The sequence below is a fragment of the Gorilla gorilla genome, chromosome 12 (assembly GCF_029281585.2).
Source record: "Gorilla gorilla gorilla isolate KB3781 chromosome 12, NHGRI_mGorGor1-v2.1_pri, whole genome shotgun sequence".
Taxonomy (NCBI): Eukaryota; Metazoa; Chordata; class Mammalia; order Primates; family Hominidae; genus Gorilla; species Gorilla gorilla.
The window spans coordinates 8,525,806-8,669,984 of NC_073236.2; positions in this window are offsets into that span (position 1 = coordinate 8,525,806).

A 144,179-nucleotide genomic window follows, 5' to 3' on the forward strand; every position below is an offset into this window, starting at 1 on the left:
AATGGAATGGAATGGAATGGAATGGAATGGAATGGAATGGAATGGACACCAGTAGAATGGAATGGAATGGAATGGAATGGAATGGAATGGAATGGAATGGAATGGAATGGAATCTACCCGAGTAGAACGGAATGGAACGGAATGGAATGGAATGGAATGGACAGGAGCAGAACGGAATGGAATGCAATGGAATGGAATGGAATGTACCCGAGCAGAACGGAATGGAATGAAATGGAAATGGAAAGGGAATGGAAATGGAACGGGAATGGAAATGGAACGGGAACGGAAATGGAACGGGAAGGGAAATGGAACGGGAACGGAAACGGAACGAGAACGGAAATGGAACGGGAACGGAAACGGAACGGGAACGGAAATGGAACGGGAATGGTAATGGAACGGGAATGGAAATGGAACGGGAATGGAAATGGATCGGGAATGGAAATGGATCGGGAATGGAAATGGAACGGGAATGGTAATGGAACTGGAATGGAAATGGAACGGGAATGGAAAAGAAACGGGAATGGAAATGGAACGGGAATGGAAATGGAATGGGAATGAAAATGGAATGGAATGGAATGGAATGGAATGTACCAGAGTGGAGTGGAGTGGAGTGGAGTGGAGTAGAGTGCACTGGAACGGAATGGAATGGAATGGAATGGAATGGAACGGAACGGAATGTACCCGAGAAGCACGGAATGGAATGGAATGGAATGGAATGGAATGGAATGGAATGGAATGTACCGGAGTGGAGTGGAGTGGAATGGAGTGGAGTGGAGTGGAGTGGATTGGAATGGAATGGAATGGAATGGAATGGAATGCAATGGAATGCAATGGAATGGAAAGGAATGGAATGGAATGGAATGGAATGGAATGGAATGGAATGGAATGGACAACAGTAGAATGGAATGGAATGGAATGGAATGGAATGGAATGGAATGGATTTCCATGGAATGGAATGGAATGGAATGGAATTCCATGGAATGGAATGGAATGGAATGGAATTCAATGGAGTGGAATGGAATGGAATGGAATGGAATGGAATTCAGTGGAATGGAATGGGATGGAATGGAATGGAATGGAATTCTATGGAATGGAATGGAGTGGAATCGAATGGAATCGAATGGGATCGAATGGACTGGAATGGAATAGAATGGAATCAACCCGAGTAGAACGGAGCGGAACGCAACGGAACGGAACGGAACGGAACGGAACGGAACGGAATGGAATGGAGTGGAATGGAACGGAATTCAATGGAATGGAATGGAACGGAATGGAATTCAATGGAATGGAATGGAATGGAATGGAATGGAATGGAATGGAACGGAATTCTATGGAATGGAATGGAATGGAATTCAATGGAATGGAATGGAATGGAATGGAATGGAATGGAATGGAATTCAATGGAATGGAAAGGAATGGAATGGAATGGAATGGAATTCAATGGAATGGAATTGAATGGAATGGAACGGAATGGAATTCAATGGAATGGAATGGAATGGCAACGAAAGAAATCGAATGCAATCGAATGGAATCGATTGGAATCGAATGGAATCGAATGGAATGGAATGGAATAGAATGTAATCAACCTGAGTAGAACGGAACGGCACGCAACGGAACGGAACGGAACGGAACGGGACGGAACGGAAGGGTATGGAATGGAATGGAACGGAATTCAATGGAATGGAATGGAATGGAATGGAATTCAATGGAATGGAATGGAATGGCATGGAATGGAATGGAATGGAATGGAATGAATGGAATAGAATGGAATCAACCCGAGTAGAACGGAACGCAACGGAACGGAACGGAACGCAACGGAACGGAACGGAACGGAACGGAATGGAATGGAAAGGAACGGAATTCAATGGAATGGAATGGAATGGAATGGAATTCAATGGAATGGAATGGAATGGAATGGAATTCAATGGAATGGAATGGAATGGAATTCAAATGGAATGGAATGGAATGGAATTCTATGGAATGGAATGGAGTGGAATCGAATGGAATCGAATGGAATCGAATGGAATCGAATGGGATCGAATGGAATGGAATGGAATAGAATGGAATCAACCCGAGTAGAACGGAGCGGAACGCAACGGAACGGAACGGAACGGAACGGAAAGGAAAGGAATGGAATGGAATGGAATGGAACGGAATTCAAAGGAATGGAATGGAACAGAATGGAATTCAATGGAAAGGAATGGAATGAAATGGAATTGAATTCAATGGAATGGAATGGAATGGAATGGAATGGAATGGAATGGAATGGAATGGAACGGAATTCTATGGAATGGAATGGAATGGAATTCAATGGAATGGAATGGAATGGAATGGAATGGAACGGAATTCAATGGAATGGAATGGAATGGAATGGAATTCAATGGAATGGAATGGAATTCAATGGAATGGAATGGAATGGAATGGAATGGAATGGAATGGAATTCAATGGAATGGAATGGTATTCAATGGAATGGAATGGAATGGAATGGAATGGAATGGAATGGAATGGAAATCAATGGAATGGAATGGAATGGAATGGAATGGAATGGAATGGAATTCAATGGAATGGAATGGAGTGGAATCGAATGGAATCGAATGGAATCGAATGAGATCGAATGGAATGGAATGGAATAGAATGGAATCAACCCGAGTAGAACGGAATGGAATGGAATGGAATGGAATGGAATGGAATGGAATGGAATGGAATTCAATGGAATGGAATGGAATGGAATGGAATGGAATGGAATGGAATGGAATGGAATGGAATGGAATCAACCCGAGTAGAACGGAACGGCACGCAACGGAACGGAACGGAACGGAACGGGACGGAACGGAACGGAATGGAATATAATGCAACGGAATTCAATGGAATGGAATGGAATGGAATGGAATTCAATGGAATCGATTGGAATCGAATGGAATCGATTGGAATTGAATGGAATCGAATAGAATGGAATGGAATAGAATTTAATCAACCCGAGTAGAACGGAACGGAACGCAACGGAACGGAACGGAACGGAACGGAACGGGACGGAACGGAACGGAATGGAATGGAATGGAACGGAATTCAATTGAATGGAATGGAATGGAATGGAATTCAATGGAATGGAATGGAATGGAATGGAATGGAATGGAATGGACACCAGTAGAATGGAATGGAATGGAATGGAATGGAATGGAATGGAATGGAATGGAATGGAATGGAATCTACCCGAGTAGAACGGAATGGAACGGAATGGAATGGAATGGAATGGACAGGAGCAGAACGGAATGGAATGCAATGGAATGGAATGGAATGTACCCGAGCAGAACGGAATGGAATGAAATGGAAATGGAAAGGGAATGGAAATGGAACGGGAATGGAAATGGAACGGGAACGGAAATGGAACGGGAATGGAAATGGAACGGGAACGGAAACGGAACGAGAACGGAAATGGAACGGGAACGGAAACGGAACGGGAACGGAAATGGAACGGGAATGGTAATGGAACGGGAATGGAAATGGAACGGGAATGGAAATGGATCGGGAATGGAAATGGATCGGGAATGGAAATGGAACGGGAATGGTAATGGAACTGGAATGGAAATGGAACGGGAATGGAAAAGAAACGGGAATGGAAATGGAACGGGAATGGAAATGGAATGGGAATGAAAATGGAATGGAATGGAATGGAATGGAATGTACCAGAGTGGAGTGGAGTGGAGTGGAGTGGAGTAGAGTGCACTGGAACGGAATGGAATGGAATGGAATGGAATGGAACGGAACGGAATGTACCCGAGAAGCACGGAATGGAATGGAATGGAATGGAATGGAATGGAATGGAATGGAATGGAATGTACCGGAGTGGAGTGGAGTGGAATGGAGTGGAGTGGAGTGGAGTGGATTGGAATGGAATGGAATGGAATGGAATGGAATGCAATGGAATGCAATGGAATGGAAAGGAATGGAATGGAATGGAATGGAATGGAATGGAATGGAATGGAATGGAATGGACAACAGTAGAATGGAATGGAATGGAATGGAATGGAATGGAATGGAATGGAATGGAATTCAATGGAATGGAATGGAATGGAATGGAATTCAATGGAATGGAATGGAATGGAATGGAATTCAATGGAATGGAATGGAATGGAATGGAATTCTATGGAATGGAATGGAGTGGAATCGAATGGAATCGAATGGAATCGAATGGAATGGAATGGAATAGAATGGAATCAACCCGAGGAGAACGGAACGGAACGCAACGGAACGGAACGGAACGGAACGGGACGGAACGGAACGGAATGGAATGGAATGGAACGGAATTCCAAGGAATGGAATGGAATGGAATGGAATTCAATGGAATGGAATGGAATGGAATGGAATGGAATTCAATGGAATGGAATGGAATGGAATGGAATGGAATGGAATGGAATGGAATTCAATGGAATCGAATGGAATGGAATGGAATGGAATGGAATTCAATGGAATGGAATGGAATCGAATGGAATGGAATGGAATAGAATGGAATCAACCCGAGTAGAACGGAACGGAACACAACGGAACGGAACGGAACGCAACGGAACGGAACGGAACGGAACGGAACGGAATGGAATGGAATGGAACGGAATTCAATGGAATGGAATGGAATGGAATGGAATTCTATGGAATGGAATGGAATGGAATGGAATGGAATTCCATGGAATGGAATGGAATTCAATGGAATTCAATGGAATGGAATGCAATGGAATGGAATGGAATGGAATGGAATGGAATGGAATTCAATGGAATAGAATGGAATGGAATGGAATGGAAACGAATGGAATCGAATGGAATCGAATGGAATCTAATGGAATCGAATGGAATGGAATGGAATAGAATGGAATCAACCCGAGTAGAACGGAATGGAATGGAATGGAATGGAATGGAATGGAATGGAATGGAATGGAATGAAATGTTATGGAATGGAATGGAATGGAATTCAATGCAATTCAATTGAATGGAATGGAAGGGAATGGAATGGAGTGGAGTGGAGTGGAGTGGAGTGGAGTGGAATGGAATGGAGTGGAATGGAATGGAATGGAATGGAATGGAATGGAATGGAACGGAATTCAATTTAATGGAATGGAAGGGAGTGGAATGGAGTGGAGTGGAGTGGAGTGGAGTGCAGTGGAGTGTAATGGAATGGAGTGGAATGGAATGGAATGGAATGGAATGGAATGGAATGGAATGGAATGGAATTCAATGGAGTGGAATGGAATGGAATGGAATGGAATGGAATGGAATGGAATGGAATTCATTGCAATGGAATGGAATGGAATCGAATGGAGTCAAATGGAATGGAATGGAATAGAATGGAATCAACCCGAGTAGAACGGAACGGAACGCAACGGAACGGAACGGAACGGAACGGAACGGAATGGAATGTAATGGAATGGAATGGAATGGAATGGAATGGAGTGGAATGGAATGCAATGGAATGGAATGGAATGGAATGGAATGGAATGGAATGGAGTCGAATGGAATCGAATGGAATGGAATGGAATAGAATGGAATCAACCCGAGTAGAACGGTACGGAACGGAACGGAACGGAACGGAATGGAATGATCAACCCGTGTAGAATGGAATGGAATGGAATTGAATAGAATGGAATCAACCCTAGTTGAACGGAACGGAACGCAACGGATCGGAACGGAACGGGACGGAACGGAACGGAATGGAATGGAATGGAACGGAATTCAATTGAATGGAATGGAATGGAATGGAATTCAATGGAATGGAATGGAATGGAATGGAATGGAATGGAATGGAATGGAATGGACACCAGTAGAATGGAATGGAATGGAATGGAATGGAATGGAATGGAATGGAATGGAATGGAATGGAATGGAATGGAATTCAATGGAATGGAATGGAATGGAATGGAATTCTATGTAATGGAATGGAATGGAATGGAATTCAATGGAATGGAATGGAATGGAATGGAATTCTATGGAATGGAATGGAGTGGAATCGAATGGAATCGAATGGAATCGAATGGAATGGAATGGAATAGAATGGAATCAACCCGAGTAGAACGGAACGGAACGCAACGGAACGGAACGGAACGGAACGGGACGGAACGGAACGGAATGGAATGGAATGGAACGGAATTCCATGGAATGGAATGGAATGGAATGGAATTCAATGGAATGGAATGGAATGGAATGGAATGGAATGGAATTCAATGGAATGGAATGGAATGGAATGGAATGGAATGGAATGGAATGGAATTCAATGGAATGGAATGGAATGGATTGGAATGGAATGGAATAGAATGGAATCAACCCGAGTAGAACGGAACGGAACACAACGGAACGGAACGGAACGCAACGGAACGGAACGGAACGGAACGGAACGGAATGGAATGGAATGGAACGGAATTCCATGGAATGGAATGGAATGGAATGGAATTCTATGGAATGGAATGGAATGGAATGGAATGGAATTCCATGGAATGGAATGGAATTCAATGGAATTCAATGGAATGGAATGCAATGGAATGGAATGGAATGGAATGGAATGGAATGGAATTCAATGGAATAGAATGGAATGGAATGGAATGGAAACGAATGGAATCGAATGGAATCGAATGGAATCTAATGGAATCGAATGGAATGGAATGGAATAGAATGGAATCAACCCGAGTAGAACGGAATGGAATGGAATGGAATGGAATGGAATGGAATGGAATGGAATGAAATGTTATGGAATGGAATGGAATGGAATTCAATGCAATTCAATTGAATGGAATGGAAGGGAATGGAATGGAGTGGAGTGGAGTGGAGTGGAGTGGAGTGGAATGGAATGGAGTGGAATGGAATGGAATGGAATGGAATGGAATGGAATGGAATGGAATGGAATTCAATTTAATGGAATGGAAGGGAGTGGAATGGAGTGGAGTGGAGTGGAGTGGAGTGCAGTGGAGTGTAATGCAATGGAATGGAATGGAATGGAATGGAATGGAATGGAATGGAATGGAATGGAATGGAATTCAATGGAGTGGAATGGAATGGAATGGAATGGAATGGAATGGAATGGAATGGAATTCAATGCAATGGAATGGAATGGAATCGAATGGAGTCAAATGGAATGGAATGGAATAGAATGGAATCAACCCGAGTAGAACGGAACGGAACGCAACGGAACGGAACGGAACGGAACGGAACGGAATGGAATGTAATGGAATGGAATGGAATGGAATGGAATGGAGTGGAATGGAATGCAATGGAATGGAATGGAATGGAATGGAATGGAATGGAATGGAATGGAGTCGAATGGAATCGAATGGAATGGAATGGAATAGAATGGAATCAACCCGAGTAGAACGGTACGGAACGGAACGGAACGGAACGGAACGGAACGGAATGGAATGATCAACCCGTGTAGAATGGAATGGAATGGAATTGAATAGAATGGAATCAACCCTAGTTGAACGGAACGGAACGCAACGGAACGGAACGGAACGGGACGGAACGGAACGGAATGGAATGGAATGGAACGGAATTCAATTGAATGGAATGGAATGGAATGGAATTCAATGGAATGGAATGGAATGGAATGGAATGGAATGGAATGGAATGGAATGGAATGGAATGGACACCAGTAGAATGGAATGGAATGGAATGGAATGGAATGGAATGGAATGGAATGGAATGGAATGGAATAGAATGGAATCTACCCGAGTAGAACGGAATGGAACAGAATGGAATGGAATGGAATGGACAGGAGCAGAACGGAATGGAATGCAATGGAATGGAATGGAATGTACCCGAGCAGAACGGAATGGAATGAAATGGAAATGGAAAGGGAATGGAAATGGAACGGGAATGGAAATGGAACGGGAACGGAAATGGAACGGGAATGGAAATGGAACGGGAACGGAAACGGAACGAGAACGGAAATGGAACGGGAACGGAAACGGAACGGGAACGGAAATGGAACGGGAATGGTAATGGAACGGGAATGGAAATGGAACGGGAATGGAAATGGAACGGGAATGGAAATGGATCGGGAATGGAAATGGAACGGGAATGGTAATGGAACTGGAATGGAAATGGAACGGGAATGGAAAAGAAACGGGAATGGAAATGGAACGGGAATGGAAATGGAATGGGAATGAAAATGGAATGGAATGGAATGGAATGGAATGTACCAGAGTGGAGTGGAGTGGAGTGGAGTGGAGTAGAGTGCACTGGAACGGAATGGAATGGAATGGAATGGAATGGAACGGAACGGAATGTACCCGAGAAGCACGGAATGGAATGGAATGGAATGGAATGTACCGGAGTGGAGTGGAGTGGAGTGGAGTGGAGTAGAGTGCACTGGAACGGAATGGAATGGAATGGAATGGAATGGAACGGAACGGAATGTACCCGAGAAGCACGGAATGGAATGGAATGGAATGGAATGGAATTGAATATACCGGAGTGGAGTGGAGTGGAATGGAGTGGAGTGGAGTGGAGTGGAGTGGAATGGAATGGAATGGAACGGAATGGAATGGAATGGAATGCAATGGAATGCAATGGAATGGAAAAGAATGGAATGGAATGGAATGGAATGGAATGGAATGGAATGGAATGGAATGGACACCAGTAGAATGGAATGGAATGGAATGGAATGGAATGGAATGGAATGGAATGGAATGGAATGGAATGGAATGGAATTCAATGGAATGGAATGGAATGGAATGGAATTCTATGGAATGGAATGGAATGGAATGGAATTCAATGGAATGGAATGGAATGGAATGGAATTCTATGGAATGGAATGGAGTGGAATCGAATGGAATCGAATGGAATCGAATGGAATGGAATGGAATAGAATGGAATCAACCCGAGTAGAACGGAACGGAATGCAACGGAACGGAACGGAACGGAACGGGACGGAACGGAACGGAATGGAATGGAATGGAACGGAATTCCATGGAATGGAATGGAATGGAATGGAATTCAATGGAATGGAATGGAATGGAATGGAATGGAATGCAATGGAATGGAATGGAATGGAATGGATTGGAATGGAATGGAATAGAATGGAATGGAATGGAATGGAATGGAATTCAATGGAATGGAATGGAATGGAATGGAATTCAATGGAATGGAATGGAATGGCATGGAATGGAATGGAATGGAATGGAATGGAATGGAATAGAATGGAATCAACCCGAGTAGAACGGAACGCAACGGAACGGAACGGAACGCAACGGAACGGAACGGAACGGAACGGAACGGAATGGAATGGAAAGGAACGGAATTCAATGGAATGGAATGGAATGGAATGGAATTCAATGGAATGGAATGGAATGGAATGGAATTCAATGGAATGGAATGGAATGGAATTCAAATGGAATGGAATGGAATGGAATTCTATGGAATGGAATGGAGTGGAATCGAATGGAATCGAATGGAATCGAATGGAATCGAATGGGATCGAATGGAATGGAATGGAATAGAATGGAATCAACCCGAGTAGAACGGAGTGGAACGCAACGGAACGGAACGGAACGGAACGGAAAGGAAAGGAATGGAATGGAATGGAATGGAACGGAATTCAAAGGAATGGAATGGAACAGAATGGAATTCAATGGAAAGGAATGGAATGAAATGGAATTGAATTCAATGGAATGGAATGGAATGGAATGGAATGGAATGGAATGGAATGGAACGGAATTCTATGGAATGGAATGGAATGGAATTCAATGGAATGGAATGGAATGGAATGGAATGGAACGGAATTCAATGGAATGGAATGGAATGGAATGGAATTCAATGGAATGGAATGGAATTCAATGGAATGGAATGGAATGGAATGGAATGGAATGGAATGGAATTCAATGGAATGGAATGGTATTCAATGGAATGGAATGGAATGGAATGGAATGGAATGGAATGGAATGGAAATCAATGGAATGGAATGGAATGGAATGGAATGGAATGGAATGGAATTCAATGGAATGGAATGGAGTGGAATCGAATGGAATCGAATGGAATCGAATGAGATCGAATGGAATGGAATGGAATAGAATGGAATCAACCCGAGTAGAACGGAATGGAATGGAATGGAATGGAATGGAATGGAATGGAATGGAATGGAATTCAATGGAATGGAATGGAATGGAATGGAATGGAATGGAATGGAATGGAATGGAATCAACCCGAGTAGAACGGAACGGCACGCAACGGAACGGAACGGAACGGAACGGGACGGAACGGAACGGAATGGAATATAATGCAACGGAATTCAATGGAATGGAATGGAATGGAATGGAATTCAATGGAATCGATTGGATTCGAATGGAATCGATTGGAATTGAATGGAATCGAATAGAATGGAATGGAATAGAATTTAATCAACCCGAGTAGAACGGAACGGAACGCAACGGAACGGAACGGAACGGAACGGAACGGGACGGAACGGAACGGAATGGAATGGAATGGAACGGAATTCAATTGAATGGAATGGAATGGATTGGAATTCAATGGAATGGAATGGAATGGAATGGAATGGAATGGAATGGAATGGAATGGACACCAGTAGAATGGAATGGAATGGAATGGAATGGAATGGAATGGAATGGAATGGAATGGAATGGAATCTACCCGAGTAGAACGGAATGGAACGGAATGGAATGGAATGGAATGGACAGGAGCAGAACGGAATGGAATGCAATGGAATGGAATGGAATGTACCCGAGCAGAACGGAATGGAATGAAATGGAAATGGAAAGGGAATGGAAATGGAACGGGAATGGAAATGGAACGGGAACGGAAATGGAACGGGAATGGAAATGGAACGGGAACGGAAACGGAACGAGAACGGAAATGGAACGGGAACGGAAACGGAACGGGAACGGAAATGGAACGGGAATGGTAATGGAACGGGAATGGAAATGGAACGGGAATGGAAATGGAACGGGAATGGAAATGGATCGGGAATGGAAATGGAACGGGAATGGTAATGGAACTGGAATGGAAATGGAACGGGAATGGAAAAGAAACGGGAATGGAAATGGAACGGGAATGGAAATGGAATGGGAATGGAAATGGAATGGAATGGAATGGAATGGAATGTACCAGAGTGGAGTGGAGTGGAGTGGAGTGGAGTAGAGTGCACTGGAACGGAATGGAATGGAATGGAATGGAATGGAACGGAACGGAATGTACCCGAGAAGCACGGAATGGAATGGAATGGAATGGAATGGAATGGAATGTACCGGAGTGGAGTGGAGTGGAGTGGAGTGGAGTAGAGTGCACTGGAACGGAATGGAATGGAATGGAATGGAATGGAACGGAACGGAATGTACCCGAGAAGCACGGAATGGAATGGAATGGAATGGAATGGAATGGAATGGAATGGAATGGAATGTACCGGAGTGGAGTGGAGTGGAATGGAGTGGAGTGGAGTGGAGTGGAGTGGAATGGAATGGAATGGAACGGAATGGAATGGAATGGAATGCAATGGAATGCAATGGAATGGAAAGGAATGGAATGGAATGGAATGGAATGGAATGGAATGGAATGGAATGGAATGGACACCAGTAGAATGGAATGGAATGGAATGGAATGGAATGGAATGGAATGGAATGGAATGGAATGGAATGGAATTCAATGGAATGGAATGGAATGGAATGGAATTCAATGGAATCGAATGGAATCGAATGGAATCGATTGGAATCGAATGGAATCGAATAGAATGGAATGGAATAGAATTTAATCAACCCGAGTAGAACGGAACGGAACGCAACGGAACGGAACGGAACGGAACGGAACGGGACGGAACGGAACGGAATGGAATGGAATGGAACGGAATTCAATTGAATGGAATGGAATGGAATGGAATTCAATGGAATGGAATGGAATGGAATGGAATTGAATGGAATGGAATGGAATGGAATGGAATGGACACCAGTAGAATGGAATGGAATGGAATGGAATGGAATGGAATGGAATGGAATGGAATGGAATCTACCCGAGTAGAACGGAATGGAACGGAATGGAATGGAATGGAATGGACAGGAGCAGAACGGAATGGAATGCAATGGAATGGAATGGAATGTACCCGAGCAGAACGGAATGGAGTGAAATGGAAATGGAAAGGGAATGGAAATGGAACGGGAATGGAAATGGAACGGGAACGGAAATGGAACGGGAATGGAAATGGAACGGGAACGGAAACGGAACGAGAACGGAAATGGAACGGGAACGGAAACGGAACGGGAACGGAAATGGAACGGGAATGGTAATGGAACGGGAATGGAAATGGAACGGGAATGGAAATGGAACGGGAATGGAAATGGATCGGGAATGGAAATGGAACGGGAATGGTAATGGAACTGGAATGGAAATGGAACGGGAATGGAAAAGAAACGGGAATGGAAATGGAACGGGAATGGAAATGGAATGGGAATGGAAATGGAATGGAATGGAATGGAATGGAATGTACCAGAGTGGAGTGGAGTGGAGTGGAGTGGAGTAGAGTGCACTGGAACGGAATGGAATGGAATGGAATGGAATGGAACGGAACGGAATGTACCCGAGAAGCACGGAATGGAATGGAATGGAATGGAATGGAATGGAATGTACCGGAGTGGAGTGGAGTGGAGTGTAGTGGAGTAGAGTGCACTGGAACGGAATGGAATGGAATGGAATGGAATGGAACGGAACGGAATGTACCCGAGAAGCACGGAATGGAATGGAATGGAATGGAATGGAATGGAATGGAATGGAATGTACCGGAGTGGAGTGGAGTGGAATGGAGTGGAGTGGAGTGGAGTGGAGTGGAATGGAATGGAATGGAACGGAATGGAATGGAATGGAATGCAATGGAATGAAATGGAATGGAAAGGAATGGAATGGAATGGAATGGAATGGAATGGAATGGAATGGAATGGAATGGACACCAGTAGAATGGAATGGAATGGAATGGAATGGAATGGAATGGAATGGAATGGAATGGAATGGAATTCAATGGAATGGAATGGAATGGAATGGAATTCTATGGAATGGAATGGAATGGAATGGAATTCAATGGAATGGAATGGAATGGAATGGAATTCTATGGAATGGAATGGAGTGGAATCGAATGGAATCGAATGGAATCGAATGGAATGGAATGGAATAGAATGGAATCAACCCGAGTAGAACGGAACGGAACGGAACGGAACGGAACGGAACGGAACGGGACGGAACGGAACGGAATGGAATGGAATGGAACGGAATTCCATGGAATGGAATGGAATGGAATGGAATTCAATGGAATGGAATGGAATGGAATGGAATGGAATGGAATTCAATGGAATGGAATGGAATGGAATGGAATGGAATGGAATGGAATGGAATTCAATGGAATGGAATGGAATGGATTGGAATGGAATGGAATAGAATGGAATCAACCCGAGTAGAACGGAACGGAACACAACGGAACGGAACGGAACGCAACGGAACGGAACGGAACGGAACGGAATGGAACGGAATGGAACGGAATTCAATGGAATGGAATGGAATGGAATGGAATTCTATGGAATGGAATGGAATGGAATGGAATGGAATGGATTTCCATGGAATGGAATGGAATGGAATGGAATTCCATGGAATGGAATGGAATGGAATGGAATTCAATGGAGTGGAATGGAATGGAATGGAATGGAATGGAATTCAGTGGAATGGAATGGGATGGAATGGAATGGAATGGAATTCTATGGAATGGAATGGAGTGGAATCGAATGGAATCGAATGGGATCGAATGGACTGGAATGGAATAGAATGGAATCAACCCGAGTAGAACGGAGCGGAACGCAACGGAACGGAACGGAACGGAACGGAACGGAACGGAATGGAATGGAGTGGAATGGAACGGAATTCAATGGAATGGAATGGAGCGGAATGGAATTCAATGGAATGGAATGGAATGGAATGGAATGGAATGGAATGGAACGGAATTCTATGGAATGGAATGGAATGGAATTCAATGGAATGGAATGGAATGGAATGGAATGGAATGGAATGGAACGGAATTCTATGGAATGGAATGGAATGGAATTCAATGGAATGGAATGGAATGGAATGGAATGGAATGGAATGGAATTCAATGGAATGGAAAGGAATGGAATGGAATGGAATGGAATTCAATGGAATGGAATGGAATGGAATGGAACGGAATGGAATTCAATGGAATGGAATGGAATGGCAACGAATGGAATCGAATGCAATCGAATGGAATCGATTGGAATCGAATGGAATCGAATGGAATGGAATGGAATAGAATGTAATCAACCTGAGTAGAACGGAACGGCACGCAACGGAACGGAACGGAACGGAACGGGACGGAACGGAAGGGTATGGAATGGAATGGAACGGAATTCAATGGAATGGAATGGAATGGAATGGAATTCAATGGAATGGAATGGAATGGCATGGAATGGAATGGAATGGAATGGAATGGAATGGAATAGAATGGAATCAACCCGAGTAGAACGGAACGCAAAGGAACGGAACGGAACGCAACGGAACGGAACGGAACGGAACGGAACGGAATGGAATGGAAAGGAACGGAATTCAATGGAATGGAATGGAATGGAATGGAATTCAATGGAATGGAATGGAATGGAATGGAATTCAATGGAATGGAATGGAATGGAATTCAAATGGAATGGAATGGAATGGAATTCTATGGAATGGAATGGAGTGGAATCGAATGGAATCGAATGGAATCGAATGGAATCGAATGGGATCGAATGGAATGGAATGGAATAGAATGGAATCAACCCGAGTAGAACGGAGCGGAACGCAACGGAACGGAACGGAACGGAACGGAAAGGAAAGGAATGGAATGGAATGGAATGGAACGGAATTCAAAGGAATGGAATGGAACAGAATGGAATTCAATGGAAAGGAATGGAATGAAATGGAATTGAATTCAATGGAATGGAATGGAATGGAATGGAATGGAATGGAATGGAATGGAATGGAATGGAACGGAATTCTATGGAATGGAATGGAATGGAATTCAATGGAATGGAATGGAATGGAATGGAATGGAACGGAATTCAATGGAATGGAATGGAATGGAATGGAATTCAATGGAATGGAATGGAATTCAATGGAATGGAATGGAATGGAATGGAATGGAATGGAATGGAATTCAATGGAATGGAATGGTATTCAATGGAATGGAATGGAATGGAATGGAATGGAATGGAATGGAATGGAAATCAATGGAATGGAATGGAATGGAATGGAATGGAATGGAATGGAATTCAATGGAATGGAATGGAGTGGAATCGAATGGAATCGAATGGAATCGAATGAGATCGAATGGAATGGAATGGAATAGAATGGAATCAACCCGAGTAGAACGGAATGGAATGGAATGGAATGGAATGGAATGGAATGGAATGGAATGGAATTCAATGGAATGGAATGGAATGGAATGGAATGGAATGGAATGGAATGGAATGGAATGGAATCAACCCGAGTAGAACGGAACGGCACGCAACGGAACGGAACGGAACGGAACGGGACGGAACGGAACGGAATGGAATATAATGCAACGGAATTCAATGGAATGGAATGGAATGGAATGGAATTCAATGGAATCGATTGGAATCGAATGGAATCGATTGGAATTGAATGGAATCGAATAGAATGGAATGGAATAGAATTTAATCAACCCGAGTAGAACGGAACGGAACGCAACGGAACGGAACGGAACGGAACGGAACGGGACGGAACGGAACGGAATGGAATGGAATGGAACGGAATTCAATTGAATGGAATGGAATGGAATGGAATTCAATGGAATGGAATGGAATGGAATGGAATGGAATGGAATGGAATGGAATGGACACCAGTAGAATGGAATGGAATGGAATGGAATGGAATGGAATGGAATGGAATGGAATGGAATGGAATCTACCCGAGTAGAACGGAATGGAACGGAATGGAATGGAATGGAATGGACAGGAGCAGAACGGAATGGAATGCAATGGAATGGAATGGAATGTACCCGAGCAGAACGGAATGGAATGAAATGGAAATGGAAAGGGAATGGAAATGGAACGGGAATGGAAATGGAACGGGAACGGAAATGGAACGGGAATGGAAATGGAACGGGAACGGAAACGGAACGAGAACGGAAATGGAACGGGAACGGAAACGGAACGGGAACGGAAATGGAACGGGAATGGTAATGGAACGGGAATGGAAATGGAACGGGAATGGAAATGGATCGGGAATGGAAATGGATCGGGAATGGAAATGGAACGGGAATGGTAATGGAACTGGAATGGAAATGGAACGGGAATGGAAAAGAAACGGGAATGGAAATGGAACGGGAATGGAAATGGAATGGGAATGAAAATGGAATGGAATGGAATGGAATGGAATGTACCAGAGTGGAGTGGAGTGGAGTGGAGTGGAGTAGAGTGCACTGGAACGGAATGGAATGGAATGGAATGGAATGGAACGGAACGGAATGTACCCGAGAAGCACGGAATGGAATGGAATGGAATGGAATGGAATGGAATGGAATGGAATGTACCGGAGTGGAGTGGAGTGGAATGGAGTGGAGTGGAGTGGAGTGGATTGGAATGGAATGGAATGGAATGGAATGGAATGCAATGGAATGCAATGGAATGGAAAGGAATGGAATGGAATGGAATGGAATGGAATGGAATGGAATGGAATGGACAACAGTAGAATGGAATGGAATGGAATGGAATGGAATGGAATGGAATGGAATGGATTTCCATGGAATGGAATGGAATGGAATGGAATTCCATGGAATGGAATGGAATGGAATGGAATTCAATGGAGTGGAATGGAATGGAATGGAATGGAATGGAATTCAGTGGAATGGAATGGGATGGAATGGAATGGAATGGAATTCTATGGAATGGAATGGAGTGGAATCGAATGGAATCGAATGGGATCGAATGGACTGGAATGGAATAGAATGGAATCAACCCGAGTAGAACGGAGCGGAACGCAACGGAACGGAACGGAACGGAACGGAACGGAACGGAATGGAATGGAGTGGAATGGAACGGAATTCAATGGAATGGAATGGAACGGAATGGAATTCAATGGAATGGAATGGAATGGAATGGAATGGAATGGAATGGAACGGAATTCTATGGAATGGAATGGAATGGAATTCAATGGAATGGAATGGAATGGAATGGAATGGAATGGAATGGAATTCAATGGAATGGAAAGGAATGGAATGGAATGGAATGGAATTCAATGGAATGGAATGGAATGGAATGGAACGGAATGGAATTCAATGGAATGGAATGGAATGGCAACGAATGGAATCGAATGCAATCGAATGGAATCGATTGGAATCGAATGGAATCGAATGGAATGGAATGGAATAGAATGTAATCAACCTGAGTAGAACGGAACGGCACGCAACGGAACGGAACGGAACGGAACGGGACGGAACGGAAGGGTATGGAATGGAATGGAACGGAATTCAATGGAATGGAATGGAATGGAATGGAATTCAATGGAATGGAATGGAATGGCATGGAATGGAATGGAATGGAATGGAATGAATGGAATAGAATGGAATCAACCCGAGTAGAACGGAACGCAACGGAACGGAACGGAACGCAACGGAACGGAACGGAACGGAACGGAACGGAATGGAATGGAAAGGAACGGAATTCAATGGAATGGAATGGAATGGAATGGAATTCAATGGAATGGAATGGAATGGAATGGAATTCAATGGAATGGAATGGAATGGAATTCAAATGGAATGGAATGGAATGGAATTCTATGGAATGGAATGGAGTGGAATCGAATGGAATCGAATGGAATCGAATGGAATCGAATGGGATCGAATGGAATGGAATGGAATAGAATGGAATCAACCCGAGTAGAACGGAGCGGAACGCAACGGAACGGAACGGAACGGAACGGAAAGGAAAGGAATGGAATGGAATGGAATGGAACGGAATTCAAAGGAATGGAATGGAACAGAATGGAATTCAATGGAAAGGAATGGAATGAAATGGAATTGAATTCAATGGAATGGAATGGAATGGAATGGAATGGAATGGAATGGAATGGAATGGAACGGAATTCTATGGAATGGAATGGAATGGAATTCAATGGAATGGAATGGAATGGAATGGAATGGAACGGAATTCAATGGAATGGAATGGAATGGAATGGAATTCAATGGAATGGAATGGAATTCAATGGAATGGAATGGAATGGAATGGAATGGAATGGAATGGAATTCAATGGAATGGAATGGTATTCAATGGAATGGAATGGAATGGAATGGAATGGAATGGAATGGAATGGAAATCAATGGAATGGAATGGAATGGAATGGAATGGAATGGAATGGAATTCAATGGAATGGAATGGAGTGGAATCGAATGGAATCGAATGGAATCGAATGAGATCGAATGGAATGGAATGGAATAGAATGGAATCAACCCGAGTAGAACGGAATGGAATGGAATGGAATGGAATGGAATGGAATGGAATGGAATGGAATTCAATGGAATGGAATGGAATGGAATGGAATGGAATGGAATGGAATGGAATGGAATGGAATGGAATCAACCCGAGTAGAACGGAACGGCACGCAACGGAACGGAACGGAACGGAACGGGACGGAACGGAACGGAATGGAATATAATGCAACGGAATTCAATGGAATGGAATGGAATGGAATGGAATTCAATGGAATCGATTGGAATCGAATGGAATCGATTGGAATTGAATGGAATCGAATAGAATGGAATGGAATAGAATTTAATCAACCCGAGTAGAACGGAACGGAACGCAACGGAACGGAACGGAACGGAACGGAACGGGACGGAACGGAACGGAATGGAATGGAATGGAACGGAATTCAATTGAATGGAATGGAATGGAATGGAATTCAATGGAATGGAATGGAATGGAATGGAATGGAATGGAATGGAATGGAATGGACACCAGTAGAATGGAATGGAATGGAATGGAATGGAATGGAATGGAATGGAATGGAATGGAATGGAATCTACCCGAGTAGAACGGAATGGAACGGAATGGAATGGAATGGAATGGACAGGAGCAGAACGGAATGGAATGCAATGGAATGGAATGGAATGTACCCGAGCAGAACGGAATGGAATGAAATGGAAATGGAAAGGGAATGGAAATGGAACGGGAATGGAAATGGAACGGGAACGGAAATGGAACGGGAATGGAAATGGAACGGGAACGGAAACGGAACGAGAACGGAAATGGAACGGGAACGGAAACGGAACGGGAACGGAAATGGAACGGGAATGGTAATGGAACGGGAATGGAAATGGAACGGGAATGGAAATGGATCGGGAATGGAAATGGATCGGGAATGGAAATGGAACGGGAATGGTAATGGAACTGGAATGGAAATGGAACGGGAATGGAAAAGAAACGGGAATGGAAATGGAACGGGAATGGAAATGGAATGGGAATGAAAATGGAATGGAATGGAATGGAATGGAATGTACCAGAGTGGAGTGGAGTGGAGTGGAGTGGAGTAGAGTGCACTGGAACGGAATGGAATGGAATGGAATGGAATGGAACGGAACGGAATGTACCCGAGAAGCACGGAATGGAATGGAATGGAATGGAATGGAATGGAATGGAATGGAATGGAATGTACCGGAGTGGAGTGGAGTGGAATGGAGTGGAGTGGAGTGGAGTGGATTGGAATGGAATGGAATGGAATGGAATGGAATGCAATGGAATGCAATGGAATGGAAAGGAATGGAATGGAATGGAATGGAATGGAATGGAATGGAATGGAATGGAATGGACAACAGTAGAATGGAATGGAATGGAATGGAATGGAATGGAATGGAATGGAATGGAATTCAATGGAATGGAATGGAATGGAATGGAATTCAATGGAATGGAATGGAATGGAATGGAATTCAATGGAATGGAATGGAATGGAATGGAATTCTATGGAATGGAATGGAGTGGAATCGAATGGAATCGAATGGAATCGAATGGAATGGAATGGAATAGAATGGAATCAACCCGAGGAGAACGGAACGGAACGCAACGGAACGGAACGGAACGGAACGGGACGGAACGGAACGGAATGGAATGGAATGGAACGGAATTCCAAGGAATGGAATGGAATGGAATGGAATTCAATGGAATGGAATGGAATGGAATGGAATGGAATGGAATTCAATGGAATGGAATGGAATGGAATGGAATGGAATGGAATGGAATGGAATTCAATGGAATCGAATGGAATGGAATGGAATGGAATGGAATTCAATGGAATGGAATGGAATCGAATGGAATGGAATGGAATAGAATGGAATCAACCCGAGTAGAACGGAACGGAACACAACGGAACGGAACGGAACGCAACGGAACGGAACGGAACGGAACGGAACGGAACGGAATGGAATGGAATGGAACGGAATTCAATGGAATGGAATGGAATGGAATGGAATTCTATGGAATGGAATGGAATGGAATGGAATGGAATTCCATGGAATGGAATGGAATTCAATGGAATTCAATGGAATGGAATGCAATGGAATGGAATGGAATGGAATGGAATGGAATGGAATTCAATGGAATAGAATGGAATGGAATGGAATGGAAACGAATGGAATCGAATGGAATCGAATGGAATCTAATGGAATCGAATGGAATGGAATGGAATAGAATGGAATCAACCCGAGTAGAACGGAATGGAATGGAATGGAATGGAATGGAATGGAATGGAATGGAATGAAATGTTATGGAATGGAATGGAATGGAATTCAATGCAATTCAATTGAATGGAATGGAAGGGAATGGAATGGAGTGGAGTGGAGTGGAGTGGAGTGGAGTGGAATGGAATGGAGTGGAATGGAATGGAATGGAATGGAATGGAATGGAATGGAACGGAATTCAATTTAATGGAATGGAAGGGAGTGGAATGGAGTGGAGTGGAGTGGAGTGGAGTGCAGTGGAGTGTAATGGAATGGAGTGGAATGGAATGGAATGGAATGGAATGGAATGGAATGGAATGGAATGGAATGGAATTCAATGGAGTGGAATGGAATGGAATGGAATGGAATGGAATGGAATGGAATGGAATTCATTGCAATGGAATGGAATGGAATCGAATGGAGTCAAATGGAATGGAATGGAATAGAATGGAATCAACCCGAGTAGAACGGAACGGAACGCAACGGAACGGAACGGAACGGAACGGAACGGAATGGAATGTAATGGAATGGAATGGAATGGAATGGAATGGAGTGGAATGGAATGCAATGGAATGGAATGGAATGGAATGGAATGGAATGGAATGGAGTCGAATGGAATCGAATGGAATGGAATGGAATAGAATGGAATCAACCCGAGTAGAACGGTACGGAACGGAACGGAACGGAACGGAATGGAATGATCAACCCGTGTAGAATGGAATGGAATGGAATTGAATAGAATGGAATCAACCCTAGTTGAACGGAACGGAACGCAACGGATCGGAACGGAACGGGACGGAACGGAACGGAATGGAATGGAATGGAACGGAATTCAATTGAATGGAATGGAATGGAATGGAATTCAATGGAATGGAATGGAATGGAATGGAATGGAATGGAATGGAATGGACACCAGTAGAATGGAATGGAATGGAATGGAATGGAATGGAATGGAATGGAATGGAATGGAATGGAATGGAATGGAATCTACCCGAGTAGAACGGAATGGAACGGAATGGAATGGAATGGAATGGACAGGAGCAGAACGGAATGGAATGCAATGGAATGGAATGGAATGTACCCGAGCAGAACGGAATGGAATGAAATGGAAATGGAAAGGGAATGGAAATGGAACGGGAATGGAAATGGAACGGGAACGGAAACGGAACGGGAATGGAAATGGAACGGGAACGGAAACGGAACGAGAACGGAAATGGAACGGGAACGGAAACGGAACGGGAACGGAAATGGAACGGGAATGGTAATGGAACGGGAATGGAAATGGAACGGGAATGGAAATGGAACGGGAATGGAAATGGATCGGGAATGGAAATGGAACGGGAATGGTAATGGAACTGGAATGGAAATGGAACGGGAATGGAAAAGAAACGGGAATGGAAATGGAACGGGAATGGAAATGGAATGGGAATGGAAATGGAATGGAATGGAATGGAATGGAATGTACCAGAAAGGACTGGAGTGGAGTGGAGTGGAGTAGAGTGCACTGGAACGGAATGGAATGGAATGGAATGGAATGGAACGGAACGGAATGTACCCGAGAAGCACGGAATGGAATGGAATGGAATGGAATGGAATGGAATGGAATGGAATGTACCGGAGTGGAGTGGCGTGGAATGGAGTGGAGTGGAGTGGAGTGGAGTGGAATGGAATGGAATGGAATGGAATGGAATGGAATGGAATGCAATGGAATGGAAAGGAATGGAATGGAATGGAATGGAATGGAATGGAATGGAATGGAATGGAATGGACAACAGTAGAATGGAATGGAATGGAATGGAATGGAATGGAATGGAATGGAATGGAATGGAATTCAATGGAATGGAATGGAATGGAATGGAATTCAATGGAATGGAATGGAATGGAATGGAATTCAATGGAATGGAATGGAATGGAATGGAATTCTATGGAATGGAATGGAGTGGAATCGAATGGAATCGAATGGAATCGAATGGAATGGAATGGAATAGAATGGAATCAACCCGAGGAGAACGGAACGGAACGCAACGGAACGGAACGGAACGGAACGGGACGGAACGGAACGGAATGGAATGGAATGGAACGGAATTCCATGGAATGGAATGGAATGGAATGGAATTCAATGGAATGGAATGGAATGGAATGGAATTCAATGGAATTCAATGGAATGGAATGGAATGGAATGGAATGGAATGGAATGGAATGGAATTCAATGGAATGGAATGGAATGGAATGGAATGGAATGGAATTCAATGGAGTGGAATGGAATCGAATGGAATGGAATGGAATAGAATGGAATCAACCCGAGTAGAACGGAACGGAACACAACGGAACGGAACGGAACGCAACGGAACGGAACGGAACGGAACGGAATGGAATGGAATGGAACGGAATTCAATGGAATGGAATGGAATGGTATGGAATTCTATGGAATGGAATGGAATGGAATGGAATGGAATTCCATGGAATGGAATGGAATTCAATGGAATTCAATGGAATGGAATGCAATGGAATGGAATGGAATGGAATGGAATGGAATGGAATTCCATGGAATAGAATGGAATGGAATGGAATGGAAACGAATGGAATCGAATGGAATCGAATGGAATCTAATGGAATCGAATGGAATGGAATGGAATAGAATGGAATCAACCCGAGTAGAACGGAATGGAATGGAATGGAATGGAATGGAATGGAATGGAATGGAATGAAATGTTATGGAATGGAATGGAATGGAATTCAATGCAATTCAATTGAATGGAATGGAAGGGAATGGAATGGAGTGGAGTGGAGTGGAGTGGAGTGGAGTGGAATGGAATGGAGTGGAATGGAATGGAATGGAATGGAATGGAATGGAATGGAACGGAATTCAATTTAATGGAATGGAAGGGAGTGGAATGGAGTGGAGTGGAGTGGAGTGGAGTGCAGTGGAGTGTAATGGAATGGAGTGTAATGGAATGGAATGGAATGGAATGGAATGGAATGGAATGGAATGGAATTCAATGGAGTGGAATGGAATGGAATGGAATGGAATGGAATGGAATGGAATGGAATTCATTGCAATGGAATGGAATGGAATCGAATGGAGTCAAATGGAATGGAATGGAATAGAATGGAATCAACCCGAGTAGAACGGAACGGAACGCAACGGAACGGAACGGAACGGAACGGAACGGAATGGAATGTAATGGAATGGAATGGAATGGAATGGAATGGAGTGGAATGGAATGCAATGGAATGGAATGGAATGGAATGGAATGGAATGGAATGGAGTCGAATGGAATCGAATGGAATGGAATGGAATAGAATGGAATCAACCCGAGTAGAACGGTACGGAACGGAACGGAACGGAACGGAATGGAATGATCAACCCGTGTAGAATGGAATGGAATGGAATTGAATAGAATGGAATCAACCCTAGTTGAACGGAACGGAACGCAACGGATCGGAACGGAACGGGACGGAACGGAACGGAATGGAATGGAATGGAACGGAATTCAATTGAATGGAATGGAATGGAATGGAATTCAATGGAATGGAATGGAATGGAATGGAATGGAATGGAATGGAATGGAATGGAATGGACACCAGTAGAATGGAATGGAATGGAATGGAATGGAATGGAATGGAATGGAATGGAATGGAATGGAATGGAATGGAATGGAATCTACCCGAGTAGAACGGAATGGAACGGAATGGAATGGAATGGAATGGACAGGAGCAGAACGGAATGGAATGCAATGGAATGGAATGGAATGTACCCGAGCAGAACGGAATGGAATGAAATGGAAATGGAAAGGGAATGGAAATGGAACGGGAATGGAAATGGAACGGGAACGGAAACGGAACGGGAATGGAAATGGAACGGGAACGGAAACGGAACGAGAACGGAAATGGAACGGGAACGGAAACGGAACGGGAACGGAAATGGAACGGGAATGGTAATGGAACGGGAATGGAAATGGAACGGGAATGGAAATGGAACGGGAATGGAAATGGATCGGGAATGGAAATGGAACGGGAATGGTAATGGAACTGGAATGGAAATGGAACGGGAATGGAAAAGAAACGGGAATGGAAATGGAACGGGAATGGAAATGGAATGGGAATGGAAATGGAATGGAATGGAATGGAATGGAATGTACCAGAAAGTTGTGGAGTGGAGTGGAGTGGAGTAGAGTGCACTGGAACGGAATGGAATGGAATGGAATGGAATGGAACGGAACGGAATGTACCCGAGAAGCACGGAATGGAATGGAATGGAATGGAATGGAATGGAATGGAATTGAATGTACCGGAGTGGAGTGGAGTGGAATGGAGTGGAGTGGAGTGGAGTGGAGTGGAATGGAATGGAATGGAACGGAATGGAATGGAATGGAATGCAATGGAATGCAATGGAATGGAAAGGAATGGAATGGAATGGAATGGAATGGAATGGAATGGAATGGACACCAGTAGAATGGAATGGAATGGAATGGAATGGAATGGAATGGAATGGAATGGAATGGAATGGAATGGAATTCAATGGAATGGAATGGAATGGAATGGAATTCTATGGAATGGAATGGAATGGAATTCAATGGAATGGAATGGAATGGAATGGAATTCTATGGAATGGAATGGAGTGGAATCGAATGGAATCGAATGGAATCGAATGGAATGGAATGGAATAGAATGGAATCAACCCGAGTAGAACGGAACGGAACGCAACGGAACGGAACGGAACGGAACGGGACGGAACGGAACGGAATGGAATGGAATGGAACGGAATTCCATGGAATGGAATGGAATGGAATGGAATTCAATGGAATGGAATGGAATGGAATGGAATGGAATGGAATTCAATGGAATGGAATGGAATGGAATGGAATGGAATGGAATGGAATTCAATGGAATGGAATGGAATGGATTGGAATGGAATGGAATAGAATGGAATCAACCCGAGTAGAACGGAACGGAACACAACGGAACGGAACGGAACGCAACGGAACGGAACGGAACGGAACGGAACGGAATGGAATGGAATGGAACGGAATTCCATGGAATGGAATGGAATGGAATGGAATTCTATGGAATGGAATGGAATGGAATGGAATGGAATTCCATGGAATGGAATGGAATTCAATGGAATTCAATGGAATGGAATGCAATGGAATGGAATGGAATGGAATGGAATGGAATGGAATTCAATGGAATAGAATGGAATGGAATGGAATGGAAACGAATGGAATCGAATGGAATCGAATGGAATCTAATGGAATCGAATGGAATGGAATGGAATAGAATGGAATCAACCCGAGTAGAACGGAATGGAATGGAATGGAATGGAATGGAATGGAATGGAATGGAATGAAATGTTATGGAATGGAATGGAATGGAATTCAATGCAATTCAATTGAATGGAATGGAAGGGAATGGAATGGAGTGGAGTGGAGTGGAGTGGAGTGGAGTGGAATGGAATGGAGTGGAATGGAATGGAATGGAATGGAATGGAATGGAATGGAATGGAATGGAATTCAATTTAATGGAATGGAAGGGAGTGGAATGGAGTGGAGTGGAGTGGAGTGGAGTGCAGTGGAGTGTAATGCAATGGAATGGAATGGAATGGAATGGAATGGAATGGAATGGAAAGGAATGGAATGGAATTCAATGGAGTGGAATGGAATGGAATGGAATGGAATGGAATGGAATGGAATGGAATTCAATGCAATGGAATGGAATGGAATCGAATGGAGTCAAATGGAATGGAATGGAATAGAATGGAATCAACCCGAGTAGAACGGAACGGAACGCAACGGAACGGAACGGAACGGAACGGAACGGAATGGAATGTAATGGAATGGAATGGAATGGAATGGAATGGAGTGGAATGGAATGCAATGGAATGGAATGGAATGGAATGGAATGGAATGGAATGGAATGGAGTCGAATGGAATCGAATGGAATGGAATGGAATAGAATGGAATCAACCCGAGTAGAACGGTACGGAACGGAACGGAACGGAACGGAACGGAACGGAATGGAATGATCAACCCGTGTAGAATGGAATGGAATGGAATTGAATAGAATGGAATCAACCCTAGTTGAACGGAACGGAACGCAACGGAACGGAACGGAACGGGACGGAACGGAACGGAATGGAATGGAATGGAACGGAATTCAATTGAATGGAATGGAATGGAATGGAATTCAATGGAATGGAATGGAATGGAATGGAATGGAATGGAATGGAATGGAATGGAATGGACACCAGTAGAATGGAATGGAATGGAATGGAATGGAATGGAATGGAATGGAATGGAATGGAATGGAATAGAATGGAATCTACCCGAGTAGAACGGAATGGAACAGAATGGAATGGAATGGAATGGACAGGAGCAGAACGGAATGGAATGCAATGGAATGGAATGGAATGTACCCGAGCAGAACGGAATGGAATGAAATGGAAATGGAAAGGGAATGGAAATGGAACGGGAATGGAAATGGAACGGGAACGGAAATGGAACGGGAATGGAAATGGAACGGGAACGGAAACGGAACGAGAACGGAAATGGAACGGGAACGGAAACGGAACGGGAACGGAAATGGAACGGGAATGGTAATGGAACGGGAATGGAAATGGAACGGGAATGGAAATGGAACGGGAATGGAAATGGATCGGGAATGGAAATGGAACGGGAATGGTAATGGAACTGGAATGGAAATGGAACGGGAATGGAAAAGAAACGGGAATGGAAATGGAACGGGAATGGAAATGGAATGGGAATGAAAATGGAATGGAATGGAATGGAATGGAATGTACCAGAGTGGAGTGGAGTGGAGTGGAGTGGAGTAGAGTGCACTGGAACGGAATGGAATGGAATGGAATGGAATGGAACGGAACGGAATGTACCCGAGAAGCACGGAATGGAATGGAATGGAATGGAATGGAATGGAATGTACCGGAGTGGAGTGGAGTGGAGTGGAGTGGAGTAGAGTGCACTGGAACGGAATGGAATGGAATGGAATGGAATGGAACGGAACGGAATGTACCCGAGAAGCACGGAATGGAATGGAATGGAATGGAATGGAATTGAATATACCGGAGTGGAGTGGAGTGGAATGGAGTGGAGTGGAGTGGAGTGGAGTGGAATGGAATGGAATGGAACGGAATGGAATGGAATGGAATGCAATGGAATGCAATGGAATGGAAAAGAATGGAATGGAATGGAATGGAATGGAATGGAATGGAATGGAATGGAATGGACACCAGTAGAATGGAATGGAATGGAATGGAATGGAATGGAATGGAATGGAATGGAATGGAATGGAATGGAATTCAATGGAATGGAATGGAATGGAATGGAATTCTATGGAATGGAATGGAATGGAATGGAATTCAATGGAATGGAATGGAATGGAATGGAATTCTATGGAATGGAATGGAGTGGAATCGAATGGAATCGAATGGAATCGAATGGAATGGAATGGAATAGAATGGAATCAACCCGAGTAGAACGGAACGGAATGCAACGGAACGGAACGGAACGGAACGGGACGGAACGGAACGGAATGGAATGGAATGGAACGGAATTCCATGGAATGGAATGGAATGGAATGGAATTCAATGGAATGGAATGGAATGGAATGGAATGGAATGCAATGGAATGGAATGGAATGGAATGGATTGGAATGGAATGGAATAGAATGGAATGGAATGGAATGGAATGGAATTCAATGGAATGGAATGGAATGGAATGGAATTCAATGGAATGGAATGGAATGGCATGGAATGGAATGGAATGGAATGGAATGGAATGGAATAGAATGGAATCAACCCGAGTAGAACGGAACGCAACGGAACGGAACGGAACGCAACGGAACGGAACGGAACGGAACGGAACGGAATGGAATGGAAAGGAACGGAATTCAATGGAATGGAATGGAATGGAATGGAATTCAATGGAATGGAATGGAATGGAATGGAATTCAATGGAATGGAATGGAATGGAATTCAAATGGAATGGAATGGAATGGAATTCTATGGAATGGAATGGAGTGGAATCGAATGGAATCGAATGGAATCGAATGGAATCGAATGGGATCGAATGGAATGGAATGGAATAGAATGGAATCAACCCGAGTAGAACGGAGTGGAACGCAACGGAACGGAACGGAACGGAACGGAAAGGAAAGGAATGGAATGGAATGGAATGGAACGGAATTCAAAGGAATGGAATGGAACAGAATGGAATTCAATGGAAAGGAATGGAATGAAATGGAATTGAATTCAATGGAATGGAATGGAATGGAATGGAATGGAATGGAATGGAATGGAACGGAATTCTATGGAATGGAATGGAATGGAATTCAATGGAATGGAATGGAATGGAATGGAATGGAACGGAATTCAATGGAATGGAATGGAATGGAATGGAATTCAATGGAATGGAATGGAATTCAATGGAATGGAATGGAATGGAATGGAATGGAATGGAATGGAATTCAATGGAATGGAATGGTATTCAATGGAATGGAATGGAATGGAATGGAATGGAATGGAATGGAATGGAAATCAATGGAATGGAATGGAATGGAATGGAATGGAATGGAATGGAATTCAATGGAATGGAATGGAGTGGAATCGAATGGAATCGAATGGAATCGAATGAGATCGAATGGAATGGAATGGAATAGAATGGAATCAACCCGAGTAGAACGGAATGGAATGGAATGGAATGGAATGGAATGGAATGGAATGGAATGGAATTCAATGGAATGGAATGGAATGGAATGGAATGGAATGGAATGGAATGGAATGGAATCAACCCGAGTAGAACGGAACGGCACGCAACGGAACGGAACGGAACGGAACGGGACGGAACGGAACGGAATGGAATATAATGCAACGGAATTCAATGGAATGGAATGGAATGGAATGGAATTCAATGGAATCGATTGGAATCGAATGGAATCGATTGGAATTGAATGGAATCGAATAGAATGGAATGGAATAGAATTTAATCAACCCGAGTAGAACGGAACGGAACGCAACGGAACGGAACGGAACGGAACGGAACGGGACGGAACGGAACGGAATGGAATGGAATGGAACGGAATTCAATTGAATGGAATGGAATGGATTGGAATTCAATGGAATGGAATGGAATGGAATGGAATGGAATGGAATGGAATGGAATGGACACCAGTAGAATGGAATGGAATGGAATGGAATGGAATGGAATGGAATGGAATGGAATGGAATGGAATGGAATCTACCCGAGTAGAACGGAATGGAACGGAATGGAATGGAATGGAATGGACAGGAGCAGAACGGAATGGAATGCAATGGAATGGAATGGAATGTACCCGAGCAGAACGGAATGGAATGAAATGGAAATGGAAAGGGAATGGAAATGGAACGGGAATGGAAATGGAACGGGAACGGAAATGGAACGGGAATGGAAATGGAACGGGAACGGAAACGGAACGAGAACGGAAATGGAACGGGAACGGAAACGGAACGGGAACGGAAATGGAACGGGAATGGTAATGGAACGGGAATGGAAATGGAACGGGAATGGAAATGGAACGGGAATGGAAATGGATCGGGAATGGAAATGGAACGGGAATGGTAATGGAACTGGAATGGAAATGGAACGGGAATGGAAAAGAAACGGGAATGGAAATGGAACGGGAATGGAAATGGAATGGGAATGAAAATGGAATGGAATGGAATGGAATGGAATGTACCAGAGTGGAGTGGAGTGGAGTGGAGTGGAGTAGAGTGCACTGGAACGGAATGGAATGGAATGGAATGGAATGGAACGGAACGGAATGTACCCGAGAAGCACGGAATGGAATGGAATGGAATGGAATGGAATGGAATGGAATGGAATGTACCGGAGTGGAGTGGAGTGGAATGGAGTGGAGTGGAGTGGAGTGGATTGGAATGGAATGGAATGGAATGGAATGGAATGCAATGGAATGCAATGGAATGGAAAGGAATGGAATGGAATGGAATGGAATGGAATGGAATGGAATGGAATGGAATGGACAACAGTAGAATGGAATGGAATGGAATGGAATGGAATGGAATGGAATGGAATGGAATGGAATGGAATTCAATGGAATGGAATGGAATGGAATGGAATTCAATGGAATGGAATGGAATGGAATGGAATTCAATGGAATGGAATGGAATGGAATGGAATTCTATGGAATGGAATGGAGTGGAATCGAATGGAATCGAATGGAATCGAATGGAATGGAATGGAATAGAATGGAATCAACCCGAGGAGAACGGAACGGAACGCAACGGAACGGAACGGAACGGAACGGGACGGAACGGAACGGAATGGAATGGAATGGAACGGAATTCCATGGAATGGAATGGAATGGAATGGAATTCAATGGAATGGAATGGAATGGAATGGAATGGAATGGAATGGAATGGAATTCAATGGAATGGAATGGAATGGAATGGAATGGAATGGAATGGAATGGAATTCAATGGAATGGAATGGAATGGAATGGAATGGAATGGAATTCAATGGAATGGAATGGAATCGAATGGAATGGAATGGAATAGAATGGAATCAACCCGAGTAGAACGGAACGGAACACAACGGAACGGAACGGAACGCAACGGAACGGAACGGAACGGAACGGAACGGAATGGAATGGAATGGAACGGAATTCAATGGAATGGAATGGAATGGAATGGAATTCTATGGAATGGAATGGAATGGAATGGAATGGAATTCCATGGAATGGAATGGAATTCAATGGAATTCAATGGAATGGAATGCAATGGAATGGAATGGAATGGAATGGAATGGAATGGAATTCAATGGAATAGAATGGAATGGAATGGAATGGAAACGAATGGAATCGAATGGAATCGAATGGAATCTAATGGAATCGAATGGAATGGAATGGAATAGAATGGAATCAACCCGAGTAGAACGGAATGGAATGGAATGGAATGGAATGGAATGGAATGGAATGGAATGAAATGTTATGTAATGGAATGGAATGGAATTCAATGCAATTCAATTGAATGGAATGGAAGGGAATGGAATGGAGTGGAGTGGAGTGGAGTGGAGTGGAGTGGAATGGAATGGAGTGGAATGGAATGGAATGGAATGGAATGGAATGGAATGGAACGGAATTCAATTTAATGGAATGGAAGGGAGTGGAATGGAGTGGAGTGGAGTGGAGTGGAGTGCAGTGGAGTGTAATGGAATGGAGTGGAATGGAATGGAATGGAATGGAATGGAATGGAATGGAATGGAATGGAATTCAATGGAGTGGAATGGAATGGAATGGAATGGAATGGAATGGAATGGAATGGAATTCATTGCAATGGAATGGAATGGAATCGAATGGAGTCAAATGGAATGGAATGGAATAGAATGGAATCAACCCGAGTAGAACGGAACGGAACGCAACGGAACGGAACGGAACGGAACGGAACGGAATGGAATGTAATGGAATGGAATGGAATGGAATGGAATGGAGTGGAATGGAATGCAATGGAATGGAATGGAATGGAATGGAATGGAATGGAATGGAGTCGAATGGAATCGAATGGAATGGAATGGAATAGAATGGAATCAACCCGAGTAGAACGGTACGGAACGGAACGGAACGGAACGGAACGGAATGGAATGATCAACCCGTGTAGAATGGAATGGAATGGAATTGAATAGAATGGAATCAACCCTAGTTGAACGGAACGGAACGCAACGGATCGGAACGGAACGGGACGGAACGGAACGGAATGGAATGGAATGGAACGGAATTCAATTGAATGGAATGGAATGGAATGGAATTCAATGGAATGGAATGGAATGGAATGGAATGGAATGGAATGGAATGGACACCAGTAGAATGGAATGGAATGGAATGGAATGGAATGGAATGGAATGGAATGGAATGGAATGGAATGGAATGGAATCTACCCGAGTAGAACGGAATGGAACGGAATGGAATGGAATGGAATGGACAGGAGCAGAACGGAATGGAATGCAATGGAATGGAATGGAATGTACCCGAGCAGAACGGAATGGAATGAAATGGAAATGGAAAGGAAATGGAAATGGAACGGGAATGGAAATGGAACGGGAACGGAAACGGAACGGGAATGGAAATGGAACGGGAACGGAAACGGAACGAGAACGGAAATGGAACGGGAACGGAAACGGAACGGGAACGGAAATGGAACGGGAATGGTAATGGAACGGGAATGGAAATGGAACGGGAATGGAAATGGAACGGGAATGGAAATGGATCGGGAATGGAAATGGAACGGGAATGGTAATGGAACTGGAATGGAAATGGAACGGGAATGGAAAAGAAACGGGAATGGAAATGGAACGGGAATGGAAATGGAATGGGAATGGAAATGGAATGGAATGGAATGGAATGGAATGTACCAGAAAGGAGTGGAGTGGAGTGGAGTGGAGTAGAGTGCACTGGAACGGAATGGAATGGAATGGAATGGAATGGAACGGAACGGAATGTACCCGAGAAGCACGGAATGGAATGGAATGGAATGGAATGGAATGGAATGGAATTGAATGTACCGGAGTGGAGTGGAGTGGAATGGAGTGGAGTGGAGTGGAGTGGAGTGGAATGGAATGGAATGGAACGGAATGGAATGGAATGGAATGCAATGGAATGCAATGGAATGGAAAGGAATGGAATGGAATGGAATGGAATGGAATGGAATGGAATGGACACCAGTAGAATGGAATGGAATGGAATGGAATGGAATGGAATGGAATGGAATGGAATGGAATGGAATGGAATTCAATGGAATGGAATGGAATGGAATGGAATTCTATGGAATGGAATGGAATGGAATGGAATTCAATGGAATGGAATGGAATGGAATGGAATTCTATGGAATGGAATGGAGTGGAATCGAATGGAATCGAATGGAATCGAATGGAATGGAATGGAATAGAATGGAATCAACCCGAGTAGAACGGAACGGAACGCAACGGAACGGAACGGAACGGAACGGGACGGAACGGAACGGAATGGAATGGAATGGAACGGAATTCCATGGAATGGAATGGAATGGAATGGAATTCAATGGAATGGAATGGAATGGAATGGAATGGAATGGAATTCAATGGAATGGAATGGAATGGAATGGAATGGAATGGAATGGAATGGAATTCAATGGAATGGAATGGAATGGATTGGAATGGAATGGAATAGAATGGAATCAACCCGAGTAGAACGGAACGGAACACAACGGAACGGAACGGAACGCAACGGAACGGAACGGAACGGAACGGAACGGAATGGAATGGAATGGAACGGAATTCCATGGAATGGAATGGAATGGAATGGAATTCTATGGAATGGAATGGAATGGAATGGAATGGAATTCCATGGAATGGAACGGAATTCAATGGAATTCAATGGAATGGAATGCAATGGAATGGAATGGAATGGAATGGAATGGAATGGAATTCAATGGAATAGAATGGAATGGAATGGAATGGAAACGAATGGAATCGAATGGAATCGAATGGAATCTAATGGAATCGAATGGAATGGAATGGAATAGAATGGAATCAACCCGAGTAGAACGGAATGGAATGGAATGGAATGGAATGGAATGGAATGGAATGGAATGAAATGTTATGGAATGGAATGGAATGGAATTCAATGCAATTCAATTGAATGGAATGGAAGGGAATGGAATGGAGTGGAGTGGAGTGGAGTGGAGTGGAGTGGAATGGAATGGAGTGGAATGGAATGGAATGGAATGGAATGGAATGGAATGGAATGGAATGTAATGGAATTCAATTTAATGGAATGGAAGGGAGTGGAATGGAGTGGAGTGGAGTGGAGTGGAGTGCAGTGGAGTGTAATGGAATGGAGTGGAATGGAATGGAATGGAATGGAATGGAATGGAATGGAATGGAATGGAATTCAATGGAGTGGAATGGAATGGAATGGAATGGAATGGAATGGAATGGAATGGAATGGAATGGAATTCAATGCAATGGAATGGAATGGAATCGAATGGAGTCAAATGGAATGGAATGGAATAGAATGGAATCAACCCGAGTAGAACGGAACGGAACGCAACGGAACGGAACGGAACGGAACGGAACGGAATGGAATGTAATGGAATGGAATGGAATGGAATGGATTGGAGTGGAATGGAATGCAATGGAATGGAATGGAATGGAATGGAATGGAATGGAATGGAATGGAGTCGAATGGAATCGAATGGAATGGAATGGAATAGAATGGAATCAACCCGAGTAGAACGGTACGGAACGGAACGGAACGGAACGGAACGGAACGGAATGGAATGATCAACCCGTGTAGAATGGAATGGAATGGAATTGAATAGAATGGAATCAACCCTAGTTGAACGGAACGGAACGCAACGGAACGGAACGGAACGGGACGGAACGGAACGGAATGGAATGGAATGGAACGGAATTCAATTGAATGGAATGGAATGGAATGGAATTCAATGGAATGGAATGGAATGGAATGGAATGGAATGGAATGGAATGGAATGGAATGGAATGGACACCAGTAGAATGGAATGGAATGGAATGGAATGGAATGGAATGGAATGGAATGGAATGGAATAGAATGGAATCTACCCGAGTAGAACGGAATGGAACAGAATGGAATGGAATGGAATGGACAGGAGCAGAACGGAATGGAATGCAATGGAATGGAATGGAATGTACCCGAGCAGAACGGAATGGAATGAAATGGAAATGGAAAGGGAATGGAAATGGAACGGGAATGGAAATGGAACGGGAACGGAAATGGAACGGGAATGGAAATGGAACGGGAACGGAAACGGAACGAGAACGGAAATGGAACGGGAACGGAAACGGAACGGGAACGGAAATGGAACGGGAACGGAAACGGAACGGGAACGGAAATGGAACGGGAATGGTAATGGAACGGGAATGGAAATGGAACGGGAATGGAAATGGAACGGGAATGGAAATGGATCGGGAATGGAAATGGAACGGGAATGGTAATGGAACTGGAATGGAAATGGAACGGGAATGGAAAAGAAACGGGAATGGAAATGGAACGGGAATGGAAATGGAATGGGAATGGAAATGGAATGGAATGGAATGGAATGGAATGTACCAGAGTGGAGTGGAGTGGAGTGGAGTGGAGTAGAGTGCACTGGAACGGAATGGAATGGAATGGAATGGAATGGAACGGAACGGAATGTACCCGAGAAGCACGGAATGGAATGGAATGGAATGGAATGGAATGGAATGTACCGGAGTGGAGTGGAGTGGAGTGGAGTGGAGTAGAGTGCACTGGAACGGAATGGAATGGAATGGAATGGAATGGAACGGAACGGAATGTACCCGAGAAGCACGGAATGGAATGGAATGGAATGGAATGGAATTGAATATACCGGAGTGGAGTGGAGTGGAATGGAGTGGAGTGGAGTGGAGTGGAGTGGAATGGAATGGAATGGAACGGAATGGAATGGAATGGAATGCAATGGAATGCAATGGAATGGAAAGGAATGGAATGGAATGGAATGGAATGGAATGGAATGGAATGGAATGGAATGGACACCAGTAGAATGGAATGGAATGGAATGGAATGGAATGGAATGGAATGGAATGGAATGGAATGGAATGGAATTCAATGGAATGGAATGGAATGGAATGGAATTCTATGGAATGGAATGGAATGGAATGGAATTCAATGGAATGGAATGGAATGGAATGGAATTCTATGGAATGGAATGGAGTGGAATCGAATGGAATCGAATGGAATCGAATGGAATGGAATGGAATAGAATGGAATCAACCCGAGTAGAACGGAACGGAATGCAACGGAACGGAACGGAACGGAACGGGACGGAATGGAACGGAATGGAATGGAATGGAACGGAATTCCATGGAATGGAATGGAATGGAATGGAATTCAATGGAATGGAATGGAATGGAATGGAATGGAATGGAATGGAATGCAATGGAATGGAATGGAATGGAATGGAATGGATTGGAATGGAATGGAATAGAATGGAATGGAATGGAATGGAATGGAATTCAATGGAATGGAATGGAATGGAATGGAATTCTATGGAATGGAATGGAGTGGAATCGAATGGAATCGAATGGAATCGAATGGAATGGAATGGAATAGAATGGAATCAACCCGAGTAGAACGGAACGGAACGCAACGGAACGGAACGGAACGGAACGGGATGGAACGGAACGGAATGGAATGGAATGGAACGGAATTCCATGGAATGGAATGGAATGGAATGGAATTCAATGGAATGGAATGGAATGGAATGGAATGGAATGGAATGGATTGGAATGGAATGGAATAGAATGGATTCAACCCGAGTAGAACGGAACGGAACACAACGGAACGGAACGGAACGCAACGGAACGGAACGGAACGGAACGGGACGGAACGGAACGGAATGGAATGGAATGGAACGGAATTCCATGGAATGGATTGGAATGGAATGGAATTCAATGGAATGGAATGGAATGGAATGGAATGGAATGGAATGGAATGGAATGGAATGGAATTCAATGGAATGGAATGGAATGGAATGGAATGGAATGGAATTCAATGGAATGGAATGGAATGGATTGGAATGGAATGGAATAGAATGGAATCATCCCGAGTAGAACGGAACGGAACACAACGGAACGGAACGGAACGCAACGGAACGGAACGGAACGGAACGGAACGGAATGGAATGGAATGGAACGGAATTCAATGGAATGGAATGGAATGGAATTCAATGGAATGGAATGGAATGGAATGGAATTCAATGGAATGGAATGGAACGGAATGGAATTCAATGGAATGGAATGGAATGGAATTCAATGGAATGGAATGGAATGGAATTCCATGGAATGGAATGGAGTGGAATGGAATGGAATCGAATGGAATTGAATGGAATCGAATGGAATCAAATGGGATCGAATGGAATGGAATGGAATAGAATGGAATCAACCCGAGTAGAACGGAATGGAATGGAATGGAATGGAATGGGATGGAATGGAATGGAATGGAATGGAATGGAATTCAATGGAATGGAATGGAATGGAATGGAATGGAATGGAATGGAATGGAATTCAATGGAATGGAATGGAACGGAATGGAATTCAATGGAATGGAATGGAATGGAATTCAATGGAATGGAATGGAATGGAATGGAATGGAATGGAATGGAATTCCATGGAATGGAGTGGAATGGAATGGAATGGAATCGAATGGAATGGAATGTAATGGAATGGAATGGAATGGAATGGAATGGAATGGAATGGAATGTACCAAAGTAGAACGGAATGGAATGGAATGGAATGGAATGGAATGGAATGGAATGGAATGGAATGGAATGTACCCGAGTAGAACGGAATGGAATGGAATGGAATGGATTGGAATGGAATGGAATGGAATGGAATGGAATGGAATGGAATGGAATGGAATGGAATCGAATGGAATGGAATGGAATGCAATGGAATGGAAAGGAATGGAATGGAATGGAATGGAATGGAATGGAATGGAATGGAATGGACAACAGTAGAATGGAATGGAATGGAATGGAATGGAATGGAATGGAATGGAATGGAATGGAATGGAATTCAATGGAATGGAATGGAATGGAATGGAATTCAATGGAATGGAATGGAATGGAATGGAATTCAATGGAATGGAATGGAATTCTATGGAATGGAATGGAGTGGAATCGAATGGAATCGAATGGAATCGAATGGAATGGAATGGAATAGAATGGAATCAACCCGAGTAGAACGGAACGGAACGCAACGGAACGGAACGGAACGGAACGGGACGGAACGGAACGGAATGGAATGGAATGGAACGGAATTCCATGGAATGGATTGGAATGGAATGGAATGGAATGGAATGGAATGGAATGGAATGGAATGGAATTCAATGGAATGGAATGGAATGGATTGGAATGGAATGGAATAGAATGGAATCAACCCGAGTAGAACGGAACGGAACAAAACGGAACGGAACGGAACGCAACGGAACGGAACGGAACCGAACGGAACGGAATGGAATGGAATGGAACGGAATTCAATGGAATGGAATGGAATGGAGTGGAATTCTATGGAATGGAATGGAATGGAATGGAATGGAATGGAATTCCATGGAATGGAATGGAATGGAATGGAATGGAATGTAACCGAGTAGAACGGAACGGAATGGAATGGAATGGAATGGAATGGAATGCAATGGAATGGAATGGAATGGAATGGAATGGAATGGAATGGAATGGAATGGACACCAGTAGAATGGAATGGAATGGAATGGAATGGAATGGAATGGAATGGAATGGAATCTACCCGAGTAGAACGGAATGGAACGGAATGGAATGGAATGGAATGGACAGGAGCAGAACGGAATGGAATGCAATGGAATGGAATGGAATGTACCCGAGCAGAACGGAATGGAATGAAATGGAAATGGAAAGGGAATGGAAATGGAACGGGAATGGAAATGGAACGGGAACGGAAATGGAACGGGAATGGAAATGGAACGGGAACGGAAACGGAACGAGAACGGAAATGGAACGGGAACGGAAACGGAACGGGAACGGAAATGGAACGGGAATGGTAACGGAACGGGAATGGAAAGGGAACGGGAATGGAAAAGGAACGGGAATGGAAATGGATCGGGAATGGAAATGGAACGGGAATGGTAATGGAACTGGAATGGAAATGGAACGGGAATGGAAAAGAAACGGGAATGGAAATGGAACGGGAATGGAAATGGAATGGGAATGGAAATGGAATGGAATGGAATGGAATTCAATGGAATGGAATGGAATGGAATGGAATGGAATGGAATGGAATTCAATGGAATGGAATGGAATGGAATGGAATGGAATGGAATGGAATGGAATGGAATGGAATGGAATTCAATGGAATGGAATGGAATGGATTGGAATGGAATGGAATAGAATGGAATCAACCCGAGTAGAACGGAACGGAACAAAACGGAACGGAACGGAACGCAACGGAACGGAACGGAACGGAACGGAACGGAATGGAATGGAATGGAACGGAATTCAATGGAATGGAATGGAATGGAATGGAATTCTATGGAATGGAATGGAATGGAATGGAATGGAATGGAACCGAGTAGAACGGAACGGAATGGAATGGAATGGAATGGAATGGAATGCAATGGAATGGAATGGAATGGAATGGAATGGAATGGAATGGAATGGAATGGACACCAGTAGAATGGAATGGAATGGAATGGAATGGAATGGAATGGAATGGAATGGAATGGAATGGAATGGAATCTACCCGAGTAGAACGGAATGGAACGGAATGGAATGGAATGGAATGGACAGGAGCAGAACGGAATGGAATGCAATGGAATGGAATGGAATGTACCCGAGCAGAACGGAATGGAATGAAATGGAAATGGAAAGGGAATGGAAATGGAACGGGAATGGAAATGGAACGGGAACGGAAATGGAACGGGAATGGAAATGGAACGGGAACGGAAACGGAACGAGAACGGAAATGGAACGGGAACGGAAACGGAACGGGAACGGAAATGGAACGGGAATGGTAACGGAACGGGAATGGAAATGGAACGGGAATGGAAAAGGAACGGGAATGGAAATGGATCGGGAATGGAAATGGAACGGGAATGGTAATGGAACTGGAATGGAAATGGAACGGGAATGGAAAAGAAACGGGAATGGAAATGGAACGGGAATGGAAATGGAATGGGAATGGAAATGGAATGGAATGGAATGGAATGGAATGGAATGGAATGTACCGGAGTGGAGTGGAGTGGAGTGGAGTGGAGTAGAGTGCACTGGAACGGAATGGAATGGAATGGAATGGAATGGAACGGAACGGAATGTACCCGAGAAGCACGGAATGGAATGGAATGGAATGGAATGGAATGGAATGGAATGGAATGTACCGGAGTGGAGTGGAGTGGAATGGAGTGGAGTGGAGTGGAGTGGAGTGGAATGGAATGGAATGGAATGGAATGGAATGGAATGGAATGCAATGGAATGCAATGGAATGGAAAGGAATGGAATGGAATGGAATGGAATGGAATGGAATGGAATGGACACCAGTAGAATGGAATGGAATGGAATGGAATGGAATGGAATGGAATGGAATGGAATGGAATTCAATGGAATGGAATGGAATGGAATGGAATTGGAATGGAATGGAATGGAATGGAATTCAATGGAATGGAATGGAATGGAATGGAATTCTATGGAATGGAATGGAGTGGAATCGAATGGAATCGAATGGAATCGAATGGAATGGAATGGAATAGAATGGAATCAACCCTAGTAGAACGGAACGGAACGCAACGGAACGGAACGGAACGGAACGGGATGGAACGGAACGGAATGGAATGGAATGGAACGGAATTCCATGGAATGGAATGGAATGGAATGGAATTCAATGGAATGGAATGGAATGGAATGGAATGGAATGGAATGGAATGGAATGGTTTGGAATGGAATGGAATAGAATGGAATCAACCCGAGTAGAACGGAACGGAACACAACGGAACGGAACGGAACGCAACGGAACGGAACGGAACGGAACGGAACGGAATGGAATGGAATGGAACGGAATTCAATGGAATGGAATGGAATGGAATGGAATTCTATGGATTGGAATGGAATGGAATGGAATGGAATTCCATGGAATGGAATGGAATTGAATGGAATTCAATGGAATGGAATGGAATGGAATGGAATGGAATGGAATGGAATTCTATGGAATGGAATGGAGTGGAATCGAATGGAATCGAATGGAATCGAATGCAATCGAATGGGATCGAATGGACTGGAATGGAATAGAATGGAATCAACCCGAGTAGAACGGAGCGGAACGCAACGGAAGGGAACGGAACGGAACGGAACGGAACAGAATGGAATGGAGTGGAATGGAACGGAATTCAATGGAATGGAATGGAACGGAATGGAATTCAATGGAATGGAATGGAATGGAATGGAATGGAATGGAATGGAATGGAATGGAATGGAATGGAATGGAATTCAATGGAATGGAATGGAATGGAATGGAATGGAATGGAATTCCATGGAATGGAATGGAATGGAATGGAATGGAATGGAATGGAATGGAATGGATTGGAATGGAATGGAATTCAAATGGAATGGAATGGAATGGAATGGAATGGAATGGAATGGAATTCAAATGGAATGGAATGGAATGGAATGGAATGGAATGGAATGGAATGGAATTCAATGGAATGGAATGGAATGGAATGGAATTGAATGGAATGGAATGGAATTCAATGGAATGGAATGGAACGGAATGGAATGGAATGGAATGGAATTCAATGGAATGGAATGGAATGGATTGGAATGGAATGGAATAGAATGGAATGGAATGGAATGGAATGGAATTCAATGGAATGGAATGGAATGGAATGGAATTCTATGGAATGGAATGGAGTGGAATCGAATGGAATCGAATGGAATCGAATGGAATGGAATGGAATAGAATGGAATCAACCCGAGTAGAACGGAACGGAACGCAACGGAACGGAACGGAACGGAACGGGACGGAACGGAACGGAATGGAATGGAATGGAACGGAATTCCATGGAATGGATTGGAATGGAATGGAATTCAATGGAATGGAATGGAATGGAATGGAATGGAATGGAATGGAATGGAATGGAATTCAATGGAATGGAATGGAATGGAATGGAATGGAATGGAATGGAATGGAATTCAATGGAATGGAATGGAATGGATTGGAATGGAATGGAATAGAATGGAATCATCCCGAGTAGAACGGAACGGAACACAACGGAACGGAACGGAACGCAACGGAACGGAACGGAACGGAACGGAACGGAATGGAATGGAATGGAACGGAATTCAATGGAATGGAATGGAATGGAATGGAATTCTATGGAATGGAATGGAATGGAATGGAATGGAATGGAATTCCATGGAATGGAATGGAATGGAATGGAATTCCATGGAATGGAATGGAATGGAATGGAATGGAATGGAATGGAATTCAATGGAATGGAATGGAGTGGAATGGAATGGAATCGAATGGAATTGAATGGAATCGAATGGAATCAAATGGGATCGAATGGAATGGAATGGAATAGAATGGAATCAACCCTAGTAGAACGGAATGGAATGGAATGGAATGGAATGGGATGGAATGGAATGGAATGGAATGGAATGGAATGGAATTCAATGGAATGGAATTCAATGGAATGGAATGGAATGGAATGGAATGGAATGGAATGGAATGGAATTCAATGGAATGGAATGGAACGGAATGGAATTCAATGGAATGGAATGGAATGGAATGGAATGGAATGGAATGGAATGGAATTCCATGGAATGGAATGGAATGGAATGGAATTCCATGGAATGGAATGGAATGGAATTCCATGGAATGGAATGGAATGGAATGGAATTCTATGGAATGGAATGGAATGGAATCGAATGGAATGGAATGGAATGGAATGGAATGGAATGGAATGGAATAGAATGGAATCAACCTGAGTAGAATGGAATGGAATGGAATGGAATGGAATGGAATGGAATGGAATGGAATGGAATGGAATGCAATGTACCAAAGTAGAACGGAATGGAATGGAATGGAATGGAATGGAATGGAATGGAATGGAGTGGAATGGAATGGAATGTACACGAGTAGAACGGAATGGAATGGAATGGAATGGATTGGAATGGAATGGAATGGAATGGAATGGTATGTAACCGAGTAGAACGGAATGGAATGTAATTGAATGGAATGTAACCGAGTTGAACGGAACGGAATGGAATGGAATGGAATGGAATGGAATGGAATGGAATGGAATGGAATGGAATTGAGTGCAATGCAATGCAATGGAATGCAATGGAATGGAAAGGAATGGAATGGAATGGAATGGAATCTACCCGAGTAGAACGGAATGGAATGGAATTGAATGGAATGTAACCGAGTAGAACGGAACGGAATGGAATGGAATGGAATGGAATGGAATGCAATGGAATGGAATGGAATGGAATGGAATGGAATGGAATGGATTGGAATGGACACCAGTAGAATGCAATGGAATGGAATGGAATGGAATGGAATGGAATGGAATGGAATGGAATCTACCCGAGTAGAACGGAATGGAACGGAATGGAATGGAATGGAATGGACAGGAGCAGAACGGAATGGAATGCAATGGAATGGAATGGAATGTACCCGAGCAGAATGGAATGGAATGAAATGGAAATGGAAAGGGAATGGAAATGGAACGGGAATGGAAATGGAAAGGGAACGGAAATGGAACGGGAATGGAAATGGAACGGGAACGGAAACGGAACGAGAACGGAAATGGAACGGGAACGGAAACGGAACGGGAACGGAAATGGAACGGGAATGGTAACGGAACGGGAATGGAAATGGAACGGGAATGGAAATGGAACGGGAATGGAAATGGATCGGGAATGGAAATGGAACGGGAATGGTAATGGAACTGGAATGGAAATGGAACGGGAATGGAAAAGAAACGGGAATGGAAATGGAACGGGAATGGAAATGGAATGGGAATGGAAATGGAATGGAATGGAATGGAATGGAATGGAATGTACCGGAGTGGAGTGGAGTGGAGTGGAGTGGAGTAGAGTGCACTGGAACGGAATGGAATGGAATGGAATGGAATGGAATGGAACGGAACGGAATGTACCCGAGAAGCACGGAATGGAATGGAATGGAATGGAATGGAATGGAATGGAATGTACCGGAGTGGAGTGGAGTGGAATGGAGTGGAGTGGAGTGGAGTGGAGTGGAATGGAATGGAATGGAATGGAATGGAATGGAATGGAATGGAATGGAATGGACACCAGTAGAATGGAATGGAATGGAATGGAATGGAATGGAATGGAATGGAATGGAATTCAATGGAATGGAATGGAATGGAATGGAATTCAATGGAATGGAATGGAATGGAATGGAATTCAATGGAATGGAATGGAATGGAATGGAATTCTATGGAATGGAATGGAGTGGAATCGAATGGAATCGAATGGAATCGAATGGAATGGAATGGAATAGAATGGAATCAACCCTAGTAGAACGGAACGGAACGCAACGGAACGGAACGGAACGGAACGGGATGGAACGGAACGGAATGGAATGGAATGGAACGGAATTCCATGGAATGGAATGGAATGGAATGGAATTCAATGGAATGGAATGGAATGGAATGGAATGGAATGGAATGGAATGGAATGGAATGGAATGGAATGGAATGGAATGGATTGGAATGGAATGGAATAGAATGGAATCAACCCGAGTAGAACGGAACGGAACACAACGGAACGGAACGGAACGCAACGGAACGGAACGGAACGGAACGGAACGGAATGGAATGGAATGGAACGGAATTCAATGGAATGGAATGGAATGGAATGGAATTCTATGGATTGGAATGGAATGGAATGGAATGGAATTCCATGGAATGGAATGGAATGGAATGGAATTCAATGGAATGGAATGGAATGGAATGGAATGGAATGGAATGGAATGGAATGGAATTCTATGGAATGGAATGGAGTGGAATCGAATGGAATCGAATGGAATCGAATGCAATCGAATGGGATCGAATGGACTGGAATGGAATAGAATGGAATCAACCCGAGTAGAACGGAGCAGAACGCAACGGAAGGGAACGGAACGGAACGGAACGGAGCGGAATGGAATGGAGTGGAATGGAACGGAATTCAATGGAATGGAATGGAACGGAATGGAATTCAATGGAATGGAATGGAATGGAATGGAATGGAATGGAATGGAATGGAATGGAATTCAATGGAATGGAATGGAATGGAATGGAATGGAATGGAATTCCATGGAATGGAATGGAATGGAATGGAATGGAATGGAATGGAATGGAATGGATTGGAATGGAATGGAATTCAAATGGAATGGAATGGAATTCAATGGAATGGAATGGAATGGAATTCAAATGGAATGGAATGGAATGGAATGGAATGGAACGGAATGGAATGGAATGGAATGGAATGGAATGGAATGGAATTCAATGGAATGGAATGGAATGGAATGGAATGGAATGGAATGGAATGGAATTCAATGGAATGGAATGGAATGGAATGGAATGGAATGGAATGGAATGGAATGGAATGGAATGGAATTCAATGGAATGGAATGGAATGGATTGGAATGGAATGGAATAGAATGGAATTATCCCGAGTAGAACGGAACGGAACACAACGGAACGGAACGGAACGCAACGGAACGGAACGGAACGGAACGGAACGGAATGGAATGGAATGGAACGGAATTCAATGGAATGGAATGGAATGGAATGGAATTCTATGGAATGGAATGGAATGGAATGGAATGGAATGGAATGGAATTCCATGGAATGGAATGGAATGGAATGGAATGGAATGGAATGGAATTCCATGGAATGGAATGGAGTGGAATGGAATGGAATCGAATGGAATTGAATGGAATCGAATGGAATCAAATGGGATCGAATGGAATGGAATGGAATAGAATGGAATCAACCCGAGTAGAACGGAATGGAATGGAATGGAATGGAATGGAATGGAATGGAATGGAACGGAATGGAATGGAATGGAATCTACCCGAGTAGAACGGAATGGAACGGAATGGAATGGAATGGAATGGACAGGAGCAGAACGGAATGGAATGCAATGGAATGGAATGGAATGTACCCGAGCAGAACGGAATGGAATGAAATGGAAATGGAAAGGGAATGGAAATGGAACGGGAATGGAAATGGAACGGGAACGGAAATAGAACGGGAATGGAAATGGAACGGGAACGGAAACGGAACGAGAAGGGAAATGGAACGGGAACGGAAACGGAACGGGAACGGAAATGGAACGGGAATGGTAACGGAACAGGAATGGAAATGGAACGGGAATGGAAAAGGAACGGGAATGGAAATGGATCGGGAATGGAAATGGAACGGGAATGGTAATGGAACGGGAATGGAAATGGAACGGGAATGGAAAAGAAACGGGAATGGAAATGGAACGGGAATGGAAATGGAATGGGAATGGAAATGGAATGGAATGGAATGGAATGGAATGGAATGGAATGTACCGGAGTGGAGTGGAGTGGAGTGGAGTAGAGTGCACTGGAAAGGAATGGAATGGAATGGAATGGAATGGAACGGAACGGAATGTACCCGAGAAACACGGAATGGAATGGAATGGAATGGAATGGAATGGAATGGAATGGAATGGAATGGAATGCAATGGAATGCAAGGGAATGGAAAGGAATGGAATGGAATGGAATGGAATGGAATGGAATGGAATGGAATGGAATGGAATGGACAACAGTAGAATGGAATGGAATGGAGTGGAATGGAATGGAATGGAATGGAATGGAATGGAATGGAATTCAATGGAATGGAATGGAATGGAATGGAATTCAATGGAATGGAATGGAATGGAATGGAATTCAATGGAATGGAATGGAATTCTATGGAATGGAATGGAGTGGAATCGAATGGAATCGAATGGAATCGAATGGAATGGAATGGAATAGAATGGAATCAACCCGAGTAGAACGGAACGGAACGCAACGGAACGGAACGGAACGGAACGGGACGGAACGGAACGGAATGGAATGGAATGGAACGGAATTCCATGGAATGGAATGGAATGGAATGGAATTCAATGGAATGGAATGGAATGGAATGGAATGGAATGGAATGGAATGGAATTCAATGGAATGGAATGGAATGGAATGGAATGGAATGGAATGGAATGGAATGGAATGGAATTCAATGGAATGGAATGGAATGGATTGGAATGGAATGGAATAGAATGGAATCAACCCGAGTAGAACGGAACGGAACACAACGGAACGGAACGGAACGCAACGGAACGGAACGGAACGGAACGGAACGGAATGGAATGGAATGGAACGGAATTCAATGGAATGGAATGGAATGGAATGGAATTCTATGGAATGGAATGGAATGGAATGGAATGGAATGGAATTCCATGGAATGGAATGGAATGGAATGGAATGGAACCGAGTAGAACGGAACGGAATGGAATGGAATGGAATGGAATGGAATGGAATGCAATGGAATGGAATGGAATGGAATGGAATGGAATGGAATGGAATGGAATGGAATGGACACCAGTAGAATGGAATGGAATGGAATGGAATGGAATGGAATGGAATGGAATGGAATGGAATCTACCCGAGTAGAACGGAATGGAACGGAATGGAATGGAATGGAATGGACATCAGCAGAACGGAATGGAATGCAATGGAATGGAATGGAATGTACCCGAGCAGAACGGAATGGAATGAAATGGAAATGGAAAGGGAATGGAAATGGAACGGGAAAGGAAATGGAACGGGAACGGAAATGGAACGGGAATGGAAATGGAACGGGAACGGAAACGGAACGAGAACGGAAATGGAACGGGAACGGAAACGGAACGGGAACGGAAATGGAACGGGAATGGTAACGGAACGGGAATGGAAATGGAACGGGAATGGAAAAGGAACGGGAATGGAAATGGATCGGGAATGGAAATGGAACGGGAATGGTAATGGAACTGGAATGGAAATGGAACGGGAATGGAAAAGAAACGGGAATGGAAATGGAACGGGAATGGAAATGGAATGGGAATGGAAATGGAATGGAATGGAATGGAATGGAATGGAATGGAATGTACCGGAGTGGAGTGGAGTGGAGTGGAGTGGAGTAGAGTGCACTGGAACGGAATGGAATGGAATGGAATGGAATGGAATGGAATGGAACGGAATGTACCCGAGAAGCACGGAATGGAATGGAATGGAATGGAATGGAATGGAATGGAATGGAATGTACCGGAGTGGAGTGGAGTGGAATGGAGTGGAGTGGAGTGGAGTGGAGTGGAATGGAATGGAATGGAATGGAATGGAATGGAATGGAATGCAATGGAATGCAATGGAATGGAAAGGAATGGAATGGAATGGAATGGAATGGAATGGAATGGAATGGAATGGACACCAGTAGAATGGAATGGAATGGAATGGAATGGAATGGAATGGAATGGAATGGAATGGAATTCAATGGAATGGAATGGAATGGAATGGAATGGAATTCAATGGAATGGAATGGAATGGAATGGAATTCTATGGAATGGAGTGGAATCGAATGGAATCGAATGGAATCGAATGGAATGGAATGGAATAGAATGGAATCAACCCTAGTAGAACGGAACGGAACGCAACGGAACGGAACGGAACGGAACGGGATGGAACGGAACGGAATGGAATGGAATGGAACGGAATTCCATGGAATGGAATGGAATGGAATGGAATTCAATGGAATGGAATGGAATGGAATGGAATGGAATGGAATGGATTGGAATGGAATGGAATAGAATGGAATCAACCCGAGTAGAACGGAACGGAACACAACGGAACGGAACGGAACGCAACGGAACGGAACGGAACGGAACGGAACGGAATTGAATGGAATGGAACGGAATTCAATGGAATGGAATGGAATGGAATGGAATTCTATGGATTGGAATGGAATGGAATGGAATGGAATTCCATGGAATGGAATGGAATTGAATGGAATTCAATGGAATGGAATGGAATGGAATGGAATGGAATGGAATGGAATGGAATTCTATGGAATGGAATGGAGTGGAATCGAATGGAATCGAATGGAATCGAATGCAATCGAATGGGATCGAATGGACTGGAATGGAATAGAATGGAATCAACCCGAGTAGAACGGAGCGGAACGCAACGGAAGGGAACGGAACAGAACGGAACGGAACAGAATGGAATGGAGTGGAATGGAACGGAAATCAATGGAATGGAATGGAACGGAATGGAATTCAATGGAATGGAATGGAATGGAATGGAATGGAATGGAATGGAATGGAATGGAATGGAATGGAATGGAATTCAATGGAATGGAATGGAATGGAATGGAATGGAATGGAATTCCATGGAATGGAATGGAATGGAATGGAATGGAATGGAATGGAATGGAATGGATTGGAATGGAATGGAATTCAAATGGAATGGAATGGAATGGAATGGAATGGAATGGAATGGAATGGAATTCAAATGGAATGGAATGGAATGGAATGGAATGGAATGGAATGGAATTCAATGGAATGGAATGGAATGGAATGGAATTGAATGGAATGGAATGGAATTCAATGGAATGGAATGGAATGGAATGGAATGGAATGGAATGGAATGGAATTCAATGGAATGGAATGGAATGGATTGGAATGGAATGGAATAGAATGGAATGGAATGGAATGGAATGGAATTCAATGGAATAGAATGGAATGGAATGGAATTCTATGGAATGGAATGGAGTGGAATCGAATGGAATCGAATGGAATCGAATGGAATGGAATGGAATAGAATGGAATCAACCCGAGTAGAACGGAACGGAACGCAACGGAACGGAACGGAACGGAACGGGACGGAACGGAACGGAATGGAATGGAATGGAACGGAATTCCATGGAATGGATTGGAATGGAATGGAATTCAATGGAATGGAATGGAATGGAATGGAATGGAATGGAATGGAATGGAATGGAATGGAATGGAATGCAATGGAATGGAATGGAATGGAATGGAATGGAATGGAATGGAATGGAATGGACACCAGTAGAATGGAATGGAATGGAATGGAATGGAATGGAATGGAATGGAATGGAATGGAATGGAATGGAATCTACCCGAGTAGAACGGAATGGAACGGAATGGAATGGAATGGAATGGACAGGAGCAGAACGGAATGGAATGCAATGGAATGGAATGGAATGTACCCGAGCAGAACGGAATGGAATGAAATGGAAATGGAAAGGGAATGGAAATGGAACGGGAATGGAAATGGAACGGGAACGGAAATGGAACGGGAATGGAAATGGAACGGGAACGGAAACGGAACGAAAACGGAAATGGAACGGGAACGGAAACGGAACGGGAACGGAAATGGAACGGGAATGGTAACGGAACGGGAATGGAAATGGAACGGGAATGGAAAAGGAACGGGAATGGAAATGGATCGGGAATGGAAATGGAACGGGAATGGTAATGGAACTGGAATGGAAATGGAACGGGAATGGAAAAGAAACGGAATGGAAATGGAACGGGAATGGAAATGGAATGGGAATGGAAATGGAATGGAATGGAATGGAATGGAATGGAATGGAATGTACCGGAGTGGAGTGGAGTGGAGTGGAGTGGAGTAGAGTGCACTGGAACGGAATGGAATGGAATGGAATGGAATGGAACGGAACGGAATGTACCCGAGAAGCACGGAATGGAATGGAATGGAATGGAATGGAATGGAATGGAATGGAATGTACCGGAGTGGAGTGGAGTGGAATGGAGTGGAGTGGAGTGGAGTGGAGTGGAATGGAATGGAATGGAATGGAATGGAATGGAATGGAATGCAATGGAATGCAATGGAATGGAAAGGAATGGAATGGAATGGAATGGAATGGAATGGAATGGACACCAGTAGAATGGAATGGAATGGAATGGAATGGAATGGAATGGAATGGAATGGAATGGAATTCTATGGAATGGAATGGAGTGGAATCGAATGGAATCGAATGGAATCGAATGGAATGGAATGGAATAGAATGGAATCAACCCTAGTAGAACGGAACGGAACGCAACGGAACGGAACGGAACGGAACGGGATGGAACGGAACGGAATGGAATGGAATGGAACGGAATTCCATGGAATGGAATGGAATGGAATGGAATTCAATGGAATGGAATGGAATGGAATGGAATGGAATGGAATGGAATGGTTTGGAATGGAATGGAATAGAATGGAATCAACCTGAGTAGAACGGAACGGAACACAACGGAACGGAACGGAACGCAACGGAACGGAACGGAACGGAACGGAACGGAATGGAATGGAATGGAACGGAATTCAATGGAATGGAATGGAATGGAATGGAATTCTATGGATTGGAATGGAATGGAATGGAATGGAATTCCATGGAATGGAATGGAATTGAATGGAATTCAATGGAATGGAATGGAATGGAATGGAATGGAATGGAATGGAATTCTATGGAATGGAATGGAGTGGAATCGAATGGAATCGAATGGAATCGAATGCAATCGAATGGGATCGAATGGACTGGAATGGAATAGAATGGAATCAACCCGAGTAGAACGGAGCGGAACGCAACGGAAGGGAACGGAACGGAACGGAACGGAACAGAATGGAATGGAGTGGAATGGAACGGAATTCAATGGAATGGAATGGAACGGAATGGAATTCAATGGAATGGAATGGAATGGAATGGAATGGAATGGAATGGAATGGAATGGAATTCAATGGAATGGAATGGAATGGAATGGAATGGAATGGAATTCCATGGAATGGAATGGAATGGAATGGAATGGAATGGAATGGAATGGAATGGATTGGAATGGAATGGAATTCAAATGGAATGGAATGGAATGGAATGGAATGGAATGGAATGGAATTCAAATGGAATGGAATGGAATGGAATGGAATGGAATGGAATGGAATGGAATGGAATGGAATGCAATTCAATGGAATGGAATGGAATGGAATGGAATTGAATGGAATGGAATGGAATTCAATGGAATGGAATGGAATGGAATGGAATGGAATGGAATGGAATTCAATGGAATGGAATGGAATGGATTGGAATGGAATGGAATAGAATGGAATGGAATGGAATGGAATGGAATTCAATGGAATGGAATGGAATGGAATGGAATTCTATGGAATGGAATGGAGTGGAATCGAATGGAATCGAATGGAATCGAATGGAATGGAATGGAATAGAATGGAATCAACCCGAGTAGAACGGAACGGAACGCAACGGAACGGAACGGAACGGAACGGGACGGAACGGAACGGAATGGAATGGAATGGAACGGAATTCCATGGAATGGATTGGAATGGAATGGAATTCAATGGAATGGAATGGAATGGAATGGAATGGAATGGAATGGAATGGAATGGAATTCAATGGAATGGAATGGAATGGAATGGAATGGAATGGAATGGAATGGAATTCAATGGAATGGAATGGAATGGATTGGAATGGAATGGAATAGAATGGAATCATCCCGAGTAGAACGGAACGGAACACAACGGAACGGAACGGAACGCAACGGAACGGAACGGAACGGAACGGAACGGAATGGAATGGAATGGAACGGAATTCAATGGAATGGAATGGAATGGAATGGAATTCTATGGAATGGAATGGAATGGAATGGAATGGAATTCAATGGAATGGAATGGAGTGGAATGGAATGGAATCGAATGGAATTGAATGGAATCGAATGGAATCAAATGGGATCGAATGGAATGGAATGGAATAGAATGGAATCAACCCTAGTAGAACGGAATGGAATGGAATGGAATGGAATGGGATGGAATGGAATGGAATGGAATGGAATGGAATGGAATTCAATGGAATGGAATTCAATGGAATGGAATGGAATGGAATGGAATGGAATGGAATGGAATGGAATTCAATGGAATGGAATGGAACGGAATGGAATTCAATGGAATGGAATGGAATGGAATGGAATGGAATGGAATGGAATGGAATGGAATTCCATGGAATGGAATGGAATGGAATGGAATTCCATGGAATGGAATGGAATGGAATTCCATGGAATGGAATGGAATGGAATGGAATTCTATGGAATGGAATGGAATGGAATCGAATGGAATGGAATGGAATGGAATGGAATGGAAAGGAATGGAATAGAATGGAATCAACCTGAGTAGAATGGAATGGAATGGAATGGAATGGAATGGAATGGAATGGAATGGAATGGAATGGAATGCAATGTACCAAAGTAGAACGGAATGGAATGGAATGGAATGGAATGGAATGGAATGGAATGGAGTGGAATGGAATGGAATGTACACGAGTAGAACGGAATGGAATGGAATGGAATGGATTGGAATGGAATGGAATGGAATGGAATGGTATGTAACCGAGTAGAACGGAATGGAATGTAATTGAATGGAATGTAACCGAGTTGAACGGAACGGAATGGAATGGAATGGAATGGAATGGAATGGAATGGAATGGAATGGAATTGAGTGCAATGCAATGCAATGGAATGCAATGGAATGGAAAGGAATGGAATGGAATGGAATGGAATCTACCCGAGTAGAACGGAATGGAATGGAATTGAATGGAATGTAACCGAGTAGAACGGAACGGAATGGAATGGAATGGAATGGAATGGAATGCAATGGAATGGAATGGAATGGAATGGAATGGAATGGAATGGATTGGAATGGACACCAGTAGAATGGAATGGAATGGAATGGAATGGAATGGAATGGAATGGAATGGAATGGAATCTACCCGAGTAGAACGGAATGGAACGGAATGGAATGGAATGGAATGGACAGGAGCAGAACGGAATGGAATGCAATGGAATGGAATGGAATGTACCCGAGCAGAACGGAATGGAATGAAATGGAAATGGAAAGGGAATGGAAATGGAACGGGAATGGAAATGGAAAGGGAACGGAAATGGAACGGGAATGGAAATGGAACGGGAACGGAAACGGAACGAGAACGGAAATGGAACGGGAACGGAAACGGAACGGGAACGGAAATGGAACGGGAATGGTAACGGAACGGGAATGGAAATGGAACGGGAATGGAAATGGAACGGGAATGGAAATGGATCGGGAATGGAAATGGAACGGGAATGGTAATGGAACTGGAATGGAAATGGAACGGGAATGGAAAAGAAACGGGAATGGAAATGGAACGGGAATGGAAATGGAATGGGAATGGAAATGGAATGGAATGGAATGGAATGGAATGGAATGTACCGGAGTGGAGTGGAGTGGAGTGGAGTGGAGTAGAGTGCACTGGAACGGAATGGAATGGAATGGAATGGAATGGAATGGAACGGAACGGAATGTACCCGAGAAGCACGGAATGGAATGGAATGGAATGGAATGGAATGGAATGGAATGTACCGGAGTGGAGTGGAGTGGAATGGAGTGGAGTGGAGTGGAGTGGAGTGGAATGGAATGGAATGGAATGGAATGGAATGGAATGGAATGGAATGCCTTGGAATGCAATGGAATGGAATGGAATGGAATGGAATGGAATGGAATGGAATGGAATGGACACCAGTAGAATGGAATGGAATGGAATGGAATGGAATGGAATGGAATGGAATGGAATGGACAGGAGCAGAACGGAATGGAATGCAATGGAATGGAATGGAATGTACCCGAGCAGAATGGAATGGAATGAAATGGAAATGGAAAGGGAATGGAAATGGAACGGGAATGGAAATGGAAAGGGAACGGAAATGTAACGGGAATGGAAATGGAACGGGAACGGAAACGGAACGAGAACGGAAATGGAACGGGAACGGAAACGGAACGGGAACGGAAATGGAACGGGAATGGTAACGGAACGGGAATGGAAATGGAACGGGAATGGAAATGGAACGGGAATGGAAATGGATCGGGAATGGAAATGGAACGGGAATGGTAATGGAACTGGAATGGAAATGGAACGGGAATGGAAAAGAAACGGGAATGGAAATGGAACGGGAATGGAAATGGAATGGGAATGGAAATGGAATGGAATGGAATGGAATGGAATGGAATGGAATGTACCGGAGTGGAGTGGAGTGGAGTGGAGTGGAGTAGAGTGCACTGGAACGGAATGGAATGGAATGGAATGGAATGGAATGGAACGGAACGGAATGTACCCGAGAAGCACGGAATGGAATGGAATGGAATGGAATGGAATGGAATGGAATGTACCGGAGTGGAGTGGAGTGGAATGGAGTGGAGTGGAGTGGAGTGGAGTGGAATGGAATGGAATGGAATGGAATGGAATGGAATGGAATGCAATGGAATGCAATGGAATGGAAAGGAATGGAATGGAATGGAATGGAATGGAATGGAATGGAATGGAATGGAATGGACACCAGTAGAATGGAATGGAATGGAATGGAATGGAATGGAATGGAATTCAATGGAATGGAATGGAATGGAATGGAATTCAATGGAATGGAATGGAATGGAATGGAATTAAATGGAATGGAATGGAATGGAATGGAATTCTATGGAATGGAATGGAGTGGAATCGAATGGAATCGAATGGAATCGAATGGAATGGAATGGAATAGAATGGAATCAACCCTAGTAGAACGGAACGGAACGCAACAGAACGGAACGGAACGGAACGGGATGGAACGGAACGGAATGGAATGGAATGGAACGGAATTCCATGGAATGGAATGGAATGGAATGGAATTCAATGGAATGGAATGGAATGGAATGGAATGGAATGGAATGGAATGGAATGGAATGGAATGGATTGGAATGGAATGGAATAGAATGGAATCAACCCGAGTAGAACGGAACGGAACACAACGGAACGGAACGGAACGCAACGGAACGGAACGGAACGGAACGGAACGGAACGGAATGGAATGGAACGGAATTCAATGGAATGGAATGGAATGGAATGGAATTCTATGGATTGGAATGGAATGGAATGGAATGGAATGGAATTCCATGGAATGGAATGGAATGGAATGGAATTCAATGGAATGGAATGGAATGGAATGGAATGGAATGGAATGGAACGGAATTCTATGGAATGGAATGGAGTGGAATCGAATGGAATCGAATGGAATCGAATGCAATCGAATGGGATCGAATGGACTGGAATGGAATAGAATGGAATCAACCCGAGTAGAACGGAGCGGAACGCAACGGAAGGGAACGGAACGGAACGGAACGGAACGGAATGGAATGGAGTGGAATGGAACGGAATTCAATGGAATGGAATGGAACGGAATGGAATTCAATGGAATGGAATGGAATGGAATGGAATGGAATGGAATGGAATGGAATGGAATGGAATGGAATTCAATGGAATGGAATGGAATGGAATGGAATGGAATGGAATGGAATTCCATGGAATGGAATGGAATGGAATGGAATGGAATGGAATGGAATGGAATGGAATGGATTGGAATGGAATGGAATTCAAATGGAATGGAATGGAATTCAATGGAATGGAATGGAATGGAATTCAAATGGAATGGAATGGAATGGAATGGAATGGAACGGAATGGAATGGAATGGAATGGAATGGAATGGAATGGAATTCAATGGAATGGAATGGAATGGAATGGAATGGAATGGAATGGAATGGAATGGAATTCAATGGAATGGAATGGAATGGAATGGAATGGAATGGAATGGAATGGAATTCAATGGAATGGAATGGAATGGATTGGAATGGAATGGAATAGAATGGAATCATCCCGAGTAGAACGGAACGGAACACAACGGAACGGAACGGAACGCAACGGAACGGAACGGAACGGAACGGAACGGATTGGAATGGAATGGAACGGAATTCAACGGAATGGAATGGAATGGAATGGAATTCTATGGAATGGAATGGAATGGAATGGAATGGAATGGAATTCCATGGAATGGAATGGAATGGAATGGAATGGAATGGAATGGAATGGAATTCAATGGAATGGAATGGAGTGGAATGGAATGGAATCGAATGGAATTGAATGGAATCGAATGGAATCAAATGGGATCGAATGGAATGGAATGGAATAGAATGGAATCAACCCGAGTAGAACGGAATGGAATGGAATGGAATGGAATGGGATGGAATGGAATGGAATGGAATGGAATGGAATGGAATTCAATGGAATGGAATTCAATGGAATGGAATGGAATGGAATGGAATGGAATGGAATGGAATTCAATGGAATGGAATGGAACGGAATGGAATTCCATGGAATGGAATGGAATGGAATGGAATGGAATGGAATGGAATGGAATTCCATGGAATGGAATGGAATGGAATGGAATGGATTGGAATGGAATGGAATAGAATGGAATCAACCCGAGTAGAACGGAACGGAACACAACGGAACGGAACGGAACGCAACGGAACGGAACGGAACGGAACAGAACGGAATGGAATGGAATGGAACGGAATTCAATGGAATGGAATGGAATGGAATGGAATTCTATGGATTGGAATGGAATGGAATGGAATGGAATTCAATGGAATGGAATGGAATGGAATGGAATTCCATGGAATGGAATGGAATGGAATGGAATGGAATGGAATGGAATGGAATTCTATGGAATGGAATGGAGTGGAATCGAATGGAATCGAATGGAATCGAATGCAATCGAATGGGATCGAATGGACTGGAATGGAATAGAATGGAATCAACCCGAGTAGAACGGAGCGGAACGCAACGGAAGGGAACGGAACGGAACGGAACGGAACGGAATGGAATGGAGTGGAATGGAACGGAATTCAATGGAATGGAATGGAACGGAATGGAATTCAATGGAATGGAATGGAATGGAATGGAATGGAATGGAATGGAATGGAATGGAATTCAATGGAATGGAATGGAATGGAATGGAATGGAATGGAATTCCATGGAATGGAATGGAATGGAATGGAATGGAATGGAATGGAATGGAATGGATTGGAATGGAATGGAATTCAAATGGAATGGAATGGAATGGAATGGAATGGAATGGAATGGAATTCAAATGGAATGGAATGCAATGGAATGGAATGGAATGGAATGGAATGGAATGGAATTCAATGGAATGGAATGGAATGGAATGGAATTGAATGGAATGGAATTCAATGGAATGGAATGGAATGGAATCGAATGGAATCGAATGGAATCGAATGGAATGGAATGGGATAGAATGCAATCAACACGAGTAGAATGGAATGGAATGGAATGGAATGGAATGGAATGGAATAGAATGGAATGGAATGGAATGGAATGGAATTCAAATGGAATGGAATGGAATGGAATGGAATGGAATGGAATGGAATGGTATGGAACGGAATTCTATGGAATGGAATGGAATGGAATGGAATGGAATTCTATGGAATGGAATGGAATGGAATGGAATGGAATTCAATGGAATGGAATGGAATGGAATGGATTGGAATGGAATTCAATGGAATGGAATGGAATGGAGTGGAACGGAATGGAATTCAATGGAATGGAATGGAATGGAATCGAATGGAATCGAAAGGAATCAATTGGTATCGAATGGAATGGAATGGAATGGAATGGAATAGAATGGAATCATTCCGAGTAGAACAGAACGGCACGCAACGGAACGGAATGGAATGGAACGGGACGGAACGGAACGGAATGGAATGGAATGGAACGGAATTCAATGGAATGGAATGGAATGGAATTCAATGGAATGGAATGGAATGGAATGGAATGGAATGGAATGGAACGGAATCGAATGGAATCGAATGGGATCGAATGGAATGGAATGGAATAGAATGGAATCAACCCGAGTAGAATGGAATGGAATGGAATGGAATGGAATGGAATGGAATTCAATGGAATGGAATGGAATGGAATGGAATGGAATTGAATGGAATTCAATGAAATGGAATGTAATGGAATGGAATGGAATGGAATTCAATGGAATGGAATGGAATGGAATGGAATGGAATTCTATGGAATGGAATGGAATCGAATGGAATCGAATGGAATCGAATGGAATCGAATGGAATGGAATGGAATAGAATGGAATCAACCCGAGTAGAACGGAATGGAATGGAATGGAATGGAATGGAATCGAATCGAATCGAATGGAATCGAATGGAATGGAATGGAATAGAATGGAATCAACCCGAGTAGAATGGAATGGAATGGAATGGAAGGGAATGGAATGGAATGGAACGGAATGGAATTCAAATGGAATGGAATGGAATGGAATGGAATGGAATTGAATGGAATGGAATGGAATGGAACGGAATGGAATTCTATGGAATGGAATGGAATGGAATTCAATGGAATGGAATGGAATGGAATGGAATGGAATGGAATGGAACGGAATTCAATGGAATGGAAGGGAACGGAATGGAATTCTATGGAATGGAATGGAATGGAATGGAATGGAATTCAATGGAATGGAATGGAATGGAATGGAATGGAATGGAATTCAATGGAATGGAATGGAATGGAATGGAATTCAATGGAATGGAATTCAATGGAATGGAATGGAATGGAATGGAATGGAATGGAATGGAATTCAATGGAATGGAATGGAACGGAATGGAATTCAATGGAATGGAATGGAATGGAATGGAATGGAATGGAATGGAATGGAATGGAATGGAATTCCATGGAATGGAATGGAATGGAATGGAATTCCATGGAATGGAATGGAATGGAATTCCATGGAATGGAATGGAATGGAATGGAATTCTATGGAATGGAATGGAATGGAATCGAATGGAATGGAATGGAATGGAATGGAATGGAATGGAATGGAATAGAATGGAATCAACCTGAGTAGAATGGAATGGAATGGAATGGAATGGAATGGAATGGAATGGAATGGAATGGAATGGAATGGAATGTACCAAAGTAGAACGGAATGGAATGGAATGGAATGGAATGGAATGGAATGGAATGGAATGTACACGAGTAGAACGGAATGGAATGGAATGGAATGGATTGGAATGGAATGGAATGGAATGGAATGGTATGTAACCGAGTAGAACGGAATGGAATGTAATTGAATGGAATGTAACCGAGTTGAACGGAACGGAATGGAATGGAATGGAATGGAATGGAATGGAATGGAATGGAATGGAATGGAATTGAGTGCAATGCAATGCAATGGAATGCAATGGAATGGAAAGGAATGGAATGGAATGGAATGGAATCTACCCGAGTAGAACGGAATGGAATGGAATTGAATGGAATGTAACCGAGTAGAACGGAACGGAATGGAATGGAATGGAATGGAATGCAATGGAATGGAATGGAATGGAATGGAATGGAATGGAATGGAATGGAATGGACACCAGTAGAATGGAATGGAATGGAATGAAATGGAATGGAATGGAATGGAATGGAATGGAATCTACCCGAGTAGAACGGAATGGAACGGAATGGAATGGAATGGAATGGACAGGAACAGAACGGAATGGAATGCAATGGAATGGAATGGAATGTACCCGAGCAGAATGGAATGGAATGAAATGGAAATGGAAAGGGAATGGAAATGGAACGGGAATGGAAATGGAAAGGGAACGGAAATGGAACGGGAATGGAAATGGAACGGGAACGGAAACGGAACGAGAACGGAAATGGAACGGGAACGGAAACGGAACGGGAACGGAAATGGAACGGGAATGGTAACGGAACGGGAATGGAAATGGAACGGGAATGGAAATGGAACGGGAATGGAAATGGATCGGGAATGGAAATGGAACGGGAATGGTAATGGAACTGGAATGGAAATGGAACGGGAATGGAAAAGAAACGGGAATGGAAATGGAACGGGAATGGAAATGGAATGGGAATGGAAATGGAATGGAATGGAATGGAATGGAATGGAATGTACCGGAGTGGAGTGGAGTGGAGTGGAGTAGAGTGCACTGGAACGGAATGGAATGGAATGGAATGGAATGGAATGGAACGGAACGGAATGTACCCGAGAAGCACGGAATGGAATGGAATGGAATGGAATGGAATGGAATGGAATGTACCGGAGTGGAGTGGAGTGGAATGGAGTGGAGTGGAGTGGAGTGGAGTGGAATGGAATGGAATGGAATGGAATGGAATGGAATGGAATGGAATGGAATGGAATGCAATGGAATGCAATGGAATGGAAAGGAATGGAATGGAATGGAATGGAATGGAATGGAATGGAATGGAATGGACACCAGTAGAATGGAATGGAATGGAATGGAATGGAATGGAATGGAATGGAATGGAATGGAATGGAATTCAATGGAATGGAATGGAATGGAATGGAATTCAATGGAATGGAATGGAATGGAATGGAATTCAATGGAATGGAATGGAATGGAATGGAATTCTATGGAATGGAATGGAGTGGAATCGAATGGAATCGAATGGAATCGAATGGAATGGAATGGAATAGAATGGAATCAACCCTAGTAGAACGGAACGGAACGCAACGGAACGGAACGGAACGGAACGGGATGGAACGGAACGGAATGGAATGGAATGGAACGGAATTCCATGGAATGGAATGGAATGGAATGGAATTCAATGGAATGGAATGGAATGGAATGGAATGGAATGGAATGGAATGGAATGGAATGGAATGGAATGGATTGGAATGGAATGGAATAGAATGGAATCAACCCGAGTAGAACGGAACGGAACACAACGGAACGGAACGGAACGCAACGGAACGGAACGGAACGGAACGGAACGGAATGGAATGGAATGGAACGGAATTCAATGGAATGGAATGGAATGGAATGGAATTCTATGGATTGGAATGGAATGGAATGGAATGGAATTCCATGGAATGGAATGGAATGGAATGGAATTCAATGGAATGGAATGGAAGGGAATGGAATGGAATGGAATGGAATGGAATTCTATGGAATGGAATGGAGTGGAATCGAATGGAATCGAATGGAATCGAATGCAATCGAATGGGATCGAATGGACTGGAATGGAATAGAATGGAATCAACCCGAGTAGAACGGAGCGGAACGCAACGGAAGGGAACGGAACGGAACGGAACGGAACGGAATGGAATGGAGTGGAATGGAACGGAATTCAATGGAATGGAATGGAATGGAATGGAATTCAATGGAATGGAATGGAATGGAATGGAATGGAATGGAATGGAATGGAATGGAATTCAATGGAATGGAATGGAATGGAATGGAATGGAATGGAATTCCATGGAATGGAATGGAATGGAATGGAATGGAATGGAATGGAATGGATTGGAATGGAATGGAATGGAATGGAATGGAATGGAATGGAATGGAATGGAATTCAATGGAATGGAATGGAATGGAATGGAATGGAATGGAATGGAATGGAATTCAATGGAATGGAATGGAATGGAATGGAATTCTATGGAATGGAATGGAATGGAATTCAATGGAATGGAATTCCATGGAATTCCATGGAATGGAATGGAATGGAATGGAATGGAATGGAATTCAATGGAATGGAATGGAGTGGAATGGAATGGAATCGAATGGAATTGAATGGAATCGAATGGAATCAAATGGGATCGAATGGAATGGAATGGAATAGAATGGAATCAACCCGAGTAGAACGGAATGGAATGGAATGGAATGGAATGGGATGGAATGGAATGGAATGGAATGGAATGGAATGGAATGGAATGGAATGGAATTCAATGGGATGGAATGGAATGGAATGGAATGGAATGGAATGGAATGGAATTCAATGGAATGGAATGGGATGGAATGGAATGGAATGGAATGGAATGGAATGGAATGGAATGGAATTCAATGGAATGGAATGGAACGGAATGGAATTCAATGGAATGGAATGGAATGGAATGGAATGGAATGGAATGGAATGGAATGGAATTCCATGGAATGGAATGGAATGGAATGGAATTCCATGGAATGGAATGGAATGGAATTCCATGGAATGGAATGGAATGGAATGGAATTCTATGGAATGGAATGGAATGGAATGGAATGGAATGGAATGGAATGGAATGGAATGGAATGGAATGGAATAGAATGGAATCAACCTGAGTAGAATGGAATGGAATGGAATGGAATGGAATGGAATGGAATGGAATGTACCAAAGTAGAACGGAATGGAATGGAATGGAATGGAATGGAATGGAATGGAATGGAATGGAATGGAATGGAATGGAATGGAATGGAATGGAATGTACACGAGTAGAACGGAATGGAATGGAATGGAATGGATTGGAATGGAATGGAATGGAATGGAATGGTATGTAACCGAGTAGAACGGAATGGAATGTAATTGAATGGAATGTAACCGAGTTGAACGGAACGGAATGGAATGGAATGGAATGGAATGGAATGGAATGGAATGGAATGGAATGGAATTGAGTGCAATGCAATGCAATGGAATGCAATGGAATGGAAAGGAATGGAATGGAATGGAATGGAATCTACCCGAGTAGAACGGAATGGAATGGAATTGAATGGAATGTAACCGAGTAGAACGGAACGGAATGGAATGGAATGGAATGGAATGCAATGGAATGGAATGGAATGGAATGGAATGGAATGGAATGGAATGGACACCAGTAGAATGGAATGGAATGGAATGGAATGGAATGGAATGGAATGGAATGGAATGGAATCTACCCGAGTAGAACGGAATGGAACGGAATGGAATGGAATGGAATGGACAGGAACAGAACGGAATGGAATGCAATGGAATGGAATGGAATGTACCCGAGCAGAATGGAATGGAATGAAATGGAAATGGAAAGGGAATGGAAATGGAACGGGAATGGAAATGGAAAGGGAACGGAAATGGAACGGGAATGCAAATGGAACGGGAACGGAAACGGAACGAGAACGGAAATGGAACGGGAACGGAAACGGAACGGGAACGGAAATGGAACGGGAATGGTAACGGAACGAGAATGGAAATGGAACGGGAATGGAAATGGAACGGGAATGGAAATGGATCGGGAATGGAAATGGAACGGGAATGGTAATGGAACTGGAATGGAAATGGAACGGGAATGGAAAAGAAACGGGAATGGAAATGGAACGGGAATGGAAATGGAATGGGAATGGAAATGGAATGGAATGGAATGGAATGGAATGGAATGGAATGTACCGGAGTGGAGTGGAGTGGAGTGGAGTGGAGTAGAGTGCACTGGAACGGAATGGAATGGAATGGAATGGAATGGAATGGAACGGAACGGAATGTACCCGAGAAGCACGGAATGGAATGGAATGGAATGGAATGGAATGGAATGGAATGTACCGGAGTGGAGTGGAGTGGAATGGAGTGGAGTGGAGTGGAGTGGAGTGGAATGGAATGGAATGGAATGGAATGGAATGGAATGGAATGCAATGGAATGCAATGGAATGGAAAGGAATGGAATGGAATGGAATGGAATGGAATGGAATGGAATGGACACCAGTAGAATGGAATGGAATGGAATGGAATGGAATGGAATGGAATGGAATGGAATGGAATTCAATGGAATGGAATGGAATGGAATGGAATTCAATGGAATGGAATGGAATGGAATGGAATTCAATGGAATGGAATGGAATGGAATGGAATTCTATGGAATGGAATGGAGTGGAATCGAATGGAATCGAATGGAATCGAATGGAATGGAATGGAATAGAATGGAATCAACCCTAGTAGAACGGAACGGAACGCAACGGAACGGAACGGAACGGAACGGGATGGAACGGAACGGAATGGAATGGAATGGAACGGAATTCCATGGAATGGAATGGAATGGAATGGAATTCAATGGAATGGAATGGAATGGAATGGAATGGAATGGAATGGAATGGAATGGAATGGAATGGAATGGAATGGATTGGAATGGAATGGAATAGAATGGAATCAACCCGAGTAGAACGGAACGGAACACAACGGAACGGAACGGAACGCAATGGAACGGAACGGAACGGAACGGAACGGAATGGAATGGAATGGAACGGGATTCAATGGAATGGAATGGAATGGAATGGAATTCTATGGATTGGAATGGAATGGAATGGAATGGAATTCCATGGAATGGAATGGAATGGAATGGAATTCAATGGAATGGAATGGAAGGGAATGGAATGGAATGGAATGGAATGGAATTCTATGGAATGGAATGGAGTGGAATCGAATGGAATCGAATGGAATCGAATGCAATCGAATGGGATCGAATGGACTGGAATGGAATAGAATGGAATCAACCCGAGTAGAACGGAGCGGAACGCAACGGAAGGGAACGGAACGGAACGGAACGGAACGGAATGGAATGGAGTGGAATGGAACGGAATTCAATGGAATGGAATGGAATGGAATGGAATTCAATGGAATGGAATGGAATGGAATGGAATGGAATGGAATGGAATGGAATGGAATGGAATTCAATGGAATGGAATGGAATGGAATGGAATGGAATGGAATTCCATGGAATGGAATGGAATGGAATGGAATGGAATGGAATGGAATGGATTGGAATGGAATGGAATGGAATGGAATGGAATGGAATGGAATGGAATGGAATGGAATTCAATGGAATGGAATGGAATGGAATGGAATGGAATGGAATGGAATGGAATTCAATGGAATGGAATGGAATGGAATGGAATGGAATGGAATGGAATTCAATGGAATGGAATGGAATGGATTGGAATGGAATGGAATAGAATGGAATCATCCCGAGTAGAACGGAACGGAACACAACGGAACGGAACGGAACGCAACGGAACGGAACGGAACGGAATGGAATGGAATGGAACGGAATTCAATGGAATGGAATGGAATGGAATTCAATGGAATGGAATGGAATTCCATGGAATGGAATGGAATGGAATGGAATGGAATGGAATGGAATGGAATGGAATTCAATGGAATGGAATGGAGTGGAATGGAATGGAATCGAATGGAATTGAATGGAATCGAATGGAATCAAATGGGATCGAATGGAATGGAATGGAATAGAATGGAATCAACCCGAGTAGAACGGAATGGAATGGAATGGAATGGGATGGAATGGAATGGAATGGAATGGAATGGAATGGAATGGAATGGAATGGAATTCAATGGAATGGAATGGGATGGAATGGAATGGAATGGAATGGAATGGAATGGAATGGAATTCAATGGAATGGAATGGAACGGAATGGAATTCAATGGAATGGAATGGAATGGAATGGAATGGAATGGAATGGAATGGAATGGAATGGAATGGAATGGAATGGAATGGAATGTACACGAGTAGAACGGAATGGAATGGAATGGAATGGATTGGAATGGAATGGAATGGAATGGAATGGTATGTAACCGAGTAGAACGGAATGGAATGTAATTGAATGGAATGTAACCGAGTTGAACGGAACGGAATGGAATGGAATGGAATGGAATGGAATGGAATGGAATGGAATGGAATGGAATTGAGTGCAATGCAATGCAATGGAATGCAATGGAATGGAAAGGAATGGAATGGAATGGAATGGAATCTACCCGAGTAGAACGGAATGGAATGGAATTGAATGGAATGTAACCGAGTAGAACGGAACGGAATGGAATGGAATGGAATGGAATGCAATGGAATGGAATGGAATGGAATGGAATGGAATGGAATGGAATGGAATGGACACCAGTAGAATGGAATGGAATGGAATGGAATGGAATGGAATGGAATGGAATTTAATGGAATCTACCCAAGTAGAACGGAATGGAACGGAATGGAATGGAATGGAATGGACAGGAACAGAACGGAATGGAATGCAATGGAATGGAATGGAATGTACCCGAGCAGAATGGAATGGAATGAAATGGAAATGGAAAGGGAATGGAAATGGAACGGGAATGGAAATGGAAAGGGAACGGAAATGGAACGGGAATGGAAATGGAACGGGAACGGAAACGGAACGAGAACGGAAATGGAACGGGAACGGAAACGGAACGGGAACGGAAATGGAACGGGAATGGTAACGGAACGGGAATGGAAATGGAACGGGAATGGAAATGGAACGGGAATGGAAATGGATCGGGAATGGAAATGGAACGGGAATGGTAATGGAACTGGAATGGAAATGGAACGGGAATGGAAAAGAAACGGGAATGGAAATGGAACGGGAATGGAAATGGAATGGGAATGGAAATGGAATGGAATGGAATGGAATGGAATGGAATGGAATGTACCGGAGTGGAGTGGAGTGGAGTGGAGTGGAGTAGAGTGCACTGGAACGGAATGGAATGGAAAGGAATGGAATGGAATGGAACGGAAGGGAATGTACCCGAGAAGCACGGAATGGAATGGAATGGAATGGAATGGAATGGAATGGAATGGAATGTACCGGAGTGGAGTGGAGTGAAATGGAGTGGACTGGAGTGGAGTGGAGTGGAATGGAATGGAATGGAATGGAATGGAATGGAATGGAATGCAATGGAATGCAATGGAATGGAAAGGAATGGAATGGAATGGAATGGAATGGAATGGAATGGAATGGAATGGAATGGACACCAGTAGAATGGAATGGAATGGAATGGAATGGAATGGAATGGAATGGAATGGAATGGAATTCAATGGAATGGAATGGAATGGAATGGAATTCAATGGAATGGAATGGAATGGAATGGAATTCAATGGAATGGAATGGAATGGAATGGAATTCTATGTAATGGAATGGAGTGGAATCGAATGGAATCGAATGGAATCGAATGGAATGGAATGGAATAGAATGGAATCAACCCTAGTAGAACGGAACGGAACGCAACGGAACGGAACGGAACGGAACGGGATGGAACGGAACGGAATGGAATGGAATGGAACGGAATTCCATGGAATGGAATGGAATGGAATGGAATTCAATGGAATGGAATGGAATGGAATGGAATGGAATGGAATGGAATGGAATGGAATGGAATGGAATGGAATGGATTGGAATGGAATGGAATAGAATGGAATCAACCCGAGTAGAACGGAACGGAACACAACGGAACGGAACGGAACGCAACGGAACGGAACGGAACGGAACGGAACGGAATGGAATGGAATGGAACGGAATTCAATGGAATGGAATGGAATGGAATGGAATTCTATGGATTGGAATGGAATGGAATGGAATGGAATTCCATGGAATGGAATGGAATGGAATGGAATTCAATGGAATGGAATGGAATGGAATGGAATGGAATGGAATGGAATGGAATTCTATGGAATGGAATGGAGTGGAATCGAATGGAATCGAATGGAATCGAATGCAATCGAATGGGATCGAATGGACTGGAATGGAATAGAATGGAATCAACCCGAGTAGAACGGAGCGGAACGCAACGGAAGGGAACGGAACGGAACGGAACGGAACGGAATGGAATGGAGTGGAATGGAACGGAATTCAATGGAATGGAATGGAACGGAATGGAATTCAATGGAATGGAATGGAATGGAATGGAATGGAATGGAATGGAATGGAATGGAATTCAATGGAATGGAATGGAATGGAATGGAATGGAATGGAATTCCATGGAATGGAATGGAATGGAATGGAATGGAATGGAATGGAATGGAATGGATTGGAATGGAATGGAATTCAAATGGAATGGAATGGAATGGAATGGAATGGAATGGAATGGAATGGAATTCAAATGGAATGGAATGCAATGGAATGGAATGGAATGGAATGGAATGGAATGGACACCAGTAGAATGGAATGGAATGGAATGGAATTCAATGGAATGGAATGGAATGGAATGGAATTCTATGGAATGGAATGGAGTGGAATCGAATGGAATCGAATGGAATCGAATGGAATGGAATGGAATAGAATGGAATCAACCCGAGTAGAACGGAACGGAACGCAACGGAACGGAACGGAACGGAACGGGACGGAACGGAACGGAATGGAATGGAATGGAACGGAATTCCATGGAATGGAATGGAATGGAATGGAATTCAATGGAATGGAATGGAATGGAATGGAATGGAATGGAATTCAATGGAATGGAATGGAATGGAATGGAATGGAATGGAATGGAATGGAATTCAATGGAATGGAATGGAATGGATTGGAATGGAATGGAATAGAATGGAATCAACCCGAGTAGAACGGAACGGAACACAACGGAACGGAACGGAACGCAACGGAACGGAACGGAACGGAACGGAACGGAATGGAATGGAATGGAACGGAATTCCATGGAATGGAATGGAATGGAATGGAATTCTATGGAATGGAATGGAATGGAATGGAATGGAATTCCATGGAATGGAATGGAATTCAATGGAATTCAATGGAATGGAATGCAATGGAATGGAATGGAATGGAATGGAATGGAATGGAATTCAATGGAATAGAATGGAATGGAATGGAATGGAAACGAATGGAATCGAATGGAATCGAATGGAATCTAATGGAATCGAATGGAATGGAATGGAATAGAATGGAATCAACCCGAGTAGAACGGAATGGAATGGAATGGAATGGAATGGAATGGAATGGAATGGAATGAAATGTTATGGAATGGAATGGAATGGAATTCAATGCAATTCAATTGAATGGAATGGAAGGGAATGGAATGGAGTGGAGTGGAGTGGAGTGGAGTGGAGTGGAATGGAATGGAGTGGAATGGAATGGAATGGAATGGAATGGAATGGAATGGAATGGAATGTAATGGAATTCAATTTAATGGAATGGAAGGGAGTGGAATGGAGTGGAGTGGAGTGGAGTGGAGTGCAGTGGAGTGTAATGGAATGGAGTGGAATGGAATGGAATGGAATGGAATGGAATGGAATGGAATGGAATGGAATTCAATGGAGTGGAATGGAATGGAATGGAATGGAATGGAATGGAATGGAATGGAATGGAATGGAATTCAATGCAATGGAATGGAATGGAATCGAATGGAGTCAAATGGAATGGAATGGAATAGAATGGAATCAACCCGAGTAGAACGGAACGGAACGCAACGGAACGGAACGGAACGGAACGGAACGGAATGGAATGTAATGGAATGGAATGGAATGGAATGGATTGGAGTGGAATGGAATGCAATGGAATGGAATGGAATGGAATGGAATGGAATGGAATGGAATGGAGTCGAATGGAATCGAATGGAATGGAATGGAATAGAATGGAATCAACCCGAGTAGAACGGTACGGAACGGAACGGAACGGAACGGAACGGAACGGAATGGAATGATCAACCCGTGTAGAATGGAATGGAATGGAATTGAATAGAATGGAATCAACCCTAGTTGAACGGAACGGAACGCAACGGAACGGAACGGAACGGGACGGAACGGAACGGAATGGAATGGAATGGAACGGAATTCAATTGAATGGAATGGAATGGAATGGAATTCAATGGAATGGAATGGAATGGAATGGAATGGAATGGAATGGAATGGAATGGAATGGAATGGACACCAGTAGAATGGAATGGAATGGAATGGAATGGAATGGAATGGAATGGAATGGAATGGAATAGAATGGAATCTACCCGAGTAGAACGGAATGGAACAGAATGGAATGGAATGGAATGGACAGGAGCAGAACGGAATGGAATGCAATGGAATGGAATGGAATGTACCCGAGCAGAACGGAATGGAATGAAATGGAAATGGAAAGGGAATGGAAATGGAACGGGAATGGAAATGGAACGGGAACGGAAATGGAACGGGAATGGAAATGGAACGGGAACGGAAACGGAACGAGAACGGAAATGGAACGGGAACGGAAACGGAACGGGAACGGAAATGGAACGGGAACGGAAACGGAACGGGAACGGAAATGGAACGGGAATGGTAATGGAACGGGAATGGAAATGGAACGGGAATGGAAATGGAACGGGAATGGAAATGGATCGGGAATGGAAATGGAACGGGAATGGTAATGGAACTGGAATGGAAATGGAACGGGAATGGAAAAGAAACGGGAATGGAAATGGAACGGGAATGGAAATGGAATGGGAATGGAAATGGAATGGAATGGAATGGAATGGAATGTACCAGAGTGGAGTGGAGTGGAGTGGAGTGGAGTAGAGTGCACTGGAACGGAATGGAATGGAATGGAATGGAATGGAACGGAACGGAATGTACCCGAGAAGCACGGAATGGAATGGAATGGAATGGAATGGAATGGAATGTACCGGAGTGGAGTGGAGTGGAGTGGAGTGGAGTAGAGTGCACTGGAACGGAATGGAATGGAATGGAATGGAATGGAACGGAACGGAATGTACCCGAGAAGCACGGAATGGAATGGAATGGAATGGAATGGAATTGAATATACCGGAGTGGAGTGGAGTGGAATGGAGTGGAGTGGAGTGGAGTGGAGTGGAATGGAATGGAATGGAACGGAATGGAATGGAATGGAATGCAATGGAATGCAATGGAATGGAAAGGAATGGAATGGAATGGAATGGAATGGAATGGAATGGAATGGAATGGAATGGACACCAGTAGAATGGAATGGAATGGAATGGAATGGAATGGAATGGAATGGAATGGAATGGAATGGAATGGAATTCAATGGAATGGAATGGAATGGAATGGAATTCTATGGAATGGAATGGAATGGAATGGAATTCAATGGAATGGAATGGAATGGAATGGAATTCTATGGAATGGAATGGAGTGGAATCGAATGGAATCGAATGGAATCGAATGGAATGGAATGGAATAGAATGGAATCAACCCGAGTAGAACGGAACGGAATGCAACGGAACGGAACGGAACGGAACGGGACGGAATGGAACGGAATGGAATGGAATGGAACGGAATTCCATGGAATGGAATGGAATGGAATGGAATTCAATGGAATGGAATGGAATGGAATGGAATGGAATGGAATGGAATGCAATGGAATGGAATGGAATGGAATGGAATGGATTGGAATGGAATGGAATAGAATGGAATGGAATGGAATGGAATGGAATTCAATGGAATGGAATGGAATGGAATGGAATTCTATGGAATGGAATGGAGTGGAATCGAATGGAATCGAATGGAATCGAATGGAATGGAATGGAATAGAATGGAATCAACCCGAGTAGAACGGAACGGAACGCAACGGAACGGAACGGAACGGAACGGGATGGAACGGAACGGAATGGAATGGAATGGAACGGAATTCCATGGAATGGAATGGAATGGAATGGAATTCAATGGAATGGAATGGAATGGAATGGAATGGAATGGAATGGATTGGAATGGAATGGAATAGAATGGATTCAACCCGAGTAGAACGGAACGGAACACAACGGAACGGAACGGAACGCAACGGAACGGAACGGAACGGAACGGGACGGAACGGAACGGAATGGAATGGAATGGAACGGAATTCCATGGAATGGATTGGAATGGAATGGAATTCAATGGAATGGAATGGAATGGAATGGAATGGAATGGAATGGAATGGAATGGAATGGAATTCAATGGAATGGAATGGAATGGAATGGAATGGAATGGAATTCAATGGAATGGAATGGAATGGATTGGAATGGAATGGAATAGAATGGAATCATCCCGAGTAGAACGGAACGGAACACAACGGAACGGAACGGAACGCAACGGAACGGAACGGAACGGAACGGAACGGAATGGAATGGAATGGAACGGAATTCAATGGAATGGAATGGAATGGAATTCAATGGAATGGAATGGAATGGAATGGAATTCAATGGAATGGAATGGAACGGAATGGAATTCAATGGAATGGAATGGAATGGAATTCAATGGAATGGAATGGAATGGAATTCCATGGAATGGAATGGAGTGGAATGGAATGGAATCGAATGGAATTGAATGGAATCGAATGGAATCAAATGGGATCGAATGGAATGGAATGGAATAGAATGGAATCAACCCGAGTAGAACGGAATGGAATGGAATGGAATGGAATGGGATGGAATGGAATGGAATGGAATGGAATGGAATTCAATGGAATGGAATGGAATGGAATGGAATGGAATGGAATGGAATGGAATTCAATGGAATGGAATGGAACGGAATGGAATTCAATGGAATGGAATGGAATGGAATTCAATGGAATGGAATGGAATGGAATGGAATGGAATGGAATGGAATTCCATGGAATGGAGTGGAATGGAATGGAATGGAATCGAATGGAATGGAATGTAATGGAATGGAATGGAATGGAATGGAATGGAATGGAATGGAATGTACCAAAGTAGAACGGAATGGAATGGAATGGAATGGAATGGAATGGAATGGAATGGAATGGAATGGAATGTACCCGAGTAGAACGGAATGGAATGGAATGGAATGGATTGGAATGGAATGGAATGGAATGGAATGGAATGGAATGGAATGGAATGGAATGGAATCGAATGGAATGGAATGGAATGCAATGGAATGGAAAGGAATGGAATGGAATGGAATGGAATGGAATGGAATGGAATGGAATGGACAACAGTAGAATGGAATGGAATGGAATGGAATGGAATGGAATGGAATGGAATGGAATGGAATGGAATTCAATGGAATGGAATGGAATGGAATGGAATTCAATGGAATGGAATGGAATGGAATGGAATTCAATGGAATGGAATGGAATTCTATGGAATGGAATGGAGTGGAATCGAATGGAATCGAATGGAATCGAATGGAATGGAATGGAATAGAATGGAATCAACCCGAGTAGAACGGAACGGAACGCAACGGAACGGAACGGAACGGAACGGGACGGAACGGAACGGAATGGAATGGAATGGAACGGAATTCCATGGAATGGATTGGAATGGAATGGAATGGAATGGAATGGAATGGAATGGAATGGAATGGAATTCAATGGAATGGAATGGAATGGATTGGAATGGAATGGAATAGAATGGAATCAACCCGAGTAGAACGGAACGGAACAAAACGGAACGGAACGGAACGCAACGGAACGGAACGGAACCGAACGGAACGGAATGGAATGGAATGGAACGGAATTCAATGGAATGGAATGGAATGGAGTGGAATTCTATGGAATGGAATGGAATGGAATGGAATGGAATGGAATTCCATGGAATGGAATGGAATGGAATGGAATGGAATGTAACCGAGTAGAACGGAACGGAATGGAATGGAATGGAATGGAATGGAATGCAATGGAATGGAATGGAATGGAATGGAATGGAATGGAATGGAATGGAATGGACACCAGTAGAATGGAATGGAATGGAATGGAATGGAATGGAATGGAATGGAATGGAATCTACCCGAGTAGAACGGAATGGAACGGAATGGAATGGAATGGAATGGACAGGAGCAGAACGGAATGGAATGCAATGGAATGGAATGGAATGTACCCGAGCAGAACGGAATGGAATGAAATGGAAATGGAAAGGGAATGGAAATGGAACGGGAATGGAAATGGAACGGGAACGGAAATGGAACGGGAATGGAAATGGAACGGGAACGGAAACGGAACGAGAACGGAAATGGAACGGGAACGGAAACGGAACGGGAACGGAAATGGAACGGGAATGGTAACGGAACGGGAATGGAAAGGGAACGGGAATGGAAAAGGAACGGGAATGGAAATGGATCGGGAATGGAAATGGAACGGGAATGGTAATGGAACTGGAATGGAAATGGAACGGGAATGGAAAAGAAACGGGAATGGAAATGGAACGGGAATGGAAATGGAATGGGAATGGAAATGGAATGGAATGGAATGGAATTCAATGGAATGGAATGGAATGGAATGGAATGGAATGGAATGGAATTCAATGGAATGGAATGGAATGGAATGGAATGGAATGGAATGGAATGGAATGGAATGGAATGGAATTCAATGGAATGGAATGGAATGGATTGGAATGGAATGGAATAGAATGGAATCAACCCGAGTAGAACGGAACGGAACAAAACGGAACGGAACGGAACGCAACGGAACGGAACGGAACGGAACGGAACGGAATGGAATGGAATGGAACGGAATTCAATGGAATGGAATGGAATGGAATGGAATTCTATGGAATGGAATGGAATGGAATGGAATGGAATGGAACCGAGTAGAACGGAACGGAATGGAATGGAATGGAATGGAATGGAATGCAATGGAATGGAATGGAATGGAATGGAATGGAATGGAATGGAATGGAATGGACACCAGTAGAATGGAATGGAATGGAATGGAATGGAATGGAATGGAATGGAATGGAATGGAATGGAATGGAATCTACCCGAGTAGAACGGAATGGAACGGAATGGAATGGAATGGAATGGACAGGAGCAGAACGGAATGGAATGCAATGGAATGGAATGGAATGTACCCGAGCAGAACGGAATGGAATGAAATGGAAATGGAAAGGGAATGGAAATGGAACGGGAATGGAAATGGAACGGGAACGGAAATGGAACGGGAATGGAAATGGAACGGGAACGGAAACGGAACGAGAACGGAAATGGAACGGGAACGGAAACGGAACGGGAACGGAAATGGAACGGGAATGGTAACGGAACGGGAATGGAAATGGAACGGGAATGGAAAAGGAACGGGAATGGAAATGGATCGGGAATGGAAATGGAACGGGAATGGTAATGGAACTGGAATGGAAATGGAACGGGAATGGAAAAGAAACGGGAATGGAAATGGAACGGGAATGGAAATGGAATGGGAATGGAAATGGAATGGAATGGAATGGAATGGAATGGAATGGAATGTACCGGAGTGGAGTGGAGTGGAGTGGAGTGGAGTAGAGTGCACTGGAACGGAATGGAATGGAATGGAATGGAATGGAACGGAACGGAATGTACCCGAGAAGCACGGAATGGAATGGAATGGAATGGAATGGAATGGAATGGAATGGAATGTACCGGAGTGGAGTGGAGTGGAATGGAGTGGAGTGGAGTGGAGTGGAGTGGAATGGAATGGAATGGAATGGAATGGAATGGAATGGAATGCAATGGAATGCAATGGAATGGAAAGGAATGGAATGGAATGGAATGGAATGGAATGGAATGGAATGGACACCAGTAGAATGGAATGGAATGGAATGGAATGGAATGGAATGGAATGGAATGGAATGGAATTCAATGGAATGGAATGGAATGGAATGGAATTGGAATGGAATGGAATGGAATGGAATTCAATGGAATGGAATGGAATGGAATGGAATTCTATGGAATGGAATGGAGTGGAATCGAATGGAATCGAATGGAATCGAATGGAATGGAATGGAATAGAATGGAATCAACCCTAGTAGAACGGAACGGAACGCAACGGAACGGAACGGAACGGAACGGGATGGAACGGAACGGAATGGAATGGAATGGAACGGAATTCCATGGAATGGAATGGAATGGAATGGAATTCAATGGAATGGAATGGAATGGAATGGAATGGAATGGAATGGAATGGAATGGTTTGGAATGGAATGGAATAGAATGGAATCAACCCGAGTAGAACGGAACGGAACACAACGGAACGGAACGGAACGCAACGGAACGGAACGGAACGGAACGGAACGGAATGGAATGGAATGGAACGGAATTCAATGGAATGGAATGGAATGGAATGGAATTCTATGGATTGGAATGGAATGGAATGGAATGGAATTCCATGGAATGGAATGGAATTGAATGGAATTCAATGGAATGGAATGGAATGGAATGGAATGGAATGGAATGGAATTCTATGGAATGGAATGGAGTGGAATCGAATGGAATCGAATGGAATCGAATGCAATCGAATGGGATCGAATGGACTGGAATGGAATAGAATGGAATCAACCCGAGTAGAACGGAGCGGAACGCAACGGAAGGGAACGGAACGGAACGGAACGGAACAGAATGGAATGGAGTGGAATGGAACGGAATTCAATGGAATGGAATGGAACGGAATGGAATTCAATGGAATGGAATGGAATGGAATGGAATGGAATGGAATGGAATGGAATGGAATGGAATGGAATGGAATTCAATGGAATGGAATGGAATGGAATGGAATGGAATGGAATTCCATGGAATGGAATGGAATGGAATGGAATGGAATGGAATGGAATGGAATGGATTGGAATGGAATGGAATTCAAATGGAATGGAATGGAATGGAATGGAATGGAATGGAATGGAATTCAAATGGAATGGAATGGAATGGAATGGAATGGAATGGAATGGAATGGAATTCAATGGAATGGAATGGAATGGAATGGAATTGAATGGAATGGAATGGAATTCAATGGAATGGAATGGAACGGAATGGAATGGAATGGAATGGAATTCAATGGAATGGAATGGAATGGATTGGAATGGAATGGAATAGAATGGAATGGAATGGAATGGAATGGAATTCAATGGAATGGAATGGAATGGAATGGAATTCTATGGAATGGAATGGAGTGGAATCGAATGGAATCGAATGGAATCGAATGGAATGGAATGGAATAGAATGGAATCAACCCGAGTAGAACGGAACGGAACGCAACGGAACGGAACGGAACGGAACGGGACGGAACGGAACGGAATGGAATGGAATGGAACGGAATTCCATGGAATGGATTGGAATGGAATGGAATTCAATGGAATGGAATGGAATGGAATGGAATGGAATGGAATGGAATGGAATGGAATTCAATGGAATGGAATGGAATGGAATGGAATGGAATGGAATGGAATGGAATTCAATGGAATGGAATGGAATGGATTGGAATGGAATGGAATAGAATGGAATCATCCCGAGTAGAACGGAACGGAACACAACGGAACGGAACGGAACGCAACGGAACGGAACGGAACGGAACGGAACGGAATGGAATGGAATGGAACGGAATTCAATGGAATGGAATGGAATGGAATGGAATTCTATGGAATGGAATGGAATGGAATGGAATGGAATGGAATTCCATGGAATGGAATGGAATGGAATGGAATTCCATGGAATGGAATGGAATGGAATGGAATGGAATGGAATGGAATTCAATGGAATGGAATGGAGTGGAATGGAATGGAATCGAATGGAATTGAATGGAATCGAATGGAATCAAATGGGATCGAATGGAATGGAATGGAATAGAATGGAATCAACCCTAGTAGAACGGAATGGAATGGAATGGAATGGAATGGGATGGAATGGAATGGAATGGAATGGAATGGAATGGAATTCAATGGAATGGAATTCAATGGAATGGAATGGAATGGAATGGAATGGAATGGAATGGAATGGAATTCAATGGAATGGAATGGAACGGAATGGAATTCAATGGAATGGAATGGAATGGAATGGAATGGAATGGAATGGAATGGAATTCCATGGAATGGAATGGAATGGAATGGAATTCCATGGAATGGAATGGAATGGAATTCCATGGAATGGAATGGAATGGAATGGAATTCTATGGAATGGAATGGAATGGAATCGAATGGAATGGAATGGAATGGAATGGAATGGAATGGAATGGAATAGAATGGAATCAACCTGAGTAGAATGGAATGGAATGGAATGGAATGGAATGGAATGGAATGGAATGGAATGGAATGGAATGCAATGTACCAAAGTAGAACGGAATGGAATGGAATGGAATGGAATGGAATGGAATGGAATGGAGTGGAATGGAATGGAATGTACACGAGTAGAACGGAATGGAATGGAATGGAATGGATTGGAATGGAATGGAATGGAATGGAATGGTATGTAACCGAGTAGAACGGAATGGAATGTAATTGAATGGAATGTAACCGAGTTGAACGGAACGGAATGGAATGGAATGGAATGGAATGGAATGGAATGGAATGGAATGGAATGGAATTGAGTGCAATGCAATGCAATGGAATGCAATGGAATGGAAAGGAATGGAATGGAATGGAATGGAATCTACCCGAGTAGAACGGAATGGAATGGAATTGAATGGAATGTAACCGAGTAGAACGGAACGGAATGGAATGGAATGGAATGGAATGGAATGCAATGGAATGGAATGGAATGGAATGGAATGGAATGGAATGGATTGGAATGGACACCAGTAGAATGCAATGGAATGGAATGGAATGGAATGGAATGGAATGGAATGGAATGGAATCTACCCGAGTAGAACGGAATGGAACGGAATGGAATGGAATGGAATGGACAGGAGCAGAACGGAATGGAATGCAATGGAATGGAATGGAATGTACCCGAGCAGAATGGAATGGAATGAAATGGAAATGGAAAGGGAATGGAAATGGAACGGGAATGGAAATGGAAAGGGAACGGAAATGGAACGGGAATGGAAATGGAACGGGAACGGAAACGGAACGAGAACGGAAATGGAACGGGAACGGAAACGGAACGGGAACGGAAATGGAACGGGAATGGTAACGGAACGGGAATGGAAATGGAACGGGAATGGAAATGGAACGGGAATGGAAATGGATCGGGAATGGAAATGGAACGGGAATGGTAATGGAACTGGAATGGAAATGGAACGGGAATGGAAAAGAAACGGGAATGGAAATGGAACGGGAATGGAAATGGAATGGGAATGGAAATGGAATGGAATGGAATGGAATGGAATGGAATGTACCGGAGTGGAGTGGAGTGGAGTGGAGTGGAGTAGAGTGCACTGGAACGGAATGGAATGGAATGGAATGGAATGGAATGGAACGGAACGGAATGTACCCGAGAAGCACGGAATGGAATGGAATGGAATGGAATGGAATGGAATGGAATGTACCGGAGTGGAGTGGAGTGGAATGGAGTGGAGTGGAGTGGAGTGGAGTGGAATGGAATGGAATGGAATGGAATGGAATGGAATGGAATGGAATGGAATGGACACCAGTAGAATGGAATGGAATGGAATGGAATGGAATGGAATGGAATGGAATGGAATTCAATGGAATGGAATGGAATGGAATGGAATTCAATGGAATGGAATGGAATGGAATGGAATTCAATGGAATGGAATGGAATGGAATGGAATTCTATGGAATGGAATGGAGTGGAATCGAATGGAATCGAATGGAATCGAATGGAATGGAATGGAATAGAATGGAATCAACCCTAGTAGAACGGAACGGAACGCAACGGAACGGAACGGAACGGAACGGGATGGAACGGAACGGAATGGAATGGAATGGAACGGAATTCCATGGAATGGAATGGAATGGAATGGAATTCAATGGAATGGAATGGAATGGAATGGAATGGAATGGAATGGAATGGAATGGAATGGAATGGAATGGAATGGAATGGATTGGAATGGAATGGAATAGAATGGAATCAACCCGAGTAGAACGGAACGGAACACAACGGAACGGAACGGAACGCAACGGAACGGAACGGAACGGAACGGAACGGAATGGAATGGAATGGAACGGAATTCAATGGAATGGAATGGAATGGAATGGAATTCTATGGATTGGAATGGAATGGAATGGAATGGAATTCCATGGAATGGAATGGAATGGAATGGAATTCAATGGAATGGAATGGAATGGAATGGAATGGAATGGAATGGAATGGAATGGAATTCTATGGAATGGAATGGAGTGGAATCGAATGGAATCGAATGGAATCGAATGCAATCGAATGGGATCGAATGGACTGGAATGGAATAGAATGGAATCAACCCGAGTAGAACGGAGCAGAACGCAACGGAAGGGAACGGAACGGAACGGAACGGAGCGGAATGGAATGGAGTGGAATGGAACGGAATTCAATGGAATGGAATGGAACGGAATGGAATTCAATGGAATGGAATGGAATGGAATGGAATGGAATGGAATGGAATGGAATGGAATTCAATGGAATGGAATGGAATGGAATGGAATGGAATGGAATTCCATGGAATGGAATGGAATGGAATGGAATGGAATGGAATGGAATGGAATGGAATGGATTGGAATGGAATGGAATTCAAATGGAATGGAATGGAATTCAATGGAATGGAATGGAATGGAATTCAAATGGAATGGAATGGAATGGAATGGAATGGAACGGAATGGAATGGAATGGAATGGAATGGAATGGAATGGAATTCAATGGAATGGAATGGAATGGAATGGAATGGAATGGAATGGAATGGAATTCAATGGAATGGAATGGAATGGAATGGAATGGAATGGAATGGAATGGAATGGAATGGAATGGAATTCAATGGAATGGAATGGAATGGATTGGAATGGAATGGAATAGAATGGAATTATCCCGAGTAGAACGGAACGGAACACAACGGAACGGAACGGAACGCAACGGAACGGAACGGAACGGAACGGAACGGAATGGAATGGAATGGAACGGAATTCAATGGAATGGAATGGAATGGAATGGAATTCTATGGAATGGAATGGAATGGAATGGAATGGAATGGAATGGAATTCCATGGAATGGAATGGAATGGAATGGAATGGAATGGAATGGAATTCCATGGAATGGAATGGAGTGGAATGGAATGGAATCGAATGGAATTGAATGGAATCGAATGGAATCAAATGGGATCGAATGGAATGGAATGGAATAGAATGGAATCAACCCGAGTAGAACGGAATGGAATGGAATGGAATGGAATGGAATGGAATGGAATGGAACGGAATGGAATGGAATGGAATCTACCCGAGTAGAACGGAATGGAACGGAATGGAATGGAATGGAATGGACAGGAGCAGAACGGAATGGAATGCAATGGAATGGAATGGAATGTACCCGAGCAGAACGGAATGGAATGAAATGGAAATGGAAAGGGAATGGAAATGGAACGGGAATGGAAATGGAACGGGAACGGAAATAGAACGGGAATGGAAATGGAACGGGAACGGAAACGGAACGAGAAGGGAAATGGAACGGGAACGGAAACGGAACGGGAACGGAAATGGAACGGGAATGGTAACGGAACAGGAATGGAAATGGAACGGGAATGGAAAAGGAACGGGAATGGAAATGGATCGGGAATGGAAATGGAACGGGAATGGTAATGGAACGGGAATGGAAATGGAACGGGAATGGAAAAGAAACGGGAATGGAAATGGAACGGGAATGGAAATGGAATGGGAATGGAAATGGAATGGAATGGAATGGAATGGAATGGAATGGAATGTACCGGAGTGGAGTGGAGTGGAGTGGAGTAGAGTGCACTGGAAAGGAATGGAATGGAATGGAATGGAATGGAACGGAACGGAATGTACCCGAGAAACACGGAATGGAATGGAATGGAATGGAATGGAATGGAATGGAATGGAATGGAATGGAATGCAATGGAATGCAAGGGAATGGAAAGGAATGGAATGGAATGGAATGGAATGGAATGGAATGGAATGGAATGGAATGGAATGGACAACAGTAGAATGGAATGGAATGGAGTGGAATGGAATGGAATGGAATGGAATGGAATGGAATGGAATTCAATGGAATGGAATGGAATGGAATGGAATTCAATGGAATGGAATGGAATGGAATGGAATTCAATGGAATGGAATGGAATTCTATGGAATGGAATGGAGTGGAATCGAATGGAATCGAATGGAATCGAATGGAATGGAATGGAATAGAATGGAATCAACCCGAGTAGAACGGAACGGAACGCAACGGAACGGAACGGAACGGAACGGGACGGAACGGAACGGAATGGAATGGAATGGAACGGAATTCCATGGAATGGAATGGAATGGAATGGAATTCAATGGAATGGAATGGAATGGAATGGAATGGAATGGAATGGAATGGAATTCAATGGAATGGAATGGAATGGAATGGAATGGAATGGAATGGAATGGAATGGAATGGAATTCAATGGAATGGAATGGAATGGATTGGAATGGAATGGAATAGAATGGAATCAACCCGAGTAGAACGGAACGGAACACAACGGAACGGAACGGAACGCAACGGAACGGAACGGAACGGAACGGAACGGAATGGAATGGAATGGAACGGAATTCAATGGAATGGAATGGAATGGAATGGAATTCTATGGAATGGAATGGAATGGAATGGAATGGAATGGAATTCCATGGAATGGAATGGAATGGAATGGAATGGAACCGAGTAGAACGGAACGGAATGGAATGGAATGGAATGGAATGGAATGGAATGCAATGGAATGGAATGGAATGGAATGGAATGGAATGGAATGGAATGGAATGGAATGGACACCAGTAGAATGGAATGGAATGGAATGGAATGGAATGGAATGGAATGGAATGGAATGGAATCTACCCGAGTAGAACGGAATGGAACGGAATGGAATGGAATGGAATGGACATCAGCAGAACGGAATGGAATGCAATGGAATGGAATGGAATGTACCCGAGCAGAACGGAATGGAATGAAATGGAAATGGAAAGGGAATGGAAATGGAACGGGAAAGGAAATGGAACGGGAACGGAAATGGAACGGGAATGGAAATGGAACGGGAACGGAAACGGAACGAGAACGGAAATGGAACGGGAACGGAAACGGAACGGGAACGGAAATGGAACGGGAATGGTAACGGAACGGGAATGGAAATGGAACGGGAATGGAAAAGGAACGGGAATGGAAATGGATCGGGAATGGAAATGGAACGGGAATGGTAATGGAACTGGAATGGAAATGGAACGGGAATGGAAAAGAAACGGGAATGGAAATGGAACGGGAATGGAAATGGAATGGGAATGGAAATGGAATGGAATGGAATGGAATGGAATGGAATGGAATGTACCGGAGTGGAGTGGAGTGGAGTGGAGTGGAGTAGAGTGCACTGGAACGGAATGGAATGGAATGGAATGGAATGGAATGGAATGGAACGGAATGTACCCGAGAAGCACGGAATGGAATGGAATGGAATGGAATGGAATGGAATGGAATGGAATGTACCGGAGTGGAGTGGAGTGGAATGGAGTGGAGTGGAGTGGAGTGGAGTGGAATGGAATGGAATGGAATGGAATGGAATGGAATGGAATGCAATGGAATGCAATGGAATGGAAAGGAATGGAATGGAATGGAATGGAATGGAATGGAATGGAATGGAATGGACACCAGTAGAATGGAATGGAATGGAATGGAATGGAATGGAATGGAATGGAATGGAATGGAATTCAATGGAATGGAATGGAATGGAATGGAATGGAATTCAATGGAATGGAATGGAATGGAATGGAATTCTATGGAATGGAGTGGAATCGAATGGAATCGAATGGAATCGAATGGAATGGAATGGAATAGAATGGAATCAACCCTAGTAGAACGGAACGGAACGCAACGGAACGGAACGGAACGGAACGGGATGGAACGGAACGGAATGGAATGGAATGGAACGGAATTCCATGGAATGGAATGGAATGGAATGGAATTCAATGGAATGGAATGGAATGGAATGGAATGGAATGGAATGGATTGGAATGGAATGGAATAGAATGGAATCAACCCGAGTAGAACGGAACGGAACACAACGGAACGGAACGGAACGCAACGGAACGGAACGGAACGGAACGGAACGGAATTGAATGGAATGGAACGGAATTCAATGGAATGGAATGGAATGGAATGGAATTCTATGGATTGGAATGGAATGGAATGGAATGGAATTCCATGGAATGGAATGGAATTGAATGGAATTCAATGGAATGGAATGGAATGGAATGGAATGGAATGGAATGGAATGGAATTCTATGGAATGGAATGGAGTGGAATCGAATGGAATCGAATGGAATCGAATGCAATCGAATGGGATCGAATGGACTGGAATGGAATAGAATGGAATCAACCCGAGTAGAACGGAGCGGAACGCAACGGAAGGGAACGGAACAGAACGGAACGGAACAGAATGGAATGGAGTGGAATGGAACGGAAATCAATGGAATGGAATGGAACGGAATGGAATTCAATGGAATGGAATGGAATGGAATGGAATGGAATGGAATGGAATGGAATGGAATGGAATGGAATGGAATTCAATGGAATGGAATGGAATGGAATGGAATGGAATGGAATTCCATGGAATGGAATGGAATGGAATGGAATGGAATGGAATGGAATGGAATGGATTGGAATGGAATGGAATTCAAATGGAATGGAATGGAATGGAATGGAATGGAATGGAATGGAATGGAATTCAAATGGAATGGAATGGAATGGAATGGAATGGAATGGAATGGAATTCAATGGAATGGAATGGAATGGAATGGAATTGAATGGAATGGAATGGAATTCAATGGAATGGAATGGAATGGAATGGAATGGAATGGAATGGAATGGAATTCAATGGAATGGAATGGAATGGATTGGAATGGAATGGAATAGAATGGAATGGAATGGAATGGAATGGAATTCAATGGAATAGAATGGAATGGAATGGAATTCTATGGAATGGAATGGAGTGGAATCGAATGGAATCGAATGGAATCGAATGGAATGGAATGGAATAGAATGGAATCAACCCGAGTAGAACGGAACGGAACGCAACGGAACGGAACGGAACGGAACGGGACGGAACGGAACGGAATGGAATGGAATGGAACGGAATTCCATGGAATGGATTGGAATGGAATGGAATTCAATGGAATGGAATGGAATGGAATGGAATGGAATGGAATGGAATGGAATGGAATGGAATGGAATGCAATGGAATGGAATGGAATGGAATGGAATGGAATGGAATGGAATGGAATGGACACCAGTAGAATGGAATGGAATGGAATGGAATGGAATGGAATGGAATGGAATGGAATGGAATGGAATGGAATCTACCCGAGTAGAACGGAATGGAACGGAATGGAATGGAATGGAATGGACAGGAGCAGAACGGAATGGAATGCAATGGAATGGAATGGAATGTACCCGAGCAGAACGGAATGGAATGAAATGGAAATGGAAAGGGAATGGAAATGGAACGGGAATGGAAATGGAACGGGAACGGAAATGGAACGGGAATGGAAATGGAACGGGAACGGAAACGGAACGAAAACGGAAATGGAACGGGAACGGAAACGGAACGGGAACGGAAATGGAACGGGAATGGTAACGGAACGGGAATGGAAATGGAACGGGAATGGAAAAGGAACGGGAATGGAAATGGATCGGGAATGGAAATGGAACGGGAATGGTAATGGAACTGGAATGGAAATGGAACGGGAATGGAAAAGAAACGGAATGGAAATGGAACGGGAATGGAAATGGAATGGGAATGGAAATGGAATGGAATGGAATGGAATGGAATGGAATGGAATGTACCGGAGTGGAGTGGAGTGGAGTGGAGTGGAGTAGAGTGCACTGGAACGGAATGGAATGGAATGGAATGGAATGGAACGGAACGGAATGTACCCGAGAAGCACGGAATGGAATGGAATGGAATGGAATGGAATGGAATGGAATGGAATGTACCGGAGTGGAGTGGAGTGGAATGGAGTGGAGTGGAGTGGAGTGGAGTGGAATGGAATGGAATGGAATGGAATGGAATGGAATGGAATGCAATGGAATGCAATGGAATGGAAAGGAATGGAATGGAATGGAATGGAATGGAATGGAATGGACACCAGTAGAATGGAATGGAATGGAATGGAATGGAATGGAATGGAATGGAATGGAATGGAATTCTATGGAATGGAATGGAGTGGAATCGAATGGAATCGAATGGAATCGAATGGAATGGAATGGAATAGAATGGAATCAACCCTAGTAGAACGGAACGGAACGCAACGGAACGGAACGGAACGGAACGGGATGGAACGGAACGGAATGGAATGGAATGGAACGGAATTCCATGGAATGGAATGGAATGGAATGGAATTCAATGGAATGGAATGGAATGGAATGGAATGGAATGGAATGGAATGGTTTGGAATGGAATGGAATAGAATGGAATCAACCTGAGTAGAACGGAACGGAACACAACGGAACGGAACGGAACGCAACGGAACGGAACGGAACGGAACGGAACGGAATGGAATGGAATGGAACGGAATTCAATGGAATGGAATGGAATGGAATGGAATTCTATGGATTGGAATGGAATGGAATGGAATGGAATTCCATGGAATGGAATGGAATTGAATGGAATTCAATGGAATGGAATGGAATGGAATGGAATGGAATGGAATGGAATTCTATGGAATGGAATGGAGTGGAATCGAATGGAATCGAATGGAATCGAATGCAATCGAATGGGATCGAATGGACTGGAATGGAATAGAATGGAATCAACCCGAGTAGAACGGAGCGGAACGCAACGGAAGGGAACGGAACGGAACGGAACGGAACAGAATGGAATGGAGTGGAATGGAACGGAATTCAATGGAATGGAATGGAACGGAATGGAATTCAATGGAATGGAATGGAATGGAATGGAATGGAATGGAATGGAATGGAATGGAATTCAATGGAATGGAATGGAATGGAATGGAATGGAATGGAATTCCATGGAATGGAATGGAATGGAATGGAATGGAATGGAATGGAATGGAATGGATTGGAATGGAATGGAATTCAAATGGAATGGAATGGAATGGAATGGAATGGAATGGAATGGAATTCAAATGGAATGGAATGGAATGGAATGGAATGGAATGGAATGGAATGGAATGGAATGGAATGCAATTCAATGGAATGGAATGGAATGGAATGGAATTGAATGGAATGGAATGGAATTCAATGGAATGGAATGGAATGGAATGGAATGGAATGGAATGGAATTCAATGGAATGGAATGGAATGGATTGGAATGGAATGGAATAGAATGGAATGGAATGGAATGGAATGGAATTCAATGGAATGGAATGGAATGGAATGGAATTCTATGGAATGGAATGGAGTGGAATCGAATGGAATCGAATGGAATCGAATGGAATGGAATGGAATAGAATGGAATCAACCCGAGTAGAACGGAACGGAACGCAACGGAACGGAACGGAACGGAACGGGACGGAACGGAACGGAATGGAATGGAATGGAACGGAATTCCATGGAATGGATTGGAATGGAATGGAATTCAATGGAATGGAATGGAATGGAATGGAATGGAATGGAATGGAATGGAATGGAATTCAATGGAATGGAATGGAATGGAATGGAATGGAATGGAATGGAATGGAATTCAATGGAATGGAATGGAATGGATTGGAATGGAATGGAATAGAATGGAATCATCCCGAGTAGAACGGAACGGAACACAACGGAACGGAACGGAACGCAACGGAACGGAACGGAACGGAACGGAACGGAATGGAATGGAATGGAACGGAATTCAATGGAATGGAATGGAATGGAATGGAATTCTATGGAATGGAATGGAATGGAATGGAATGGAATTCAATGGAATGGAATGGAGTGGAATGGAATGGAATCGAATGGAATTGAATGGAATCGAATGGAATCAAATGGGATCGAATGGAATGGAATGGAATAGAATGGAATCAACCCTAGTAGAACGGAATGGAATGGAATGGAATGGAATGGGATGGAATGGAATGGAATGGAATGGAATGGAATGGAATTCAATGGAATGGAATTCAATGGAATGGAATGGAATGGAATGGAATGGAATGGAATGGAATGGAATTCAATGGAATGGAATGGAACGGAATGGAATTCAATGGAATGGAATGGAATGGAATGGAATGGAATGGAATGGAATGGAATGGAATTCCATGGAATGGAATGGAATGGAATGGAATTCCATGGAATGGAATGGAATGGAATTCCATGGAATGGAATGGAATGGAATGGAATTCTATGGAATGGAATGGAATGGAATCGAATGGAATGGAATGGAATGGAATGGAATGGAAAGGAATGGAATAGAATGGAATCAACCTGAGTAGAATGGAATGGAATGGAATGGAATGGAATGGAATGGAATGGAATGGAATGGAATGGAATGCAATGTACCAAAGTAGAACGGAATGGAATGGAATGGAATGGAATGGAATGGAATGGAATGGAGTGGAATGGAATGGAATGTACACGAGTAGAACGGAATGGAATGGAATGGAATGGATTGGAATGGAATGGAATGGAATGGAATGGTATGTAACCGAGTAGAACGGAATGGAATGTAATTGAATGGAATGTAACCGAGTTGAACGGAACGGAATGGAATGGAATGGAATGGAATGGAATGGAATGGAATGGAATGGAATTGAGTGCAATGCAATGCAATGGAATGCAATGGAATGGAAAGGAATGGAATGGAATGGAATGGAATCTACCCGAGTAGAACGGAATGGAATGGAATTGAATGGAATGTAACCGAGTAGAACGGAACGGAATGGAATGGAATGGAATGGAATGGAATGCAATGGAATGGAATGGAATGGAATGGAATGGAATGGAATGGATTGGAATGGACACCAGTAGAATGGAATGGAATGGAATGGAATGGAATGGAATGGAATGGAATGGAATGGAATCTACCCGAGTAGAACGGAATGGAACGGAATGGAATGGAATGGAATGGACAGGAGCAGAACGGAATGGAATGCAATGGAATGGAATGGAATGTACCCGAGCAGAACGGAATGGAATGAAATGGAAATGGAAAGGGAATGGAAATGGAACGGGAATGGAAATGGAAAGGGAACGGAAATGGAACGGGAATGGAAATGGAACGGGAACGGAAACGGAACGAGAACGGAAATGGAACGGGAACGGAAACGGAACGGGAACGGAAATGGAACGGGAATGGTAACGGAACGGGAATGGAAATGGAACGGGAATGGAAATGGAACGGGAATGGAAATGGATCGGGAATGGAAATGGAACGGGAATGGTAATGGAACTGGAATGGAAATGGAACGGGAATGGAAAAGAAACGGGAATGGAAATGGAACGGGAATGGAAATGGAATGGGAATGGAAATGGAATGGAATGGAATGGAATGGAATGGAATGTACCGGAGTGGAGTGGAGTGGAGTGGAGTGGAGTAGAGTGCACTGGAACGGAATGGAATGGAATGGAATGGAATGGAATGGAACGGAACGGAATGTACCCGAGAAGCACGGAATGGAATGGAATGGAATGGAATGGAATGGAATGGAATGTACCGGAGTGGAGTGGAGTGGAATGGAGTGGAGTGGAGTGGAGTGGAGTGGAATGGAATGGAATGGAATGGAATGGAATGGAATGGAATGGAATGCCTTGGAATGCAATGGAATGGAATGGAATGGAATGGAATGGAATGGAATGGAATGGAATGGACACCAGTAGAATGGAATGGAATGGAATGGAATGGAATGGAATGGAATGGAATGGAATGGACAGGAGCAGAACGGAATGGAATGCAATGGAATGGAATGGAATGTACCCGAGCAGAATGGAATGGAATGAAATGGAAATGGAAAGGGAATGGAAATGGAACGGGAATGGAAATGGAAAGGGAACGGAAATGTAACGGGAATGGAAATGGAACGGGAACGGAAACGGAACGAGAACGGAAATGGAACGGGAACGGAAACGGAACGGGAACGGAAATGGAACGGGAATGGTAACGGAACGGGAATGGAAATGGAACGGGAATGGAAATGGAACGGGAATGGAAATGGATCGGGAATGGAAATGGAACGGGAATGGTAATGGAACTGGAATGGAAATGGAACGGGAATGGAAAAGAAACGGGAATGGAAATGGAACGGGAATGGAAATGGAATGGGAATGGAAATGGAATGGAATGGAATGGAATGGAATGGAATGGAATGTACCGGAGTGGAGTGGAGTGGAGTGGAGTGGAGTAGAGTGCACTGGAACGGAATGGAATGGAATGGAATGGAATGGAATGGAACGGAACGGAATGTACCCGAGAAGCACGGAATGGAATGGAATGGAATGGAATGGAATGGAATGGAATGTACCGGAGTGGAGTGGAGTGGAATGGAGTGGAGTGGAGTGGAGTGGAGTGGAATGGAATGGAATGGAATGGAATGGAATGGAATGGAATGCAATGGAATGCAATGGAATGGAAAGGAATGGAATGGAATGGAATGGAATGGAATGGAATGGAATGGAATGGAATGGACACCAGTAGAATGGAATGGAATGGAATGGAATGGAATGGAATGGAATGGAATGGAATTCAATGGAATGGAATGGAATGGAATGGAATTCAATGGAATGGAATGGAATGGAATGGAATTAAATGGAATGGAATGGAATGGAATGGAATTCTATGGAATGGAATGGAGTGGAATCGAATGGAATCGAATGGAATCGAATGGAATGGAATGGAATAGAATGGAATCAACCCTAGTAGAACGGAACGGAACGCAACAGAACGGAACGGAACGGAACGGGATGGAACGGAACGGAATGGAATGGAATGGAACGGAATTCCATGGAATGGAATGGAATGGAATGGAATTCAATGGAATGGAATGGAATGGAATGGAATGGAATGGAATGGAATGGAATGGAATGGAATGGATTGGAATGGAATGGAATAGAATGGAATCAACCCGAGTAGAACGGAACGGAACACAACGGAACGGAACGGAACGCAACGGAACGGAACGGAACGGAACGGAACGGAACGGAATGGAATGGAACGGAATTCAATGGAATGGAATGGAATGGAATGGAATTCTATGGATTGGAATGGAATGGAATGGAATGGAATGGAATTCCATGGAATGGAATGGAATGGAATGGAATTCAATGGAATGGAATGGAATGGAATGGAATGGAATGGAATGGAACGGAATTCTATGGAATGGAATGGAGTGGAATCGAATGGAATCGAATGGAATCGAATGCAATCGAATGGGATCGAATGGACTGGAATGGAATAGAATGGAATCAACCCGAGTAGAACGGAGCGGAACGCAACGGAAGGGAACGGAACGGAACGGAACGGAACGGAATGGAATGGAGTGGAATGGAACGGAATTCAATGGAATGGAATGGAACGGAATGGAATTCAATGGAATGGAATGGAATGGAATGGAATGGAATGGAATGGAATGGAATGGAATGGAATGGAATTCAATGGAATGGAATGGAATGGAATGGAATGGAATGGAATGGAATTCCATGGAATGGAATGGAATGGAATGGAATGGAATGGAATGGAATGGAATGGAATGGATTGGAATGGAATGGAATTCAAATGGAATGGAATGGAATTCAATGGAATGGAATGGAATGGAATTCAAATGGAATGGAATGGAATGGAATGGAATGGAACGGAATGGAATGGAATGGAATGGAATGGAATGGAATGGAATTCAATGGAATGGAATGGAATGGAATGGAATGGAATGGAATGGAATGGAATGGAATTCAATGGAATGGAATGGAATGGAATGGAATGGAATGGAATGGAATGGAATTCAATGGAATGGAATGGAATGGATTGGAATGGAATGGAATAGAATGGAATCATCCCGAGTAGAACGGAACGGAACACAACGGAACGGAACGGAACGCAACGGAACGGAACGGAACGGAACGGAACGGATTGGAATGGAATGGAACGGAATTCAACGGAATGGAATGGAATGGAATGGAATTCTATGGAATGGAATGGAATGGAATGGAATGGAATGGAATTCCATGGAATGGAATGGAATGGAATGGAATGGAATGGAATGGAATGGAATTCAATGGAATGGAATGGAGTGGAATGGAATGGAATCGAATGGAATTGAATGGAATCGAATGGAATCAAATGGGATCGAATGGAATGGAATGGAATAGAATGGAATCAACCCGAGTAGAACGGAATGGAATGGAATGGAATGGAATGGGATGGAATGGAATGGAATGGAATGGAATGGAATGGAATTCAATGGAATGGAATTCAATGGAATGGAATGGAATGGAATGGAATGGAATGGAATGGAATTCAATGGAATGGAATGGAACGGAATGGAATTCCATGGAATGGAATGGAATGGAATGGAATGGAATGGAATGGAATGGAATTCCATGGAATGGAATGGAATGGAATGGAATGGATTGGAATGGAATGGAATAGAATGGAATCAACCCGAGTAGAACGGAACGGAACACAACGGAACGGAACGGAACGCAACGGAACGGAACGGAACGGAACAGAACGGAATGGAATGGAATGGAACGGAATTCAATGGAATGGAATGGAATGGAATGGAATTCTATGGATTGGAATGGAATGGAATGGAATGGAATTCAATGGAATGGAATGGAATGGAATGGAATTCCATGGAATGGAATGGAATGGAATGGAATGGAATGGAATGGAATGGAATTCTATGGAATGGAATGGAGTGGAATCGAATGGAATCGAATGGAATCGAATGCAATCGAATGGGATCGAATGGACTGGAATGGAATAGAATGGAATCAACCCGAGTAGAACGGAGCGGAACGCAACGGAAGGGAACGGAACGGAACGGAACGGAACGGAATGGAATGGAGTGGAATGGAACGGAATTCAATGGAATGGAATGGAACGGAATGGAATTCAATGGAATGGAATGGAATGGAATGGAATGGAATGGAATGGAATGGAATGGAATTCAATGGAATGGAATGGAATGGAATGGAATGGAATGGAATTCCATGGAATGGAATGGAATGGAATGGAATGGAATGGAATGGAATGGAATGGATTGGAATGGAATGGAATTCAAATGGAATGGAATGGAATGGAATGGAATGGAATGGAATGGAATTCAAATGGAATGGAATGCAATGGAATGGAATGGAATGGAATGGAATGGAATGGAATTCAATGGAATGGAATGGAATGGAATGGAATTGAATGGAATGGAATTCAATGGAATGGAATGGAATGGAATCGAATGGAATCGAATGGAATCGAATGGAATGGAATGGGATAGAATGCAATCAACACGAGTAGAATGGAATGGAATGGAATGGAATGGAATGGAATGGAATAGAATGGAATGGAATGGAATGGAATGGAATTCAAATGGAATGGAATGGAATGGAATGGAATGGAATGGAATGGAATGGTATGGAACGGAATTCTATGGAATGGAATGGAATGGAATGGAATGGAATTCTATGGAATGGAATGGAATGGAATGGAATGGAATTCAATGGAATGGAATGGAATGGAATGGATTGGAATGGAATTCAATGGAATGGAATGGAATGGAGTGGAACGGAATGGAATTCAATGGAATGGAATGGAATGGAATCGAATGGAATCGAAAGGAATCAATTGGTATCGAATGGAATGGAATGGAATGGAATGGAATAGAATGGAATCATTCCGAGTAGAACAGAACGGCACGCAACGGAACGGAATGGAATGGAACGGGACGGAACGGAACGGAATGGAATGGAATGGAACGGAATTCAATGGAATGGAATGGAATGGAATTCAATGGAATGGAATGGAATGGAATGGAATGGAATGGAATGGAACGGAATCGAATGGAATCGAATGGGATCGAATGGAATGGAATGGAATAGAATGGAATCAACCCGAGTAGAATGGAATGGAATGGAATGGAATGGAATGGAATGGAATTCAATGGAATGGAATGGAATGGAATGGAATGGAATTGAATGGAATTCAATGAAATGGAATGTAATGGAATGGAATGGAATGGAATTCAATGGAATGGAATGGAATGGAATGGAATGGAATTCTATGGAATGGAATGGAATCGAATGGAATCGAATGGAATCGAATGGAATCGAATGGAATGGAATGGAATAGAATGGAATCAACCCGAGTAGAACGGAATGGAATGGAATGGAATGGAATGGAATCGAATCGAATCGAATGGAATCGAATGGAATGGAATGGAATAGAATGGAATCAACCCGAGTAGAATGGAATGGAATGGAATGGAAGGGAATGGAATGGAATGGAACGGAATGGAATTCAAATGGAATGGAATGGAATGGAATGGAATGGAATTGAATGGAATGGAATGGAATGGAACGGAATGGAATTCTATGGAATGGAATGGAATGGAATTCAATGGAATGGAATGGAATGGAATGGAATGGAATGGAATGGAACGGAATTCAATGGAATGGAAGGGAACGGAATGGAATTCTATGGAATGGAATGGAATGGAATGGAATGGAATTCAATGGAATGGAATGGAATGGAATGGAATGGAATGGAATTCAATGGAATGGAATGGAATGGAATGGAATTCAATGGAATGGAATTCAATGGAATGGAATGGAATGGAATGGAATGGAATTCAATGGAATGGAATGGAACGGAATGGAATTCAATGGAATGGAATGGAATGGAATGGAATGGAATGGAATGGAATGGAATGGAATGGAATTCCATGGAATGGAATGGAATGGAATGGAATTCCATGGAATGGAATGGAATGGAATTCCATGGAATGGAATGGAATGGAATGGAATTCTATGGAATGGAATGGAATGGAATCGAATGGAATGGAATGGAATGGAATGGAATGGAATGGAATGGAATAGAATGGAATCAACCTGAGTAGAATGGAATGGAATGGAATGGAATGGAATGGAATGGAATGGAATGGAATGGAATGGAATGGAATGTACCAAAGTAGAACGGAATGGAATGGAATGGAATGGAATGGAATGGAATGGAATGGAATGTACACGAGTAGAACGGAATGGAATGGAATGGAATGGATTGGAATGGAATGGAATGGAATGGAATGGTATGTAACCGAGTAGAACGGAATGGAATGTAATTGAATGGAATGTAACCGAGTTGAACGGAACGGAATGGAATGGAATGGAATGGAATGGAATGGAATGGAATGGAATGGAATGGAATTGAGTGCAATGCAATGCAATGGAATGCAATGGAATGGAAAGGAATGGAATGGAATGGAATGGAATCTACCCGAGTAGAACGGAATGGAATGGAATTGAATGGAATGTAACCGAGTAGAACGGAACGGAATGGAATGGAATGGAATGGAATGCAATGGAATGGAATGGAATGGAATGGAATGGAATGGAATGGAATGGAATGGACACCAGTAGAATGGAATGGAATGGAATGAAATGGAATGGAATGGAATGGAATGGAATGGAATCTACCCGAGTAGAACGGAATGGAACGGAATGGAATGGAATGGAATGGACAGGAACAGAACGGAATGGAATGCAATGGAATGGAATGGAATGTACCCGAGCAGAATGGAATGGAATGAAATGGAAATGGAAAGGGAATGGAAATGGAACGGGAATGGAAATGGAAAGGGAACGGAAATGGAACGGGAATGGAAATGGAACGGGAACGGAAACGGAACGAGAACGGAAATGGAACGGGAACGGAAACGGAACGGGAACGGAAATGGAACGGGAATGGTAACGGAACGGGAATGGAAATGGAACGGGAATGGAAATGGAACGGGAATGGAAATGGATCGGGAATGGAAATGGAACGGGAATGGTAATGGAACTGGAATGGAAATGGAACGGGAATGGAAAAGAAACGGGAATGGAAATGGAACGGGAATGGAAATGGAATGGGAATGGAAATGGAATGGAATGGAATGGAATGGAATGGAATGTACCGGAGTGGAGTGGAGTGGAGTGGAGTAGAGTGCACTGGAACGGAATGGAATGGAATGGAATGGAATGGAATGGAACGGAACGGAATGTACCCGAGAAGCACGGAATGGAATGGAATGGAATGGAATGGAATGGAATGGAATGTACCGGAGTGGAGTGGAGTGGAATGGAGTGGAGTGGAGTGGAGTGGAGTGGAATGGAATGGAATGGAATGGAATGGAATGGAATGGAATGGAATGGAATGGAATGCAATGGAATGCAATGGAATGGAAAGGAATGGAATGGAATGGAATGGAATGGAATGGAATGGAATGGAATGGACACCAGTAGAATGGAATGGAATGGAATGGAATGGAATGGAATGGAATGGAATGGAATGGAATGGAATTCAATGGAATGGAATGGAATGGAATGGAATTCAATGGAATGGAATGGAATGGAATGGAATTCAATGGAATGGAATGGAATGGAATGGAATTCTATGGAATGGAATGGAGTGGAATCGAATGGAATCGAATGGAATCGAATGGAATGGAATGGAATAGAATGGAATCAACCCTAGTAGAACGGAACGGAACGCAACGGAACGGAACGGAACGGAACGGGATGGAACGGAACGGAATGGAATGGAATGGAACGGAATTCCATGGAATGGAATGGAATGGAATGGAATTCAATGGAATGGAATGGAATGGAATGGAATGGAATGGAATGGAATGGAATGGAATGGAATGGAATGGATTGGAATGGAATGGAATAGAATGGAATCAACCCGAGTAGAACGGAACGGAACACAACGGAACGGAACGGAACGCAACGGAACGGAACGGAACGGAACGGAACGGAATGGAATGGAATGGAACGGAATTCAATGGAATGGAATGGAATGGAATGGAATTCTATGGATTGGAATGGAATGGAATGGAATGGAATTCCATGGAATGGAATGGAATGGAATGGAATTCAATGGAATGGAATGGAAGGGAATGGAATGGAATGGAATGGAATGGAATTCTATGGAATGGAATGGAGTGGAATCGAATGGAATCGAATGGAATCGAATGCAATCGAATGGGATCGAATGGACTGGAATGGAATAGAATGGAATCAACCCGAGTAGAACGGAGCGGAACGCAACGGAAGGGAACGGAACGGAACGGAACGGAACGGAATGGAATGGAGTGGAATGGAACGGAATTCAATGGAATGGAATGGAATGGAATGGAATTCAATGGAATGGAATGGAATGGAATGGAATGGAATGGAATGGAATGGAATGGAATTCAATGGAATGGAATGGAATGGAATGGAATGGAATGGAATTCCATGGAATGGAATGGAATGGAATGGAATGGAATGGAATGGAATGGATTGGAATGGAATGGAATGGAATGGAATGGAATGGAATGGAATGGAATGGAATTCAATGGAATGGAATGGAATGGAATGGAATGGAATGGAATGGAATGGAATTCAATGGAATGGAATGGAATGGAATGGAATTCTATGGAATGGAATGGAATGGAATTCAATGGAATGGAATTCCATGGAATTCCATGGAATGGAATGGAATGGAATGGAATGGAATGGAATTCAATGGAATGGAATGGAGTGGAATGGAATGGAATCGAATGGAATTGAATGGAATCGAATGGAATCAAATGGGATCGAATGGAATGGAATGGAATAGAATGGAATCAACCCGAGTAGAACGGAATGGAATGGAATGGAATGGAATGGGATGGAATGGAATGGAATGGAATGGAATGGAATGGAATGGAATGGAATGGAATTCAATGGGATGGAATGGAATGGAATGGAATGGAATGGAATGGAATGGAATTCAATGGAATGGAATGGGATGGAATGGAATGGAATGGAATGGAATGGAATGGAATGGAATGGAATTCAATGGAATGGAATGGAACGGAATGGAATTCTATGGAATGGAATGGAATGGAATGGAATGGAATGGAATGGAATGGAATGGAATTCCATGGAATGGAATGGAATGGAATGGAATTCCATGGAATGGAATGGAATGGAATTCCATGGAATGGAATGGAATGGAATGGAATTCTATGGAATGGAATGGAATGGAATGGAATGGAATGGAATGGAATGGAATGGAATGGAATGGAATAGAATGGAATCAACCTGAGTAGAATGGAATGGAATGGAATGGAATGGAATGGAATGGAATGGAATGGAATGGAATGTACCAAAGTAGAACGGAATGGAATGGAATGGAATGGAATGGAATGGAATGGAATGGAATGGAATGGAATGGAATGGAATGGAATGGAATGGAATGGAATGTACACGAGTAGAACGGAATGGAATGGAATGGAATGGATTGGAATGGAATGGAATGGAATGGAATGGTATGTAACCGAGTAGAACGGAATGGAATGTAATTGAATGGAATGTAACCGAGTTGAACGGAACGGAATGGAATGGAATGGAATGGAATGGAATGGAATGGAATGGAATGGAATGGAATTGAGTGCAATGCAATGCAATGGAATGCAATGGAATGGAAAGGAATGGAATGGAATGGAATGGAATCTACCCGAGTAGAACGGAATGGAATGGAATTGAATGGAATGTAACCGAGTAGAACGGAACGGAATGGAATGGAATGGAATGGAATGCAATGGAATGGAATGGAATGGAATGGAATGGAATGGAATGGAATGGACACCAGTAGAATGGAATGGAATGGAATGGAATGGAATGGAATGGAATGGAATGGAATGGAATCTACCCGAGTAGAACGGAATGGAACGGAATGGAATGGAATGGAATGGACAGGAACAGAACGGAATGGAATGCAATGGAATGGAATGGAATGTACCCGAGCAGAATGGAATGGAATGAAATGGAAATGGAAAGGGAATGGAAATGGAACGGGAATGGAAATGGAAAGGGAACGGAAATGGAACGGGAATGCAAATGGAACGGGAACGGAAACGGAACGAGAACGGAAATGGAACGGGAACGGAAACGGAACGGGAACGGAAATGGAACGGGAATGGTAACGGAACGAGAATGGAAATGGAACGGGAATGGAAATGGAACGGGAATGGAAATGGATCGGGAATGGAAATGGAACGGGAATGGTAATGGAACTGGAATGGAAATGGAACGGGAATGGAAAAGAAACGGGAATGGAAATGGAACGGGAATGGAAATGGAATGGGAATGGAAATGGAATGGAATGGAATGGAATGGAATGGAATGGAATGTACCGGAGTGGAGTGGAGTGGAGTGGAGTGGAGTAGAGTGCACTGGAACGGAATGGAATGGAATGGAATGGAATGGAATGGAACGGAACGGAATGTACCCGAGAAGCACGGAATGGAATGGAATGGAATGGAATGGAATGGAATGGAATGTACCGGAGTGGAGTGGAGTGGAATGGAGTGGAGTGGAGTGGAGTGGAGTGGAATGGAATGGAATGGAATGGAATGGAATGGAATGGAATGCAATGGAATGCAATGGAATGGAAAGGAATGGAATGGAATGGAATGGAATGGAATGGAATGGAATGGACACCAGTAGAATGGAATGGAATGGAATGGAATGGAATGGAATGGAATGGAATGGAATGGAATTCAATGGAATGGAATGGAATGGAATGGAATTCAATGGAATGGAATGGAATGGAATGGAATTCAATGGAATGGAATGGAATGGAATGGAATTCTATGGAATGGAATGGAGTGGAATCGAATGGAATCGAATGGAATCGAATGGAATGGAATGGAATAGAATGGAATCAACCCTAGTAGAACGGAACGGAACGCAACGGAACGGAACGGAACGGAACGGGATGGAACGGAACGGAATGGAATGGAATGGAACGGAATTCCATGGAATGGAATGGAATGGAATGGAATTCAATGGAATGGAATGGAATGGAATGGAATGGAATGGAATGGAATGGAATGGAATGGAATGGAATGGAATGGATTGGAATGGAATGGAATAGAATGGAATCAACCCGAGTAGAACGGAACGGAACACAACGGAACGGAACGGAACGCAATGGAACGGAACGGAACGGAACGGAACGGAATGGAATGGAATGGAACGGGATTCAATGGAATGGAATGGAATGGAATGGAATTCTATGGATTGGAATGGAATGGAATGGAATGGAATTCCATGGAATGGAATGGAATGGAATGGAATTCAATGGAATGGAATGGAAGGGAATGGAATGGAATGGAATGGAATGGAATTCTATGGAATGGAATGGAGTGGAATCGAATGGAATCGAATGGAATCGAATGCAATCGAATGGGATCGAATGGACTGGAATGGAATAGAATGGAATCAACCCGAGTAGAACGGAGCGGAACGCAACGGAAGGGAACGGAACGGAACGGAACGGAACGGAATGGAATGGAGTGGAATGGAACGGAATTCAATGGAATGGAATGGAATGGAATGGAATTCAATGGAATGGAATGGAATGGAATGGAATGGAATGGAATGGAATGGAATGGAATGGAATTCAATGGAATGGAATGGAATGGAATGGAATGGAATGGAATTCCATGGAATGGAATGGAATGGAATGGAATGGAATGGAATGGAATGGATTGGAATGGAATGGAATGGAATGGAATGGAATGGAATGGAATGGAATGGAATGGAATTCAATGGAATGGAATGGAATGGAATGGAATGGAATGGAATGGAATGGAATTCAATGGAATGGAATGGAATGGAATGGAATGGAATGGAATGGAATTCAATGGAATGGAATGGAATGGATTGGAATGGAATGGAATAGAATGGAATCATCCCGAGTAGAACGGAACGGAACACAACGGAACGGAACGGAACGCAACGGAACGGAACGGAACGGAATGGAATGGAATGGAACGGAATTCAATGGAATGGAATGGAATGGAATTCAATGGAATGGAATGGAATTCCATGGAATGGAATGGAATTCCATGGAATGGAATGGAATGGAATGGAATGGAATGGAATGGAATGGAATGGAATTCAATGGAATGGAATGGAGTGGAATGGAATGGAATCGAATGGAATTGAATGGAATCGAATGGAATCAAATGGGATCGAATGGAATGGAATGGAATAGAATGGAATCAACCCGAGTAGAACGGAATGGAATGGAATGGAATGGGATGGAATGGAATGGAATGGAATGGAATGGAATGGAATGGAATGGAATGGAATTCAATGGAATGGAATGGGATGGAATGGAATGGAATGGAATGGAATGGAATGGAATGGAATTCAATGGAATGGAATGGAACGGAATGGAATTCAATGGAATGGAATGGAATGGAATGGAATGGAATGGAATGGAATGGAATGGAATGGAATGGAATGGAATGGAATGGAATGTACACGAGTAGAACGGAATGGAATGGAATGGAATGGATTGGAATGGAATGGAATGGAATGGAATGGTATGTAACCGAGTAGAACGGAATGGAATGTAATTGAATGGAATGTAACCGAGTTGAACGGAACGGAATGGAATGGAATGGAATGGAATGGAATGGAATGGAATGGAATGGAATGGAATTGAGTGCAATGCAATGCAATGGAATGCAATGGAATGGAAAGGAATGGAATGGAATGGAATGGAATCTACCCGAGTAGAACGGAATGGAATGGAATTGAATGGAATGTAACCGAGTAGAACGGAACGGAATGGAATGGAATGGAATGGAATGCAATGGAATGGAATGGAATGGAATGGAATGGAATGGAATGGAATGGAATGGACACCAGTAGAATGGAATGGAATGGAATGGAATGGAATGGAATGGAATGGAATTTAATGGAATCTACCCAAGTAGAACGGAATGGAACGGAATGGAATGGAATGGAATGGACAGGAACAGAACGGAATGGAATGCAATGGAATGGAATGGAATGTACCCGAGCAGAATGGAATGGAATGAAATGGAAATGGAAAGGGAATGGAAATGGAACGGGAATGGAAATGGAAAGGGAACGGAAATGGAACGGGAATGGAAATGGAACGGGAACGGAAACGGAACGAGAACGGAAATGGAACGGGAACGGAAACGGAACGGGAACGGAAATGGAACGGGAATGGTAACGGAACGGGAATGGAAATGGAACGGGAATGGAAATGGAACGGGAATGGAAATGGATCGGGAATGGAAATGGAACGGGAATGGTAATGGAACTGGAATGGAAATGGAACGGGAATGGAAAAGAAACGGGAATGGAAATGGAACGGGAATGGAAATGGAATGGGAATGGAAATGGAATGGAATGGAATGGAATGGAATGGAATGGAATGTACCGGAGTGGAGTGGAGTGGAGTGGAGTGGAGTAGAGTGCACTGGAACGGAATGGAATGGAAAGGAATGGAATGGAATGGAACGGAAGGGAATGTACCCGAGAAGCACGGAATGGAATGGAATGGAATGGAATGGAATGGAATGGAATGGAATGTACCGGAGTGGAGTGGAGTGAAATGGAGTGGACTGGAGTGGAGTGGAGTGGAATGGAATGGAATGGAATGGAATGGAATGGAATGGAATGCAATGGAATGCAATGGAATGGAAAGGAATGGAATGGAATGGAATGGAATGGAATGGAATGGAATGGAATGGAATGGACACCAGTAGAATGGAATGGAATGGAATGGAATGGAATGGAATGGAATGGAATGGAATGGAATTCAATGGAATGGAATGGAATGGAATGGAATTCAATGGAATGGAATGGAATGGAATGGAATTCAATGGAATGGAATGGAATGGAATGGAATTCTATGTAATGGAATGGAGTGGAATCGAATGGAATCGAATGGAATCGAATGGAATGGAATGGAATAGAATGGAATCAACCCTAGTAGAACGGAACGGAACGCAACGGAACGGAACGGAACGGAACGGGATGGAACGGAACGGAATGGAATGGAATGGAACGGAATTCCATGGAATGGAATGGAATGGAATGGAATTCAATGGAATGGAATGGAATGGAATGGAATGGAATGGAATGGAATGGAATGGAATGGAATGGAATGGAATGGATTGGAATGGAATGGAATAGAATGGAATCAACCCGAGTAGAACGGAACGGAACACAACGGAACGGAACGGAACGCAACGGAACGGAACGGAACGGAACGGAACGGAATGGAATGGAATGGAACGGAATTCAATGGAATGGAATGGAATGGAATGGAATTCTATGGATTGGAATGGAATGGAATGGAATGGAATTCCATGGAATGGAATGGAATGGAATGGAATTCAATGGAATGGAATGGAATGGAATGGAATGGAATGGAATGGAATGGAATTCTATGGAATGGAATGGAGTGGAATCGAATGGAATCGAATGGAATCGAATGCAATCGAATGGGATCGAATGGACTGGAATGGAATAGAATGGAATCAACCCGAGTAGAACGGAGCGGAACGCAACGGAAGGGAACGGAACGGAACGGAACGGAACGGAATGGAATGGAGTGGAATGGAACGGAATTCAATGGAATGGAATGGAACGGAATGGAATTCAATGGAATGGAATGGAATGGAATGGAATGGAATGGAATGGAATGGAATGGAATTCAATGGAATGGAATGGAATGGAATGGAATGGAATGGAATTCCATGGAATGGAATGGAATGGAATGGAATGGAATGGAATGGAATGGAATGGATTGGAATGGAATGGAATTCAAATGGAATGGAATGGAATGGAATGGAATGGAATGGAATGGAATGGAATTCAAATGGAATGGAATGCAATGGAATGGAATGGAATGGAATGGAATGGAATGGAATGGAATTCAATGGAATGGAATGGAATGGAATGGAATTGAATGGAATGGAATTCAATGGAATGGAATGGAATGGAATCGAATGGAATCGAATGGAATCGAATGGAATGGAATGGAATAGAATGCAATCAACCCGAGTAGAATGGAATGGAATGGAATGGAATGGAATGGAATGGAATGGAATAGAATGGAATGGAATGGAATGGAATGGAATTCAAATGGAATGGAATGGAATGGAATGGAATGGAATGGAATGGAATGGAATGGAATGGTATGGAACGGAATTCTATGGAATGGAATGGAATGGAATGGAATGGAATTCTATGGAATGGAATGGAATGGAATGGAATGGAATTCAATGGAATGGAATGGAATGGAATGGATTGGAATGGAATTCAATGGAATGGAATGGAATGGAGTGGAACGGAATGGAATTCAATGGAATGGAATGGAATGGAATCGAATGGAATCGAAAGGAATCAATTGGTATCGAATGGAATGGAATGGAATGGAATGGAATAGAATGGAATCATTCCGAGTAGAACAGAACGGCACGCAACGGAACGGAATGGAATGGAACGGGACGGAACGGAACGGAATGGAATGGAATGGAACGGAATTCAATGGAATGGAATGGAATGGAATTCAATGGAATGGAATGGAATGGAATGGAATGGAATGGAATGGAATGGAATGGAACGGAATCGAATGGAATCGAATGGGATCGAATGGAATGGAATGGAATAGAATGGAATCAACCCGAGTAGAATGGAATGGAATGGAATGGAATGGAATGGAATGGAATTCAATGGAATGGAATGGAATGGAATGGAATGGAATTGAATAGAATTCAATGAAATGGAATGGAATGGAATGGAATGGAATTGAATGGAATTCAATGAAATGGAATGTAATGGAATGGAATGGAATGGAATTCAATGGAATGGAATGGAATGGAATGGAATGGAATTCTATGGAATGGAATGGAATCGAATGGAATCGAATGGAATCGAATGGAATCGAATGGAATGGAATGGAATAGAATGGAATCAACCCGAGTAGAACGGAATGGAATGGAATGGAATGGAATGGAATCGAATCGAATCGAATGGAATCGAATGGAATGGAATGGAATAGAATGGAATCAACCCGAGTAGAATGGAATGGAATGGAATGGAAGGGAATGGAATGGAATGGAACGGAATGGAATTCAAATGGAATGGAATGGAATGGAATGGAATGGAATTGAATGGAATGGAATGGAATTTAATGGAATGGAATGGAATGGAACGCAATGGAATTCTATGGAATGGAATGGAATGGAATTCAATGGAATGGAATGGAATGGAATGGAATGGAATGGAATGGAACGGAATTCAATGGAATGGAATGGAACGGAATGGAATTCTATGGAATGGAATGGAATGGAATGGAATGGAATTCAATGGAATGGAATGGAATGGAATGGAATGGAATGGAATTCAATGGAATGGAATGGAATGGAATGGAATTCAATGGAATGGAATGGAATGGAATCGAATGGAATCGAATGGAATCGAATGGAATCGAATGGAAAGGAATGGAATAGAATGGAATCAACCCGAGTAGAACGGAACGGAACGCAACGGAGCGGAACGGGACGGAACGGAACGGAATGGAATGGAATGGAACGGAATTCCATGGAATGGAATGGAATGGAATGGAATTCAATGGAATGGAATGGAATGGAATGGAATGGAATGGAATGGAATGGAATTCAATGGAATGGAATGGAATGGAATGGAATGGAATGGAATGGAATGGAATGGAATGGAATGGAATGGAATGGAATAGAATGGAATCAACCCGAGTAGAACGGAACGGAACACAACGGAACGGAACGGAACGCAACGGAACGGAACGGAACGGAACGGAATGGAATGGAATGGAACGGAATTCAATGGAATGGAATGGAATGGAATGGAATTCTATGGATTGGAATGGAATGGAATGGAATGGAATTCCATGGAATGGAATGGAATGGAATGGAATTCAATGGAATGGAATGGAATGGAATGGAATGGAATGGAATGGAATGGAATGGAATTCTATGGAATGGAATGGAGTGGAATCGAATGGAATCGAATGGAATCGAATGCAATCGAATGGGATCGAATGGACTGGAATGGAATAGAATGGAATCAACCCGAGTAGAACGGAGCGGAACGCAACGGAAGGGAACGGAACAGAACGGAACAGAACGGAATGGAATGGAGTGGAATGGAACGGAATTCAATGGAATGGAATGGAACGGAATGGAATTCAATGGAATGGAATGGAATGGAATGGAATGGAATGGAATGGAATGGAATGGAATTCCATGGAATGGAATGGAATGGAATGGAATGGAATGGAATTCAATGGAATGGAATGGAATGGAATGGAATGGAATGGAATGGAATTCCATGGAATGGAATGGAATGGAATGGAATGGAATGGAATTCAATGGAATGGAATTCCATGGAATGGAATGGAATGGAATGGAATCGAATGGAATCGAATGGAATCGAATGGAATCGAATGGAATGGAATGGAATAGAATGCAATCAACCCGAGTAGAATGGAATGGAATGGAATGGAATGGAATGGAATGGAATGGAATGGAATGGAGTGGAATGGAATGGAATGGAATGGAACGGAATTCTATGGAATGGAATGGAATGGAATGGAATGGAATTGAGTGCAATGCAATGCAATGGAATGCAATGGAATGGAAAGGAATGGAATGGAATGGAATGGAATCTACCCGAGTAGAACGGAATGGAATGGAATTGAATGGAATGTAACCGAGTAGAACGGAACGGAATGGAATGGAATGGAATGGAATGGAATGCAATGGAATGGAATGGAATGGAATGGAATGGAATGGAATGGAATGGAATGGAATGGACACCAGTAGAATGGAATGGAATGGAATGGAATGGAATGGAATGGAATGGAATGGAATGGAATCTACCCGAATAGAACGGAATGGAACTAAATGGAATGGAATGGAATGGACAGGAGCAGAACGGAATGGAATGCAATGGAATGGAATGGAATGTACCCGAGCAGAACGGAATGGAATGAAATGGAAATGGAAAGGGAATGGAAATGGAACGGGAATGGAAATGGAACGGGAACGGAAATGGAACGGGAACGGAAATGGAACGGGAACGGAAACGGAACGAGAACGGAAATGGAACGGGAACGGAAACGGAACGGGAACGGAAATGGAACGGGAATGGTAACGGAACAGGAATGGAAATGGAACGGGAATGGAAAAGGAACGGGAATGGAAATGGATCGGGAATGGAAATGGAACGGGAATGGTAATGGAACGGGAATGGAAATGGAAGGGGAATGGAAAAGAAAAGGGAATGGAAATGGAACGGGAATGGAAATGGAATGGGAATGGAAATGGAATGGAATGGAATGGAATGGAATGGAATGGAATGTACCGGAGTGGAGTGGAGTGGAGTGGAGTAGAGTGCACTGGAAGGGAATGGAATGGAATGGAATGGAATGGAACGGAACGGAATGTACCCGAGAAGCACGGAATGGAATGGAATGGAATGGAATGGAATGGAATGGAATGTACCGGAGTGGAGTGGAGTGGAATGGAGTGGAGTGGAGTGGTGTGGAGTGGAATGGAATGGAATGGAATGGAATGGAATGGAATGGAATGCAATGGAATGCAATGGAATGGAAAGGAATGGAATGGAATGCAATGGAATGGAATGGAATGGAATGGAATGGAATGGAATGGACAACAGTAGAATGGAATGGAATGGAATGGAATGGAATGGAATGGAATGGAATTCAATGGAATGGAATGGAATGGAATGGAATTCAATGGAATGGAATGGAATGGAATGGAATTCAATGGAATGGAATGGAATGGAATGGAATTCTATGGAATGGAATGGAATCGAATGGAATCGAATGGAATCGAATGGAATGGAATGGAATGGAATGGAATAGAATGGAATCAACCCGAGTAGAACGGAATGGAATGGAATGGAATGGAATGGAATCGAATCGAATCGAATGGAATCGAATGGAATGGAATGGAATAGAATGGAATCAACCCGAGTAGAATGGAATGGAATGGAATGGAAGGGAATGGAATGGAATGGAACGGAATGGAATTCAAATGGAATGGAATGGAATGGAATGGAATGGAATGGAATTGAATGGAATGGAATGGAATTTAATGGAATGGAATGGAATGGAACGGAATGGAATTCTATGGAATGGAATGGAATGGAATTCAATGGAATGGAATGGAATGGAATGGAATGGAATGGAATGGAATGGAACGGAATTCAATGGAATGGAATGGAACGGAATGGAATTCTATGGAATGGAATGGAATGGAATGGAATGGAATTCAATGGAATGGAATGGAATGGAATGGAATGGAATGGAATTCAATGGAATGGAATGGAATGGAATGGAATTCAATGGAATGGAATGGAATGGAATCGAATGGAATCGAATGGAATCGAATGGAATCGAATGGAAAGGAATGGAATAGAATGGAATCAACCCGAGTAGAACGGAACGGAACGCAACGGAGCGGAACGGGACGGAACGGAACGGAATGGAATGGAATGGAACGGAATTCCATGGAATGGAATGGAATGGAATGGAATTCAATGGAATGGAATGGAATGGAATGGAATGGAATGGAATGGAATGGAATTCAATGGAATGGAATGGAATGGAATGGAATGGAATGGAATGGAATGGAATGGAATGGAATGGAATGGATTGGAATGGAATGGAATAGAATGGAATCAACCCGAGTAGAACGGAACGGAACACAACGGAACGGAACGGAACGCAACGGAACGGAACGGAACGGAACGGAATGGAATGGAATGGAACGGAATTCAATGGAATGGAATGGAATGGAATGGAATTCTATGGATTGGAATGGAATGGAATGGAATGGAATTCCATGGAATGGAATGGAATGGAATGGAATTCAATGGAATGGAATGGAATGGAATGGAATGGAATGGAATTCTATGGAATGGAATGGAGTGGAATCGAATGGAATCGAATGGAATCGAATGCAATCGAATGGGATCGAATGGACTGGAATGGAATAGAATGGAATCAACCCGAGTAGAACGGAGCGGAACGCAACGGAAGGGAACGGAACAGAACGGAACAGAACGGAATGGAATGGAGTGGAATAGAACGGAATTCAATGGAATGGAATGGAACGGAATGGAATTCAATGGAATGGAATGGAATGGAATGGAATGGAATGGAATGGAATGGAATGGAATGGAATGGAATGGAATGGAATGGAATGGAATGGAATGGAATTCAATGGAATGGAATGGAATGGAATGGAATGGAATTGAGTGCAATGCAATGCAATGGAATGCAATGGAATGGAAAGGAATGGAATGGAATGGAATGGAATCTACCCGAGTAGAACGGAATGGAATGGAATTGAATGGAATGTAACCGAGTAGAACGGAACGGAATGGAATGGAATGGAATGGAATGGAATGCAATGGAATGGAATGGAATGGAATGGAATGGAATGGAATGGAATGGAATGGAATGGAATGGACACCAGTAGAATGGAATGGAATGGAATGGAATGGAATGGAATGGAATGGAATGGAATCTACCCGAATAGAACGGAATGGAACTAAATGGAATGGAATGGAATGGACAGGAGCAGAACGGAATGGAATGCAATGGAATGGAATGGAATGTACCCGAGCAGAACGGAATGGAATGAAATGGAAATGGAAAGGGAATGGAAATGGAACGGGAATGGAAATGGAACGGGAACGGAAATGGAACGGGAATGGAAATGGAACGGGAACGGAAACGGAACGAAAACGGAAATGGAACGGGAACGGAAACGGAACGGGAACGGAAATGGAACGGGAATGGTAACGGAACAGGAATGGAAATGGAACGGGAATGGAAAAGGAACGGGAATGGAAATGGATCGGGAATGGAAATGGAACGGGAATGGTAATGGAACGGGAATGGAAATGGAAGGGGAATGGAAAAGAAACGGGAATGGAAATGGAACGGGAATGGAAATGGAATGGGAATGGAAATGGAATGGAATGGAATGGAATGGAATGGAATGGAATGTACCGGAGTGGAGTGGAGTGGAGTGGAGTAGAGTGCACTGGAAGGGAATGGAATGGAATGGAATGGAATGGAACGGAACGGAATGTACCCGAGAAGCACGGAATGGAATGGAATGGAATGGAATGGAATGGAATGGAATGTACCGGAGTGGAGTGGAGTGGAATGGAGTGGAGTGGAGTGGTGTGGAGTGGAATGGAATGGAATGGAATGGAATGGAATGGAATGGAATGCAATGGAATGCAATGGAATGGAAAGGAATGGAATGGAATGCAATGGAATGGAATGGAATGGAATGGAATGGAATGGAATGGACAACAGTAGAATGGAATGGAATGGAATGGAATGGAATGGAATGGAATGGAATGGAATTCAATGGAATGGAATGGAATGGAATGGAATTCAATGGAATGGAATGGAATGGAATGGAATTCAATGGAATGGAATGGAATGGAATGGAATTCTATGGAATGGAATGGAATCGAATGGAATCGAATGGAATCGAATGGAATCGAATGGAATGGAATGGAATAGAATGGAATCAACCCGAGTAGAACGGAATGGAATGGAATGGAATGGAATGGAATCGAATCGAATCGAATGGAATCGAATGGAATGGAATGGAATAGAATGGAATCAACCCGAGTAGAATGGAATGGAATGGAATGGAAGGGAATGGAATGGAATGGAACGGAATGGAATTCAAATGGAATGGAATGGAATGGAATGGAATGGAATTGAATGGAATGGAATGGAATTTAATGGAATGGAATGGAATGGAACGGAATGGAATTCTATGGAATGGAATGGAATGGAATTCAATGGAATGGAATGGAATGGAATGGAATGGAATGGAATGGAATGGAACGGAATTCAATGGAATGGAATGGAACGGAATGGAATTCTATGGAATGGAATGGAATGGAATGGAATGGAATTCAATGGAATGGAATGGAATGGAATGGAATTCAATGGAATGGAATGGAATGGAATGGAATTCAATGGAATGGAATGGAATGGAATCGAATGGAATCGAATGGAATCGAATGGAATCGAATGGAAAGGAATGGAATAGAATGGAATCAACCCGAGTAGAACGGAACGGAACGCAACGGAGCGGAACGGGACGGAACGGAACGGAATGGAATGGAATGGAACGGAATTCCATGGAATGGAATGGAATGGAATGGAATTCAATGGAATGGAATGGAATGGAATGGAATGGAATGGAATGGAATGGAATTCAATGGAATGGAATGGAATGGAATGGAATGGAATGGAATGGAATGGAATGGAATGGAATGGATTGGAATGGAATGGAATAGAATGGAATCAAAACGAGTAGAACGGAACGGAACACAACGGAACGGAACGGAACGCAACGGAACGGAACGGAACGGAACGGAATGGAATGGAATGGAACGGAATTCAATGGAATGGAATGGAATGGAATGGAATTCTATGGATTGGAATGGAATGGAATGGAATGGAATTCCATGGAATGGAATGGAATGGAATGGAATTCAATGGAATGGAATGGAATGGAATGGAATGGAATGGAATGGAATGGAATTCTATGGAATGGAATGGAGTGGAATCGAATGGAATCGAATGGAATCGAATGCAATCGAATGGGATCGAATGGACTGGAATGGAATAGAATGGAATCAACCCGAGTAGAACGGAGCGGAACGCAACGGAAGGGAACGGAACAGAATGGAACAGAACGGAATGGAATGGAGTGGAATGGAACGGAATTCAATGGAATGGAATGGAACGGAATGGAATTCAATGGAATGGAATGGAATGGAATGGAATGGAATGGAATGGAATGGAATTCCATGGAATGGAATGGAATGGAATGGAATGGAATGGAATGGAATTCAATGGAATGGAATGGAATGGAATGGAATTCCATGGAATGGAATGGAATGGAATGGAATGGAATGGAATTCCATGGAATGGAATGGAATGGAATGGAATGGAATGGAATGGAATTCAATGGAATGGAATGGAATGGAATGGAATGGAATGGAATGGAATGGAATTCCATGGAATGGAATGGAATGGAATGGAATGGAATGGAATTCAATGGAATGGAATGGAATGGAATGGAATGGAATGGAATCGAATGGAATCGAATGGAATCGAATGGAATCGAATGGAATGGAATGGAATAGAATGCAATCAACCCTAGTAGAATGGAATGGAATGGAATGGAATGGAATGGAATGGAATGGAATGGAATGGAGTGGAATGGAATGGAATGGAATGGAACGGAATTCTATGGAATGGAATGGAATGGAATGGAATGGAATTGAGTGCAATGCAATGCAATGGAATGCAATGGAATGGAAAGGAATGGAATGGAATGGAATGGAATCTACCCGAGTAGAACGGAATGGAATGGAATTGAATGGAATGTAACCGAGTAGAACGGAACGGAATGGAATGGAATGGAATGGAATGGAATGCAATGGAATGGAATGGAATGGAATGGAATGGAATGGAATGGAATGGAATGGACACCAGTAGAATGGAATGGAATGGAATGGAATGGAATGGAATGGAATGGAATGGAATGGAATGGAATCTACCCGAATAGAACGGAATGGAACTAAATGGAATGGAATGGAATGGAATGGAATTCAATGGAATGGAATGGAATGGAATGGAATTCTATGTAATGGAATGGAGTGGAATCGAATGGAATCGAATGGAATCGAATGGAATGGAATGGAATAGAATGGAATCAACCCTAGTAGAACGGAACGGAACGCAACGGAACGGAACGGAACGGAACGGGATGGAACGGAACGGAATGGAATGGAATGGAACGGAATTCCATGGAATGGAATGGAATGGAATGGAATTCAATGGAATGGAATGGAATGGAATGGAATGGAATGGAATGGAATGGAATGGAATGGAATGGAATGGATTGGAATGGAATGGAATAGAATGGAATCAACCCGAGTAGAACGGAACGGAACACAACGGAACGGAACGGAACGCAACGGAACGGAACGGAACGGAACGGAACGGAATGGAATGGAATGGAACGGAATTCAATGGAATGGAATGGAATGGAATGGAATTCTATGGATTGGAATGGAATGGAATGGAATGGAATTCCATGGAATGGAATGGAATGGAATGGAATTCAATGGAATGGAATGGAATGGAATGGAATGGAATGGAATGGAATGGAATTCTATGGAATGGAATGGAGTGGAATCGAATGGAATCGAATGGAATCGAATGCAATCGAATGGGATCGAATGGACTGGAATGGAATAGAATGGAATCAACCCGAGTAGAACGGAGCGGAACGCAACGGAAGGGAACGGAACGGAACGGAACGGAACGGAATGGAATGGAGTGGAATGGAACGGAATTCAATGGAATGGAATGGAACGGAATGGAATTCAATGGAATGGAATGGAATGGAATGGAATGGAATGGAATGGAATGGAATGGAATTCAATGGAATGGAATGGAATGGAATGGAATGGAATGGAATTCCATGGAATGGAATGGAATGGAATGGAATGGAATGGAATGGAATGGAATGGAATGGATTGGAATGGAATGGAATTCAAATGGAATGGAATGGAATGGAATGGAATGGAATGGAATGGAATGGAATTCAAATGGAATGGAATGCAATGGAATGGAATGGAATGGAATGGAATGGAATGGAATGGAATTCAATGGAATGGAATGGAATGGAATGGAATTGAATGGAATGGAATTCAATGGAATGGAATGGAATGGAATCGAATGGAATCGAATGGAATCGAATGGAATGGAATGGAATAGAATGCAATCAACCCGAGTAGAATGGAATGGAATGGAATGGAATGGAATGGAATGGAATAGAATGGAATGGAATGGAATGGAATGGAATTCAAATGGAATGGAATGGAATGGAATGGAATGGAATGGAATGGAATGGAATGGAATGGAATGGTATGGAACGGAATTCTATGGAATGGAATGGAATGGAATTCTATGGAATGGAATGGAATGGAATGGAATGGAATTCAATGGAATGGAATGGAATGGAATGGATTGGAATGGAATTCAATGGAATGGAATGGAATGGAGTGGAACGGAATGGAATTCAATGGAATGGAATGGAATGGAATCGAATGGAATCGAAAGGAATCAATTGGTATCGAATGGAATGGAATGGAATGGAATGGAATAGAATGGAATCATTCCGAGTAGAACAGAACGGCACGCAACGGAACGGAATGGAATGGAACGGGACGGAACGGAACGGAATGGAATGGAATGGAACGGAATTCAATGGAATGGAATGGAATGGAATTCAATGGAATGGAATGGAATGGAATGGAATGGAATGGAATGGAATGGAATGGAACGGAATCGAATGGAATCGAATGGGATCGAATGGAATGGAATGGAATAGAATGGAATCAACCCGAGTAGAATGGAATGGAATGGAATGGAATGGAATGGAATGGAATTCAATGGAATGGAATTCCATGGAATGGAATGGAATTGAATAGAATTCAATGAAATGGAATGGAATGGAATGGAATGGAATTGAATGGAATTCAATGAAATGGAATGTAATGGAATGGAATGGAATGGAATTCAATGGAATGGAATGGAATGGAATGGAATGGAATTCTATGGAATGGAATGGAATCGAATGGAATCGAATGGAATCGAATGGAATCGAATGGAATGGAATGGAATAGAATGGAATCAACCCGAGTAGAACGGAATGGAATGGAATGGAATGGAATGGAATCGAATCGAATCGAATGGAATCGAATGGAATGGAATGGAATAGAATGGAATCAACCCGAGTAGAATGGAATGGAATGGAATGGAAGGGAATGGAATGGAATGGAACGGAATGGAATTCAAATGGAATGGAATGGAATGGAATGGAATGGAATTGAATGGAATGGAATGGAATTTAATGGAATGGAATGGAATGGAACGCAATGGAATTCTATGGAATGGAATGGAATGGAATTCAATGGAATGGAATGGAATGGAATGGAATGGAATGGAATGGAACGGAATTCAATGGAATGGAATGGAACGGAATGGAATTCTATGGAATGGAATGGAATGGAATGGAATGGAATTCAATGGAATGGAATGGAATGGAATGGAATGGAATGGAATTCAATGGAATGGAATGGAATGGAATGGAATTCAATGGAATGGAATGGAATGGAATCGAATGGAATCGAATGGAATCGAATGGAATCGAATGGAAAGGAATGGAATAGAATGGAATCAACCCGAGTAGAACGGAACGGAACGCAACGGAGCGGAACGGGACGGAACGGAACGGAATGGAATGGAATGGAACGGAATTCCATGGAATGGAATGGAATGGAATGGAATTCAATGGAATGGAATGGAATGGAATGGAATGGAATGGAATGGAATGGAATTCAATGGAATGGAATGGAATGGAATGGAATGGAATGGAATGGAATGGAATGGAATGGAATGGAATGGAATGGAATAGAATGGAATCAACCCGAGTAGAACGGAACGGAACACAACGGAACGGAACGGAACGCAACGGAACGGAACGGAACGGAACGGAATGGAATGGAATGGAACGGAATTCAATGGAATGGAATGGAATGGAATGGAATTCTATGGATTGGAATGGAATGGAATGGAATGGAATTCCATGGAATGGAATGGAATGGAATGGAATTCAATGGAATGGAATGGAATGGAATGGAATGGAATGGAATGGAATGGAATTCTATGGAATGGAATGGAGTGGAATCGAATGGAATCGAATGGAATCGAATGCAATCGAATGGGATCGAATGGACTGGAATGGAATAGAATGGAATCAACCCGAGTAGAACGGAGCGGAACGCAACGGAAGGGAACGGAACAGAACGGAACAGAACGGAATGGAATGGAGTGGAATGGAACGGAATTCAATGGAATGGAATGGAACGGAATGGAATTCAATGGAATGGAATGGAATGGAATGGAATGGAATGGAATGGAATGGAATGGAATTCCATGGAATGGAATGGAATGGAATGGAATGGAATGGAATTCAATGGAATGGAATGGAATGGAATGGAATGGAATGGAATGGAATTCCATGGAATGGAATGGAATGGAATGGAATGGAATGGAATTCAATGGAATGGAATTCCATGGAATGGAATGGAATGGAATGGAATCGAATGGAATCGAATGGAATCGAATGGAATCGAATGGAATGGAATGGAATAGAATGCAATCAACCCGAGTAGAATGGAATGGAATGGAATGGAATGGAATGGAATGGAATGGAATGGAATGGAGTGGAATGGAATGGAATGGAATGGAACGGAATTCTATGGAATGGAATGGAATGGAATGGAATGGAATTGAGTGCAATGCAATGCAATGGAATGCAATGGAATGGAAAGGAATGGAATGGAATGGAATGGAATCTACCCGAGTAGAACGGAATGGAATGGAATTGAATGGAATGTAACCGAGTAGAACGGAACGGAATGGAATGGAATGGAATGGAATGGAATGCAATGGAATGGAATGGAATGGAATGGAATGGAATGGAATGGAATGGAATGGAATGGAATGGACACCAGTAGAATGGAATGGAATGGAATGGAATGGAATGGAATGGAATGGAATGGAATGGAATCTACCCGAATAGAACGGAATGGAACTAAATGGAATGGAATGGAATGGACAGGAGCAGAACGGAATGGAATGCAATGGAATGGAATGGAATGTACCCGAGCAGAACGGAATGGAATGAAATGGAAATGGAAAGGGAATGGAAATGGAACGGGAATGGAAATGGAACGGGAACGGAAATGGAACGGGAATGGAAATGGAACGGGAACGGAAACGGAACGAGAACGGAAATGGAACGGGAACGGAAACGGAACGGGAACGGAAATGGAACGGGAATGGTAACGGAACAGGAATGGAAATGGAACGGGAATGGAAAAGGAACGGGAATGGAAATGGATCGGGAATGGAAATGGAACGGGAATGGTAATGGAACGGGAATGGAAATGGAAGGGGAATGGAAAAGAAAAGGGAATGGAAATGGAACGGGAATGGAAATGGAATGGGAATGGAAATGGAATGGAATGGAATGGAATGGAATGGAATGGAATGTACCGGAGTGGAGTGGAGTGGAGTGGAGTAGAGTGCACTGGAAGGGAATGGAATGGAATGGAATGGAATGGAACGGAACGGAATGTACCCGAGAAGCACGGAATGGAATGGAATGGAATGGAATGGAATGGAATGGAATGTACCGGAGTGGAGTGGAGTGGAATGGAGTGGAGTGGAGTGGTGTGGAGTGGAATGGAATGGAATGGAATGGAATGGAATGGAATGGAATGCAATGGAATGCAATGGAATGGAAAGGAATGGAATGGAATGCAATGGAATGGAATGGAATGGAATGGAATGGAATGGAATGGAATGGACAACAGTAGAATGGAATGGAATGGAATGGAATGGAATGGAATGGAATGGAATTCAATGGAATGGAATGGAATGGAATGGAATTCAATGGAATGGAATGGAATGGAATGGAATTCAATGGAATGGAATGGAATGGAATGGAATTCTATGGAATGGAATGGAATCGAATGGAATCGAATGGAATCGAATGGAATCGAATGGAATGGAATGGAATAGAATGGAATCAACCCGAGTAGAACGGAATGGAATGGAATGGAATGGAATGGAATCGAATCGAATCGAATGGAATCGAATGGAATGGAATGGAATAGAATGGAATCAACCCGAGTAGAATGGAATGGAATGGAATGGAAGGGAATGGAATGGAATGGAACGGAATGGAATTCAAATGGAATGGAATGGAATGGAATGGAATGGAATTGAATGGAATGGAATGGAATTTAATGGAATGGAATGGAATGGAACGGAATGGAATTCTATGGAATGGAATGGAATGGAATTCAATGGAATGGAATGGAATGGAATGGAATGGAATGGAATGGAATGGAACGGAATTCAATGGAATGGAATGGAACGGAATGGAATTCTATGGAATGGAATGGAATGGAATGGAATGGAATTCAATGGAATGGAATGGAATGGAATGGAATGGAATGGAATTCAATGGAATGGAATGGAATGGAATGGAATTCAATGGAATGGAATGGAATGGAATCGAATGGAATCGAATGGAATCGAATGGAATCGAATGGAAAGGAATGGAATAGAATGGAATCAACCCGAGTAGAACGGAACGGAACGCAACGGAGCGGAACGGGACGGAACGGAACGGAATGGAATGGAATGGAACGGAATTCCATGGAATGGAATGGAATGGAATGGAATTCAATGGAATGGAATGGAATGGAATGGAATGGAGTGGAATGGAATGGAATTCAATGGAATGGAATGGAATGGAATGGAATGGAATGGAATGGAATGGAATGGAATGGATTGGAATGGAATGGAATAGAATGGAATCAACCCGAGTAGAACGGAACGGAACACAACGGAACGGAACGGAACGCAACGGAACGGAACGGAACGGAACGGAATGGAATGGAATGGAACGGAATTCAATGGAATGGAATGGAATGGAATGGAATTCTATGGATTGGAATGGAATGGAATGGAATGGAATTCCATGGAATGGAATGGAATGGAATGGAATTCAATGGAATGGAATGGAATGGAATGGAATGGAATGGAATGGAATGGAATTCTATGGAATGGAATGGAGTGGAATCGAATGGAATCGAATGGAATCGAATGCAATCGAATGGGATCGAATGGACTGGAATGGAATAGAATGGAATCAACCCGAGTAGAACGGAGCGGAACGCAACGGAAGGGAACGGAACAGAACGGAACAGAACGGAATGGAATGGAGTGGAATGGAACGGAATTCAATGGAATGGAATGGAACGGAATGGAATTCAATGGAATGGAATGGAATGGAATGGAATGGAATGGAATGGAATGGAATTCCATGGAATGGAATGGAATGGAATGGAATGGAATTCCATGGAATGGAATGGAATGGAATGGAATGGAATGGAATGGAATGGAATGGAATTCAATGGAATGGAATGGAATGGAATGGAATGGAATTGAGTGCAATGCAATGCAATGGAATGCAATGGAATGGAAAGGAATGGAATGGAATGGAATGGAATCTACCCGAGTAGAACGGAATGGAATGGAATTGAATGGAATGTAACCGAGTAGAACGGAACGGAATGGAATGGAATGGAATGGAATGGAATGCAATGGAATGGAATGGAATGGAATGGAATGGAATGGAATGGAATGGAATGGAATGGACACCAGTAGAATGGAATGGAATGGAATGGAATGGAATGGAATGGAATGGAATGGAATCTACCCGAATAGAACGGAATGGAACTAAATGGAATGGAATGGAATGGACAGGAGCAGAACGGAATGGAATGCAATGGAATGGAATGGAATGTACCCGAGCAGAACGGAATGGAATGAAATGGAAATGGAAAGGGAATGGAAATGGAACGGGAATGGAAATGGAACGGGAACGGAAATGGAACGGGAATGGAAATGGAACGGGAACGGAAACGGAACGAAAACGGAAATGGAACGGGAACGGAAACGGAACGGGAACGGAAATGGAACGGGAATGGTAACGGAACAGGAATGGAAATGGAACGGGAATGGAAAAGGAACGGGAATGGAAATGGATCGGGAATGGAAATGGAACGGGAATGGTAATGGAACGGGAATGGAAATGGAAGGGGAATGGAAAAGAAACGGGAATGGAAATGGAACGGGAATGGAAATGGAATGGGAATGGAAATGGAATGGAATGGAATGGAATGGAATGGAATGGAATGTACCGGAGTGGAGTGGAGTGGAGTGGAGTAGAGTGCACTGGAAGGGAATGGAATGGAATGGAATGGAATGGAACGGAACGGAATGTACCCTAGAAGCACGGAATGGAATGGAATGGAATGGAATGGAATGGAATGGAATGTACCGGAGTGGAGTGGAGTGGAATGGAGTGGAGTGGAGTGGTGTGGAGTGGAATGGAATGGAATGGAATGGAATGGAATGGAATGGAATGCAATGGAATGCAATGGAATGGAAAGGAATGGAATGGAATGCAATGGAATGGAATGGAATGGAATGGAATGGAATGGACAACAGTAGAATGGAATGGAATGGAATGGAATGGAATGGAATGGAATGGAATGGAATTCAATGGAATGGAATGGAATGGAATGGAATTCAATGGAATGGAATGGAATGGAATGGAATTCAATGGAATGGAATGGAATGGAATGGAATTCTATGGAATGGAATGGAATCGAATGGAATCGAATGGAATCGAATGGAATCGAATGGAATGGAATGGAATAGAATGGAATCAACCCGAGTAGAACGGAATGGAATGGAATGGAATGGAATGGAATCGAATCGAATCGAATGGAATCGAATGGAATGGAATGGAATAGAATGGAATCAACCCGAGTAGAATGGAATGGAATGGAATGGAAGGGAATGGAATGGAATGGAACGGAATGGAATTCAAATGGAATGGAATGGAATGGAATGGAATGGAATTGAATGGAATGGAATGGAATTTAATGGAATGGAATGGAATGGAACGGAATGGAATTCTATGGAATGGAATGGAATGGAATTCAATGGAATGGAATGGAATGGAATGGAATGGAATGGAATGGAATGGAATGGAATGGAATGGAATGTACCGGAGTGGAGTGGAGTGGAGTGGAGTGGAGTAGAGTGCACTGAAACGGAATGGAATGGAATGGAATGGAATGGAATGGAACGGAACGGAATGTACCCGAGAAGCACGGAATGGAATGGAATGGAATGGAATGGAATGGAATGGAATGTACCGGAGTGGAGTGGAGTGGAATGGAGTGGAGTGGAGTGGAGTGGAGTGGAATGGAATGGAATGGAATGGAATGGAATGGAATGGAATGCAATGGAATGCAATGGGATGGAAAGGAAAGGAATGGAATGGAATGGAATGGAATGGAATGGAATGGAATGGAATGGACACCAGTAGAATGGAATGGAATGGAATGGAATGGAATGGAATGGAATGGAATGGAATGGAATTCAATGGAATGGAATGGAATGGAATGGAATTCAATGGAATGGAATGGAATGGAATGGAATTCAATGGAATGGAATGGAATGGAATGGAATTCAATGGAATGGAATGGAATGGAATGGAATGGAATGGAATGGAATGGAGTGGAATCGAATGGAATCGAATGGAATCGAATGGAATGGAATGGAATAGAATGGAATCAACCCGAGTAGAACGGAACGGAACGCAACGGAACGGAACGGAACGGAACGGGACGGAACGGAACGGAATGGAATGGAATGGAACGGAATTCCATGGAATGGAATGGAATGGAATGGAATTCAATGGAATGGAATGGAATGGAATGGAATGGAATGGAATGGAATGGAATTCAATGGAATGGAATGGAATGGATTGGAATGGAATGGAATAGAATGGAATCAACACGAGTAGAACGGAACGGAACACAACGGAACGGAACGGAACGCAACGGAACGGAACGGAACGGAACGGAAAGGAATGGAATGGAATGGAACGGAATTCAATGGAATGGAATGGAATAGAATGGAATTCTATGGATTGGAATGGAATGGAATGGAATGGAATTCCATGGAATGGAATGGAATGGAATGGAATTCAATGGAATGGAATGGAATGGAATGGAATGGAATGGAATGGAATGGAATGGAATGGAATTGTATGGAATGGAATGGAGTGGAATCGAATGGAATCGAACGGAATCGAATGCAATCGAATGGGATCGAATGGACTGGAATGGAATAGAATGGAATCAACCCGAGTAGAACGGAGCGGAACGCAATGGAAGGGAACGGAACGGAACGGAACGGAATGGAATGGAGTGGAATGGAACGGAATTCAATGAAATGGAATGGAACGGAATGGAATTCTATGGAATGGAATGGAATGGAATGGAATGGAATGGAATGGAATGGAATGGAATGGAATGGAATGGAATTCAATGGAATGGAATGGAATGGAATGGAATGGAATTCAATGGAATGGAATGGAATGGAATTCAATGGAATGGAATGGAATGGAATGGATTGGAATGGAATGGAATTCAAATGGAATGGAATGGAATGGAATGGAATGGAATGGAATGGAATGGAATTCAAATGGAATGGAATGGAATGGAATGGAATGGAATGGAATGGAATGGAATGGAATGCAATGGAATGGAATGGAATGGAATGGAATGGAATTCAATGGAATGGAATGGAATGGAATCGAATGGAATCGAGTGGAATCGAATGGAATGGAATGGAATAGAATGCAATCAACCCGAGTAGAATGGAATGGAATGGAATGGAATGGAATGGAATGGAATGGAATGGAATAGAATGGAATGGAATGGAATGGAATGGAATTCAAATGGAATGGAATGGAATGGAATGGAATGGAATTCCATGGAATGGAATGGAATGGAATGGAATGGAATGGAATTCAATGGAATGGAATGGAATGGAATGGAATGGAATGGAATGGAATCGAATGGAATCGAATGGAATCGAATGGAATCGAATGGAATGGAATGGAATAGAATGCAATCAACCCGAGTAGAATGGAATGGAATGGAATGGAATGGAATGGAATGGAATGGAATGGAATGGAGTGGAATGGAATGGAATGGAATGGAACGGAATTCTATGGAATGGAATGGAATGGAATGGAATGGAATGGAATTGAGTGCAATGCAATGCAATGGAATGCAATGGAATGGAAAGGAATGGAATGGAATGGAATGGAATCTACCCGAGTAGAACGGAATGGAATGGAATTGAATGGAATGTAACCGAGTAGAACGGAACGGAATGGAATGGAATGGAATGGAATGGAATGCAATGGAATGGAATGGAATGGAATGGAATGGAATGGAATGGAATGGAATGGAATGGACACCAGTAGAATGGAATGGAATGGAATGGAATGGAATGGAATGGAATGGAATGGAATGGAATCTACCCGAATAGAACGGAATGGAACTAAATGGAATGGAATGGAATGGACAGGAGCAGAACGGAATGGAATGCAATGGAATGGAATGGAATGTACCCGAGCAGAACGGAATGGAATGAAATGGAAATGGAAAGGGAATGGAAATGGAACGGGAATGGAAATGGAACGGGAACGGAAATGGAACGGGAATGGAAATGGTACGGGAACGGAAACGGAACGAAAACGGAAATGGAACGGGAACGGAAACGGAACGGGAACGGAAATGGAACGGGAATGGTAACGGAACAGGAATGGAAATGGAACGGGAATGGAAAAGGAACGGGAATGGAAATGGATCGGGAATGGAAATGGAACGGGAATGGTAATGGAACGGGAATGGAAATGGAAGGGGAATGGAAAAGAAACGGGAATGGAAATGGAACGGGAATGGAAATGGAATGGGAATGGAAATGGAATGGAATGGAATGGAATGGAATGGAATGGAATGTACCGGAGTGGAGTGGAGTGGAGTGGAGTAGAGTGCACTGGAAGGGAATGGAATGGAATGGAATGGAATGGAACGGAACGGAATGTACCCGAGAAGCACGGAATGGAATGGAATGGAATGGAATGTACCGGAGTGGAGTGGAGTGGAATGGGGTGGAGTGGAGTGGTGTGGAGTGGAATGGAATGGAATGGAATGGAATGGAATGGAATGGAATGCAATGGAATGCAATGGAATGGAAAGGAATGGAATGGAATGCAATGGAATGGAATGGAATGGAATGGAATGGAATGGAATGGACAACAGTAGAATGGAATGGAATGGAATGGAATGGAATGGAATGGAATGGAATGGAATGGAATTCAATGGAATGGAATGGAATGGAATGGAATTCAATGGAATGGAATGGAATGGAATGGAATTCAATGGAATGGAATGGAATGGAATGGAATTCTATGGAATGGAATGGAATCGAATGGAATCGAATGGAATCGAATGGAATCGAATGGAATGGAATGGAATAGAATGGAATCAACCCGAGTAGAACGGAATGGAATGGAATGGAATGGAATGGAATCGAATCGAATCGAATGGAATCGAATGGAATGGAATGGAATAGAATGGAATCAACCCGAGTAGAATGGAATGGAATGGAATGGAAGGGAATGGAATGGAATGGAACGGAATGGAATTCAAATGGAATGGAATGGAATGGAATGGAATGGAATTGAATGGAATGGAATGGAACTTAATGGAATGGAATGGAATGGAACGGAATGGAATTCTATGGAATGGAATGGAATGGAATTCAATGGAATGGAATGGAATGGAATGGAATGGAATGGAATGGAATGGAATTGAACGGAATTCAATGGAATGGAATGGAACGGAATGGAATTCTATGGAATGGAATGGAATGGAATGGAATGGAATTCAATGGAATGGAATGGAATGGAATGGAATGGAATGGAATTCAATGGAATGGAATGGAATGGAATGGAATTCAATGGAATGGAATGGAATGGAATCGAATGGAATCGAATGGAATCGAATGGAATCGAATGGAAAGGAATGGAATAGAATGGAATCAACCCGAGTAGAACGGAACGGAACGCAACGGAGCGGAACGGGACGGAACGGAACGGAATGGAATGGAATGGAACGGAATTCCATGGAATGGAATGGAATGGAATGGAATTCAATGGAATGGAATGGAATGGAATGGAATGGAATGGAATGGAATTCAATGGAATGGAATGGAATGGAATGGAATGGAATGGAATGGAATGGAATGGAATGGAATGGAATGGAATGGATTGGAATGGAATGGAATAGAATGGAATCAACCCGAGTAGAACGGAACGGAACACAACGGAACGGAACGGAACGCAACGGAACGGAACGGAACGGAACGGAATGGAATGGAATGGAACGGAATTCAATGGAATGGAATGGAATGGAATGGAATTCTATGGATTGGAATGGAATGGAATGGAATGGAATTCCATGTAATGGAATGGAATGGAATGGAATTCAATGGAATGGAATGGAATGGAATGGAATGGAATGGAATGGAATTCTATGGAATGGAATGGAGTGGAATCGAATGGAATCGAATGGAATCGAATGCAATCGAATGGGATCGAATGGACTGGAATGGAATAGAATGGAATCAACCCGAGTAGAACGGAGCGGAACGCAACGGAAGGGAACGGAACAGAACGGAACAGAACGGAATGGAATGGAGTGGAATGGAACGGAATTCAATGGAATGGAATGGAACGGAATGGAATTCAATGGAATGGAATGGAATGGAATGGAATGGAATGGAATGGAATGGAATTCCATGGAATGGAATGGAATGGAATGGAATGGAATGGAATGGAATGGAATGGAATGGAATGGAGTGGAATGGAATGGAATGGAATGGAACGGAATTCTATGGAATGGAATGGAATGGAATGGAATGGAATTGAGTGCAATGCAATGCAATGGAATGCAATGGAATGGAAAGGAATGGAATGGAATGGAATGGAATCTACCCGAGTAGAACGGAATGGAATGGAATTGAATGGAATGTAACCGAGTAGAACGGAACGGAATGGAATGGAATGGAATGGAATGGAATGCAATGGAATGGAATGGAATGGAATGGAATGGAATGGAATGGAATGGAATGGAATGGAATGGACACCAGTAGAATGGAATGGAATGGAATGGAATGGAATGGAATGGAATGGAATGGAATGGAATCTACCCGAATAGAACGGAATGGAACTAAATGGAATGGAATGGAATGGACAGGAGCAGAACGGAATGGAATGCAATGGAATGGAATGGAATGTACCCGAGCAGAACGGAATGGAATGAAATGGAAATGGAAAGGGAATGGAAATGGAACGGGAATGGAAATGGAACGGGAACGGAAATGGAACGGGAATGGAAATGGAACGGGAACGGAAACGGAACGAAAACGGAAATGGAACGGGAACGGAAACGGAACGGGAACGGAAATGGAACGGGAATGGTAACGGAACAGGAATGGAAATGGAACGGGAATGGAAAAGGAACGGGAATGGAAATGGATCGGGAATGGAAATGGAACGGGAATGGTAATGGAACGGGAATGGAAATGGAAGGGGAATGGAAAAGAAACGGGAATGGAAATGGAACGGGAATGGAAATGGAATGGGAATGGAAATGGAATGGAATGGAATGGAATGGAATGGAATGGAATGTACCGGAGTGGAGTGGAGTGGAGTGGAGTAGAGTGCACTGGAAGGGAATGGAATGGAATGGAATGGAATGGAACGGAACGGAATGTACCCGAGAAGCACGGAATGGAATGGAATGGAATGGAATGGAATGGAATGGAATGGAATGGAATGTACCGGAGTGGAGTGGAGTGGAATGGAGTGGAGTGGAGTGGTGTGGAGTGGAATGGAATGGAATGGAATGGAATGGAATGGAATGGAATGCAATGGAATGCAATGGAATGGAAAGGAATGGAATGGAATGCAATGGAATGGAATGGAATGGAATGGAATGGAATGGAATGGACAACAGTAGAATGGAATGGAATGGAATGGAATGGAATGGAATGGAATGGAATGGAATGGAATTCAATGGAATGGAATGGAATGGAATGGAATTCAATGGAATGGAATGGAATGGAATGGAATTCAATGGAATGGAATGGAATGGAATGGAATTCTATGTAATGGAATGGAGTGGAATCGAATGGAATCGAATGGAATCGAATGGAATGGAATGGAATAGAATGGAATCAACCCGAGTAGAACGGAACGGAACGCAACGGAACGGAACGGAACGGAACGGGACGGAACGGAACGGAATGGAATGGAATGGAACGGAATTCCATGGAATGGATTGGAATGGAATGGAATTCAATGGAATGGAATGGAATTCAATGGAATGGAATGGAATGGATTGGAATGGAATGGAATAGAATGGAATCATCCCGAGTAGAACGGAACGGAACACAACGGAATGGAACGGAACGCAACGGAACGGAACGGAACGGAACGGAACGGAATGGAATGGAATGGAACGGAATTCAATGGAATGGAATGGAATGGAATGGAATTCTATGGAATGGAATGGAATGGAATGGAATGGAATTCCATGGAATGGAATGGAATGGAATGGAATGGAATGGAATGGAATTCAATGGAATGGAATGGAGTGGAATGGAATGGAATCGAATGGAATTGAATGGAATCGAATGGAATCAAATGGGATCGAATGGAATGGAATGGAATAGAATGGAATCAACCCGAGTAGAACGGAATGGAATGGAATGGAATGGAATGGGATGGAATGGAATGGAATGGAATGGAATGGAATGGAATGGAATTCAATGGAATGGAATGGAATGGAATGGAATGGAATGGAATGGAATGGAATTCAATGGAATGGAATGGATTGGAATCGAATGGAATGGAATGTACCAAAGTAGAACGGAATGGAATGGAATGGAATGGAATGGAATGGAATGGAATGGAATGTACACGAGTAGAACGGAATGGAATGGAATGGAATGGATTGGAATGGAATGGAATGGAATGGAATGGAATGTAACCGAGGAGAACGGAATGGAATGTAATTGAATGGAATGTAACCGAGTTGAACGGAACGGAATGCAATGGAATGGAATGGAATGGAATGGAATGGAATGGAATTGAGTGCAATGCAATGCAATGGAATGCAATGGAATGGAATGGAATGGAATGGAATAGACACCAGTAGAATGGAATGGAATGGAATGGAATGGAATGGAATGGAATGGAATGGAATGGAATGGAATCTACCCGAGTAGAACGGAATGGAACGGAATGGAATGGAATGGAATGGACAGGAGCAGAACGGAATGGAATGCAATGGAATGGAATGGAATGTACCCGAGCAGAATGGAATGGAATGAAATGGAAATGGAAAGGGAATGGAAATGGAACGGGAATGGAAATGGAAAGGGAACGGAAATGCAACGGGAATGGAAATGGAACGGGAACGGAAACGGAACGAGAACGGAAATGGAACGGGAACGGAAACGGAACGGGAACGGAAATGGAACGGGAATGGTAACGGAACGGGAATGGAAATGGAACGGGAATGGAAATGGAACGGGAATGGAAATGGATCGGGAATGGAAATGGAACGGGAAAGGTAATGGAACTGGAATGGAAATGGAACGGGAATGGAAAAGAAACGGGAATGGAAATGGAACGGGAATGGAAATGGAATGGGAATGGAAATGGAATGGAATGGAATGGAATGGAATGGAATGGAATGGAATGTACCGGAGTGGAGTGGAGTGGAGTGGAGTGGAGTAGAGTGCACTGAAACGGAATGGAATGGAATGGAATGGAATGGAATGGAACGGAACGGAATGTACCCGAGAAGCACGGAATGGAATGGAATGGAATGGAATGGAATGGAATGGAATGTACCGGAGTGGAGTGGAGTGGAATGGAGTGGAGTGGAGGGGAGTGGAGTGGAATGGAATGGAATGGAATGGAATGGAATGGAATGGAATGCAATGGAATGCAATGGAATGGAAAGGAAAGGAATGGAATGGAATGGAATGGAATGGAATGGAATGGACACCAGTAGAATGGAATGGAATGGAATGGAATGGAATGGAATGGAATGGAATGGAATTCAATGGAATGGAATGGAATGGAATGGAATTCAATGGAATGGAATGGAATGGAATGGAATTCAATGGAATGGAATGGAATGGAATGGAATTCAATGGAATGGAATGGAATGGAATGGAATGGAATGGAATGGAGTGGAATCGAATGGAATCGAATGGAATCGAATGGAATGGAATGGAATAGAATGGAATCAACCCGAGTAGAACGGAACGGAACGCAACGGAACGGAACGGAACGGAACGGGACGGAACGGAACGGAATGGAATGGAATGGAACGGAATTCCATGGAATGGAATGGAATGGAATGGAATTCAATGGAATGGAATGGAATGGAATGGAATGGAACGGAACGGAATGGAATGGAATGGAATGGAATGGATTGGAATGGAATGGAATAGAATGGAATCAACACGAGTAGAACGGAACGGAACACAACGGAACGGAACGGAACGCAACGGAACGGAACGGAACGGAACGGAAAGGAATGGAATGGAATGGAACGGAATTCAATGGAATGGAATGGAATAGAATGGAATTCTATGGATTGGAATGGAATGGAATGGAATGGAATTCCATGGAATGGAATGGAATGGAATGGAATTCAATGGAATGGAATGGAATGGAATGGAATGGAATGGAATGGAATGGAATGGAATTGTATGGAATGGAATGGAGTGGAATCGAATGGAATCGAATGGAATCGAATGCAATCGAATGGGATCGAATGGACTGGAATGGAATAGAATGGAATCAACCCGAGTAGAACGGAGCGGAACGCAACGGAAGGGAACGGAACGGAACGGAACGGAATGGAATGGAGTGGAATGGAACGGAATTCAATGGAATGGAATGGAACGGAATGGAATTCTATGGAATGGAATGGAATGGAATGGAATGGAATGGAATGGAATGGAATGGAATTCAATGGAATGGAATGGAATGGAATGGAATGGAATTCAATGGAATGGAATGGAATGGAATGGAATGGAATGGAATGGAATGGAATGGATTGGAATGGAATGGAATTCAAATGGAATGGAATGGAATGGAATGGAATGGAATGGAATGGAATGGAATGGAATGGAATTCAAATGGAATGGAATGGAATGGAATGGAATGGAATGGAATGGAATGGAATGGAATGGAATGCAATGGAATGGAATGGAATGGAATGGAATGGAATTCAATGGAATGGAATGGAATGGAATCGAATGGAATCGAGTGGAATCGAATGGAATGGAATGGAATAGAATGCAATCAACCCGAGTAGAATGGAATGGAATGGAATGGAATGGAATGGAATGGAATGGAATGGAATAGAATGGAATGGAATGGAATGGAATGGAATTCAAATGGAATGGAATGGAATGGAATGGAATGGAATGGAATGGAATGGAACGGAATTCCATGGAATGGAATGGAATGGAATTCAATGGAATGGAATGGAATGGAATGGAATGGAATTCTATGGAATGGAATGGAATGGAATGGAATGGAATTCAATGGAATGGAATGGAATGGAATGGATTGGAATGGAATTCAATGGAATGGAATGGAATGGAGTGGAACGGAATGGAATTCAATGGAATGGAATGGAATGGAATCGAATGGAATCGAATGGAATCAATTGGTATCGAATGGAATGGAATGGAATGGAATGGAATAGAATGGAATCATCCCGAGTAGAACAGAACGGCACGCAACGGAACGGAATGGAATGGAACGGGACGGAACGGAACGGAATGGAATGGAATGGAACGGAATTCAATGGAATGGAATGGAATGGAATGGAATTCTATGGAATGGAATGGAGTGGAATCGAATGGAATCGAATGGAATCGAATGGAATCGAATGGGATCGAATGGACTGGAATGGAATAGAATGGAATCAACCCGAGTAGAACGGAGCGGAACGCAACGGAAGGGAACGGAACGCAACGGAACGGAACGGAATGGAATGGAGTGGAATGGAACGGAATTCAATGGAATGGAATGGAACGGAATGGAATTCAATGGAATGGAATGGAATGGAATGGAATGGAATGGAATGGAATGGAATGGAATTCAATGGAATGGAATTGAATGGAATGGAATGGAATTCAATGGAATGGAATGGAATGGAATGGAATGGAATGGAATCGAATGGAATCGAATGGAATCGAATGGAATCGAATGGAATGGAATGGAATAGAATGCAATCAACCCGAGTAGAATGGAATGGAATGGAATGGAATGGAATGGAATGGAATGGAATGGAATGGAATGGAATGGAATGGAATGGAACGGAATTCTATAAAATGGAATGGAATGGAATGGAATGGAATTGAGTGCAATGCAATGCAATGGAATGCAATGGAATGGAAAGGAATGGAATGGAATGGAATGGAATCTACCCGAGTAGAACGGAATGGAATGGAATGGAATGGAATGTAACCGAGTAGAACGGAACGGAATGGAATGGAATGGAATGGAATGGAATGCAATGGAATGGAATGGAATGGAATGGAATGGAATGGAATGGACACCAGTAGAATGGAATGGAATGGAATGGAATGGAATGGAATGGAATCTACCCGAGTAGAACGGAATGGAACGGAATGGAATGGAATGGAATGGACAGGAGCAGAACGGAATGGAATGCAATGGAATGGAATGGAATGTACCCGAGCAGAACGGAATGGAATGAAATGGAAATGGAAAGGGAATGGAAATGGAACGGGAATGGAAATGGAACGGGAACGGAAATGGAACGGGAATGGAAATGGAACGGGAACGGAAACGGAACGAGAACGGAAATGGAACGGGAATGGAAACGGAACGGGAACGGAAATGGAACGGGAATGGTAACGGAACAGGAATGGAAATGGAACGGGAATGGAAAAGGAACGGGAATGGAAATGGATCGGGAATGGAAATGGAACGGGAATGGTAATGGAACGGGAATGGAAATAGAACGGGAATGGAAAAGAAACGGGAATGGAAATGGAACGGGAATGGAAATGGAATGGAAATGGAAATGGAATGGAATGGAATGGAATGGAATGGAATGGAATGTACCGGAGTGGAGTGGAGTGGAGTGGAGTAGAGTGCACTGGAACGGAATGGAATGGAATGGAATGGAATGGAACGGAACGGAATGTACCCGAGAAGCACGGAATGGAATGGAATGGAATGGAATGGAATGGAATGGAATGGAATGGAATGTACCGGAGTGGAGTGGAGTGGAATGGAGTGGAGTGGAGTGGTGTGGAGTGGAATGGAATGGAATGGAATGGAATGGAATGGAATGGAATGGAATGCAATGGAATGCAATGGAATGGAAAGGAATGGAATGGAATGGAATGGAATGGAATGGAATGGAATGGAATGGACAACAGTAGAATGGAATGGAATGGAATGGAATGGAATGGAATGGAATGGAATGGAATGGAATGGAATTCAATGGAATGGAATGGAATGGAATGGAATTCAATGGAATGGAATGGAATGGAATGGAATTCAATGGAATGGAATGGAATGGAATGGAATTCTATGGAATGGAATGGAGTGGAATCGAATGGAATCGAATGGAATCGAATGGAATGGAATGGAATAGAATGGAATCAACCCGAGTAGAACGGAACGGAACGCAACGGAACGGAACGGAACGGAACGGGACGGAACGGAACGGAATGGAATGGAATGGAACGGAATTCCATGGAATGGATTGGAATGGAATGGAATTCAATGGCATGGAATGGAATGGAATGGAATGGAATGGAATGGAATGGAATGGAATTCAATGGAATGGAATGGAATGGAATGGAATGGAATGGAATGGAATGGAATTCAATGGAATGGAATGGAATGGATTGGAATGGAATGGAATAGAATGGAATCATCCCGAGTAGAACGGAACGGAACACAACGGAACGGAACGGAACGCAACGGAACGGAACGGAACGGAACGGAACGGAATGGAATGGAATGGAACGGAATTCAATGGAATGGAATGGAATGGAACGGAATTCAATGGAATGGAATGGAATGGAATTCCATGGAATGGAATGGAATGGAATGGAATTCAATGGAATGGAATGGAACGGAATGGAATTCAATGGAATGGAATGGAATGGAATTCAATGGAATGGAATGGAATGGAATGGAATGGAATGGAATTCAATGGAATGGAATGGAGTGGAATGGAATGGAATCGAATGGAATTGAATGGAATCGAATGGAATCAAATGGGATCGAATGGAATGGAATGGAATAGAATGGAATCAACCCGAGTAGAACGGAATGGAATGGAATGGAATGGAATGGGATGGAATGGAATGGAATGGAATGGAATGGAATTCAATGGAATGGAATGGAATGGAATGGAATGGAATGGAATGGAATGGAATGGAATGGAATGGAATGGAATTCTATGGAATGGAATGGAACGGAATGGAATTCAATGGAATGGAATGGAATGGAATGGAATGGAATGGAATGGAATGGAATGGAATTCAATGGAATGGAATTGAATGGAATGGAATGGAATTCAATGGAATGGAATGGAATGGAATGGAATGGAATGGAATCGAATGGAATCGAATGGAATCGAATGGAATCGAATGGAATGGAATGGAATAGAATGCAATCAACCCGAGTAGAATGGAATGGAATGGAATGGAATGGAATGGAATGGAATGGAATGGAATGGAATGGAATGGAATGGAATGGAACGGAATTCTATAAAATGGAATGGAATGGAATGGAATGGAATTGAGTGCAATGCAATGCAATGGAATGCAATGGAATGGAAAGGAATGGAATGGAATGGAATGGAATCTACCCGAGTAGAACGGAATGGAATGGAATGGAATGGAATGTAACCGAGTAGAACGGAACGGAATGGAATGGAATGGAATGGAATGGAATGCAATGGAATGGAATGGAATGGAATGGAATGGAATGGAATGGACACCAGTAGAATGGAATGGAATGGAATGGAATGGAATGGAATGGAATCTACCCGAGTAGAACGGAATGGAACGGAATGGAATGGAATGGAATGGACAGGAGCAGAACGGAATGGAATGCAATGGAATGGAATGGAATGTACCCGAGCAGAACGGAATGGAATGAAATGGAAATGGAAAGGGAATGGAAATGGAACGGGAATGGAAATGGAACGGGAACGGAAATGGAACGGGAATGGAAATGGAACGGGAACGGAAACGGAACGAGAACGGAAATGGAACGGGAATGGAAACGGAACGGGAACGGAAATGGAACGGGAATGGTAACGGAACAGGAATGGAAATGGAACGGGAATGGAAAAGAAACGGGAATGGAAATGGAACGGGAATGGAAATGGAATGGAAATGGAAATGGAATGGAATGGAATGGAATGGAATGGAATGGAATGTACCGGAGTGGAGTGGAGTGGAGTGGAGTAGAGTGCACTGGAACGGAATGGAATGGAATGGAATGGAATGGAACGGAACGGAATGTACCCGAGAAGCACGGAATGGAATGGAATGGAATGGAATGGAATGGAATGGAATGGAATGGAATGTACCGGAGTGGAGTGGAGTGGAATGGAGTGGAGTGGAGTGGTGTGGAGTGGAATGGAATGGAATGGAATGGAATGGAATGGAATGGAATGGAATGCAATGGAATGCAATGGAATGGAAAGGAATGGAATGGAATGGAATGGAATGGAATGGAATGGAATGGAATGGACAACAGTAGAATGGAATGGAATGGAATGGAATGGAATGGAATGGAATGGAATGGAATGGAATGGAATTCAATGGAATGGAATGGAATGGAATGGAATTCAATGGAATGGAATGGAATGGAATGGAATTCAATGGAATGGAATGGAATGGAATGGAATTCTATGGAATGGAATGGAGTGGAATCGAATGGAATCGAATGGAATCGAATGGAATGGAATGGAATAGAATGGAATCAACCCGAGTAGAACGGAACGGAACGCAACGGAACGGAACGGAACGGAACGGGACGGAACGGAACGGAATGGAATGGAATGGAACGGAATTCCATGGAATGGATTGGAATGGAATGGAATTCAATGGCATGGAATGGAATGGAATGGAATGGAATGGAATGGAATGGAATGGAATTCAATGGAATGGAATGGAATGGAATGGAATGGAATGGAATGGAATGGAATTCAATGGAATGGAATGGAATGGATTGGAATGGAATGGAATAGAATGGAATCATCCCGAGTAGAACGGAACGGAACACAACGGAACGGAACGGAACGCAACGGAACGGAACGGAACGGAACGGAACGGAATGGAATGGAATGGAACGGAATTCAATGGAATGGAATGGAATGGAACGGAATTCAATGGAATGGAATGGAATGGAATTCCATGGAATGGAATGGAATGGAATGGAATTCAATGGAATGGAATGGAACGGAATGGAATTCAATGGAATGGAATGGAATGGAATTCAATGGAATGGAATGGAATGGAATGGAATGGAATGGAATTCAATGGAATGGAATGGAGTGGAATGGAATGGAATCGAATGGAATTGAATGGAATCGAATGGAATCAAATGGGATCGAATGGAATGGAATGGAATAGAATGGAATCAACCCGAGTAGAACGGAATGGAATGGAATGGAATGGAATGGGATGGAATGGAATGGAATGGAATGGAATGGAATTCAATGGAATGGAATGGAATGGAATGGAATGGAATGGAATGGAATGGAATGGAATGGAATGGAATGGAATTCTATGGAATGGAATGGAACGGAATGGAATTCAATGGAATGGAATGGAATGGAATTCAATGGAATGGAATGGAATGGAATGGAATGGAATGGAATGGAATTCCATGGAAAGGAGTGGAATGGAATGGAATGGAATCGAATGGAATGGAATGTAATGGAATGGAATGGAATGGAATGGAATGGAATGGAATGGAATGTACCAAAGTAGAACGGAATGGAATGGAATGGAATGGAATGGAATGGAATGTACCAAAGTAGAACGGAATGGAATGGAATGGAATGGAATGGAATGGAATGGAATGGAATGGAATGTACCCGAGTAGAACGGAATGGAATGGAATGGAATGGATTGGAATGGAATGGAATGGAATGGAATGGAATGTAACCGAGTAGAACGGAATGGAATGTAATTCAATGGAATGTAACCGGGTTGAACGGAACGGAATGGAATGGAATGGAATGGAATGGAATGGAATGGAATGGAATTGAGTGCAATGCAATGCAATGGAATGCAATGGCATGGAAAGGAATGGAATGGAATGGAATGGAATCTACCCGAGTAGAACGGAATGGAATGGAATTGAATGGAATGTAACCGAGTAGAACGGAACGGAATGGAATGGAATGGAATGGAATGGAATGGAATGCAATGGAATGGAATGGAATGGAATGGAATGGAATGGAATGGAATGGAATGGACACCAGTAGAATGGAATGGAATGGAATGGAATGGAATGGAATGGAATGGAATGGAATGGAATGGAATGGAATCTACCCGAGTAGAACGGAATGGAACGGAATGGAATGGAATGGAATGGACAGGAGCAGAACGGAATGGAATGCAATGGAATGGAATGGAATGTACCCGAGCAGAACGGAATGGAATGAAATGGAAATGGAAAGGGAATGGAAATGGAACGGGAATGGAAATGGAACGGGAACGGAAATAGAACGGGAATGGAAATGGAACGGGAACGGAAACGGAACGAGAAGGGAAATGGAACGGGAACGGAAACGGAACGGGAACGGAAATGGAACGGGAATGGTAACGGAACAGGAATGGAAATGGAACGGGAATGGAAAAGGAACGGGAATGGAAATGGATCGGGAATGGAAATGGAACGGGAATGGTAATGGAACGGGAATGGAAATGGAACGGGAATGGAAAAGAAACGGGAATGGAAATGGAACGGGAATGGAAATGGAATGGGAATGGAAATGGAATGGAATGGAATGGAATGGAATGGAATGGAATGTACCGGAGTGGAGTGGAGTGGAGTGGAGTAGAGTGCACTGGAACGGAATGGAATGGAATGGAATGGAATGGAACGGAACGGAATGTACCCGAGAAGCACGGAATGGAATGGAATGGAATGGAATGGAATGGAATGGAATGGAATGGAATGGAATGTACCGGAGTGGAGTGGAGTGGAATGGAGTGGAGTGGAGTGGTGTGGAGTGGAATGGAATGGAATGGAATGGAATGGAATGGAATGGAATGGAATGGAATGCAATGGAATGCAATGGAATGGAAAGGAATGGAATGGAATGGAATGGAATGGAATGGAATGGAATGGAATGGAATGGACAACAGTAGAATGGAATGGAATGGAATGGAATGGAATGGAATGGAATGGAATGGAATGGAATGGAATTCAATGGAATCGAATGGAATGGAATGGAATTCAATGGAATGGAATGGAATGGAATGGAATTCAATGGAATGGAATGGAGTTCTATGGAATGGAATGGAGTGGAATCGAATGGAATCGAATGGAATCGAATGGAATGGAATGGAATAGAATGGAATCAACCCGAGTAGAACGGAACGGAACGCAACGGAACGGAACGGAACGGAACGGGACGGAACGGAATGGAATGGAATGGAATGGAACGGAATTCCATGGAATGGAATGGAATGGAATGGAATTCAATGGAATGGAATGGAATGGAATGGAATGGAATGGAATGGAATGGAATTCAATGGAATGGAATGGAATGGAATGGAATGGAATGGAATGGAATGGAATTCAATGGAATGGAATGGAATGGATTGGAATGGAATGGAATAGAATGGAATCAACCCGAGTAGAACGGAACGGAACACAACGGAACGGAACGGAACGCAACGGAACGGAACGGAACGGAACGGAACGGAATGGAATGGAATGGAACGGAATTCAATGGAATGGAATGGAATGGAATGGAATTCTATGGAATGGAATGGAATGGAATGGAATGGAATTCCATGGAATGGAATGGAATTCAATGGAATTCAATGGAATGGAATGCAATGGAATGGAATGGAATGGAATGGAATGGAATGGAATTCAATGGAATAGAATGGAATGGAATGGAATGGAAACGAATGGAATCGAATGGAATCGAATGGAATCTAATGGAATCGAATGGAATGGAATGGAATAGAATGGAATCAACCCGAGTAGAACGGAATGGAATGGAATGGAATGGAATGGAATGGAATGGAATGGAATGAAATGTTATGGAATGGAATGGAATGGAATTCAATGCAATTCAATTGAATGGAATGGAAGGGAATGGAATGGAGTGGAGTGGAGTGGAGTGGAGTGGAGTGGAATGGAATGGAGTGGAATGGAATGGAATGGAATGGAATGGAATGGAACGGAATTCAATTTAATGGAATGGAAGGGAGTGGAATGGAGTGGAGTGGAGTGGAGTGGAGTGCAGTGGAGTGTAATGGAATGGAGTGGAATGGAATGGAATGGAATGGAATGGAATGGAATGGAATGGAATTCAATGGAGTGGAATGGAATGGAATGGAATGGAATGGAATGGAATGGAATGGAATTCATTGCAATGGAATGGAATGGAATCGAATGGAGTCAAATGGAATGGAATGGAATAGAATGGAATCAACCCGAGTAGAACGGAACGGAACGCAACGGAACGGAACGGAACGGAACGGAACGGAATGTAATGGAATGGAATGGAATGGAATGGAATGGAGTGGAATGGAATGCAATGGAATGGAATGGAATGGAATGGAATGGAATGGAATGGAGTCGAATGGAATCGAATGGAATGGAATGGAATAGAATGGAATCAACCCGAGTAGAACGGTACGGAACGGAACGGAACGGAACGGAATGGAATGATCAACCCGTGTAGAATGGAATGGAATGGAATTGAATAGAATGGAATCAACCCTAGTTGAACGGAACGGAACGCAACGGATCGGAACGGAACGGGACGGAACGGAACGGAATGGAATGGAATGGAACGGAATTCAATTGAATGGAAAGGAATGGAATGGAATTCAATGGAATGGAATGGAATGGAATGGAATGGAATGGAATGGAATGGAATGGAATTGACACCAGTAGAATGGAATGGAATGGAATGGAATGGAATGGAATGGAATGGAATGGAATGGAATGGAATGGAATGGAATGGAATGGAATGGAATCTACCCGAGTAGAACGGAATGGAACGGAATGGAATGGAATGGAATGGACAGGAGCAGAACGGAATGGAATGCAATGGAATGGAATGGAATGTACCCGAGCAGAACGGAATGGAATGAAATGGAAATGGAAAGGGAATGGAAATGGAACGGGAATGGAAATGGAACGGGAACGGAAACGGAACGGGAATGGAAATGGAACGGGAACGGAAACGGAACGAGAACGGAAATGGAACGGGAACGGAAACGGAACGGGAACGGAAATGGAACGGGAATGGTAATGGAACGGGAATGGAAATGGAACGGGAATGGAAATGGAACGGGAATGGAAATGGATCGGGAATGGAAATGGAACGGGAATGGTAATGGAACTGGAATGGAAATGGAACGGGAATGGAAAAGAAACGGGAATGGAAATGGAACGGGAATGGAAATGGAATGGGAATGGAAATGGAATGGAATGGAATGGAATGGAATGTACCAGAAAGGAGTGGAGTGGAGTGGAGTGGAGTAGAGTGCACTGGAACGGAATGGAATGGAATGGAATGGAATGGAACGGAACGGAATGTACCCGAGAAGCACGGAATGGAATGGAATGGAATGGAATGGAATGGAATGGAATTGAATGTACCGGAGTGGAGTGGAGTGGAATGGAGTGGAGTGGAGTGGAGTGGAGTGGAATGGAATGGAATGGAACGGAATGGAATGGAATGGAATGCAATGGAATGCAATGGAATGGAAAGGAATGGAATGGAATGGAATGGAATGGAATGGAATGGAATGGACACCAGTAGAATGGAATGGAATGGAATGGAATGGAATGGAATGGAATGGAATGGAATGGAATGGAATTCAATGGAATGGAATGGAATGGAATGGAATTCTATGGAATGGAATGGAATGGAATGGAATTCAATGGAATGGAATGGAATGGAATGGAATTCTATGGAATGGAATGGAGTGGAATCGAATGGAATCGAATGGAATCGAATGGAATGGAATGGAATAGAATGGAATCAACCCGAGTAGAACGGAACGGAACGCAACGGAACGGAACGGAACGGAACGGGACGGAACGGAACGGAATGGAATGGAATGGAACGGAATTCCATGGAATGGAATGGAATGGAATGGAATTCAATGGAATGGAATGGAATGGAATGGAATGGAATGGAATTCAATGGAATGGAATGGAATGGAATGGAATGGAATGGAATGGAATGGAATTCAATGGAATGGAATGGAATGGATTGGAATGGAATGGAATAGAATGGAATCAACCCGAGTAGAACGGAACGGAACACAACGGAACGGAACGGAACGCAACGGAACGGAACGGAACGGAACGGAACGGAATGGAATGGAATGGAACGGAATTCAATGGAATGGAATGGAATGGAATGGAATTCTATGGAATGGAATGGAATGGAATGGAATGGAATTCCATGGAATGGAATGGAATTCAATGGAATTCAATGGAATGGAATGCAATGGAATGGAATGGAATGGAATGGAATGGAATGGAATTCAATGGAATAGAATGGAATGGAATGGAATGGAAACGAATGGAATCGAATGGAATCGAATGGAATCTAATGGAATCGAATGGAATGGAATGGAATAGAATGGAATCAACCCGAGTAGAACGGAATGGAATGGAATGGAATGGAATGGAATGGAATGGAATGGAATGAAATGTTATGGAATGGAATGGAATGGAATTCAATGCAATTCAATTGAATGGAATGGAAGGGAATGGAATGGAGTGGAGTGGAGTGGAGTGGAGTGGAGTGGAATGGAATGGAGTGGAATGGAATGGAATGGAATGGAATGGAATGGAATGGAATGGAATGGAATTCAATTTAATGGAATGGAAGGGAGTGGAATGGAGTGGAGTGGAGTGGAGTGGAGTGCAGTGGAGTGTAATGCAATGGAGTGGAATGGAATGGAATGGAATGGAATGGAATGGAATGGAATGGAATGGAATTCAATGGAGTGGAATGGAATGGAATGGAATGGAATGGAATGGAATGGAATGGAATTCAATGCAATGGAATGGAATGGAATCGAATGGAGTCAAATGGAATGGAATGGAATAGAATGGAATCAACCCGAGTAGAACGGAACGGAACGCAACGGAACGGAACGGAACGGAACGGAATGGAATGTAATGGAATGGAATGGAATGGAATGGAATGGAGTGGAATGGAATGCAATGGAATGGAATGGAATGGAATGGAATGGAATGGAATGGAATGGAGTCGAATGGAATCGAATGGAATGGAATGGAATAGAATGGAATCAACCCGAGTAGAACGGTACGGAACGGAACGGAACGGAACGGAACGGAACGGAATGGAATGATCAACCCGTGTAGAATGGAATGGAATGGAATTGAATAGAATGGAATCAACCCTAGTTGAACGGAACGGAACGCAACGGAACGGAACGGAACGGGACGGAACGGAACGGAATGGAATGGAATGGAACGGAATTCAATTGAATGGAATGGAATGGAATGGAATTCAATGGAATGGAATGGAATGGAATGGAATGGAATGGAATGGAATGGAATGGAATGGAATGGACACCAGTAGAATGGAATGGAATGGAATGGAATGGAATGGAATGGAATGGAATGGAATGGAATAGAATGGAATCTACCCGAGTAGAACGGAATGGAACAGAATGGAATGGAATGGAATGGACAGGAGCAGAACGGAATGGAATGCAATGGAATGGAATGGAATGTACCCGAGCAGAACGGAATGGAATGAAATGGAAATGGAAAGGGAATGGAAATGGAACGGGAATGGAAATGGAACGGGAACGGAAATGGAACGGGAATGGAAATGGAACGGGAACGGAAACGGAACGAGAACGGAAATGGAACGGGAACGGAAACGGAACGGGAACGGAAATGGAACGGGAATGGTAATGGAACGGGAATGGAAATGGAACGGGAATGGAAATGGAACGGGAATGGAAATGGATCGGGAATGGAAATGGAACGGGAATGGTAATGGAACTGGAATGGAAATGGAACGGGAATGGAAAAGAAACGGGAATGGAAATGGAACGGGAATGGAAATGGAATGGGAATGGAAATGGAATGGAATGGAATGGAATGGAATGTACCAGAGTGGAGTGGAGTGGAGTGGAGTGGAGTAGAGTGCACTGGAACGGAATGGAATGGAATGGAATGGAATGGAACGGAACGGAATGTACCCGAGAAGCACGGAATGGAATGGAATGGAATGGAATGGAATGGAATGTACCGGAGTGGAGTGGAGTGGAGTGGAGTGGAGTAGAGTGCACTGGAACGGAATGGAATGGAATGGAATGGAATGGAACGGAACGGAATGTACCCGAGAAGCACGGAATGGAATGGAATGGAATGGAATGGAATTGAATATACCGGAGTGGAGTGGAGTGGAATGGAGTGGAGTGGAGTGGAGTGGAGTGGAATGGAATGGAATGGAACGGAATGGAATGGAATGGAATGCAATGGAATGCAATGGAATGGAAAAGAATGGAATGGAATGGAATGGAATGGAATGGAATGGAATGGAATGGACACCAGTAGAATGGAATGGAATGGAATGGAATGGAATGGAATGGAATGGAATGGAATGGAATGGAATGGAATTCAATGGAATGGAATGGAATGGAATGGAATTCTATGGAATGGAATGGAATGGAATGGAATTCAATGGAATGGAATGGAATGGAATGGAATTCTATGGAATGGAATGGAGTGGAATCGAATGGAATCGAATGGAATCGAATGGAATGGAATGGAATAGAATGGAATCAACCCGAGTAGAACGGAACGGAATGCAACGGAACGGAACGGAACGGAACGGGACGGAACGGAACGGAATGGAATGGAATGGAACGGAATTCCATGGAATGGAATGGAATGGAATGGAATTCAATGGAATGGAATGGAATGGAATGGAATGGAATGGAATGCAATGGAATGGAATGGAATGGAATGGATTGGAATGGAATGGAATAGAATGGAATGGAATGGAATGGAATGGAATTCAATGGAATGGAATGGAATGGAATGGAATTCAATGGAATGGAATGGAATGGCATGGAATGGAATGGAATGGAATGGAATGGAATGGAATAGAATGGAATCAACCCGAGTAGAACGGAACGCAACGGAACGGAACGGAACGCAACGGAACGGAACGGAACGGAACGGAATGGAATGTAATGGAATGGAATGGAATGGAATGGAATGGAGTGGAATGGAATGCAATGGAATGGAATGGAATGGAATGGAATGGAATGGAATGGAATGGAGTCGAATGGAATCGAATGGAATGGAATGGAATAGAATGGAATCAACCCGAGTAGAACGGTACGGAACGGAACGGAACGGAACGGAACGGAACGGAATGGAATGATCAACCCGTGTAGAATGGAATGGAATGGAATTGAATAGAATGGAATCAACCCTAGTTGAACGGAACGGAACGCAACGGAACGGAACGGAACGGGACGGAACGGAACGGAATGGAATGGAATGGAACGGAATT